This window comes from Vigna umbellata, chromosome 1 (genome assembly GCF_029865625.1).
Source record: "Vigna umbellata cultivar VRB3 chromosome 1, Vumbellata_1.0, whole genome shotgun sequence".
Taxonomy (NCBI): domain Eukaryota; kingdom Viridiplantae; phylum Streptophyta; class Magnoliopsida; order Fabales; family Fabaceae; genus Vigna; species Vigna umbellata.
Window position 1 is genome coordinate 16,465,021 of NC_142165.1, and position 134,625 is coordinate 16,599,645.

Consider the following 134,625-nt stretch of genomic DNA (forward strand, 5'->3'; position numbering starts at 1 on the left):
ACTGCAGCTATCATTGTGAAGACGAAGCATGTCGCACTAAGCATCTTCAGGCATTTCCATTTTCTGCTCCATTTTGGTATTCTAGTTTGAACTATATACATCTCCACTGGGAAATACACGGTGAGGGGCCAATATGCAATGGCACCAATGAGTCCAATAATGTCGGTGAAGAATGGTAGCAACATTGCTATGAAAGTGCAGCAGATCACAAAAAATGTCCTCCAAACCAACCTGAAGAGGTTGAGCTTGAAGGGTTTGCAACCAGCAATTCGTACTTCAAACTCATTCGTTATAAAATTACTGTCTGAGAATTTTTTTGCTGCTAGTTTTTCAATAAATTGGAACAGGGGTTGGCAGTCAACTTGGTATGCACGAACAAGATGGACAACAATGGCAACATTGGCTATGTCGGCGAGCCAATATGGGTTATAGAAGCCAAAACCAGTTAGCAGGTTTCCAGGGCTTGAATCTCCAAAAGCTGCATAGCCAAAACTACCATATAGCAGATTGAAAATGCTTGTCACCAAGACACTCACTAAAGTAGCATTCGACATTGTCTTTGACTCTTCAGGGGGTGATTTGATTGTGTCCTGTTTCATAACAAATAACATATTAAAAAATAATTAAACAAAATAGTTAAAGTAAATAAGTCAATACAAATAAACTTCAATTAAAAAATGTTGTAAATATCTCACCACTGTACATAAACATTTTTACTTCTATTTTTTAATAAATAAGTTACATTTAGACTGCTATTAATTAAATTTGATTTATTTCTGAACATCTTTTAAATTATTCTTAATTTCAGTTTCCAACTATAACATTACAAAACATATTCTACAATTATTAAATAATTAAAAATAATCTCAAATTCTTAATTAAAAATCCTAATTAATTAAAAATCTAATAAATCTCTTTTGCAGCGGACAAAAAAAATTCACAAACAGATGTGCAAGGAGCAAACAACGACGACACGGTAAATGAACTGTGACGTCATGAGTTTTCCTTAAGGAACTGTGTGGCGTCATGAGTTTTTAGTTTCTTGACCGAACCAAACAAGTTGTTGTTTTCGATTTAAAATAATTTAAAATAGTTCGAGTAACGGGTTACCTCGCAAGTTTGATAATATTCACATTTAGAAGAATACAGATTGTTGATGCAAAATTTCAATTCTGATTAGAAAAAGTATACAAATAAGACCTATGAAACTATCTTTTGAACAATGAAGTTAATATGAATGTAGATGTACCTGAATTTCTGGAAGGATCATTGAGTAGGAATAGACATAGGCCCAGATACCGAGAGCTTGGAAGATCCTCCAAATTTTTTGGTTTTTTGTTTCAGCACCAATACTTACACCTGTTAAGCTTCCTTTAACCATTCCGTTCCCTGTTACAAGCACATTTCAATTCAAATTCATCAATCCTCAACTCATAATGATATAATAAATCACAATTCTCTCTAACATACCTATAACTTGAGCAATTACAAGACCGAGTCCAATTACAGAGGATGTGAAAGGCATGACAACAGACACACTAGAGAGCCACGGGAACTGTTCCAAATCTGAAATTTGAGATAATAAAATTTGCACAATTCCAAATGAAATCATGTAAACACTGCTGTTCATTTTGCATGCTCCCCTGTTATGATAACAACGAGACCTTATAATGGCCCTGTTTCATGGACAACCCAAAACACCAATTAGCAGATTTGTTGTTACTCGTTCATCCACACAACAACACTTGCATCTTTCAAAACTCACCTCATGCTTTTGGAAGCTGCAATGGTGTACCCGGTTTCGCTTCCAAAAAGGGTCGCATATTGAACCCATCCACAGAACTTTGCATTCATTTCACCTGCAAAACCCAAAAATGTCTTTGTTTGGTAAACACATGAATAGGAAGAAGAAAGTCAATTCCTTGCTGTTTTAATTTATACTTTTACCGGAAATATTATGAAAAGACATAACAAAAGTACCATAATTGAGTTGAGTTGCATGCATACCTAGGTGGGAGCTAACAGCGTCCGTGTAAGTGTGGTTTCTATTGCCTGTAACTTGGTCTCCATTACGGTAACAGGCAGTTAGAAGACAGGAGGTGTAATAAGTCACCACAGAGAACAGAATCCAAGAAACAGGACCAGCAATCCAACCAAGCTGAGCAAATGCCCATGCCAGAGACAGCACTCTAAACCCAATAATAGCTGTTATTATATGGGCACTTGCAGTCATCCAATTTCCTGTTTTATGAAGCTCAGTGAGTTTGAAATCATAACCAACACAAATACTTCTACTTTTGAGAATATTGATTACCAGTTCTTTTGGTACGGCCATCATCAAAGGAATTGGAATCTGAAATCCTGCCATTAGAGACATCGAAGGTACCTTTTTCGATCATTTTGCTTTGAAGAGAGACACTACCAGATTTTGCTTTTGTAGAAATTTTTTCCATCGTTCGCGTGCTCTCAATTACCTCCTTAATAGGTGACGTCTTTTAACTTCCTACCTTTGATACTAAATTATACATTTTTACATAGTTTTGAGTTTGAGTTTCTAGATGATTTGAAAAGAAGAATGACAGCAACCAAGGTCTGGCTTAGAAATGGAACGATAACGTATGTTGCATATTACAAAATTGTATGTTGATATAACGATATTGCATGTTGAAATATGTCGACAGTGCGAATTCAAAAAGCGTGGGTAAATTGAGTTGCGTGAATATGAGTTTAAACAAAGAAAAAATAAGTTAAGATTGGGTTTTCGAATGGGGAATGCCGCCAAGTAGGATGATCTCTCTCTTTTTTTCTTAATTGATTATCAATTAACTTATTTTTTCTACTATTCTTTTGTCTTTTTCACACTCTCAAAATCTTTATTTACATTAAAGGATTGCTGAGGCTTTTCAAAAGTTTAAGCATAAACTTTATCTTTACAAGGATGAAATTGTCTTCTAAAAAATCAACCAAATAATTCCAATACTTTGAAATAAATCATTTTCTTAAATCCCATGCATATAAAATTCTTTCTATAACTAAATTTACCAAGTTTTGTGCGATAAAATGTAAGTGGCGTGTTAAAAGAAATGATAACTCTATAAATTTTAAACCTTAAATCAAAATATCAAATAACAATTAAATAATAAATGTTTAGTTAATTAGATAAGTTATTTTTTTTATCCTTCGTGCTTTTAATAACTAACTTATACATTCTTTGCTGATCCATAACTAACTTTTAATAAGTTATAACTTTTTTATTTTAATGTTAAAATAAAAATAACTAAGGATCATACTTAAGAACATTAAAAATGTTAAATACTTAAAAATATTTAAAATGTTAAATATTTAAAAATATTAATTATTATACTGAATCAATATTTTTTAGTTAAATTTATTTATGTTTTAGTCGACTTAGATTAGTCAGATTCGTTTTGGCATGAGCTAGACACGTGGAGAATTGTGGATAAGTGTGGAGAATGAAATAAAAAGACATGTCATGCGCAAAGATTCGACTAGATTCCCTTGTTCCTGGGCCAAGCCATGGAAAAGAGAGTGCAGAAGAAGAGAAACCGGAGAGTGGCTCGTCGCTAATGCCGAGACCAAAACCCTCTTCGAGCTTCAAACGTGGTCAAATCTCTGACCTTCTTCAATATGCCTGCAACGACGATCAAGGTTGACGACGGCAACACCGCAATCGTCCTCCTGCTTGCGAACTTCTCTTCTCATCCTCTAACGAGCATCACCATCGCCACGCCACCATGACTGGACATCACCGACGCTACTATCGCACTGGGTTTCGTCTCCTTTCGTCATTCAGGCTGACTACGACAAGTTTTGTGGTCGTACCAAATGGGCTTCTCCATTCGGCCCAACTTGCCCATTAAGTTTTAATTCTAGAAAAACAGTCCTAGGCTATTACTTCCGTGTATCTATAAAATGGGTGTTTCGTCCTGCACCTCCAAAAGTTTCACTCTGCACCTCCAATTTTCATAATTGCCCTCTTGTGATTAATGAGGTTGGTCAAAAGTAAATGATTTTTAACGAATTAAGTGGTTGAACAAATTCATTTAATAACCCTCCACATCAAAGTTTATAAACTTTTGTTGTCTTGCACCCTTTCATTTCTCATTTATGTATCCTTTTGCACCCTTTTTTATTTTCTCCTTTCTCATGGTCTTTAAAAGGGATTTGAGAGAAATTGTTCTTTTAGAAGTGTTTTAGGCATGTGGTATTGCCATTAGAGTTGATAAATGATTTTTTCTAAGCTTCTCGTGTCAAACAAGTACATAAATTAATTGCAAAACTTATAGGATTTAATCGGACGTCGAAATTCGATGGAAACTCAATCAGATATCAAATTTGGATCGAATATCAAAATTCGATTTATCCTTCATTGCGTGGGAAAATCGAATTTTGACCTCCGATAGAGAGAAAAACGAATTTCGACATCCGAGAGTAAAAAATTACATATCAGATATCAAGATTTGATGGAGTGGAATTCGACTTTCTACATCCAATGCTTGTTTTGTCAAATTTGGATTTTTTCATCCGATACTTCAATGTTATTTTTATAATTTACAATAATTTCAATGATTTAATTTTATATACTGAGAAGCATACATACATTGATAATATTAATGAAATCAATTTTAATGAAAAAGTAGATTTTTTAAATGCATCAAAAGAGCAAATAAAGTTTACATGTTTAATTATAAAGACTTAAATATGGTTTTCGAAATTTTTAATTGAATATTTATTAAATTTTAATGTTTTATTAAGTCTTTCAAATTATTAACTACTTCAAACAAAATGACTTTAAAGTATATATTTATTAATTTATTTTTATTTTATTTTTTTATGTGAAATTTGTTTCAGTTTTTAATTTTCATTTTCTTAAATTTTGAACAATAAAAATATCACTTCAAATAAGAATGTACCTCAATTATTTAACTTTAATCATTCTAATTATTTCAACAGTAACTAAATTATAAATATAGTTGTACGTTTTGTTATATTTAAATAAATAAAAAATATCAAACCTTAACTTTTTTTTCTCAAATATAAATATTTGGACCATCTTAAAAATATTGGTAATTGTTGAAATCTAAAGAGAAAAAGAAATGCGAGAAAAGAGGGTGAAAGGAAGAGAAAACCGTTAAGAATCTGGTCAAAATTCTTTTCAGTTATTTAAAAATTAATAACATTTTAATTGGAAGCATAATACGTATTTTAAAAAATTTAGAGGTGTCGGATGAAATTTTGAAGATGTAAGATGACATACTCTTTGGTCAAATGTGCTTGAAACCTGGTCAACTGGACCATTGGTCAGCAGAAGAGGCATTGGGCTGTTCTATTTTGAACCATATATGAGTGGGTTGTGTTTTTGGCAATTGAGTGCAATTGTTACTCCCTCCATCACTGCTACCTGTATCTCTTCGTTCATTTTTTTCCCTTCAGTAATATTTAATTTCTGCTTTTATATTTTTATTCAACAATCAACCACTTTCATTAATGGTTCCCACCAATATATCAATGCATCTCCACAACAGGGTACTGCTTTTGCTTGAATGAAATTCCTCTCAATCTTCTTCTCCCTCTAATTTTTGTTTGATGAAAGTGTGGTGGTGTAGTGTGAGAAAATGACAGAAAAGAATATGCATGCCAACTTCAATATTATTATTTTCATATTCAATGTGACCAAAATCTCTCAGGTTGAGGGAAAATAAACAAAACCCATATTATTGCTGCATGTTTTTATAAAGAGAAACAAAAGCAACATGCTTTTAATACTCTGCAATGCTTTTGTAAAGTATCCAGCAGAATAACAAAGCTACAAGTTATGGATACTGCATCAGGCAGATCTGGACGTAAAAATATATATAATTTATTATCCAAATTATTTATTCCCTAAAAGAAGTTGGCTTCTTCTTCAATCTAAAATTAAAAATTAAAAATTAAACACAGAACCTAGTAAAGAAAAATAAAAAATTAAGTAAACAACCCAAAGGCACAACGAATGTCGGATATCGGTTTGGCCTTAAACAAAAGTCCACATCCGTCGGCGGATGTCGTTATCCATTGAAGGTCAAACAAATTCCTACTTTCGTTGTAGCTTTCATAGTCTCTGTTCACCCCAGAAACTCAAACTGTGGCATATACAATGTACACAATAACAACACCAATAACATCACAGCAAAGACAACACATAACACACCAAAGAATATATTATCTATCATGCATAACGAAACAAACACTATCCTGTTGGAGACCCACGAACGAACTACCACGAACCACCACGGTCACAAACTGCCACAAAATGCCACGAATCACCATGAACCACCACCGAACGACGCACCATCAACGGATGGGGGTTTGCAGTGAGAGTGAGAGTGAGAGTGAGAGTAAAAGGGAAAGTGAAAGTGAGGGGAGATTAAGATTATGATTTTAAAATATAAAAAGTAAAATTGGTAAAAATAAAAGTAAAAAGAATAAATTTGGAATTTAAAAAAATTTAGAGAGATGTAGGGGGAATATGAGGTGGTGGAGGGAGCTTCTCTCCTCTAAAATTACTTACTGATTTTGTACAATAAGAAGAAAATGTCTTCAGTCTGTTCCCGCAGCAGAAAAAGAAAACTCACAAATCCCGGAACAAATGACGACACGGTGAAAAAACAATGGTGCCACGCCGCGAAACGTCAAGTTATTTGGGGCAGTTTTCCTTTTTCAGTTTCGTGCACACGACAACCTCTTTAAAATAATTTCTTCTCTGAAGTCGCCATAACAACCCAGCCACAAATTCTTAAGTTTGGAGATTTGACTAACTTTGCTTCCTATTCTACCAAGTTTTCACCGAAAACGAGTTATCGAGTTAACTCATAAAATAATAATAACTCCTGTTTTTTTGTTTATACTTCAACTTATAATATTCACATTTAGAATCATTTGTTGATGTAAAATTTCAATTCTGATTAGAAAAAGCATAAAATAGTCATTTTTAAAGTAAAATTTTCATTTTAAAAATTCCAAGGATGTGATCAGTTTAGAAATAGATCCCGATATTCTAACAATATTAATTTGACAAAAATTTGACAACACCACGTGTCAAGTTTTAAGTGGTGGAATTTGAATGTTTTTTTTAATTTAAAATCTGATTTAGAATAGGTTGAAGTTTGGATTCCGAAACTGCCGTCTTCTTTTTCGAATTCTATCTTCCCTCCTTATCAGTGTTTTCTCTCTCCATTTTAGGGATTTGAATTTGGTTTGAACTTCTCTCTTCATAACAGTGTTGTTCGTCCTCCATTTTTGCAGTTATTTGTTCGTCATCATTGAAAGACCAAGTTAAGGTGTTTCTGGGTTGAGAGGTGAGTTTCTGCACCATTGACAAAGAACTGATGTTGTTGTAATCGATTACAAAAAGCTGGTAATCGCTTACCAGTAAAAAAATCTTCTTTTGTAACGAAAATTAAAGAGTGTACCCAAACGTGGCTTAAGCACCCCCAAAAATATTTATGGATGAAACAAATAAAATATAATATAGTGACGCGAGTGAGAAACAAAAGTGCACACTTTTACAAATTTGTACTTGCAATTTGGACAAAAATAAGGACGTAAATAGTTACGAATTTATTCTCCATGGTAAATTTGTGAATTTTGTATACGTGATTAAAATTCTATTTGTTTTTCCTTCATACAATTTATTAATATAAATGACATAATTTACACGTGTAACTTTTAAAATATATAAAGTAAATAAAGACCTTTACAAATGAATAAAAAACATGTAATGTCTAACAATGATGTTAATGTTAAATATGAAGGTATGAGTAACTCTAGATCTGTGAGAGAATGCTTTTATTAAAGGTTGACTTATATAAGTTTTACATGACAGAAAATAAACAGAGAATAAACTACAACAGAACCACGATATAAATGGCTATCGAAAAGACAGAATAAAAAACTCAACTATCTCTTACAAACTAACTGTCTGGAGCTTTATTAAATGACATAACCTTTTGACTAACAGTTAACAGAGAAATGGCAGTGAACTAGTAATGGGTCATGAATGGCTTGTAAACTTTAAAATGATGAAGAAGTCCAGCTGTTGAACCTACTGCAGCTATCATTGTCAAGACGAAGCATGTAGCACTAAGCATCTGCAGGCATATCCATTTTGTGCTCCATTTTGATATTCTAGTTTGAACTATATACATCTCCACTGGGAAATACACGGTGAGGGGCCAATATGAAATGGCACCAATAAGTCCAATAATGTCAGTGAAGAATGGTAGCAACATTGCTATGAAAGTGCAGCAGATCACAAAAAATGTCCTCCAAACCAACCTGAAAACCTTGAGCTTGAAGGGTTTGCAACCAGGGATTGGTACTTCAAACTCCTTCCTTATAAAATCACTGTCTGGGAATTTTTGTTCTGCGAGGTTTTCAATGAATAGGAACAGGGGTTGGCAGTCAACTTGGTATGCACCAACAAGGTGGACAACAATGGCAACATTGGCTATGTCGGCGAGCCAATATGGGTTATAGAAGCCAAAACCAGTTAGCAGGTTTTCAGGGCTTGAATCTCCAAAAGCTGCATAGCCAAAACCACCACATAGCAGATAGAAAATGCTTATCACCGAGACACTCACTAAAGTAGCCTTCGACATTGTCTTTGACTCTTCAGGAGGTGATTTGATTGTGTCCTGTTTCATAACAACCCTTGTTTTAGTTTATACTTTAACTTATAATATTCACATTTAGAATGATACAGATTGTTGATGTAAAATTTCAATTCTAATTAGAAAAAGCATATTATATGGGCACCAGCAATCCAACCAAGCTGAGCAAATGCCCATGCCAGAGACAGCACTCTAAACCCAATAACAGCTGTTATTATATGGGCACTTGCAGTCATCCAATTTCCTGTTTTATGAAGCTCAGTGAGTTTGAAATGACTACATACCAATAACCAACACAAATACTTCTACTTTTGAGGATATTTGATTACCAGTTCTTTTGGAACGGCCATCATCATCAAAGGAATTGGAATCTGCTCCTTGAATCCTGGAATTGGAGGCTTCAAATGCCTCTTGATAAGTTCTGCCTGTACCTTGTTCCAACATCTTGCTTTGAGAGAGAGACACCAACCAAGGTTTGGCTTTGAAAACAGAACGATAGAACGATACTGTATGTTGCATATTACAATTAAGTTGATAATGGCAACGCTACTGTATGATAACATTTTAACATTTCAACGTCATTTTTGTGTTATTTTGTCTAAAATTTTAACATTATTTTCTGGCTGTACCTTGTTCCAACATCTTCCTTTGAGAGAGAGAGAGCAATTGTATGTTACATATTACAACATTTCTTTTATAACATTTTAACATTATTTATATCATCTAAAATTATTTTATAATTAATAATAATAATCATAAATATTAATTTAAACCAATAATAAAATAACACGTAAATAATATTAAAATATTAAAAAAAATATTATTAGTGTATCTTTATCCTTTTAATAACTAACTTATATATTCTTGATAAACTTTCTTTACTCGTAATGTTGCCGCTCCAAAAATTCCTGCACTTCTCGTAATCCATACGGCATATAGGATCTCCTCCAAAAATTCATTCTACACTTCTCGTAATGCATCATCACACAATAGCTGGTCAAACTTTCATACGAGGTGCAACACTGGATTCTCTTCTAGAGGCTCTTTTGTGATCGTCCCAAAACTACGATAATTTATATAATAATTTATAAATTATTTATAATCGATTCGTTTCAAATATAAAATAGTAATACATAATTATTATTAAAATATTATTAAAAAAATAATTAAAATATCATGATGTTCCTGTAACTACAACATTATAATCATAAGATCATGTTGCATAGATTTAGATTGATTTACGTTACCTATGTCCAGCGAAATACATTTGGTTGTTCGCGTACTGAACCCATCCACAGAACTTTGCATTCAATCCACCTGCAAAACCCAAGAATTTTTTGTTTAGTAAAAACATAATAGGAATAAGATACTTTGAAATAAATCATTTTCATAAATCCCATGCATGTAAAATGCTTTCTATAACTAGAGAGTATATTTCAAACTTTACTAAGTATTGTGCATAAAATGTAAGTGGACCTAGTGTTAAAAGAAATTATAACTCTATAAATTTTAAATCAAAATATCAAATAACAATTAAATAATAAATGTTTAGTTAATTAGATAAGTTATAAGCTTTATTTTTTATCCTTCGTGCTTTTAATAACTAAGTTATACATTCTTTGCTAATCCATAACATAGTTTTGAGTTTTTTTCTTTTGTAGCAATATTTAAGATTACTTTTGAAGATAAATTTGAAAAAGAGTGAATAAATGAATTTGATAATAAAGTATGTATTGTTTTTTTAGGTTTAATATATATTTTAGTCTTTTTATTTGTTATTTTTGTTCAAAATGGTCTTTATACTTTTGAATGGTTCAAAGTGGTTTCATAGTTTCTAAAAATTGTTTAATTTGATCATTTTTGCTACCAACGTTAAAATTAGCATAATTTCCATCTTAGTCAATATTGAATGAATTATTAGTTTATAAAATACGTGACAAATAATTAATGGTTAGGATCCTGTTAACTAGTGTTAAGTGTTAATTCCTAATTATTTTTAAATCTTAATTGGATGCATTACAATTAAACCCTAATTAATTTTTCCTAAATGTCTGATTTCCTTTCAAGAACCTTAATCATTTTCATCTTTCCCACCTTTGGATTCTTTCTCAGCCTAAGTCCAACATTGTCGGTACCCACTGCGAGCCCCCCATGGCCGCAACCCAACAACACTTCCATAGTCCTGACTCTCACAACCATCACCAATAACCAACAAGAGACCACAAACGTGAAGAATAGAAACTCTAAAAAATTCCAAATTAGAACCCTAACCCCCAAATCTCGAGCCATAAGGGAGAACATAAAAATTCCAAAACGCAAGATTATTAACACCAATCTACAGAGAACAAATAAAAACCCAATTCGCAAACAAAAAATCCCAAAGTCGCAAGACCAAAAAATAAGAAACAAAAACCCCAAGCTTTGCATCATCAAAGAGAAGAAGAAAAGGTCTTCTACAAAGTGAATCATATAAAGGGAAAGACGAAAACCTAAAAAACCCCAAAATCATTAGATTCTTCAACGCCAATTTAACCCTAATGGAAAATCCCCTTCGAAATCAATTGTAATTTCCTTTTATATAAATCATTTAACTTTTAACATTGACACATCAAATTGGACTGATGTTGTCGTGTATTACAAAACTAGATAGGTTATTTCGCTAAAGTGGACATTACGTTGTTAGTGTTTTAAACTCGATCAGCAAAAAGAACTAAATTAAATCATTTAAAAGAAAATGAAATCACTTTGAACACCTCAAAATTGAACTAAACTAACAAATAAGAGAACTAAAATATCTATTTAACTTTTTTTAAGAGATTTGAAAGTGATATTAAATTTATAAGTAAAATTTGTAAAATTTATGAGAAATTTCATTAATATAATAAATTAAAAGAATGTTTTAATAAATGAAAAATTATAATTATCAAATTGTTCTTAATGTTATACATAATATAAAATTATATTTATATATGTTTTGAAAAATTATTTAAAATACTAAAATTAAATAAAAATTAAGAAATAAATGGTTTAAACCATCAAATCGTCCTCATATTTGTTGGGAAATCTCAAGTAGGTCCTTGTATTTGCAAATGTCTCAATTAAGTCCACATATTTTAAAAATTGCCTCAATTAGGTATAAATATTTGAAAAATTGAACCAATTAAGCACTTTTCATTAAGTTTTCATAAACGGCGTTAAAATTTGCTAACATGGTGCACACTTAATCTACTGATGTAAAATTGTTATATTACGTAGAATTTCTTAACTAAATTAACAGTTTTGACGTGGCATAAAATTGAATTAGTAATGTTAGAAATTTCTTAGGATTAGAAATTTTTTAAGTAAATAGGGTTAGAGAAAGGGAATTAGGGATTTGATCAGTGAACACAGTAGACGAACACACGAGAGAAGACAAACACAGGAACCTGACCCAGCCATGAGAACCTTGGTAGCCACCGCGTAACACCTCCATTGAAACCTGCAAAATAGAAAAATCAAACCAGCTCCAATCCATTCCACACTGCAACACCCAACACCTGCAGTTCCAGGGCCGTTAACGTTGCCTTCAACATTTCTTCCAGTTTTGTCGATTGGCTTGGCAGAGAGATGCTCAAGATGAGATTGAGAGACCACGACGAAGATAGGGTCTGTACACTTTTACCCTTTTTCATCTTTTTTTTTCATTTTTTTAATTCAAGAAGCATCATCTCGCAATTCATCTTTTTCTTGTTCCATTCTCTTCTTTGTTAACCAATATCAAATGTGCTCGGGATACAAACACAAGTTTTGAAAACACCTTCTCTCGAAATTTTAATTATTTTTCCTACCCTTTTTGTTGTTTCGGTTTCAGTAGGTTTCAATTGCCCCCGGTTTATATTTTGCAAGATAGTGAGCCTGACGTCATCGATGGTGTGGGTGCTGAGACCGGGCACATGATAAGAACCAGTATCGGTGGCTGAAATGGTCAATCTAAACAGGTAAAACAATCAATTCTGGGTCATTTGGTGTTTGACACAAGTTCTTTGTTTGAGTTAACAGAACTTGTATGGCTGAAAGCGGGGGAGCAGTTAGTCTCCTAATTCAGATTCATTTTTTCCCTTTTCCATTTCAGAATCCCTCTTTTCCATTTCCTAATTTCCATATCGTATCAATCTTTTTTTTTTCTTCATTTTTTTTATTCAATTCTTCATTTTTCCGATTCAATTCATTTTTCTCTTTTTATTTTTCTCAAAGATTTCAAATTCTTAAATGTTTTATTTTTCATGGTGCTACCAGGGTGCCACTTACAACATTTCCTGCAGTTGCTGGCAAAGATCCGACCATCATCCACGAACCAATCGTTTTCGCTCATCATTGTCAACAACCATCACCGTCGTCGTTGGCGAAGGGGTCCTTTCCGTCCCCGACGCGCCATAACTTCTGACTTTGAGCTTTCCAACCCAGTCATCCAATGGTCCTTCCTCTGCTTGGGTCATATTCAGTGCAAATGAGTGGTTCATTGGAGTTAAAGAGAATGCTCTCTAGGATTCCAATTCGTCTTCTCACACTGACCAAATCAATAATTCTTTTTCTCTAACCCTATTTTATTAAAACTCTCCTAATCCAAAGAAATCCGTAATCTGAACAATTAAATAATATAACATAACACGTCATATAACACTTACACAAGACTTAATAACAAATTTAATAACAAATTTCACGTAATATAAGATGTATACATAAGCAGATTAAGTGTGCACCACATCAGGAAATTTTAACGCTGTTTATGAAAACTTAACGTACAAGACTTAATTGACCCAATTTTTCAAATATATGAACCCAATTGAGACAATTGCAAAAACGAGGACCCACTTGAGATTTTCTAACAAATACGAGAAAAATCCGAGAGTTTAAACCTAAATAAATAATATAATATAAGTCAGCACCGTGACACTAGCTCCAAGGTCAAATCTCTTTATTTTTCTTCCGAACTTTCTTCTCTCCTCATCTCCAATGTTCTTAAATCCTTAAATCCATTTGTTACTCAGAAAGGTTTGTTGTGGGGTTCGCCATGCGCAAAGATTTGACGAATAGATTCACTTGCTCTTGAGCTAAGCCATGGAAAGGAGGGACAGAAGAAGAGAGACTAGATAGTGGCTCGTCGCTAATGCTGAGATCAAAACCCTCTTCCAGCTTCAAACAAGGTCAAATATCTTTCTTTCAAAAAGAACCAAAAGCATGCAATACAACGTAAATAAAAACTTTCATCATTAACACTTTGTTCATTTGAATGGATTTGTGGGAGAGTGATTGAATGTATTTGAGAGGATTTGAAGGTAAATCTTTTTGTTGTTTATTTGAGTGGATTTGGAGGTAAGTGAAAGTGAATTTGAAAGTAAATTTTTTAATTTGTCACATTAATCAAATCCTACATTAGTTGTCAAAAATTTTACTTCCAAATCTACTTTCACTTGTCTTTAAATCTACTCAAATAAATAACAAAAAATTTATCTTTAAATCTTTTTATATTCATTCAATCATTCTTTCCCAAATTTATTCAAAGAAAGTATAATCAGCCAATATTACTCGTTAGGTCCCACATTTTCCTTCATGAAACAAATATATGCACCTGGACGGTTTCTTCTCCACCTCTAAAAAAAATTCTATTCTACCATTTTCATTAATAACCTACGCCAGTTAACATTTCACTTACGTTGGAATGCCGGTTGAGTATTTTTTAATTTTTTTTAATTTATTTTTTTTATTTAATAATAATAAATTACAAAATAAAATTTAATATTTTAAATTAAAAAACAAAATTTAAAAAAATATTAAATTAAAAATATTATTAAAGAATATTAATTTAATTACATATTTGTTACATTAAAAACAATTTTTTGGATTATTAAATTTAAATAAATAATTTTTTTAATTTAAAATATTACATTTTTTGTTTTTTTAATATGTTTTTTATTATTATTATTAAATTAAAATAAAAAAGTAAATTTCTTAATCCATGTTCAAATGTCAATGAAGTAAAAAAAATTGTAACCGAACGGTTAATAAATGTTAACTGTTAACAAAAAATACATAAGCTGAGCATCTCCAAATACTCTCTCCCTTCTTTCCTTTCAAAATTCATTAATGTGAACGGATATTATCCTAAAATCCATCCTTCCTACTTAATACAATGTATGGAGTGAAGTCTCAATTCTTTGCAACAGTACAATGTATCAAGTAAACACACCCTAAGTCTACATAATGTATCTTTTTCTCTCATTGGCGAATGTCGCTGGTCTCACATTTTTGTTCCTAAAACCAAAGATTCACAAGACGGGCTGTTCCTTTTGCCGTTTCCATAATGCTGTGTTCGTTTTGATGGAATTAAGTGTTACTTTTCTCTCACCCCACATGATGGCCAGTCAAATACACCATTAGACCAAAGCAGTTTAGAAAAAAATTCATAATTAGACTAGCATTAACATGATGATAATTTAGTGCAAAGATTAATATTTAAATATTTCTTTAATTCGTTTTGAAAAATAAAATAATTATTAATTAATTTTTATAAACTTTTAAACATTTTTATTATCTATTAAATATTTAATATTAAAAATCATAAAAATAAAAATAAAAAATATTTTTATTTTATTCGGATTTTAGGAAGAATATTTCAAGAAAGAAAAATATAGAAAATATAGAAAAAATGTTATTCTGAATACTCTTTTTGCAACATATTTTATTTATTTTAGAATTTATTTTCCAATATATATTTCATGATATACTCTCCAAAAATTCATTCAGAAAGATATTAAATGTGTTTTAGAAAGTTTATTTCGAAAATCTCGTTCTGAAAAAACAAATTTCAGAATAAATTTTATGTGTTTCAAAAAGTCTATTTTAAAAGTTATATTTTGAAATTTTATTTTCTAAATTTCAAGCTAAAAGTCTTATTTTAGAAATTCCAAAAAGTTTATTGTTGAAAATTTTCAGAATATGTAGTGAGTTGGAGAAAATAATAATTTAAGTTTTTTTAGCAATATATAGTCAGTTTAGAAAATTCATTCAAATTTTCATCCAGAGCAACAAAATTTTCATGATATTCTCCAAAATTCATTCAAAAAGATATTAGATATGTCGTTCTGAAAAACAAATTTTATGTGTTTCGAAAATTTTATCTTAAAAATTATATCATGAAAATTTTATTTTCCACATTTCATTCTGAAAGTCTTATTTCAGAAATTCCAAAAAGTTTTTATTTTTTTAAATTTTCAGAATATATATAGTCAATTAGATAAGTTTAGAAAATTCATTCAAATTTTCATTTAGAGCACTAAATTTTCATTTTAAAATAACAAAGGATGTAGTCAGTTTAGAAATCTCATTCTAATAACTTTTTTTGAAACATATATTTAATGTAAGAATGCTTCTTAATATTCATACTAAAATATTATATATATATTCCTAATTTGTACAGATTCTTCGAAAAAGGTTAAAAAGTAGGTCTGTATCACGTAGGTCCTACACGTGCACTCCTGAATCAGTGTTCTAAAAATTTCAAATATTTATTGTTTAAAGTTTTCATAATATATATTATAGTCATTTTTAAAATGAAGTCCAAATAATATTGTTCAAATTTTAATCCAGTTCTATCATCATTATTAAAAAGAGAGATGTCAATATTTAGAACAGATGTTTTTCTTAAGACAAAAACAAGTTTAAGGAAGTTAAAAAACACGTAAAAAAATAGAAAGTTTATGTTACTACAAGAAAAATCAAAATTATATACGATTAAAATTTATATATAACTTTTAAAATTCGTATATAAAATGATATTATATGTCAACAAGATTCTATAGATAAAAAGTGCATAAATAAGTTATATATAAATATATTCGTATATAACTATATACGAATTTTTTTATATGTAATTATATACAGAAAAATCTGTATATAAAAATCATATATAATTATATAAAAAAAATCTATATATAGTTATGATTTTATAAAAGAAATAAAATAGATGATTCTATTGTACTCAATAGTTATAAGTTTTACATATCTGATAATGATAAAAAGTCAAATAGAATTGCCAAATGTTCAAATAACAAGAACTGATTATTTTTTATAAATAGAATTAAAAAGATAAATACAACTCTTATTCTTTAACAATCTCTTCCAATGTGTTACCTATTCAACACCCATAATTTTAATATATATTCATAACAAACAAATTTAATAATCTAAGCTGGCACTATGTCAAAGCAATTTACAATGATAAAAGATTTTTCAAACCACTAAAAGATTAATCGACATAAATAAAGCTTCCAACACACTATCTTCAAAATGAACTTTTTAAGGGACTGTATCACAGATGCTAAAGTAGCATTTGGTCTCTCCAAATATATAATAATAGCTTTAGCCACCATAAAGATCCATGAACAACAAAACCATTCAATATACAATAATAGCTTTAGCCACCAAAAATGAGGGAGTATTTTGGCTGTAGGTTTATTCTAGGTTAATTAATTTTCTATTTGTGCCAGTTTAATTACTATAATTAAATACTTATTCCAAAAGTAACTAGAATAGAGACAGTAACGATTCTTATCCCACAAAATAAAATTGGCTTTAGTTCGAACATGAATAAACTACTTCCTCCACCCCTTTCCAAATCACTCGTAAATAAAAATATAATAAATATTCTAACATCTTATTTTTAATATTTTAAGATCGAAAAATAGTTTTAGATTCGAAAAACATATTCTAAATACCCATCGAAAACAAAAGAAAGAAATTTTCAGAAGATAATTTTAGATTTAAAATTACTTTCCAAAATACTTGTTTCAAAATTTTGTCTTTTATATTTTCAGAACACAAAAAATGAAATATAAAAAAAATTATTAAACAAGTATTTTGAAAGATATTTCAGATCAAAAAATACTTTTCAGAACATCCTGTTTTGAATTTTTTTTTCTAATTCTAAAATGAATTTTCAAATCCTAAATTTATTTTCAAATAAAAAAAATCCAATAGGAAAAATACTGCAAAGCAAGATGCGATTCCTGTTTGTCTTAGCTCAAAAGACTACAATCCGATTGTGGAAGGGTTGGTTGAACCGAGAAATAGAGATTAAGAAAATCAATGGAGGCTGGTTCTAATGTATCCAAAACTATATAAAAAAGAAAGTTTTGCATAAAATTTATTTTTAGGAAGAGACAAAAAAAATTGAATGTGGGTGTGGAATCTCGTTTCACTTATAGTGTTCTAGATTCAACAAGCAAATATGCAATAAAATAGGCTTTTGTTAGATGGGGCAAACTATTGAGAATTACAAAGTCAAAAAATAAAAAATAAATAGAAAAATGCTCAACAGCCAAAGCCAACAAATGCAACAAATGCAAGAAAGAGCATAACAGCCAAAGCCAGTCTCCTACAGCACATAATATATAATTGTCAAAAAATAAGACTTTTTAAAACCTTAAATCAAATCAAGATATCCAAGTGTACGAGGTCTAATGCAACCTTAAGATTTTTTATGGTTACACTTTCTTTACCAAAACTATGCTCTGATTTGGCAGACAGGAGTTTTTCAAGAGGCTCAAAGTCAACCCAGAATGCCAGTGTACGAGGTCTAATGCAAGCTTCAGTTCTAAATAACAAATCAGATATATGATTCTAAAGACAATGATAACTCTTATGCAAATAAGCTTACTGACAAAACAAGCAATTATGCATACAATAAATTAAAGGAATCACCTCGTTATGGTCATGGAGTAGAAGAGGGGTGTTTGCCATAGGTGAGAATCCAATAGCTGATAATCCAAGGTCACGGAAGTAGCGTGAATCTGTAGCTGCAGGAAAGACCTCTGGCCAATGGTCAATCATGTGGTATGCAGATGAGAATTTGAACAAAAATGATCACCCATAACATCACAAAGACAACAACATGGCACTATATAACCATCCTTTTAAAAGTCAGTTTATTCCAAAAACAATATCTATCCATGTCATAACCATCATCAAAATAGAAAAATAGAAATTGTAGACAACTGGGAGGTATATATCTATTATCTGGGAAATATATTTTTAGTATAAATTTGTTTCTGTTTCTGGAAAACTATCCATACTACACAAATACAAACACAACACTTTAATCTCTCAAACAGGCACAACCTATTTTCTCTCTTTCACTCACGGTGCTGCACAACTCAAACAAACACATACACTTCTCATTCTCCCTTTCACGGTACACACGCTCACACACTTTCTCTTGCACACAATACACAAACATGGAGACTCTCTCCTTTCTTCTTTCTCACTGCCCATTCTCCACGGTGCACACACTACAAGTGTACCACACTTCATACAAAACTACATCTCCATATTTATAATAAAAACTAAACCTAACATTTCCACTAACATCTCCACTAACATCTGGGTAATGATAGTGCTAACACAATACCTAACTTCTTTTACAAATGGGAACTAAAGACAAAATACTTTGTGGCAATGGTCCATTTAAAACTTATCCAACAGAAATCACACCAAACTCCCAACCAAGTTAAACTAATATATAATCCAAACACTGAAAAGCCCAATCCCCTTCCCCGAGTTCCTTGAAAAAATCACCACGGGGTTAGATTAATTTCTATAAACAAGCATTAATGGTAGACAAGAAAAAACCTCGGCCAAAGATATATCCTCGGATGAGCTCCTGCATCTGCAAACGCACTGACACCAACAACCTTGGTTGTCAAATACAGTGTCCTTGGAAGAAGTTGAGCCATCGACACCTTCAGTGTCTTTTTACTTAACCTTGCCCTCATGAATGCCTCTAAACTTATTATCACCACCTTTTTCTTCCTCCTTCTTGATTTTATCCCAAAATTTCCTTCATTCCCACTTCTCTTCCTTCCTGTCCTCAAAAAACCTAATTTTTTTATTCTCAGAAACCCAAATTTTATTATCCTCACAGAGACGCAGATGATATTCTGGAACCCTAATCGAGTTCCACCGATCGTGCAGGAAGAGTTGACGATGGTGATTTAAGAAAATCGATCGTTCAACTCTTTAAGATAAATATCATCATTTTTATACAAATATTTAAACATAGAAAATTATAAGAAAAAGGAAAAGGGTTTCTTTTTGAGGGTTTTGAGAGCGGTTGAAAATGAAAACGAGAGAAGCTTATGTTGTGTGTCCCTGCGAAAAAGGAAAGTAAGAGGGTGAAGATGGTGAAACTTGCTGTCATTGTTTCAGTGTTTATAACTTTATGTGAGAGTTATATGCAAGAAGAACGAAGAATGAAAGGAAGAGGAGAGCTGGAATGAAGGTTACAGAGAAATGTGAAATAGAATTAAGGCTCGAGAGGAGAGGTCGACAGAGAAGAGAGATGGAATGAAAGTTGGAGGGAATAAAGGTGGAATTAGGGTTCGAGAGAGAGAGGTCGAGGGTTCCGTGCTTAGTAAATTCAATTTCATTTTAAAAAGTGTTTTTTCAGGTCATCTGTACGTAATTCTTTTTTAAAATTCGTATATGAAATCTGTATATAATATTTACATTACATACATATTATAATCCGTATATAATTATAATATTTCTTGTAGTGTGTTAATATTCCTCATTCCTCGTAACATAATTGTATAACATGTAATGAGTCAGGAACTACAGAAAGTTCTGCCATTTTTTTCGCTGGTATAGAATGACGACTCATTTGGCAATGGATCTCCAACAAACTTCATCTATATATTTGGTCACTTGCAGATTAATAGAAAGGCCAATACCATAATAAGAAAACTTGATTTCACTCACTGCATTGTTTAGCTGCTTCTGAAGAGTGTGGGTTTTGTGCGAAAGAAAACATGATGAATGCAACCATTGCAACTCCCGATGCAAGTCGTAATATCTTTGGGATAAAAAGAACAAGTTCAAGCTTCTGGGGTGAGAGCACGAAGGGAAGTCTTAACGTAAGATTTCCGAATACTAAACCATGCAAGAGTTTTAAGGCTGCAAGTTCTAAGTCTGGCATTGCACGCGCTGTTTACACTGACCTCGACCAAGAGTATCCGGTAATGACCTATATGCATGTTTCAATGATGAAAAAATGTTCATATTTTCATTAAGAGTATTAAATTATTCAGTAACTTTTCTTTATATTAAGATGGTAGACTTACGTGTGTTTTTTTGTCATCTGATGTGAGTGACAGACATGTTGGTGCATGAGATGTTTTCGTTTTGGTTACTGCTGTTGTTTGGTTTGTTGGTTCTTTTGGATGCTAAATACTAATGTTGGGTTTGATTTTTCCCTTAGGCATTGGAGCGATCAGCTTTTCAGAGTCCAAAGGCAAACCCTGAAAATGTAGCTGCCATCATATTGGGTGGAGGTGCTGGAACTCGACTCTTTCCTCTTACCCGCACAAGAGCCAAGCCCGCTGTATGGTTTTCTAATTTATATAAACTTCTTTAGAGATTTTTGTTTTGAATTTTGAGACACGGATGCATGCACTAACGTAAAGGATTCTCATCACAGTTCTTCCTTCAAGCAGTTGCAGGATTTCTGAATGTGATGATATATATATTAATAATTATCAATTTTGCAGGTTCCCATTGGAGGGAGTTACAGACTCATAGATATTCCGATGAGCAATTGCATCAACAGTGGCATCAGGAAAGTGTACGTTTTAACTCAGTTCAACTCTTGCTCTCTCAATGCCCACCTGTCTCGCACCTATAATTTTGGAAATGGAGTGAACTTTGGAGGTGGTTTTGTGGAGGTAAGTTGTTTGAAAAAAAGAGTGAGATTTGAAATGGATTTGATAAACAAGTTTGAAGAAATTTATCAGTGAATCTAATCTACCTTACTGATCAAAGTTGGAGTAATTTACATGAAACAGGTCTTGGCTGCTACTCAAACTCCTGGAGAATCTGGGAGCAAATGGTTCCAAGGAACAGCCGATGCAGTGAGACAATTTACCTGGGTTTTTGAGGTAGATATTTTGAATGCTACATGCATCTATGCTAAAATTGCTTATTTAGTAACCATAAAATGAATGTGTGTGTATGATTATCATGCAGGATGCCAAGAACAAGAATATTGAAAACATAATGATAATTTCTGGTGACCATCTTTGCCGGATGGACTATATGCAGCTTGTGGAGGTACAACTTAATTTCTCAGCTAAAATTACATCTATTGTATATAGTTCATGAGAAGTGTGCTTACAGAAACATTCAATGACCAATTTCTAAAACTAATACTAATTGATGATGACTATGCTTCAGAAACACAGTGAGAACAATGCTGATATCACAGTTTCATGTGTACCTATGGATGAAAGGTATGCAAAAGAGAGTATATGTACTGATATAGATAATTTTTACACGGTTTGAAAATCTTTACATTGAAAATGCATTTAACTTGATCTCTATGAAAAATCTGTGAAGTTTGCTTTTATCACAAAAAACAATCAAGGAAAACCACCTTATTAAATGTCTTTCAGAAACAATAAACTGTTGGAGTTAACCAATGTTAGTTATCTTGCAGCGGTGCATCTGATCATGGGCTGATGAAAATTGATAGAAAGGGAATGATTACAGAGTTTGTAGGTAAACCAAATGAAGTAGACGTGAACGCAATGGTACATTATCTTGCCTTAACTCTCACATTTCCGACCCATTTATTCAATGAAATATGAAGTGTTCAAAGCTAATTCACTGTCACCTTTGATAACTGCAGCGTGTTGATACCACTCTCCTAGGCTTAAGTGAAGAAGAAGCAGAGAAATATCCTTTCCTTTCTCCAATGGGTGTTTTTGTATTCAGAACTGAAGTCCTGCTGAAACTGCTAAGGTGGAGCTGTCCTTCCGGCAATGACTTAGAATCTGAAATCATCCCATCTTCTTTGAGGGACCACAAAGTCCAAGTGAGAAACAATCCAAACCATGGAATTGAATTCTCTTATGCTAATGAAGTTAAACTCCTTTCTGTTCTTGATGCTTTTGTTTCTGTTTATATTTTCAGGCATATATGTTCAAGAATTACTGGAAAGATATTGGAACTATCAAGTCCTTCTATGAAGCCAATCTGGCCCTAACAGAACAGGTTTGTTTCCTCTATTTGTGATTCTTAATTTGAAGTTTATTTCAGCCAATCCCAATTGTTTACTGCAACTGATTAGCCAAGAATTAAAGTTAATCTCAATTCAATTTAAAAACAATTTGAATCTTTCACTGTTTAGAACACTTGAAGTAGAATATACAGAGCCCAAGTTTGTGTTAATCTTTATAATATTGAGCTTGATAATATTTGCAGAAAGCAATGCTATTATCACGTTTTCATTTTCAACATTCTGATATATGTACTGGTTTTATTATTTGTAGTCTCCAAGATTTGAATTCTATGATCAGAAGAGGCCATTCTTCACTTCCCCTAGAAACAACCCACCCACTAGAGCAATAAAATGCAGGGTAAGAGGGAAAACTTTTACTGGTTTTCTTCTTCTTTTTTATGCTATTACAGAAAATGAATAACTGAGATTGGTTTTTGCAGATTGTGGATGCAATTATTTCTCATGGCTGTTACTTGAATCACTGTAAAGTTCAACATTCTATTGTTGGTTTGCGCTCACGTTTAGAGGCTGGTTCAGAGCTTCAGGTAAGCTTATTCTGCACTTTTTCTCTGCATCATGAATGGTTATACTTGTCACAATTGAAAATCGGTGGGGTAGAAGGAAGGTGCATTTTACACATCTTTTCCATGACCCTCTTAATATGCAGGATACCATGATGATGGGTGCTGACTCCTATCAAACTGATTCTGAAATTGCAACTCTGCTTGAAACGGGAAAGGTTCCAATTGGTGTTGGAGAGAATACTAAAATCAGGTACATAATGTCACTTAAATGATCATTATCTGGTATGTAAAATGTTAGCTATAATTTACACATTATTATAATTTGTATAGATGTCATTGCTTTAATAGATGAAGTCTAACGAGTCGATTTTCGTGAGATTTCTTTAATGGATGAAGCCTTACAAATCGTTTTTGTAAAGTTTAATTAGGTTTAAAATCTACCACTTAACATTTATAAGTTTTTTTGTTTTTGATTTATGCTGATTTCGTGCTCCAATATTTTTAAGGAAATGCATCATTGACAAGAATGCTAAGATAGGAAGAAACGTGATCATTGCCAATGCTGATGTAAGTGTTGCTTGAAAAACTCAAACATGGTATTTCACTATCCAACATTTGTTTGTTGATTCGGTTTTTTGGATGAGTTCACAGGGTGTTGAAGAAGCTGACAGACCTGAAGAGGGATTCTACATTAGGTCTGGCATTGTAGTTGTAGTGAAGAATGCAACAATCAAAGATGGAACAGTGATCTGAAGGAGTTTGTTGCAGTGATTTGAAGGAGTTTGTTAGTTTGCTCCATTGTATACTCCAAGTTACACTTCTTATAGGAACTCTTGTTTTTAATAAGTAGTTTATGTTGCTTTGTTTCGATCAAAGTTAATCTCTCCATACCTAACTATTTTATTAACTTATTATCTTTTAAACTATCAAATTACTTTTTTTTTATTTTATTCTTAATACTTGCCTAGTTTTTTTTTTTTTTTAAGTATTGAATAAAAAGGAAAACATAGAAATTTATTCAATGATTATTTCTGAAAAGATCGAAGAATATATTAAATTTTATCTTACACAACATTTTTTATGAAAAAAAAACTGAGTATTTTAGTGAAATTAAGAAAATATTTATATTTTTAACAAAGTTATAGCAACCTCTTGTTACAAAATTTACAAAAATTTGTAAAATGTTAGAAAATTCTTAAACTCGGATCACCCTTCGTGTAAACATGTTATTTTTTCAATTTTATTTTACTGTTTTATTCCTTTAATAACTACATTTTTAAACTCAAATACTTATTTCTAAATAATAAAAAAACTATTTAATAATAAAATGTATTCAAATTATTTATTTTTAATAAAAACATTTTATAATTTAATAAATTTTTTCTAGAGTAAAAAAAAACACTTACACGTTCCACTAGTATTTATTATTGTGTTAAAATGAAGATATAAAAGTTAATTTAAAAACTAAAAGGTAGTTTATATTAAAGTCAATTAATTAGTGAAATAGTTTATGTATGAAATATGGTATCAAAAGAGCTGAATTATACCAGACAACATTGAACAATTACTATAAAATCATCTATAATAATAATAAGGTTAATAACTAAAGATTTATATTTCTTTCTAATCTTTCAATATCAAAAAATTTGAAAATTTAAATTCAGTATTTCCTTTAAATAATTTAAACTTATTTGGCAAAATTATTTACATTCTAGCAATAATTTTGAATTTTTAATACATAAACAAGAACTTTGAAAAAATATTTGAAAACTTAATAACACCAAAATGTTATTAATTCATTTTTGCATACCAAAAAACTTAAATAGTATTATAGATTGAGGAATAAACCAAGTTGAAAAATTCATCCCTTATTCTAATTGACTCACTGCTCATGTTTGTCACTGACACTCCAAACTCAGCAAACAGAACTGGTTTCTCACTAATAATTTGTGCATCTTGTATGTGATCATTGAGCCATCGAACCAAAAACAAGGTTTGTTCTTCATTGCTTGATTCCGGCAACCTGTATTAAAAAATACACTCAGATATTTTTTTAAATACTTATATATTTTCATATCACTTAAACCTTAAAATATATAAGATTACCATTAGGTTTTCATATACCTACCATACCATAATGCTCTCAATTATTATAAATAACTTGTTATAATGATTATAAAACATAACAGAGTAACTTCGTAACCCTTTTTCTCTTTATGCAATCACTAGTACAAAAATAACATATAACGTCATGTGTTTAACGTCGAATCACTGAATAGCTAATTTTAAAAATGAGCGGTGACATTTTTGTAAATAAATGCAATTATTAAATGTCGTTTAGAATTGTAATTCGACGTAAAAGGATATAAAACGTTGAATGCCCTTTAAATTCGATGTCAAAAGGTTAGTGAATTCATTAAAAACCGGGAGATTGAAAATTCATTCACTTTATCTTAGCGTGCGATATCCTCTTTTCTTCTCAAATTTTTCTCGAACGAAGTTTAACGAGCATCAGATGTAATCTTTCTTTCATTTTCATTTGATACAAATGCAGGTTAATTAACTACTTTATGTATGATTTTAGTTTGTTTTAACCGACTATTTTCGTGTTCTTGTCCTTCATAGGCGCATTCTGTTTTCTCTCTCACCGGTGACGAAACTTTATTATGATGAACCCACTTTTTGAATGTTAGTTTTCGTTTTCATTTTGAAGAACTTATGTGTTGAACTTGTTTGTTGTTGGTTATTATTGTTTGTTGTTGATACTACACTACCGCTTTTTTCACTTGAATGGATTTGGGGGAGAGTGATTGAAGGGATTTGAGAGGATTTGAAGGTAAATTTTTTTTGTTGTTTATATGAATGGATTTGAAAGTAAATGAGAATGGATTTCGAAGTAAATTTTTTTAATCTGTCATGTCAATCAAATCATACACTAATTCTCACAAACTTTACTTTCAAATTCACTACTTTCAAATTCACTCTTACTTACCTCCAAATCCACTCAAATAAACAACAACAAAATTTACTTTCAAATCCCCTCAATCACTCTCTCCCAAATCCATTCAAGTGAACAGGACCTACATGTTCATAGTTCATGAAAAGGATGACAATTAATTAAAAAAAATTGATTAACGTCGAATGTCGAATTTTTTAAATTCGACGTCAATTTAACGTCTCCTAATATAACATCGTTCGCGATTTCGACATTAAAAGCCCAAAATATTCGGCGTTGTACGCGATTTTTGTACTAGTAAATTATACAACAAATGACATCTATACTCAATTATCTGAATACAATGTTGATATATATCAATTTAAATTATTCAAGTAATTTAAACAATTTATTTTTTATTTTTTATTTTTATTTTTATTTTAGACAGGTTGAAAACTTCAATCTAATTCATAGCTTTAAACTCATTTTTTTTACTTTGCATAATCAGTTGACATTATTTGAGTGAATTTTTGTTAATATTTAATAATTGTGACAAACGTTTATTAGAGTGAAAATTAAATTAAATATACAATTAATCTTAAAAGAATCACTTTTATTTTAATAAATACAGTGACAATTATTAAAAACTTACATGAATAATTATCCTAATTATTAATTAATTTAAAATAAAAATAATGAAATTAAACTATTTATATGAAAACTATAATTTCTTTCATTATTATAATAAAACCAAATACATCAATACTTATGGTAATTATTCTTATAGGGGTTTGCTAACGCGCGTACGCCTGTTTTTCAGTTGGTACATTTTAGCAATGTGTACCAGGTTTTAGTAGACAAAAATATCCTTATATATATCATGGATTCTAAGTTTTAAGGTTAAGGGTATTTTAATAATTTTCATTCTCAAAACTTAAAAAAAAAAAAAAAAACCCCCAAACCCTTGCTCACCTCTCTCATTCCTCTCAATCCTTTCTCTTTCATCTCTCTCACTCCAACCTTTTCTCTGTCATCCCTACTGTAGTCCCAATTGAAAATATCAGAAACACTTGCCTTTAAACAATTTGCCTTTGTAAAGAGTTGAGTCATTGACATATTCACCTTCAGGCAAAGGTTCATTCAAGATCTCTTCAATTTCACCATCTTTACTAATTTCTCTAATTTCATCATCTGCATATGTTGAATCATCATCTCTAAAAAAAACCCTCCAGGCCAATTACCAATTCTTTCGGATGTCAATTATGCTTGTGAAAATTAGATAAAATTATATACGACAAAAATTATAAAATGAAAACTCATTATAAAGTCATTTTTTGTAAGAAATTGTTTAACAACGAGCGTTTCTGATTTTTTCCAGGCCAATTACCAATTCCTCTGATGTCATTATGCTTGTGAAAATTAGATAAAATTAGATAAGACAAAAATTATAAAATAAAAACTCATTATAAAATCATTTTTTGTAAGAAATTGTTTAACAAGTATTTCTGATTTTTTCCAGGTCAATTACCAATTCCTTTATGCTTGTGAAAATTGGATAAAATTAGATGAGACAAAAATTATAAGATCAAAACTCATTATAAAATCATTTTTTTGTAAGATTGTTTAACGGCAAGTGTTTCTGATTTTTTTCAATTGGGGCAACAGTAGGGTGTTTCTGATTTTTTCAATTGAGACTCCAGTAGGGATGACAGAGACAGTAGGGTGTTTCTGATTTTTTCAATTGGGACTACAGTAGGATGACAGAGAAAAGGTTAGAGTGAGAGAGATGAAAGAGAAAGGATTGAGAGGAATGAGAGAGGTGAGCAAGGGTTTGGGGGTTTCTTTTTTTTTTTTTAAGTTTTGAGAATGAAAATTATTAAAATACCCTTAACCTTAAAACTTAGAATCCATGATATATAAGGATATTTTTGTCTACTAAAACCCGGTACACATTGCTAAAATGTACCAACTGAAAAACAGGCGTACGCGTTAGCAAGCCCCATTCTTATATATATAATTATACAAAATGGACATTAAATTATTCAAGGCAACAAAAAGGAAAATTTTCTGTTTCGACTTTTAAATATTTGTTTCCAATAATATAATTTAGTAATAAAATCTGACAGAGATATGTTAAAATTAATTTGACACATTAACTACACGACTACTTCATTACCTATAATACCATATATAGTAATTAATTTTGACACATTAACTACAACACTACTCTATTATCATCATCATCATGGTCTCCTAGAGTAAATAGATTTAGCCATTTTTTTTCAAGAGAAAGAAATAACATATCTAATGTCGAGAAAAGCTGATGAACTATTACTTATGGTACATTAATTTGACTCATTAACCAAAACATTACCTCATCATCATGTCAAAAAGTTATTACACGTCTATACTTAGCCTATTTCTTATTGAGGACAAGGCAAAGAAAAAAAGGCAAAGTCACGAGACCACAAATACGAAACATCATCTTTATCTCACATGGAACCAAATCCTAAATGTAAACCCCACGAGACAACACCATCATCCCCAGTTAACAACACAATACACAACCATAGAAGACCAAATTTGTCGTGCTGAGAGAATAATACATTCAATAAAAGTGTTATTCTTTCTAACATACTTTTCTTAATACACTCTTCTTTTAGCAATTACAATTTATTAAATATTATAAATTAGGATAAATATTCTTAATAAGTCAATTTTAAAATTAATTTAACTTTTCAAAATTGGTTTATAATATAAGATTTTGTTTTGTAAAACTGACTTGTAACATTATGTTTGCACTCACTTGTATATTATTTATATATTGTAAATTAGTTTCATTTATAATCAATGTAAAATTTTTAACATCTTTAATTACATCAAAATATACAGATTTCAAACGTAGAACTAGATGGATTATTTGATAACAACTTAATAAGATTCAATAAACTTAACAAATTAAAATAGATTTTGGATGATTATAATATTATATGAGTAAATAAATTTTAAATGTAATCCAATTTTATATAAATAACTTGTAAGCTAATATTTGTGCTCATATATATAATAAAAACTTGTTTTATCGTGAAAATTTTATTAAATAAACAAGATAGAACAATCTAAAATTATATTTTTTAATTAATAAATTTTAATTCATGAAATAATATTCTCTAACTTATGGAGATTGCTATTGTGATCCACAACGCATAAGAGAAATCAATAGCAATAATGTGAAATGAACAGTGTGGTAGGGTTGTAAGTTGTAACCCTATCACAAGATGAATAATAACATATGCATAAAAGAAAAAGAAAATAGTTTTTTTTATGAAAAAATGGCAAGATATTTTGCATTGTGGCAATATAATGCAAGAGAAATGTAGTTTTCAGGATGAGATAAGCACATTCGTCGTTATCCCAAAGAAACAAAAAGGCACAGTTAAAACATATATAAAGAATGAAAAAAAAAGTAAAAAAATTACATACTAGGTACAAAATTGTGGTACGACAAAGGTAGGTGACACATTTGACTTGAGAAGTGTAACTATCGAGATTTGTAATAGACATTTTATTTCGTATTAAAAAGAGATGTCAATATTTAGAACAGATGTTTTTGTTTAAGACAAAAACAAGTTTAAGGAAGTTAAAGAAGACGTAAAAAAAAGTAGAAAGGTTATGTTAATATCCCTGATTCCTCGTAACATAATTGTATAGCATGTAATGAGTCAGGAACTATAGAAAGTTCTGCCATTTTTTTGCTGGTATATAATGACGACTCATTTGGCAATGGGTCTCCAACAAACCTCTATATATTTGGTCACTTGAAGAAGTAATAGCTTCTAAGTCTGTGCATTGTTTAGCTGCTTCGGAAGAGTGTGGGCTTTGTGTGAAATAGAACATGATGAATGCAACTATGGCAACTCTCAATGCAAGTCGTAATATCATAGCTAACAAAGGATTTAAGATAAAAAGAACAAGTTCAGGCTTCTGGGGTGAGAGCACGAAGAGAAGTCTTAACGTAAGATTTCCGAATACTAAACCATGCAAGAGTTTTAAGGCTGCAAGTTCTAAGTCTGGCATTGCACGCGCTGTTTACACTCCCGACCTCGACCAAGAGTACCCGGTAATAACCTATATGCATGTTTCAATGATGAAAAAATGTTCATATTTTCATGAAATGTATTAAATTATTCAATAACTTTTCTTTATAGACTTACGTGGGTTTTTTGTCATCTGATGTGAGTGACATGTTGGTGCATGAGATGTTTTCGTTTTGGTTAATGTTGCTTGGTTTGTTGGTTCTTTTGGATGCTAAATACTAACGTTGGGTTTGATTTTCAGAGTCCAAAGGTAAACCCTGAAAACGTAGCTGCCATCATATTGGGTGGAGGTGCTGGAACTCGACTCTTTCCTCTTACCCGCACAAGAGCCAAGCCCGCTGTATGGTTTTCTAATTTATATAAACTTCTTTAGAGGTTTTTGTTTTGAATTTTGAGACACGGGTGCATGCACTAACGTAAAGGATTCTCATCACAGTTCTTCCTTCAAGCAGTTGCAGGATTTCTGAATGTGCTGAAATATATATATATATATATATATATATATATATATATATATATATATATATATATATATATATATATATCTGTATGTGAGGAGATATTAATTAATAATTATCAATTTTGCAGGTTCCCATTGGAGGGAGTTACAGACTCATAGATATTCCTATGAGCAATTGCATCAACAGTGGCATCAGGAAAGTGTACGTTTTAACTCAGTTCAACTCTTGCTCCCTCAATGCTCACCTGTCTCGCACATATAATTTTGGAAATGGAGTGAACTTTGGAGGTGGTTTTGTGGAGGTTAGTTGTTTGAAAAAAAGAGTGAGATTTGAAATGGATTTGACAAACAAGTTTGAAGAAATTTATCAGTGAATCTAATCTACTCACTGATCAAAGTGGGAGTAATTTGCATGAAACAGGTCTTGGCTGCTACTCAAACTCCTGGAGAATCTGGGAACAAATGGTTCCAAGGAACAGCTGATGCAGTGAGACGATTTACCTGGGTTTTTGAGGTAGATATTTTGAATGCTACATGCATCTATGCTAAAATTGCTTATTTAGTAACCATAAAATGAATGTGTGTGTGGATGATTATCATGCAGGATGCCAAGAACAAGAATATTGAACACATAATGATAATTTCTGGTGACCATCTTTGCCGGATGGACTATATGCAGCTTGTGGAGGTACAACTTAATTTCTCAGCTAAAATTACATATATTGTATATAGTTCATGAGAACTGTGCTTACAGAAACATTCAATGACCAATTTCTAAAACTAATACTATATGCTTCAGACACACAGTGAGAACAATGCTGATATCACAGTTTCATGTGTACCTATGGATGAAAGGTATGTGTATGCAAAAGAGAGAATATGTACTGATATAGATAATTTTTACACAGTTTGAAAATCTTTACATTGAAAATGCATTGAACTTGATCTCTATAAAAAATCTGTGAAGTTTGCTTTTATTACAAAAAACAATCAAGGAAAACCACCTTATTATGTGCTATCTTGTAGCGGTGCATCTGATCATGGGCTGATGAAAATTGATAGAAGGGGAATGATTACAGAGTTTGTAGGTAATCCAAATGAAGTAGACGTGAACGCAATGGTACATTATCTCTGCCTTAACTAACTCTCACATTTCCGACCCATTTATTCAATGAAATATGAAGTGTTCAAAGCTAATTCACTGTCACCTTTGATAACTGCAGCGTGTGGATACCACTCTCCTAGGCTTAAGTGAAGAAGAAGCAGAGAAATATCCTTTTCTTTCTCCAATGGGTGTTTTTGTATTCAGAACTGAAGTCCTGCTGAAACTGCTAAGGTGGAGCTGTCCTTCCGGCAATGACTTAGAATCTGAAATCATCCCATCTTCTTTGAGGGACCACAAAGTCCAAGTGAGAAACAATCCAAACCATGGAATTGAATTCTCTTATGCTAATGAAGTTAAACTCCTTTCTGTTCTTGATGCTTTTGTTTCTGTTTATATTTTCAGGCATATATGTTCACGAATTACTGGAAAGATATTGGAACTATCAAGTCCTTCTTTGAAGCCAATCTGGACCTAACAGAACAGGTTTATTTCCTTTATATGTAATTCTTAATTTGAAGTTTGTTTCAGCCAATTCCAATTGTTTACTGCAACTGGTTAGCCAAGAATGAAAGTTAATCTCAATTCAATTTAAAAACAATTTGAATCTTCCACTGTTTAGAACACTTGAAGTAGTATATGCAGAGCCCAAGTTTGTGTTAATCTTTATAATAATGAGCTTGATAATATTTGCAAAAAGCAATGCAATTATCACATTTTTTTTTCCAACATTCTGACACATTTACTGGTTTTATTATTTGTAGTCTCCAAGATTTGAATTCTATGATCAGCAGAGGCCATTCTTCACTTCCCCAAGAAACAACCCACCCACTAGAGCAATAAAATGCAGGGTAAGAGGGAAAACTTTTACTGGTTTTCTTCCTTTTTTTATGCTATGTAAGAAGGGCAATGTAACAGTAACGCAATTTTGTGAAAATTGGAATGATGTTATAATAGCATTTCGTAAGCTTTTCTGTATTTGGTTCTTACATGAAATGTAGTACAATTCCCATGTAACAGAAAGTGACAAAAGCAAAGAAAGAGGAAGGCATAGAAAGAAATGAAAAATGACAGAGAGAAGTAATGACAACACACACACCCTCTCTCCTCTAACGAACTTCTATTTAATGTGCTCTTACCTAATCATAATTTTTGAGCCTCACATTATTTCTCCTCACGCGCCTGTCTCCACGTGTCTCCTCACGCTCATGACCTTCCTTCGTTACATGCTATTACAAAAAATGAATAACTGAGCTTGGTTTTTGCAGATTGTGGATGCAATTATTTCTCATGGCTGTTACTTGAATCACTGTAAAGTTCAACATTCTATTGTTGGTTTGCGCTCACGTTTAGAGGCTGGTTCAGAGCTTCAGGTAAGCTTATTCTGCACTTTTTCTCTGCATCATGAATGGTTATACTTGTCACAATTGAAAATCGGTGGGGTAGAAGGAAGGTGCATTTTACACATCTTTTCCATGACCCTCTTAATATGCAGGATACCATGATGATGGGTGCTGACTGTTATCAAACTGATTCTGAAATTGCATCTCTGCTGGAAACGGGAAAGGTTCCAATTGGTGTTGGAGAGAATACCAAAATCAGGTACCATGATGTCAGTTAATGATAATTGTGTCATATGTCAAATATTCTATTAATTATAATTTAGGAATTATCACAAATTTACGAATTAGACTTAAAATCTATTCCGTAAAAATTATAAATTTTTTGTTTCTAATTTATGCTGATTTCCTGTTCCAATATTTTGAAGGAAGTGCATCATTGACAAGAATGCCAAGATAGGAAAAAATGTAATCATTGCCAATGCTGATGTAAGTGTTGCTTGAAAAACTCAAACATGGTAGTTCACTATCCAAGTTTGTTGATTCAGTTTTTTGGATGAGTTCACAGGGTGTTGAAGAAGCTGATAGGCCTGAAGAGGGATTCTACATTAGATCTGGCATTGTAGTTGTAGTGAGGAATGCAACAATCAAAGATGGAACAATGATATGAAGGAGTTTGTTGCAGTGATTTGAAGGAATTTGTTGCAAAAAGTGTAATAGGATTAGTTTGCTCCATTGTATACTCCAAGTTACACTACATGTAAGAATTATTGGTTTGAATAAACAGTTTTTGTTGCACCAAACTATTTTATTAACTTATTACTTTTTGATTAAATATGTTTTTAGTCTCTAAACTATCAAACGAATTTGTTTTTAGTTCCTCTTTCAAAGTAAGGTACTCATTTTGTTTAAAAAAAACGTTAATATTTTATTTTTTTCGCTGTTAGTTTTGAAGGACCAAAAGTTAAGATTTTTTTGAAGGAGGAGGACTAAAATGTATCTTACTTATATTAAATTACAAAATTTATACAAATTATTTATTTTTATAATTATTTTTAATAAAAATTATTTTATAATTTAATACATTTTTTCTAGAATAAAAAAAACACTTGCTCGTAGTTTCCACAAGTATTTATTATTGTGTTAAAATGAAGATATAAAAATTATTTTGAAAACTAAAAGGTAGTTCATATTAAAGTGAATTAATTAGTGAAATAGTTTATATATGAAATATGGTATCAAAAGAGCTGAATTACCAAACAACATTGAACAATTAATATAAAATCATCTATAATAATAATAAGGTAAGAACTAAAGATTTATATTTCTTTCTAATCTTTCAATATCAAAAAATTTGAAAATTAAAATTCACTATATCCTTTAAATAATTTAAACTTGTTTGACAAACTTATTTATGTTCTAGCAATAATTTTGAATTTTTAATAATTCATAAACAAGAACTTTGAAAAAAATATTTGAAAACTTAATTACACCAAAATGTTATTAATTCATTTTTGCATACCAAAAAACATAAATAGTATTATAGATTGATGAACACAGACACACTTATAATTTATCTTTCATGCACAGATATAATGTCTAATATTAAAGGGCTTTGTGTTAATAATGTTACAAAGTCTTGTCTCAGTTTCTAACTTGCTTTGCTTTAGTGTTAACAATGGAGAATTTCTTCATCCTGATTCTGTTTAGCTTTTGAGACTCTTGAGCAATCAAAGTAGCAGTTGAGCTATTCTCATCTAAGGGCACTTCATAGCCATCTTTAAAAGCATCCATTCCTTCTGCTAACAGATGCCAAAACAAGCCACCAGTTGCTGCACCACCATCACTTGCTGATGAATATATTGAAGAATACACCAAGTTGAAAAATTCATCCCTTATTGTAATTGACTCACTGCTCATGTTTCTCACTGATACTCCAAACTCAGCAAACAGAACTGGTTTCTCAATAATAATCTGTGCATCTTGGATGTGATCATTCACCCATCGAACCAAAAACAAGGTTTGTTCTTCATTGCTTGATTTTGGTAACCTGTATTAGAAAATGAGACTCACTTTAACTTAAATATTTCTAAACATGTTTCTAGTATATTTTTATATAATTTCAACACTAACATTAGATTTTTCATATTTACAAAACATACTCCCAATTATTATAAATAACTTGCTATAATGACTATAAAACATAACATAATAACTTCTTAACCTTTCTTTCCTTATCCAATAAACACTATATATATCATTCTTAATAATTATTTGATAACTTCTAATATAAATTTATTCTTATAACCTTCTCGTAACCTTACCCAATTTAACATTATAAAAATATAAAACATTTTTCCAAAATAAGAAATTAATATTAATGGAATTGTTAGGAAGAAAATTTTATGTCTAACTTAATCTTGTCAAACTAACTTTGATGATAAGATTTACATCCACTTATATATTATATCATGTTCTATCATTAAAAAAATTGAGATATATACACATAGAATGTGTATAAATGCATGTTTTTTTGTTAGAGTATAGTACCTTGTCATGTCAACGTGACAAAAACACTCATTTGATATGTTAAGTATCATTAAATTTTAAAATTGTGTACTGTGATGATTTGAAAATTCGACAAAGATAATCCTACATGGTGTCAAATGAATGTTAAAAACAAAAAATGTGTCATGTTTGAAAATTATGCATCATCATTAAATAAAAGTGAAATGGCACACCATTGATCAGGGTATGAATGAACTGTGGCAAAATCAATGGCTGGGATTTGATTGTTTGCAATGAAATCTGTTCCAACTTGGAAATTTGGATTAGACTCATTCTTTGAAAGTCCATAGAAGCCCTCCAGACCAGCTTCAAGTAAATGGTTTCCATCTATGGATTTCAAGTAAGATGCCATTTCAGTAATCCAAGCCTGTCAAAAAGGGAAATATCTCTTAATGTTTGAAAACATAGATTTCACATTACTTATTTTAATCCAAAATTATATTAATTTAATCAAAATGTTGTAGTCTTAAAAAAAATTAAAATGTTATATTTCTCCTTCATAACCAAAAGGGTTCTCTTAATTCTGTTTTTCTTTGCATTGATACATAAAGTTTTTATTTTATCTATTTATTTAAATTGAAATGGAAAAGAAAACATAATCGAAAAACAGAATAATAATTACCTGAACTGTGTTTCCCGAATGATCAGAAGGGCATCTAATTTCATTCATGAGTTCCCAAGCCATTATGGTTGGATCATCTTTGTAAACCACTCCCGTGAAGTTATTACGCCTTGTGAGCACACTCTATCATGCAGACAAACATAAAACCACATTGTTATATGTCTTTTTCACTTCAAAAACCTTTGTACAAATGTTGTCACGAGCAGAAGTAGCTGAGACAGCAACTAATAATAATAAAATATTACTGCATATGTAGTTAGTGCTGAAATTTTCTTCATGTGTAGTGTTTGTTTCATTAGCTGTACTTAAATGCACTTTATAGAAGAAGTGGTCGATAGCACAGTGCACATGTGAACATTAAGATGGTTGAAAATCACAAGTGTGTATCAGTAGCAAGTAGCAACATTCTTTAAGAAAAGTCTAAACCTCTATACAGGTTCATTAATTCTTCGTAGCTTTCTGCTACTAAACATTTATGCTCACAGACCAAAACAACTGCAAAAGCTGGTGAATGTAAACTTTTTTTGAATTATTATGATTTTAGATCTTTTTCTTCTTATCTCATTCTATTTGTATTGGTTGTTAAAAAATTAAGATTAATTTAACTTTACAAAAATGATATATAAGATTAAGTTTTGTGAATAAATACATTTTTAAACCTATCTCAACTCCACAACTCAAGTTTGAACCTCACAAATTGGGTTTGACCTATTTAGATACTCTAAATTGGTCTTATCCCCTCACAAATTAGGTTTGCATTTATCTACTTTGAATTGATCTTACTTTTAGTCGATTAGGGACTTTGAACAAGTTTGTATCTATTTATATACTATAAATTCATCTTATCTCGTGGAAGTATATATATCTTGAGTGTATGATTAGATATTAATGAATAATCCAATAATAGATGAACAATGAATCTAATAAACAATAAATTTCTGTAATACATCCTTGAAATTAAGAAATAAATTTTAAGTCTACTTCAATCTTATAATATTTATTTTCCAAGATAAGATTTAGCACCAATAACTTGTAAAAATGATGTTAAAGAAAAGAAAATATACTAATGACCTTGATATGGTTTTTGAAGAATCCCTTGACAAGAGGGTTTGTGAAGAAGTCATCTTCAGAGTGTAGGGACTGGCCCTCAGTCTTTGCCCACTCAACATACTGTTTCTTTCCTCCAAAGTCATCATAGTTATTCACCAAACTCAGCACCAACTTGGTCCCATATTTTCTGGCTTCTGATATTACAAAGTCCAGTCCCTTCATTATTCACACAGCCAAAATATCATTATTACTGCTGCAGAAAAACTGTACACCAATTATAGCAGGCATACATTTCGCAGAAAAACTAAGTTACACTGTCATCGATCTATCTAATCACAACGCATAATATATCTGTGTTAGATGTTAATTCAATGATGATATGTAATGGAATGCCAGTGCAAAATAGACTATATATAACATTATAATTAAACAACTAATTAATTACATTTAAGCAAAACCATCTTTAATCTCTGTAGAAAAGAATACATTGAGATTAGAAAATGGAAATGAAAACTGACCAGGAACATGTCTTCATTGTAGGATCCAGGAGAGTATTGAAGGGGGTTATCTCCAGCATCACTGAAAGCCCATGTTCTTGCTATGCTAAGTCCATGGTTTGCAGCTACTTGAAATGCAGATGAGACCTTGTTTCTCTGAGATGGATCAGAGGCCATGTACATGAGCCAATAAGCATTATAACCATTAGCATAGTAGGGTTTCCCATTCAAGAGAAGCTGCACCCCTCTTACTCTCACAAACTCATCTTCATGATCATCACCTTCTACTTTGAAGATCCCAGGTTCTAGTATCATCTGGTAGAAAACTAGAGAGAACAGAAAGAAACCAAGCTTCATTATTCTGCTTTCAAAAATCTTCACACTCTCTGCTTTTTGGTGGCGTGAAGAACTAGGAACGAATGATACCGCTCAATTTGCAGCACTGAAGCTAGTCCCACACTGTTTATAATGACAAATGTGTGTCTGTGTATAGCAACTATCACTGTACTGTATTTATATATATCGAAAGAAAACTTAAACTTTTCAGTAAATCCCTCCAAATTCTAATCTTATGATAATTATCACATTTAATTATACTTATATTTTTAATTGTTTGATTAAAAATTAAACAGCTGAATTTTTAAGTGAATCTTTATTAAGTGAATTAAACAGCTGAATTTATATTTTTATGATAATTATCACATTTAATTATATTTTTAATGCATTTTATTTATATCAATAAATAATAAATTATTAAGTGAATCTTTATGCATGTACTTTATTCTTTCTTAAATACTGTTGTATATGTAATAATAAGAATAATAATTTATAAAAAATAATATTATATTGATATAAATTTTACATAGTATTGATAAGTTTTTGTCAACTTAGTTATTAAATTATAATTTAGTATTATCATGATGGTTTATATCACTTGCGAAACTGAACGACAACAAAATTTATTAAATAATTTCTATTTTAAAAAAGATATTAGATCGCTGGATATTTTAGATTAATACAAATCTTTAAATATATAATTTATGTCAAAAATTCTAAAGTATATTTAATAATATAACATTTGATGGAAATTGAATAGGTGTAATTTGATTGAAATATCTGTTTTATTTGGTAAAGAAATTAAAATTCCTCCAAATATCAATCTTATAATATAACAATTAAATATAATGCTCGTGATTTTATTTTTTATTAAAAGTTCAAGAAAGATGAATAATTATTTAAAATTAATAAAAATATAAGTATAACTATAATCTTAATTCATAATTCATTTTATTTACCAAAAAATAAAAATAAAATTATTATTTTTAACATCCTCTTTTCATAGTCATTAATTATATTTAAATTTTATAGTTAAATATTTAATATAAAACAAATATAATTTTTGAAGAATACTTTAAAAAAAGTATATTTTTATTTTATTTAAATTTATATTATATAAATAGTTGACTATCTTAAATAAAATAATTTATAATATAAATAATATCTTATATATATATATATATATATATATATATATATATATATATATATATAATTGTAATAACATAAGTATATTTAAGTTTTTTAAATATGTTTATAATTAAATTGATATATTATATATGAAAAAGTAATTTTAAAAAAAAAATTAAAGAATGATTTTGAGGTATTAATTAGTTTTTATTTTTAAGTTATCTCAGTGAAATTGTGATTTAAATTTCGTGAACCATTGGATTAGGCTAAATTTTTATAAAGTGTTATTAAAATTTATATTTATAATATATGACCAGTCAAATTTATAATTAAAAGTTTATAGGAAGATAAATAAATTTGTATTTTCACTTATCAGTGAAGTGTTGATAACTTCATTTTCATTATTTATATTTATTTAAATTAATTTAGTGATGTGATAAATAAATTGGTATATTTTCATTATCTATATTATTTGGTTTAAATATTTAGTAATTATTGTATGCATATGTATATATTATGATAAATAAATATTTGGTTAATGTAGTTGGATGTATAAATCTCAGAGATTTAAATGTGTGGTATTTATATCTAAAGTAGTTAAAAAATTTTGGTTTCATTATACATACTGATACTTTTTATTCATTGTCATAAATATTAATTAAATATTAAAAAATAAAAAAAAATAAATGATATTATGGAGTATAAAAAATGAAAAATATATATTTTTTATTTTCTTCAATATTAAATATTAAGAAATAAACTAGAATTATATATAAATATCAATAGGATAAAAATTAAATAATTATAAAATGAAATAAAATACCAAATATATGTCTTAAAAATAAATTATAAAAAAGTTAATATAAATTCTTTTAAGTTATTTAATAAAATAAAAAATAATAATTGAAATGAGAACAGAATTACATGCTAATATGAATACACATGTACTCATACTAATTAATACATTTCAAATCAAATTCAATTTGATATTTCTAATTATATGTGATATATCAAAGTAGTTTATGCACTATATAGATATAAGTTACTTCTTAATTTTTAGTTATTATGGGTAATTCATTCTATCTTATTAAAGAAAAATACAAAACAAACTATACGAAAGAAATAATTTGTTTAAGTAAGTAAATCGTGTTGTAAAACATTTATGGTAAATTTCATATGTTTTATTATATTTTAAATTTTTTTAAAATCGGTATGTGAAAAAAATGTATACATAATTTATAATTACTTATTCAAATTCATAAAGTTTATATTTTTTTTTAAAAAAAATATTTTCAATTTTAATCCAAACTTAATTTTATTAAATTACCATCAAGAACATTCTACTATTATCTAATCAATTTCATTCTATATTATGTCATTTAAATTAAACTAATTATATATAATTTTTTTATTATTTATTTAGTTTTTTCTAATTTCAAATAACCTTACTTTTCATGTACTCTTACCATTTTGAATGCTATAAGGATCCTGAGATATAATTGAATTTAATGTTTGTGATGGAATATATATATATTATTCAGTAAATAAAAAAAATTATACAAAAAATGTTAGTGATTGAAGTTTATGTTGTGGGGTCTGGAAGTGTATCATTTTGATGGTGAAATGAGGTATGAGAAGGATGATGGAACACAAAGCTGTGCTTAGCATCATAAATTTTTATGTCCTTACATGCACCATTGTTGCCCCGTGAGTGCTATGAATTCGACTTTCGGACAAAATTTAAGGTATCATGTTCATGGTCCCAACATGCTTCAGGATGTCTTTCAAAATTATTCTTTTTAAAATTATTTATTTATATATTTGTTTTTCTAAACTATTTCTCTATTTTCTCTAACTACCTTTTATTTATAAATTCAATTTCAATATAATCTGTAAATAATTTACTTCCAACGTTACCAACTGGCTTTAATGGCAACAAGAAATTCTCAGTCTACCTCTTTAAAATTTGCAAACTTTAGTTGAAATGCTTTTAAATGGGAAACCAAACAAAGTGAAACTTACGTATGTTCAAATTTATTTTGATACGTGTGAGAGATTTTATATTAATTAGAAATAAAATGATTTATTATGAGAGATAAATTTAATTTTATAAATTGATTTCTTAAGATTTAGATAAATTTAAAGTATATTTTAAATGGTAAATCAAACGAATTGACAGTTATCTATTCAAATTCTTTTATACTTTAACATGACTTAGAGATTTTACATTATTAAAAATATAACAAATTTATAATATATAAATAAATATAAATTTCATCTTATTTATTAATTTCATAAAATTAAGTTATATTTAAAATTTATTTTTTAAAATGTTATATATATTGTTTATCTTAATAAAATTTATTATTTATTAATTCTGTATTATAAGTTATTATACCAAATTAATCATTAATATATAATTTCATGGTTGAAATATACATCCTTCACCGTAAAAAAGAATGTGATAAAAATTTTAAAATTATAATTTACCTAAAATTATACATAAAGATTAAGAAGATAAAATTAGAATTAAAAAATGTAAGAATAAAAAGTATGTTAAACCTATTTGAATACTATTAAGTTACTATTAAGAATAAATTAGAATAATAAGTCTTGTCCATTAATGTAATGAGATTAATGAAATGAGATGAGGAATCATAACCTCTCAACAATATTTGAATACTATTAAGTTACAACAAAGTTAAATGTCTGCAATTTCAGTTTTAGCTTTTGATCAAGGACGTTTTTGGTCTTAAATTCATCAACTTTTACAAAAAAATAAATAAATATATTTTGATAATATTTCTCTCTTCTATATAGCCAATAGATAAGTCTTTTATAATATATAAAGCAATAAAGCTCTTTTTTTTCGCGGAAAAGCAACAGAAATATTGCTATAAAACGCTATCAGATAATAAAACTCTTTACTGCAATTTTTTTTTTATTAAACATTATAATGTTTGAAAGTCTTCGCTTGATAATTTAAACTTACGAAATAGTTAATTTTTATGTGTCATTTATTTCAAATGAACGTTGAATTTTAAAATATTTCTCTGAATTCTATTGATTAAGCTTAATTAAATTTTAAATTCTTTTATAAATTTGTGTATTTTTAATTAAATACTTTATTTATTGATTATTCAACATTGTTGAAAGATTGTATATTTGTAAAGAAAGAGTGTGTTTTAAAATTAGGAAATTCGTTACTAATTGTTCACAAAAAACATTCACAACCGATACAATATTCTATTTTCAAAGCAAAAGTATTTATCTTTATTTTTTATCTGATTTGGACAATTAATGTTAAGAATATATACTTTATTTTCTTTGAGGTAAAATTGTAAAAAAAATATATAATTACATAAATGTTAAAATGAATTATCAAACCACAACTATATATGTATATGTATCAATTAATTATAGAAAACAAAATAGAGTAAATAATTATGCATGATTAAAATTTTATAACAATTACAACATATCACTAGTACAAAAACAGCATACAACATCGACTATTTATTTTTGGTCTTTGACGTCGAATTTGAGAACGGCATCATATCGGAAGACGTTAAATTAACATCGAATTTTGTTAATATACTATGTAAATTTAATGTCACATTTTGTCCATATACGTAATTAATTGTAATCCTTTTTTACAACTCTTCGAGACCTGAAAAGCACGGTAATATAGGATCAACAACAAATAACAATAACAAACAACAAACAAGTTTAATCAAACAACAAACAAATTCAATCAAACAACAAACAAGTTCAACAAATAAGTTCTTCAAAACAAAAACGAAAATTAACTTTCAAAAGGTGGGTTCATCGGAATAAAGTGTTGTCACCGGTGAGAGAGAAAGCAGAATGCGTCTATGAAGGACAATAACACGAAAATAATCGGTGAAAACAAACGAAAATCATATGTAAAGTAGTTAATTAACATGCATTTGTATCAAATGAAAGAAAGATTACATGTGATGGTTGTCAAACTTTGTTCGAGAAAAGTTTGAACAGAGAAGAGGGTCTCGTGCGTTAAGATAAAGTGAATGAATTTTCAATCTCCCGTTCAAATTTTTATTGAATTCACTAACATTTTGACGTCTAACGTTGAGACATTAGACCCTTTATATCTTTTTACATCGAATTATAATTCTAAACGACGTTTAATAATTGCATTTATAAATTGTCACCTGTGATTTCAACGTTGACTATTAAGTGGTTAAACGTTAAGCAATTATGCGATGTTTTTGCACTAATGTATATTATTTGTTTACAAATGTTGAGATGAATAATATTTTAGATATATTAAATATGTATATGTTAAACAAATCTCATAATACATTTAAGTTTGTTATGAAGTAAATTGTCTATAAAATCTTCATTTTAACATCAAAATTAAAGAAACCAAAATAAATACCTTCAATTAATTAGTTAGTGTATAAACTACACTACAGGAAATCATTGGATAATAACTATTTTAATGACAAAAACAACTGTAATAACTAATTTATATATTAATCTATAGAAAAAAATATTGATATTTAAAATAGTTTTATTATAAATAAAAAATTATAATTATTTATGAATTAAAATCTAAATTATTTTTTAATATTAATTACCATACCAAGGTTTTAGTTAAAAAAAATAGAATCCAATTTATACATTAATTCTTTGATGGTTACAATTTTGGTAACTAATATTAGAAATCAGTTTAAACTTTAATTTACAAATAAATTATTTTTTATTTATAATAGAGACTATTTTAGACATTAATAATTTTTAGTTTATAAATTAATATCTAAATTGTTAAATATAGCAACTAATATATTTTTTTAAATTAGTTGTTTTATTTAATGATTTTATTTTAATATTAGATTTAACTTATAAATAAAAATATGTAGCAGATTTTTTTAGAATAAAATATTACCTATTTGTTTGACAACTTATTTATTTATTTAAATACGGAATAAAAAAATTGAAGATAAATAATTTAACTTTATCTTTTATTAATAAATATTAATTAATTGAAAGAAAACTAAAAATAAAATATTAATATCAAAAAATTTAAGAATAATGTTTGAAAAAATAAATAAAAAATAAAACTTGGTATACTGTGAGAGACAGTCAACATATTAGAAAAAAGCAGATGACAAAGGCTTAGCATTAAACCAACTAGTCATCTCCAAACCAAACCACGTTTTTCTAACTATCAACGTCAACTTACTGATGGCTCACGTGATCAACGAAACATGTTTTTTCTTCTTCTGTCAATTAATTTGAATAAGATTTTTTGAAAATTATAATTTTAATGTTAGATATAATAAAGGTGTTTCTTTTTAGGCTATTTATTTATCTAGGATAAACTTATTAAAGATTAAACGGAAACTTCATATCTCAGCTATTAAGAGTCTTCTAAAAGTTATTAGTCATACTTTAAGTTTAAAAGTGTTATTTTTAGGTTTAATTTGTAATTTAATTTTTATATTTAAATTTTATATTTATTTTAATTTTATATTTGTTTTAATTTTATATTTGTTTGTAAATCAGTCTTTATTTCTATAAAAAGAATCAACTTGATTTTTTATAAAAAAAATTCACCGTAGTCCTTTACATTAATTTGACTTTAATACTTGAATCATATATTTAAATAATATAAAAATTAAATTATTAATTAAACCCTTTTTATATATGACACTTAATTTTATCATTTATATTTAACATGAGACTTTCAATTTATATTTATATTTTTTACCTTTTAAGTTATTCATTTAAAACATATAAGGTTAAGATTATAATTTATATTTAGTGTGATACTTTCAATCCATATTTAAATTCTTAATTAATTAATTTTGAAAATGTCAGTATATAAGAAAAAAAATTATACGATGAAAGAAAAGGTTTTGTTAGTCTTCATATATAGTAAGAAATTGAAAATAAGTACGAATGTGTTTAGAACAAAGGAAACACGAAGAAAGCATAGTTAATTATAATGTAACAATGGTGGCAATAAAGGTTAAAACGATACGAGTAACGTAACATCTATGAATGAAAAACAACTTTTAGGTGTAAAAAGCAAGTATGTTATGTTAACTATGAAAGTGAAAGACAAAGAAACTGATAGTAAAGATTAAACTGAAAAATCCTAGGTTTGAAAAGCAAAACGACGATGTTCCATTTCAAAGAGTGATGTTAATTTAGGATTAGTGTAATCTTAGGAAAACAGAGTAAAAGGTTACTGTAATGTCCAACTGAAATCTAGAAAATCTGATGGGAAGGTAAAGCTCACCAACAATTCCTTGGTCTCTGTTCATGTGCAGAGTGCAGAAAGGCTTCTATAAAAGGTTCCAACAAACATCACACGTTCCATTCCCAAGTCAACGAATCCAACAACTCTACTCATTTCATCAGAGGTTCAACGTTTTCTCTTTTTCGTTTTTTGTTGTTTTTGTTTTGTATTTTGGGTGAGAGAAAGGTAGAAGATAATGGGTTCAGTTTCTGAAACCGTTTGCGTCACCGGAGCTTCTGGTTTCATCGGGTCATGGCTTGTTATGAGACTCATCGAGCGTGGCTACACCGTCCGAGCCACCGTTCGTGACCCAGGTCCCACTCTTCACCATAATGATAACGAGGTTAAGCTTTCCTACAGTGTCACCATCTTTTGTTTTAGCTAATTATTATATGCATGTGCAGGGAACATGAAGAAGGTGAAGCATTTGGTGGAGCTGCCGGGTGCAAAGACGAAGCTGTCTATGTGGAAGGCTGACCTAGGTGAAGAGGGAAGCTTTGATGAAGCCATTAAAGGGTGCTCCGGAGTTTTTCATGTGGCAACTCCGATGGACTTTGACTCTGCGGACCCTGAGGTACAATCATATAGCTATACCAATGTACTTTTTGTGAAATTTGATTGAAAATCTTTGAAAGTCATGAAAAACGGTGGAATGTAAATGATGATAATCGTACAAGAGATCAATTTAAAATATATAAGTGGGTACAAATTTTATATTCAGTAGTCGGTTTGATGAATATAAACCTCACTTAGTCGATTTTGTGTAAGTAATTTAGATTTAAAATTTATTTATTAACCCATATAACAGGAAAATGTGTTTTTAACAATTCTTTTTGACAACTTTTTTACAACAAGTTATGTGATAATTTGTGATTGAGTTTCAAATATATATATCAATAAAATAGTGACACATTGTCAAAAAATTATTAAAATATCATGCTCTCAATTAATATTATTATGGGCCATGGTATATTAACAATTTTTTGATAATAAAATAGGTGTTACTATTTTATTGGTGACTATATTTGAAACGGATCACATACACAATTGTAAAAGAAGTTGTTAAAAAACATTTTTCTATTATTATTGTTTGAATGTGATAAAGTTGATGGAAAGTGGTGCAGAGTGAAGTGATAAAGCCTACAGTAAACGGAGTTCTGGATATCATGAAAGCTTGCATGAAGGCAAAGACAGTGAGAAGGCTTGTGTTTACATCCTCAGCAGGAACCCTTAATGTTATTGAGCACCAGAAGCCCGTTTTTGATGAAACTTGTTGGAGTGACGTTGAGTTTTGTAGGAGAGTAAAGATGACCGGTTGGGTTAGTCATTTTTCTTCCATTACCATTCAAATTTTCATCTTTCAACACAAAACACCATGCTTTTTTTCCTTCATGATTTCTCACTGATTATTCTTTCTGCAGATGTATTTCGTTTCTAAAACACTGGCCGAGAAAGAAGCATGGAAATTCGCCAAAGAGCATGGCATGGACTTCATCACCATCATTCCACCTCTTGTTGTTGGTCCCTTTCTCATGCCAACCATGCCACCAAGCCTAATCACTGCCCTTTCTCCTATCACAGGTAAGTTATCTGATATACGATATATATTCGAAATCCAAGCACGAGTGAAAGTCTTACATTAGATAGAAACGAGAGAACAAAGAATTATATATTATCTAAAGATTTTTTATTGAGACTGGTGTCAACTTTTTACGTGATTTGACTCATATCTCTCGTTGATATCGTATTTTTAAAATGAAATTCCTTTTCGATGGACCAAGAAAACTTTATGAGTGAAAAATTTGCAGGAAATGAGAGCCATTATTCGATCATAAAGCAAGGTCAGTTCGTGCACTTGGATGATCTGTGTCTTGCTCACATATTTCTGTTTGAACAACCAAAAGTTGAAGGGAGGTACATATGCAGTGCATGTGACACTACTATTCATGACATTGCCAAACTAATCAATGAAAAATACCCTGAGTACAAGATCCCCACCAAGTAAGTTTCTCACACAAGACCAGAACATTATTCTTAATTATTATATCCATCAAATGTTCATGATCATGTTCATAATATTGGAGTTTTTTTAGGTTCAAGAATATTCCAGATGAATTGGAGGTTGTGAGATTTTCTTCGAAGAAGATAAAAGATTTAGGATTCCAATTTAAGTACAGCTTAGAGGACATGTACTGTGGAGCAATTGATACATGCAGAGACAAAGGGCTTCTTCCTAAACTTGCTGAAACTCCACTCAGTAGTATCATTCAGAATGCAGAAACTCCTACCAAGGGCGTTATTCAGAACTAAACACACCCTTTAATTTATTTGTTCATGCATGTTTCTTGGTTAGTTTCAATCTCAGTTTTTTTATTAAGTTAGAAATGTGCGTACATTGTAACATGAACTTCTAATAATGTCGCATAACATTACATGTTTGAGCATCTACTTCTGTTGATTCAAGTGATTATGGTCACACGGTTGTTAGTTACATGTACTTCTAATAAAACTGTTTCTATATTTCGAATACATTATTATTGTCTCACTTATTATTTAATGTATATTTGAATAAATAAATTTATATTTGTGTACCGTATGGACCAGCCGGTCCGGAGCAATCCCAAGACTCAACCAACCACCCGCGTTTCCCCATCTTAACAGCATGGGAGAGCAACTGTTCATGTAGAAATTCACTTCACACGCTGTCATCTAAACGACCGTTCCACCATCCTAGAGTAATGCTGATTTATCGCATGGATGACCGTTCAAGGCTAGCCGACGGGTAAGCCAGGTGGTTAAGATAAAAGATTAAGGTAAATCAGGATTAGAGCTATTAGGCTGGAGTTGGATCGTGATTAACTTTCACTAATCCCAAGCCCATAGTAAAAAACTATAAATAGAGGTCAGAGGTGAGTAGTAGCTAGGTTGCATTCACTGCACATTTATTACTATTCCATCGAAATCGCCAGTTTCCGTATTGACTTTGACATCGGAAAATCTTTGACAGGTTTCCCCGGACGGTAGGAGTGGACAGCGAAATTAGGAGCCGGACGGCAAGTGGACAAAAGAATAAATTGTGGAGGAATTTGGTAACTTAGTTTCCAAATAACCGAAACAATTTGTCTATATTATTTATATATTATACCGTTGGAAATCATAGCATGACTTCCAACTTGTATTATTGCTTTGATTTTCTTTTAATTATCAAGTCTTCTTATGTTTTAAGTTTAATGAGTCAAAATATACTACCTTAGCAATTAAATTCATCAAATGAGCCATGATCATTTCAACATTTTTTTTTCTTCCATCTCAATTGAATCAAGTATTTTTATATAGTATTCGGCTAAGTCAATGTTAAAAATTTGTAACCGTATTATATTGAGAAAATATTATTAATTTTGTTTGATTTAGTTCAATACGTAAATCATAATATCTAAACTAATTATTGAAGTTGATTTATTTTAGCTTTGTTACCTCAGAAGTTTTCTCAACTTGTCGAGATTATTGATTTTAATTTGAAACTTACCTTTTAAACAAGTTTATATACAGCAACTTCTAATTATAAAGTTGGTCACAATATTTTATTATAGATTATGTTTATATTTTTAAAATATATATTTAAAAATGATTTACAAAACAAGTATAAGTTCTTTTAATGCAATAAAATAAATTTAATAATTTTATTTAATCGTAAGTATTTATATAACAATACTAGAGACGCTATGAATATGGAGTAAGCTAAAACTCAATCAGCCCATCAGTTTGTAAAGAGGTGATCATCAATTGGGTTTGGACTCATAAGCCCAAATTCCACCAACCCATCAGTTTGTAGGCAGTTTCTTCCTACGGGGCCATATGTTTCTTCATTTGTCTTCATACTGAAAGTAAAAGAAGACTCTCCATATATTGTCCTCATATGACGTCTGGTTTCGAACTCCAGGTGTTCGATGAATGTACCGGAAGACAAACTCTTTCTGTTCCCAGAAATCACCACAAACATAAACTATAAAAGCCTACAAGAAAGAGAAAGGATGGAGCAAAACAAACATAACTTTGACCCATAATCAACAAGCATGTAAAATTAAGACCATGAAGCAATCAACAACTTCAAATTCGTTATCTTGTTCTAGGTGAAATTTATGTCATATTAGAATTTGATATGTGACGTGCAAGAAGTAAAAATGTTGATGCGTATGAAGAATGTCAGGTGTTTTTTTAATTTACACCAACCCGATCAATTTAGGTTGGATTTTTAGTAAATCAAATTCATTTTTTATTCACACCAAACCGTTCTAACAACTATAATATTTGAAGATAAGAGATCGAGTTTTAGTATAGAGTATGACCGGATTGGTCAATCATAGACTGAGCTGATGAACAATCCTTTGGATCCCATATGAAACGATGGGTAGACTGGTCGATCAGACTATAGACAAAATTAACACTAAGAATAATTACATCAATCCTAAATCAGATCATTATTGTTTGGATCGTAATTAGATCGACATTGATTAGAAATCTATCCCAAAATCTATAAGTACAAGTTTGATATTAAGGTAGTTGGTTACTTTCTACTATGCATTTATTGCTAAGATATTCAGTTAAACATTAACTTTAACATCAAAATGCTTTCTGTATGTAACACCCAACTCAACTGAATGGTAGATAAAGGACGGAATACTAACAAAACTTAACCTAAACTTTATAAACCGAATAAAAAATAATCAAATTTCAAAAACAAATTACTTAATAATCGATATCAATAATAATTACATACATTCTTCTTTTCACTTTTCGGAGATGTATTTTTAAAAACAAAACTCCATGTTGCAATGGAGACCATGGCTGGAATGTGTTAATAGTAAGTTAACACTTAGTGAAATGTGCGACTGGACAATATTCAGTTGGGACACTCCTCCTTAGAATTTGGAAAGTGTCACGTGGTCAACAGTGTAACTAATTTATATATGACTGGCTGCTCATCACGTGGGGAGTCAAAAGAAAAACGAACATACCAAATCCCAAATGTACCAAACAAAACCATATTGATTTTGGATTATGGATTTACAAACATATCTAAATTTTGCACATCTAATTCCAACTCAAATTCAGACATCTACCTCATTCCACTTTCCCCAGTTGCTTCTATAAAACCATATTCATTTTCATACACTCTTCCATTTCATTTTCAACCTTAAAAACAAAGAAAGAAATAAAATAAAATAAAAAATGAGTTCAAGGTCCGAATCCGTTTGCGTTACCGGAGCTTCAGGTTTCATAGGATCATGGCTTGTGATGAGGCTAATGGAGCGTGGCTACACGGTTCGAGCCACCGTACGCGACCCAGGTCTCATTCTTACTTCACTTTATTTATTTATTTATTTATTTATTAGAATTAAAGACAACTATTTGAAATTTTGCTAAAGTCTTACACTCTTTAATAATTTTACATAGTTTTAATTAACCTTTATGATACTCTCTCTAAATCCACCTCATTAATTTGTTCTTATATTCTCATAGTGCCACCAGAAGATTACACCATGTTTTGAAATTACAAAGCTTGAAATTCTGGTCCTGTTTTGGTTTTTTCGTCTGGCCATAGATCTAACTGGGAATGTTCGTAAATAAGATCTTAAATTTGAACAACTAAAAAAAGATTTATACTAAAAATAACTTAAATTTATTGATGAATGTTTGGTCTCAGTATAAAATCTTAAAAAAGAGACAAAATAATAAGTTAACCTAAATTTTTTGATAATATTATGACAAAGATATATCTTAATTAATGGAAGTGAATTATGACAAAACATGACAGATTCAACCAAAATCTTAACTACACAATAAACTTAAGACTGTTTTTTTTATGTTATTCAACTTGCTGAAACTTTCTCTTGAAAAAAAAGACACGTGCACGTGAAAGTGGAGATTACATAGATATCACAGTGTTTTATGCTAATTATGATATGTATGGACGTGCATACATACCCTGCAGCAAACATGAAGAAGGTGAAGCATTTGGTGGAACTTCCAGGTGCAAAGACGAAACTGTCTCTGTGGAAAGCTGACCTTGGTGAAGAGGGAAGCTTTGACGAAGCCATTAAAGGCTGCACAGGAGTTTTCCACGTTGCAACCCCCATGGATTTTGAATCCAAGGACCCTGAGGTATCTATACATATTTTCTTGAGTTGATAATTGGTCACTTAATGAGACAATCTAACCCGATTCATTTATTAGCGAGTCGAAAAAAATGTAAATATTGCTCGATACCATGAATTGATGGATTAAACGAATTCACTCACTCACTTAACTTTTTTTTACTCTCTTCTTTCATGACTTTTATAACAAGCTACTTTGATCGATCAAATTGAAACAATAATAATTAGACCAATCGATATAAAAAAAAGGTTTTAGATAGGTCAAGGGGTAATATTTTTTTGTTTCATTGAATAATTAATTCATTTCATTAAAAAAATAAAAAAAGGTGGGTTGGTGAGCTAACCCAACCGATCACTAATTCTTAGTGAGCCACGTCAAAATTGGTTTACATAAAAATTTCACTTTTTTTCAACCTATTCCGACTCAAACCGACTCAAACCTGTAGTGGACCGAATTGACTAATAGATTACCCATCGTAAGAGCAATAATTCTTATGTACTTTGGTTTAGGTACGTTATTGTTGAATCTTTCATATGAATTTCTCTCGAAAGAGCCATTATCTATACATAAATTCTTACCATAGTTGTGAAAATGTTGAATTAAGTTGTTGTAACATGGTTAAAAAAATTGAGTGGAAATGCAGAACGAAGTGATAAAGCCGACAATAAAGGGGTTACTCGATATCATGAAAGCATGCGTGAAGGCCAAAAGTGTGCGAAGAATTGTCTTCACATCCTCAGCTGGAACTGTTGATGTTGCTGAGCAACCAAAGCCTGTTTATGATGAGAACTGTTGGAGTGATGTTGAGTTCTGCAGAAGGGTCAAAATGACTGGTTGGGTTAGTTCTTTGTATCTATCTTACATGTTTTCTTTGTTCATACACCATGAAGAAGAATGATTCTACTCTACACCATAGTTTCTCTGTAGATGTATTTTGTTTCAAAGACCCTGGCGGAGAAAGAAGCTTGGAAATTCGCCAAAGAACATAACATAGACTTTGTCTCCATCATTCCACCTCTTGTCGTTGGTCCCTTTCTTATGCCAACAATGCCACCAAGCCTAATCACTGCTCTTTCACTCATCACAGGTCAAACCACCAAAACTAATTCATATTTAGAATTAATAACACAAAGTTAAATATATTTTTAGTTTCTAAACTTAGATGCAAGATTGAAATTCGTCATCGTCTTGAACTTTGATACGTTTGTTAATATATAATCAACAGAATGATTTCAATGTACACTTGTATTGGAATGATTCATAGTTTTTAATTAGCAGGAAATGAAGGGCATTACCATATCATAAAACAAGGGCAGTTCGTGCACTTAGATGACCTTTGTCTTGCTCATATATTTTTGTTTGAGAATCCAAAAGCAGAAGGGAGGTACATATGCTGTTCACATGAGGCAACCATTCATGACATTGCAAAACTGCTAAATCAAAAATACCCTCAGGTATAATATCCCCACAAAGTAAGACTTTGTAATTTTTCTCATTTCATCAGAGAATGTTATAGTAGCAGTGATAATACTGTCTTTTGCTTAAGGTGATAATTGATTCATATGTATGGATCATGTTGTGCTGATTCTGATGCAGGTTCAAGGATATTCCAGATGAATTGGAAATTATTAGATTTTCTTCTAAGAAGATCACTGACATGGGCTTCAAATTTGAGTACAACTTAGAGGATATGTTCACAGGAGCTGTTGAGAGCTGCAGAGAAAAAGGGCTTCTTCCTGAACCTGCTCAAACCCCAGTTAATGGCACCATTCACAAATAATTATGCTTTCATCTCTGTGTTGTTCGGAATAAATATGTATTTTCAAGATTCCATCTTTTGTCATAATTTTAATAAAGTTATTTGCTGTTATATTTACTGTTTTAGTAAAAAGTTAATTCAACAAGGTCATGGTAGTAAGCAATCATATTGTAAAATCTTAATTAAAATTCTGCTTTATAAGCTAAGAAACATGTTGAAAACTATGTATTCAAACCTTTTTACTAAGTTTAAGCATCAACACTTTGACGCTTAAACAATGCAACAGAAGAGATAATACAACAATCCAACAAGGACATTTTTCATATATAAAATTTATTCTGAATAAGAAAAACCAAAATACGATGATAAAAGAAAAGAAAAACACAAATACAACAACATATAAAGACACATCTTATACAAAAATGTGTCTTGATCTATAATAAATATTAGTATCATCAATTGTTGATTATAACTCTTAAAAATATCTTATTAAACACTTGTATTTGCAACTATTCCAAATTCTCTTAGAATGTCTTTATCAAACTACCAATAACCAAACAACTTTTTCTGTGACTAATTTGATATACTTCTTTTTCAAGATTTAATTTCATTTACTTGCTTTCATAAGTAAAAGTAGCTATATAACAAACTTCGTCCGTTTTTAATGTTACCTATTTTTCAATACATCACAATTATTCGATAAATTACCTTTACACCGATTTATAATATTAACTTTCTGATAACCATTTATTTCCTCCAAACACAATAATTTATTCCATCCAACACACTTTTATAAGCAGCTCTCCCGAGAAATTTTTCTGTCAATTTGGGTAGACATGTTCTGTGACTTCTAAATTGAGAGAAACAGATGGTTGGCGAAGAATTATGTTCTAACAAAATCCAGAATAGTTTCTAGCATGTTTATACTGTCAACATTTTTCAAATTTGATATATGAAAATGGGGTTAAGACTGATTCAGCCAAGACTACTGTTACTTTGCTAATCAGCCAGCTATCTTCTGGATAAATTATTCTATAATTAATTAAAGGCCTGGAATTGGTGGAACTAAAAAATAAAAATGTAGTACAATAGATGTTGAGCTATACAATAAAGTTCCACTTGCAGACCATGCATATTTGCTGATTTCTGAGACTACTTTTCATACATATAGTAATAATGCACTTCAATCATCAGACAACCCAGCACTAAGCACTGTTTATCGTTCTTCCATGTTAAATCTGTTCCAAGCTTCCTGGGGACAATTAAACAAAAACTCAGAAACATGCATTCATAGATTTGAATCCTGCTCCAGTAAGAAAGATATCGTTTACAAAACTGGTCGTCTGATTCCTAACAGTGACAACGTGTCTTAGCTCAACCCAGGAAACACGGGAAAAATATACTTTGTTTTAGCCTGTGAATTTATTTTGTGAGATGATTTTATTACAATTTAAACGATAAAAGGAATGTCTGATGTAATTAATGTTTTAGACTGATTATGGTAGCCAAGTTATGTACAGTATAAAATTAGATTTTGCACATGAATATAATTGTATACTTCTTAGAAAACATAAATTAAAATAATAGTTTTGCTTCAAGAAAATTTATTTTATATTACATGGAAACGATATCATATATTAAATGTTATTTACAAACTCAGGTCTCATGTTAGTAAAAGTACCATGGAAAGATTCAAAATCCCACTTACAACTACATATATTATGCAATAAAAAAGGTGCAAGGGAACTAAAAAGATTGTAGGTTGAAACCATGGTATCAGCAGAATTGTTAAGAACTAAAAAGAACAAATGAAGCCAAACCTTTAGAAGATCAAAAACCTTCTCGCAGATGTACTTTTGTTGAATGCTTGCTCCCCGCTGCTGCAGCTTGTCAGGATGCACAAAAAGTGTAGCTTTACGATAAGCTTTCTTTACTGCAGGGGTGGTTACTACATCTGTCAGAGGAATCGGTTGCCAACCACTGTCGGGGCCAAGAATCTGCATAAGACAAATTTGCTAACGACTAAGCAAAAATTTCCTCCAGGTCTTGAAACAACTGAGTGCTTTCAAAAACGATATATTTTCATGTCTTTATTTCCCTAGTTTAAAGTGATTAGTTGAGTATAGGAAAAGAAATATATAAATGGGAAGTTCTTATCTATCATTGCATAACAGTCACAAAATATGCACAGAGCTTAAACAAAGTTAGGATGTTTACACATACATATTGTAATGTAGAAAGCAATGCCCTCAAGTTTCCTGTTTTTCCACTTGACCATCTTTTAACATCTGCATCAAGAATTTCTGCTACCCTCTGCAAAAAAACAAAAAAAAAAGATTTTGTAAGGCATAATTGGAAACATGTGAATCACAAAACCTTGATAGAAAAATTACATTTCTCTCCTCTTGCTCCTTCTGCACAAGCCTGTCACGCATATTCTTTTCTGCAAGAGCATGTGCCTGCATCCGAAACAAAGAATGAACAAACAATTTGACAACTTAATTTGTACAAGAGATATTTGGCAAAACCAGGAAACATACCACGCGTTCCCCTATTCTCTGATGCCTCTCAAACCTAGCCTTACATCTCTGAGCAGAATCGCCATTAGCTCCATCAAATACATCAGTAGAATCACGAACTTCAGGAAAATACAATTTGTACAGAATCAATAAAAATTTAAACAGAAAGCACATAAATACAGAATATATGATACAAGATAAAAGATAGGGTCAACTACAGCGCAATCAGAACATGTTAACATTACATACCACCATGGCTGAAAGATTTTGATTGGAAGTTTTGCTTCATTGCATTATCACGGGAAGCCACAAAGCCTGCAACAGGTTTATCAGACTTATTTCTTGCATCAGAAGCAGCTCTCTCAGAAAGTGCCCTTTCTAGGGCCCGAGCCCGTGCCTCTGCAGTTGCTCTCTCCACAGCAGCACGCTCAGCTTTAAGTTTTGCCTCCAAAGCAGCCTTCTCAGCTGGGGTCTTCTCATTTGCCTGACTATTGGTTTTTCCTAGCCTTTCTCGTCCATCAGAAATGTTTTTCTGACGTGCTTCTGCAGCAGCTCTCTCTACTGCCGCCCTTTCTCTGGCATCAGCAAAAGCCCTTTCACGTGCTTCACGAATTGCTCTTTCTACAGCTAATTTCTCCTTTTCTCTTTCTCTTTCCCTCTCTTTTGCTGCATCGAGTTTTTTGAGGAGTTCCTTTTCCAGCTCTTCCTTATGCAAGTTGTCATTTGCTCCCTTCTCTTCCATTGCGGATACTTGATTACTCTCCCTTATATTGATGTGACTTGAATCAACCTTCTCTACTTCTTTGAAGGGACTCGATTTCCAATCAGATGTACTAGGTATCTGCGATTCATCTATAATGTCTTCATTGTCATACAAAATTTCCCCATTAGAGGAATTAGACCTATTCTCATCCAAATCTTCCTTTAATGCATCTCTAGTCTCCTTTGCATCCTTGCAGATTTCAACAGACTCAGGAGTTGTGTCTTCAACAGGCATTTCCAGATTGCAGTAATTTTCTGACTTTTCCCAGCACTGATCTATGTTTTGCCTAGCCTTTATGTCGGTGTCACCACTATTTGTAGCAGCACCTTCGGAAGTCTCTCTTTCAAATATATTTTGTATTTGATTGTCTGCTTCGTTTAGTTCAACGGCAACTTGAGTGAAGGAATGAGTCTCATCTGTATGTTTATCATGGAAATCACTTGTCTCCTGAACGGGGTCTGTTTCTTCATATCTCTCTTGTTGAAATGAAGCACTACTTGCTTCCGATACACCATCTACCTCATCATATGAATGAACCTTTAGATTCACTTCCAAAGTTTCCTCATTTTCAGTGATTATATCAGCTCCCTGAGTTTTGTTCAACTTCTCAGTTTCATCTGGCTCATAGCTTGAACTGGTTTCTGTGGTATTGCCAGCTTTCTCTGCTTTTACCTCCTCGCAACAAGGATCAGATAGAGTTACTCTAATAACTTCAACTGGCTCCTTGTTGTCTATCCTTTCCCTCGTATTTCCATCCATCAGTTGAGTGGCTTCTTGAAATCCATTCTCACTTGCTTGGGCATCAAGAACCATGTCATTTCCATCCAATTTACTTTTCTTATTCTTACTATGAATATGGTCCACGATTTCCTCCTGCACATAGATACTGCCAAAGGTATTACCAGTGGCTTCTCTGGCTTCTCTGGCTTCTCTCTGACAGGAATGTTCAGTGTCTTGACTGATATCCAGAAAACCAGAATCATTTCTTTTCTTTCTGTCCTCTAAACACCCAAAGTTCTCTGTCGCTTCCTCCATACTTGTCAAATTTATGGCATGATGACTGCACACACTCTCATTGTCAAGTGGCTCCAGAATTTCTGCCAGTTCACATTCTTCCAGCTCACTGAACAAATCAACTTTATTCTCACTTCCTTTTAGCTCTTCAGTAATATTCTTCTCAGCCTCTCGCGGTTCCAGAACAGCTCTCAAATTTATTTTGCATTCTTCCAGCTCAAAGGACCCTGCACATTTGTTGCCATCTTCTGGCTCACCAGAAACTTTTTTCCCATTACCTTCTATTAACCCTTGCCCACCGACATTGCTTCCATAGTCTTCCGGATTATAAAAAGATTTAACCCTATTCTCAACTTCCCCATTTTCATTAACCTTCGGACCATTGTCCATTAAACCATTTTCAAATATCTCCTGAATCAGTTTTGTCTCATCTACTACCGTTTGACTCCTATGTTTAGTTTCCCGTACAAGTTCTACATATGCACTTGCTTCATGGTCTGCATGAACCTTCTCTTCATTATTCTCCAGCCCCCAATATTCCCTAACCATTTCTATTTTTTCATCAGATTCTTCAGGTTTTTCAGGGGTATTCCTATCTGTTTTATTAAAGTACTGCTCTTTCTTGTTATTTTCTGCCTCTTTCTGCTCAAGTATTTTTCCCTTATGATTTGATTCTTTTTGTTCAACCTCTTTCTCATGTTTTGCTTGATCTGATTTCATCTTCTTCTGTGTTTCGCGTACAACTTCTTCAGCACCAGAGGTTTCTTTTGTCCCCAGATCTGGCCTCGCTTTCTCTATTCTCATAGTTGACCTCCCTACCTCAGAAGAAGAATTTAGAGAAGTATCCTTTTCTCTTAATGTTAGCTTTGCATCAAGTTTCGTTGTTCTAAGAGTGACTTTAGCGTCTCTTTTTCCATCAGCTTTCACTTCAATGTTAGACTTACGTTTCACACGATCAGGAAAACCTTCTTTCTTTCTTCTCATCAATTCTTTTGCAACCTTCATTCTTGCTTGAGCCTCTTCCATTGCCTTTCTTAAAGCAGCTACAGAAGCAGCTACCTCATCTGAGTATGGTGGCGAATCAGCACCAGCTACACCTTCGGATGAGCTACTCTTAGATGCCTGGAATTTGATTGGCGTTGATTTCAGAGCATCACCTTTTTGTTTATTTAAGTTAGATTCAGTAGTCTCTGATCGAGGAACTTTGACATTATTTGTTCCATTACTGATCTCACATGCATCAAAAAACAGATCAATAGAACCAGATCTATTTTTAACTTTTACGCCATTGTTGGTGGAAGACTGTTGCTTAGAATTATCAGGTGAAGCACTAGTATACGAATTGGTAGAATGTGCAGCTTCTTTTATTCCCTCCTCGACATGGCTACCAGAATAAGTATCTTGTGCTATTGGTATAGACTTATTAGCTCTGTTTATCTTCATTGGCTTGACTTCTTCGATTAATCGAGTGTAAGCAGGGACAGCCTGGAGTTGAGCTATATGTGTTGTCCCACCTGTTCCATTTTCACTTCCTTGGTTAACTTTATGATAAGACATATTGACCTTTTTGGCATCATGGGATGACCACGATTTCACTGGAATTTCCTTCGAACAAGTATTAAGCTCTTGCTGGAAAGATTGGTTTTCTCCTTTGATCTTACTCCTACAGAATAATAAATGCCAGGAAAACAATTAATGTTAACATCGCCGTCCTAAGCAGCCTCTGAGAACTTGGTTAGTTACCGATGCTACATAATAGATTTGCACAATAAAGGAATTTTTCCAAAGATCTCCATCCTCCCACAAATACCAATATATGAATTTGATTAATATTCACATCCAAGGCCCGATGTTGGGAATTTTTCTAAATATCATATAAATGTGCACCAAATATGGTATAATACAAGCCTAAATTCACATTTAACGCGTACAAAACCCTGTTAGTAAGATCGTGATGCCATACGCTAGCTTCCCTTTGCAACTAAAAACTGATTCGTATATTTCAAGTAGTTGTATTTGAAAAGTTGTCTAGATTCCGATTCCCGGCTTCAATTCCAAACTTTAAAATTATAAATCTACCATAAACCTTAACCTATAAGTTCTCCTCCACTGGTGAAGTAGAATAAAAGGAATGCCAAAAGGGCTCAACCAGTTCCGCGAAACACTAGATTCCCATTGATTCGTTTTTTTTAAGTGACTAAAAAGTAAGGTATTATTACCTTTGTTGCCCACTCACTTGCTCGAGAGCACGACAAGTAATTAAATAAATAAAAATAGCAAAAGAAAATGCAGTTTCTCTTCTCACAGAAAGAACTCACATGACCGACAGAGCGGTCAAAATGGAAAGGATGCATAAGCAAGGCCAGGTTTAAAAAACAAATATTCTCGAATCGAATCTGGATTCCAAGCAAAACACCAACACGCAAGCACATTCACTATTCCAAGTCACGTTAAGTTAAAACCCTAACAAAAAATTAGAAGAAAAAAAAACGCAGCAAGCAAACTCACCGTATAGCGAAGCTATCTTTCTCCACAGGCTCAGCCACTATCTCCTCGAAAGGAACGGCAGCGTCTAGACTCCCAAACCCACCGAAGACCGTCGAGTAATCGACCCTCGAGCGCCCAACGTCGTCGATCTTTTTCTTGCTCTCGTTGAGTTCCGGAAGTTCCAGAATCGGAATAGAGGAACCGAGCGAAGCTCCGGCGGCGCCGAAAATCTCGCGGTAATCCTCGAATTGAGAGGAGAAAGTCGGAGCTCGGAGCTTGATTGGAGCGGCGAAAACGCCGTCGTACGCCGATCTTCCGGAGACGCCGTAGCCGTTAGAGAGCTTCTTCGTGAGAGTCGCGGCGGCAGTTCCGAACTCCATGACGGAGACGTCGACGGCGAAGTTCTTCTCTTTATTCTTCTTGCTTGCGTTGCTTCTCTGACTTTGCGAAACTGGTTCAGTAAGAGTCAGAGACACAAGAAGAAGAAAACTTGTGAGAGGAAGAAAAATGAGTGAGAAGAGTTTTTATTCCAACGGAATGAGAGGGAAAAAAAAAATCGCAGTGTAACCGTCGAAAAAACACGATCAACGTGTGGGGCACGCACTTGCAACCGGCTGCTTCGGTCTCTAACTCGGAGCTGTTCTCCTCTGACTCTGGGCGGTGTTATCGATAGGTCCACGGGTGACTGGAGGAGCAGGTAAATGTCATAAATATTTTTAGGAAACAAGGGTATGTCTCCTGTGTTGTCGTTTTGCTGTGGAATAGTTCAGAGTCCAGTCAGTACTATATAACGTCACTAAGGGGTAGTTTCGGAACTTCAAGCAAAAAGTGAGGTAAGGCATCTTAATTTGAGTTTGGAGTTAAACTTTTTTTCTCTTAATTTATTGTAAAATGTTATGTTTTATGTTAAACTAAATAATAAAATATTTTATTTTTATTTTTTATGAATACTATATAAAAATCATTTTTAATAAATGGTTAAAAATGTTTTTGATTTTTTAATTTTCAATGAAAATTAGAATTAGTCTCTTCGTTTGACTAATTTAGTTTATCATTTTTAGAACAATTTGAATTTAATTCTTTTAACCAAATTTTGTTAAATTTATTTGACTTTTCATACATATTTCTCAACTAACATGTAAGAAAAAATATGTCAAACAATGTAAACAACTTAAATACTATCCTGAAATGCGTTTGAAATGTTAATTAAACTTAAAAAATTTGATTAAAATACCTAAATCTATATATTTTTAAAATTGAGGGACTAAACTGGATCAAATTTTAAAGATAAACTAATTCCAATTTTCACTTAAAGTATTCTTTAGTGACTTTGACATTACATCAAACTACATATTTAAAACGTATTTATTATTAAGACTACGGAATATTTGCTAACTTTGACATTGAAGTACAAACGGAGTGATTTGATCCCATTAACCGAAAATTTAAAATGTCTGAATGAAACACTTACTTATCTCTATAATGTTTGAGTGTATGTGTGTTCAAGTCTATACGAATATTTATTCATTTTTCATGGTTTACTATTTTAATTTTTTAAATACATTTGGTTTATTGAATAATTTAGCAAATTTATATTAATTTTAATTTTATAACTTATTTTTGAAACATATATTTGATCCCTTCTAATTTATTCTAATCTTTATATAATTGTTATATAAGATTTTAATTTAAAATATATACAATTATAATGTATGTATTAATATTTGATAATTAAAAAATGTATTATTTTGACATTAAGTTGTTATGATATTACGTTTCATTTTATTATAATTTTTTACGTTTTTAATATTTAATCAATACTTGGAATAAAAAATTGTAAATATGAATATATCTAAAACCTATGTCAAGAACCCTTAATAAAACCCTTCCAATGATGCCCTTAACATATAAAGGGTAGTTTGGAGATTTCACATAGAGTTGCTGTCTTGGTTGAACGGGATTTTATAGATGAGTTGGTATGGTTTCTTGGGTTGCTTGCTGAATACAGCTGTCGCTACCTAGTCATTCCATTATTCATTGTCAATGGACACAAACACGGACATCCTTGTTTTTTTCTTTTCTTTTTTAGATAAAATTAATTAGTGTTACTTTTATTAACTAATTATTTAGAAGGTTAAATATCTTTTTAAGTTTCAAAATTTTAATACACAATTTAATTAGTTTTTATTTTAACACGTTTCAACTCAAATATAATGTAGAACATTAAATATAAAAAGAATTTAAAGTTGTTCAGTTATAAATTTTTTTATTTTTTTATTTTAAAGACTAAAATAAAAAAATAAAAAAAATTACATTTAAAAACAAAAAATATTTAATTTATATTTAAATATCACATCAGCATGTATTTAACTATTTTAAGATTTATAATTTTGTATAAAAATGTCTCATCATTAAAAAGAAATTGTGAAAAAATGTAAAAGAACTTTGACGAAAATAAAAAGTTGTATAATTATAATATTTAAAACCTTTCCTTTTTTTCTAATGAAAAAACAAAATTACAAAATTAAGACACATAAAATATTTGAATTTTTCATGATTGTATTTTTTTAATACATGACCATGTAACGGTGCGAAACAGTACAGCAATATTAATTATACACGCAAAAATATTGAGTATATAATTATAATAACATTGATGAGTAATAAATATGATGAGAGGATAATTAAATATTTATTGATTGTGTGTTTAATTTTATTGTATGATTTAATGATTTACAGAAAGAATTTATAAGGGGACATAAAGTATTCTATAAAAGGGTTTTTAATTTAGTTGAGTATTCAAATTCATAGTAAACAGTGCACACACGGTTGTCCTATAACAATACCTTGTTTTGCATGCACATGGTATTCAATAATCCATTACTATTTTTAAATAATACAATAATTACTCTATTGAATAAATATTCTTGTAATACATTATTTTGAAAAAGACTTCATGCATAACCACTTAACCTCTTAATACATAATACATTTAAATTCACAAACAATTAAATGAATACGCATTAATAAAAGTTTATATAATGAAAATAATTATGGTTTGGGATGTTGGATTGAATTAACACTTCTTTATATTTTTCTTTCGATACTATACTTAAATTAATTATATAGACGAATTTTAAATTCACAATAAATGTAATAACTTATATATTTATAATTTAATATAGATTTTTAATTAAAATTAATCTAATCACAATTTAAAAATTAATAAATATATTTTACTTTTGAATACGTTAAATTTATAATATTAATATCTAATAATAAAATAACTGATTAGATTATTGAAAATTGTTCAATTTGTAGAAACTCAGAATTTAAAATAACTTTTTTCTGTATAGTTCTTTTAGAAACGTTGACCAATAATCAATAAATCATACAGTATAATTAATAAATATTTAATGTGCTTTCATTTTTATATAACTTATAGATATATAAGACTGAAGTTACAAACATATAAATCGATCAGTTTATAATTAATATTATATTTCAGTTTACTTATGCTAATCTATTCATAAGTGAGTTATCTAAATGTTACGTCTTTATTTCAGGGTAGTTTTGGATGCAAACATTTAAGTACTAATAAATTATAGAAATGTATATTAAAAAGATATTGGTAAGAATTATTTTTCTTTTTTGGAAAACATTTATAACAGTCACAAAGTCTGCAATACCTTATCAAAAGTGTAATTATTGGCACCCAATTAGGAACAAAAACTATACCACGAATAAAGGTATTGATAAAAAAAATATTAATACTTTGTAATTTATTTTAAAAAATATATATATTTATTTATATTCATAAAACTAAAGTTCATGTTAAATATATTTAAAATATAATAAGTTTGTTTGTACTAATTTTCTTGGTATGTCAATAAACAATGTGATATGTTACCTATTGATTAGTTGGTTAGACAAGCTTGATGAAAATGATGTTGCAATTTTGCCTAAAATTAAAGCTACCTTTTGTTTAATTTATTTTTCCTTAATTTTTATACACAAATATATCACCACAACTTAAATGCACGCAAAATCACTTATTTCAATATAATGGATATTTGTTTTGATAAACTAAACTTTTGAAATCTTTTTAGTAAAAATTTTCTACTAGTTTTTATGATGTTTTTTATTTTATCTTTAAATTACATTTATATTTATATGTTAAAAAAAGTCAATATATTTTAAAACATTAAAATCAATGTTAGAGGAAGAAAAACTAAACAAAGAATCTAAATTCCATTTCTTTACCATTTTGCCTTATAAATTATATTTAAAGATAGTTTTCAAAAAACACAGAAATCAATAAAGAAAAGCACAACTACCATTCCACATGAATAATGCAATTCCAAAGAACATAACAGACAGCCACCTAAATAAAAAATAAAAATAAACAAGACAACAACAAAAACAAAGGAAATTCCAACCAACTAGTTAGATGTAATTGTAAAGTGAATTTTGTTTTCCTGTAATTCTAAACATTTGAGAAAGTGGATACACAATAATGATGAATCAACATCAAAAAGCTAATGAATGAAGAAGATACAAGAAAAGAGTATTTGAGAATCTGGAATTAATGATAACATTGGTCGTGTCCAATGTCTAAAGCAGCAAAGCTCAATGCCACTTTCACTTTTCTTTTAATCAAAATAACATAAATAAAATAATGTTCCACATGCGTGTGTGTGTCAAATGCTTTAATCAATAATTTATAAAAATAAATTTTTTAAAAAATACTTCATGAAATGATAAAAAGAAACTAATCATAGTTTATACTTTTATATTTTTCTCCTAAAAAATTCATTCAAAATATATCCTTAATCCAAAGTCCGTAAGGCCCAATACTAAAAATATTCGGCCTTTTTCTTTTTACACCCTATTATTAAGATACTCTATTTCATTGCACTATGTTGTCATCATAATATATCTTGTAGCCTTTAGAAAAATACAAAATCAAAATTGGCTAAATATAAATGATTTAGAATAGATTTGAAGCAATTTATATATTATTTTCAATTTTTCATTCTACAACCTGAAATGAGAAAAACAATAATTTTGGAGGTGTGGGAAGAAATGGCCAAATCTCAATCTTTATTTTGGGCCGGCCTAATGTGTGGTAACCCAATGGGTTTGTGGGCTAAACAGTAAAAGGTGGGTTTTCTTGTCCAACAATGAAGGCAGAAGAGAGAGAGAGTAAGAGTTCTTGAGAAAGAAGAAAGGTGATGTAATAAAGAGAGTGAAGAAGAAGAGGTTTTGGTTTTGGTTTTGGTTTTGATTTTGAATCGACAATGTTCAGAAATCAGTACGACACGGACGTGACTACATGGAGCCCGGCGGGGCGACTGTTCCAGGTGGAGTACGCGATGGAGGCGGTGAAGCAGGGCTCGGCGGCGATCGGTCTCCGATCCAAGACGCACGTGGTTCTCGCATGCGTCAACAAGGCCAACTCCGAACTCTCCTCGCATCAGAAGAAGATCTTCAAGGTCGACAACCACATCGGCGTCGCCATCGCCGGCCTCACTGCCGACGGCCGCGTCCTATCCCGATACATGCGATCCGAGTGCATCAACTATAACTACACCTACGAGTCTCCTCTTCCTGTAGGCAGACTTGTTGTTCAACTCGCCGACAAGGCACAGGTCCTCATTCCCTTCCCTTCCCTTCCACTTAGGGTTTTGTTTTCTTCAATAATTACTATCTCTGCGAGAATTGAAACTACACTTCTAGGGTTTGCTTTTCTTCAATAATTACTATGTATGTGAGAATTGAAACGGCTATTCTAGAGTTTCGTTGTTGAATTTCGATTTTAGGTCATGGGATTAAACTGGTGAATTGCGTTTGTTGAATTCGATTAAACTGTAAATGTCTGTTAGTTTCATCGTCATTTTTTTTTCATTGCTGTTTTTGTTTCTATTGTTCCTAAATTGATGGTGATTCGTTGTGTAAACTATAACTTACTGTTTACAGCGAGTTTCTTTTCTTATGTTTTATGGTGTGTAGTATAAATTATCTGATTTCTGTTATAATAATAATATTTAAAATAGTCGACATCCTGCTATCTTGCTATAGCCTCTTGAAATTTTTTTGTGTGTGCTGCTCTTTCAGATTCTTACTGTATTTGAAATTTGTGTGGTAGAGGCTTTGGATTCTATTTCTGTCGGAAACTTAAGTAGCACACAGTACCACGGAGGTTTCTGCTTGCAGTGTGAAGGATGATGGTATTCCTGTTTACATCATTGCAAATTATGCAGTCGTGTCATAGTTATTCATGTTTATAAACTCTGCTTAACTTCAGAACACTATCCCTCAAAGATTGCTCTCTTCTCTGTCTATCTCTCAAAGGTTAGATCCTTCCCTATGTATAGGTGTGTCTGCCTCTAGTCATAACCGTCCCTCCCTCCCCACCCCCTCCCCTCCTCATCCTCTTTAAGCTCAGGGTACTCTCGGTTTAACACCCAGAGCTCAGCCCCGAGAGGTTGTGAATCTAACCCACATAATGTGGTACCCGAGCACACCGAGGTACCAAGGCTGGTTCCCATCTTAATGCTGATTCGCTCCCACAGGACACATCCAGTCATTGTATTTCAGATTTTTTGTGTGGTAGAGGCTTTGGGTTCTATTAGTGTTTGAAATTTAAGTAGCACACAGTACCACTAAGGTTTCTGTTTGCTGTGTGAAGGATGATAATATTCATGTTTACATCATTGCAAGTTATGCAGCCGTGTCATAGGTATTCTGTTATGCAAAATCTATGTTGAGAAGGCTGTTTTATGAAGTGAAGTAGAAAACAAATTATTGTGATGGTCAAGTTGTCATAACTGGCACGTAAAAGACCTAGTTGAATTAGGTTCAAGCTGTCGTATGTAAAAAAAGAACTTGGATTTTACTTACTGTGGTTGAAGGATCTTTCTGTACATAGAGATAGAAAATCTGTTGAACAAATTTTTTAGGAGAAGTAACCCTTCCCCTCTTTTTTTCAGGCTCTTGAATGTAGCTGCATTATTGGAATCTAGCCTGTTTAGTTCACAATCAACAAAATATTGGAATTGGATTAGCTAATCTACATTTTGTTTGGAGAAAACTTTTCCATAAGCGCTTATAGTGGAGAAAAGTTAAGAAGGAAAAAAAAGTAGTTTCCCCATAAGCTTAAATTAGCTTATGCATTGGTTAAAAATCAAAATTTGGAAAAGTTAATTGGAAACAAATTCTACAAATTAGTTCCATGTGTAAATTAATTTTAACTTATAAAGAAGCAAAATTCCTTTTAACTTATTTTTTTTCCTCTTAAAAGTGTTCGAGGGAAGTTTATCCAAACATTATTTCTATTATATGCAGTTATACTTGTGTAATTTGTGCTTTAGTCATAAGAAGTTGAATAAATAAGGTATGGGTTCGAACTGAAAAGATATCTTTTTAATCAGTGTTCGTGATGCAATTTTGAGTTGCAGGTTTGCACGCAGCGATCATGGAAACGTCCTTATGGGGTTGGCCTCCTGGTAGCTGGATTAGATGAATCAGGAGCTCACCTCTATTACAACTGTCCCAGTGGAAACTATTTTGAATATCAGGCTTTTGCCATTGGATCTCGCTCTCAAGCTGCAAAGACATATTTGGAACGCAGGTTTGATAACTTCATGGGCTCTTCTCGAGAAGATCTGATCAAAGATGCACTTATCGCAACTAGGGAGTCCTTGCAAGGTGAAAAACTGAGGAGTTCTGTATGCACTATTGCTGTGGTTGGAGTTGGTGAACCATTCCACATTTTAGATCAAGAAACTGTTCAACAGCTGATTGATACTTTTGAGATTGTGAAGGAGGATGAACCTCCAGCTGAAGAAGCTCAGCCAGCAACCGAGCAGGATGCTCCCACCGACCAGGCATCTGGTGCAGATCAAGGTGCTGCTGGAGACCAAGGTGGTTCTCCAATGGAAATTTGATAATTTAAAATCAATTTCTAGAGGTCTTGAATACCAATATTTAAAAATGAGTAGGTTTCATATTGTTTGTGTCATGGGATAATCTTTCGTTAATCTGTTTGCTTCTGCAATTCATCCCTTAGTGATCACTGTAAACGATTTAATTGCTGTTTCATGACAATTTGCAACAATTTTCTGAAAGTCTGGCTGAAAAATGTTGGATAAAACTGTTCAAACTTAATTATTTAAGAAGTGTTTTATAACCCTTTTAGGTTCTTTTTAATGGTTAAAATTTGTTAAAAATCATTATTTTTCCACAATTTTTTATTTAAGGACACTTTCCAATGTTTGTATTTTTTAAAATAAATTTTATTGATTGTGAAATTAGAAAATGAATTAAAAAATGTGGTGTTATCCCTCATTTAATTATTTTAAGAACATTACATATCAAATAGTTGAACTAAAAGTTTTCTGTGTTCAGTTAGTTGGTTTTTTAATGTTTGTTTAAATATTAATTTGGTTTGGATTGTTTAATTTGATTTTCATTTTATTTTCGTATTTTATTTCGTGTTTAATCAAATTTTAACTTTTGTTAATTTTGTTTAATTTAATATTTTTATTAATATTGTTTAAATAGTTAACTGTAAACGTGGTCTATGATAATATATGATATTATACTTTTTTTATTCCGTGGTTTATTATGATATTATACTTTTTTTTATTTCTTTATCAGCCTCATTTTCATGTATTATTGTCTTTCTCAACTCGTCTTTATTATTGAAACCTTATTCATTTCCACAATTTTCATGATAGGGGAGAAGGAGACGAAATTAAGAAAAATACTTAAAAACACAATAAATGTGTAGATCTTTGCTTATGAGGAAGCAACTTTCACACCAAAATTTGGTTACAATTGCAACATTCTATTCGATCATAGTTATTAGAAATGATTATGGAATGGTGCCCTTGAGAAAAAAGTTTAGGATTTTATGTATTTATATTTTCATATTTAATCTATAAATCACTCACTTATTCATTAGAGTTATCTGATAAACTGATTAGAAATAGAAAAAAATGGTAGAGATGATGAATGGTTGGATGAGAGGTATTTGAATGGATGAAAATAGATAAGTGATTAAGAAAAAATAAGAGAGAGTATGCGAGGAAGAGGATAATAGAGATGAATAGAGTGATAACGGAGAGATGATGAATGATTTGATTATCGAAATGAAAATAGAGGTGAGGAATATGATAATGATGAAGGTAAGAAAGATGATAATGTATGAAGGTGAGTGTGTGATAAAGAAACGAAGGAGGTGAAGTGTTATATTATAGTAATGGATCACTGTAGCGTTAACATGCATAACTTAGAAAGAAAAGAAAAGAAGAAGACAAAAACGGATATAAAATTAGTATTATTTATTTATTTACTTTATACATTGAATAAGAAACCAATGCATATTACAAACAAAGTTGGTGTTTCGGTTTGCGAGGTCGAGGTTAACAATCTTTCAAGTTTCGTTTGTCCAACTCCTTATTCTTATCACTGATCATCTTCATTCTGTTGGTTCGTAGTGAAATATTACCTGCATAAGACACTCTTATGTCAAAGTCAGTAAAGATTCAACTGGTTTAGCAATAAATCTGTGTTAAATATAACTAACCTACCATAATACCTTAAAACTTGTATTTATAGATTTCAGGATGGACTTTAGATTAATATTAGTCTAATTATGACTCAATTAATAATAATCGTATTTTAGTTTAAATTAATCATCATCAATCATAATTGTTATATAAGATTGACCGTTTGATTGTCATTCGACCGACCGGTTCAATAGATGTTCTTGACTAATAAAATCATTCAATCCTAAAATGACCAGAGAATTATACATTAAAGTTGGTGTTTCCTATATATTAATTTTGAAATCCAATTTTTTTCTCTTCTTGTAGGCAAAAAGACTACAAATATATAATTATATAAGGCTATTAATCAATATTCAAAGACATGTTTACAAAAAGCTAATTTTTCTTTTATCAATAATGTGCAATATTTATTTATTTATTTATTTTTCTAACTATTAAAAACAATTAATATTATTTCATTCCACCATATCTTTACTAAATCGCATTCACCAAAATTTTTTTTAAAATTCATTTCCTGCGAAACCATAATGGTGTTGTAAAAATCGGGTTTTATGGCCCTTTGGCACATAGCAGTACAAATAATCATGTATTAGTTGAATTTTATAACAATAATTATTTCAATTTTACAATTAATATCAACAATACCTTATTGTAATTAATTGATAACAGAGTTTATATACTGATCATGCATAACTATCAGCAGAATGGAGGTGACACTCAGATGCTAAATTTGTGAGAAGAATGACACTCAACAGCAGAGCAGGAATGTGTTGCTCAGCGCCATGTACTTTGACTGGTTTTCTCTTTTTGACATTCCTCTTGCTTTTAGGGTCTTTCAATTCTTTGTTGTGGTGTATAAGTTTTATTTAATTGTTCTTGATACACTCTTTAACGTATGTTTGTTAAGATGTGATGGTGGATGTTTACATGGTTAAGTTGGACATTATAGTAAGGTAAAATAGATATTGCATATATATGGTTTTAATTTAAAGTGGATATGAAATGACTTGTGAGTATGTGATATATATATATATATATATATATATATATATATATATATATATATATGAAAATTTGAATCCATTTGTGTAGAACTTGCATAGGCTTGCTTCATCCATTAATGAAAGCATTTCACATTTAGAAGAATACAATTGCTGCCATTTTCTGACAAGAGATGAAATGTAAAGGAAAAAAGGAAAAGTAAAGGAAGAAGTTAGTGTTCATTTGGCAGTATTTGGCGTGAGAAGATTCATGATCTGCATGTGTTTGTACATCCAATGAAGATTGTCCAATGTGAGTTCACCCCCAAGAGAACGTACAACAGACCCACCACTGCATGCTCCCACTTGGCAGCACTCTTCAAGTGACATTCCTTTTATCACTCCATACAAAAACCCACTTGCAAACAGATCCCCTGCTCCTGTTGCATCTTTTGCTTTTGCTTCTCCTATCACTGGAACACGTGCAATCTGACACATTCAAACACAACCTTAACTTTTATTAGGATAATAATCATATCTTAACACAGATTGTTTAGCAACATTTTCACGAATGATAGACAATTCATGGTATCATAGTGCATAATATGTGCAATTTATAGGTATTAGAGTAAGTATTGCAAAATGTAATGTATCATGATTGAAGAATGACTTCCACAATGGGAAGACTACTCTTGACTAGACAGATGACTCGAACTACAACAATGAAAAGATCTTGAGAGTGATAGATGTTGAAAATCCCACATCGACTAGAGATAAGGCCGAGTATATAAGTGAAAACAAACCTCACCTTACAAGTCGGTTTCGTGGGATTGAGTTAGGCTTAAAATCCACTTCTTAACAATGGACAATATTGAAAAACAGAAGTTGATGTTCTATACATTCACATTCATGTTAGCTGGGAAGGCAGAGTAGAGTATTGATGGAGGAGACAACATATGTATTGTATTAAAGTATTTTTTTTCCCTTCCTTTCATTAAGACTTCATCATTCCACCACTTTTCCTACAACACCGATTTCTCATGCTTGCTTCCTTCCTTTCTTCCTAACTTTTCCTTCAACAGATATTATCAAACACTTTCCAGCACTATACTTGTTCCATTCTTAGTCTCATACTAATTTAATCAGCCTAATAAAGACATAGTAAGGAATAAAGTGAAGTTTTCTAAATTTTAGTTAGCTTTCTTCACTTACATACACCTATTGTTTAATTTCCCTATGTAAAAGTTTACAATTTTCAATGGTGCCACTTGGCTAATGTGCAGATCAGAATAACTTTACAACATAATTTACAAACCTCGTTTCCATGTTTAGCAATGCATCCGTTAGAGCCAAGTGTTACTACTGCCCATTGGCAGTACTTGGCAAGAAATTCTACTGCAGTTTCTGGATCAGCATTCTGTTCACCACCCCTGAATTAATCCATTGTGTAAAGTGACAATTTATATAAAAAAAAGAAGAAAAAATGCAGATTACTTAAGTGAAACTAAGACAATGAATAACATGGAAAATGAACATCTTGGAACAAAGCTGGGTTAAGTAAAATTGACATTTACCTTAGAAGCTCTGTTGCCTCATCCTCATTGGCAAAACAAAGGTCAATGTTCCCTGACTCCAGTAGCTTCAGAAGTGGTTCTTTGAAATTCCTGACCATCTACCCAAAATAAAGAGGCTACATAAGATTAAATTTACATAGCTGATGCTAAGGAAACCACAACTTTCCATTTTCTTTTCATGAGTTTGGAAAATTAAAAATAAAATTGGAATAGTTTATTCCGTAAATTACAAAAATGAGTTAATTAACTTAAAATTTACATGTTTAAGATAAGTCGTTATGAGTCGTGACAACTTTTTCATAAGATTTTGAAAATGTGATGCAGTTGTGAATTACACCGACTTTGGTTCAATTAAAAGTTGTTATCATTGTGAACAACATCTAATAAATTGAAAGTCATCATGATTGTTAGCGACTTTGGTTCATAATATTTACAAAGAAGGTGTCATGAGTTATAACGATTTCACTTTTTCAAAATTTTCTGAAAAAATCATCACGATTCATGATGACTTAATCTTGATGTGTGAATTTTAAGTTAATTATCCAATTTTTGAAATTTACAGGGTAAACTACCCATTTTTTTAAATTTTCCCATGAATTTTGATATTTTCTACCTAATGACTTGTTTACACAAACATGAAACATGATATCACATTTCATAATTGTTTATGCAGATAGTTGCAGTAGAATACCTCAAAACTGGCCAAATCCAAAGAAACTAGAAGACCTTCCTGCTTTGCTAAAAGAATGGCTGCTTGAATCACTTCCAAATTAAATATACCATATCTTAACACCAACCACTGAAATGTCAATATATCGAAAACTAAGTTAAAGTGAATGCAGAGTATCAAAAACAAATTCACTCTTATCCTATGATCTATTATGCTGGAATTTACATTGCATGAACAATTAATTCAGTCCTAAAAGAAACTGATGAATGTAATTCCTATCATGACAACAAGAATCAGATCAATATTACAGTGACAAATGAAATATACATGATAACATGATAACACCAAAATGTTAAGCATCCATAATATTTCAATCAATTGACAAATACAACAACCTTGGAGCCCTTAAAATCTTCTTTGGTCAACTCGTCCGCCTGCAAAAAGAAAGCAGAATAATTGTCAAACATAACACAATTTAGTTGATGTTGTTTCAACTCGAACTAAATGCATGTATATTTGAGACACACACAATGAAGTCATGTACCTGAACTTTCACAGCATTAGAGAGACAGGGTCGCATGGTTCGGTTTCCCAAGTCATCAACCAAACAAACACACTGTATCAGATAGTTAAGCCGTTACATTTCTACTTTTGAACAAAACATTTACTGATACAATAAACTATTTGACAAAACTTTGATATTGATCTTGTAATCGGTATTCTGTTACCGATAACCGAGGTTAAACTCTTACTTGGACTGAAAAACAACTCAACAATACCAAAAGCATTTAAGAAAATGTTTGTAAGTTTTAAGCAAATATGTGTGATGTTGAGGAAACCTGTGCTGTATGTCCTTTCTTCTTCCTGAGTCTAGAGAGGTCAACTCCATTGAAATTCATGTTATGGACAAAGAACTCTCCTTGGTCATCATCTCCACAAGCCCCAATAATTCCACTAGAAATCCCAAACCCACTTCTCAGCCCTCGAACCGTGTTTGCAACACTACCTCCAGCCAAGGTCTTGACATTTGCAGCAGAAGGGTCATCATCATGGCATGAGAGAACATGGATTTTCACCTCCCTCAGTATATTTTCAAGCTCTACAAGCTCAACCTACCATCGTGAAACAGATTTTCATGTCATGTCATGTGATGAAGGATCACAGCAGAATAATTTAACAGAAAAGCTATGCTTTGAAAATGTAAGCATAAAAAAAAAGAGAAGATTGTAAGAACCCACCTAGCGGAAGTGATAATAAAAGCGAAAAAAAGTTAAGAGTGAGAGTGAGGAAATGAAAAGGAAGTAAATTGGTGATGGGGGGGTGTGAGTAGTAGTACAGGTATGGAGCCTCCATGTTCACCGGAAATTTGATGAAGCAAAGACCAATCCACTCTTGCCACGTGGTCAATCATGGCTGAGGGTTGCAGTCCCAGAACAATGGGTGCCTCTGCAACTGCAACATCCTTCTTCAACAACGCTCCTACTCCCATCTCACACTCTTCTTCTTTGCTTCTCTCTCTCATCCTTTCTTCTCTTCTCACCCTTTTCTGGATTCTCACACACACACCTATATATATAGTAACAGCACGATGACGCCGCAGCATTTTCCGGATATCGCGGCGTTCACTTTGTAAATTTTGTTGAGTTGATGCAATCTATAAAATATACTAAACTAGCCTGTAGCCTGTGAGCCGTGCGTACGCATAATAATAATAATAATAACTATACTGATAATAATAATAATAATAATATTAAAAAATAACAATTATAAATAATAACAGGCTTAATACTTTTTTTGTCCGAAAAAAGGATTGTGTTCGAAATGGTCTTAAATTTTTAAAAAATAACATGAGATGTCCAGTTTTAATAATTGTGTGATACTGTCAGAAATATAAAATAAAAAATTGAATAATTCTTTAAAAGAAAATAAATAACTATTAAAAAATTAAATAATTACTAAAAAATGTTGAATTGGACAAAGATTCCTTTTAATTTATAATTAAAAAATTTATGAAGAGTAAGAGTTTCATTAACCAATGTAAATAACAATTTCTAATTACCTCTAATCTTAATAGGTAATTTAATTAAAATCACTCTGACTCTAATTAAATTTTTAAAAGCTAATTCACTGTCAGAAACCTAGTCAAGAACTTGTCTTCTTCTTCCCAATTTTCTTTTGTTTCTTTCACGCTAACAACTTAATCCTGAGTTCTTCTTTTTTGCAGACAACTCTACTCTGAGAGTTATCCTTGTCTCGAGCAGAAGCCTTATGGCGGCAAAGACGACAGAGATGTGGGAGCGCGACGCAGGCGGCGTTTTTGTCTTATGTAGTGTAGTGGCTGACGGTGAGTTCGCAAGGGACCGTGGGAGGAGATCATGTCGAAGAAGGTCGTGGTGGCTCGCGGTGACACGATCTGGCAAGTACTGTGACGGAATCGCGAGGCCCTTTGTGGCGCAAGGAAAACCCTCTTCTTCTCTGTTTTGGGTTGTTTCGCAGGAAGCGCAGACACGACCTCTTCGCAGCGCAATGGTCATGGCAGAGGCGGGTTGTTTCTTCGCATAGGCGAGTTGTATCTTGACCACTTTTTTCTAACACGAAAATTGAACTCCTCCACTTCTCAAATAAATGAAATATTTTGACAGATTTGTGATATTTCAAAATTTGGAGGATGATTGAAGATCTTGTGAAAAGTAACTCCATATATAGATTAATAATTAATAATCTTCTAAAGAAATGAAATTAATATTACAGAAATGAACAGCTCAGAAATGTATGAGGAATTTTTATTTGGAATGCATAATAGAGAATCTGAGACAAAGAAGCAGATTGAGTGGAGAGTTGTTTACCGCTGAATACAGTCTCAAAACTCCTTGGAAGCCTTAACAACATCCAATCTATTTTTTTTTGTTACAATTTTAACCTCACTGCCACGTAATACCATTTAATTTTTGATGCCGTTAGCAAAAAGGATTAACTTAACCTTTTTTTTCAAAAGTTTGAATCATTTGTTACTTTTTAAAAAAGCTAAAACTATTTTGAACACAACCCCTATTTCTGAGGGACCAAAAGAGGTATTAAGCCATGATGATAATAATAATAATAATCATACTGGTGATATTGATAATAACAATGTTAATTGTAATATGAATTGTAATAATAATAATAATATTAATAACGATCAAGGAAGAAAGTACACACATATGATTCAATCCCAAAATAATTTATACAAAATTAGTACAAAATGTTAAGGTTGATGCCCTGTATCATTTTGATAGGCGAAGTGCCAAGGCTGATGAAAATTTGAGATTGATAAGATCGTCTCTTCCTGAGGCAGTTGAAGCTTGTGTTGATGCTGCAGGTCATGAATTTGACATTTCACGCCAGCGGACTGGTGAAAATTTGTTCTGATCGGTCGCCTGATTAATGTTCACCAACATCTGCTTGCTCTAAAAATATCAGAACATCTTGGAATGAATCAAGAGGTGGTGATAATGCACTGGGCATGCTCAAAGATAACTGCTTCATTGGCAATTCCTGATGCCTTATTGGGAACTCGGGAAAAATCCGATGGCAAGCAAAGGATCTCCACTTCATGCTCCTCGAATAAAACTTATTGAGCAGACACAAAGCCTTTTTGCTAAAACCTTAGATACAAACAAAATTACACATCTGATAAAATATAAAATAAACATAAATTTATCTACACATAAGTTATCTTTCTTACATAAAAAATAATGGAGCATATATTTGAATCTAAGGCAGTTGAGGAGCATGCAAAACTCTTAAGAATTCAGCATGAACTTGTGTACATTGTAAAAAAAAATAGTGTATCTTATATGCTTTAACCAGGGTTCTTCCTCTTCAAGGAATTTTAGCGAGGATGCAGAACACACAAGTTCTTCTATATTTGATTGAAAATTTGGGAGAAAAAAAATAAAAAAATGTTAAAAATCATTCGTTTAACACACATAAATCTTTTATATTTATAATATTCTTACTTACTTTTTACTTTTTACTTTTTACTTTTTACTTTCTTTTTTTCTTAAAAAAATACAAAACTTTATATTTTTAAAACCATTTCACCGTTGTTAAATTAACTCATGTTATCATTTCTCTACAGCTAAATCAGTTTTTTCATGGACAGAGTTAAAAAAGTGAACTACGAAAAAAGAGAAAAACGGAAATGACAAAAAGAGCATAAAAAAGGACAGCTGTCATCAAAATAAGAATGGGTACAGGAGTAATTTTCATAATATATTATTTTCTTATATGTATAGTAGATTGTATTTTGGTAATATATTATTAAGCACAGTCTGCATGAAATAAAATATGAATGTGAGAATGAAAATTAATTTCAGGTTTTTATTTAAATTTTAAGACTAAACTAAAATTTTCATATGTATAAGAAAAATCGAAAGAGAATTTTGACTTTTTTTCAAAAATTATAAATCTCAAAAAGAATTTCAATTTTTTAAAGAACAATAAAATAAACATAAAAATAAAACAAAGTATATTTAAAAATAAATCTATTATAGAAAATTTATTTCCAATAAAGGCATCTTAGAGAAACTAAAGTGATTTTGCTATTGATAGTGGATTTATAGAAACAATAATCCTCAAAATATAGTTAAATGTCAAATCTTTACAAGAATAAAGATAAAAATTATCGGCATGGAATTAGTCGTTTTGAATTTTATGTATGTTAAATTTATGCTATTTGAATATTATATTTATATTTCATAATAAAGATAAAAAGTTTTAAGTATTTATACAAAATACGATATGCTATTTGATTATTTTATTTTATTTTTTAAAAACTATTATTGTTAATAATTCACTTTACATATTTTATCTGAGATAATGTCTTTTTTATGATATTGTTAATATATTGTTAATAATTCACTTTACGATATTGTTAATATATTGTTAATAATTCACTATAAATCATTTTATGAAAATTTGACATAGATATATGAGGAGGAATATAGCAGATAGAATGAAATGTCTTTAAAGAAAGTATTTATCATTTTATATTATAAAGAAACATTTTTTTTTCTCTTTTCAATTGTGAAGTGACGTTGTTTCTACACTAATTTAATATAAATATATTTGTTATGTAATTCCATTAGATAAAAATATTTTAGAGGTCTTAATATTTAAGATTTTATTATTTTTATACTAAAAAAAATGTATACATACTTTATATTAATTAATTATTTTTATAAATATAAAAATTTACTTTTTAATAATTATTATTAAAATATTCACATTAATTAAAAATAATATTAATTTATAATATATAAGTAAATGTAAATTTTATATTATAAGTTAAGTCTATTTGAGTTTGACTTTAAATTTATTTTTTAATATGGAAAATCATAAGTTAAAATATAATTTTGTAAATTTTCTTATTTATTAATTAAGTTGTGTGGAAGTTCCATAATTAAATATCAAAACTTATTTATAATAAATAAATAGATACAAATCAAGTGGTGATTTTTTTAAGAATTGAATTAGATTTAAGTTTAAAGTTTGTTTTTTAAGTATTACATTACTTTTTAAAAGTGATTGTATTATGTATAAAAAAAATATTTATGGTGAAATATAAGAAAGTATCAATTTGTCACACGTGATCATATTTGATTACACCCTTTAACGCAAGTAAACAATAACATTGATACCATTGTGATTATTTGAAAAAACATTGTTTTCTGTGTGGTAATATAATAAAATAAACCAGCAGAAATCAAGGACCAACTTTTTGTGCTTTTGTCCAACCTTTTTAGATTCCCATCAAATTGTGCCCTATAATAACACAATAATTTTGTATACACATTTAGATAATTTTATTTAATTTTAACTAAGGAGCGTATTTTATTATTGGATATTATTATTATACACTTTCATGACGATGATGATGAAGCTTTATCATTTTCTGGAAAGTGATCAATAATTCCTTTTAGCATTTGACTATAGGAATTTGGCACATGACTCCTATTAATCACATTTAAAATCAAATGAACATTGAAAAAATATATATACACAGTAAAAATTGAGTGATCCGATAGCGAGTGAAATTGAAATGCTTAATAAATAAAAAATATTGTTAGGATAGATCTATTAAGTGAGGTTTGTATCTCACTTATATATTATAACAATTAATAATGTAGTAAATACAAAATCATATATCTCTTTTATCTCTAAGTCTTTAATTACTCATAAATTTTGAGATTGATTTTTTATTAATATTAGCTAATCACGATCCAATTACGAATAATTATATTTTATGTTGATCAGTATTATATTTTAATTCAGTGTGATGATCAACTAGATTCACTCCTGACTTATCAGATAATTCAAACTATGATTAATTATTGGATTCGTAATTGATCGCACAATCATAGGATAATTTACGAGTGAGACTACGAAATAATTTCACCAAACTATATTAGTGTTTTTGAAAAAAAAATTTGAGATTCAAATTACCTTATATTTGTTTATGAGAATTTGGCTCGATGCTTGTTGGAATATTTGTTTATGACAAATGAACTCTGAATATTTGTCGATTTTTTCACCTAAACAAAATGTGATGAAAATTTCTGTAGAAAAAATTGAAAGAATTTGAAAGTGGAATCTCTTTATGGATATGGGGTGGTGAGTGGTGTGTTTGAGAGAAGCACGATGAATGATTAATAGGCCGAAATGGATCTCAATGATTCTACTTAAGATTCGTGCCACGTCACTTAAACCTACCTTTTGGATTCTTCCACAGTACTTTAGTCAAAAAAGTAAACAAATAAGAGACTGAGACAGAAACGTACCACTGCTGCGCCGAAAACAAATTATTATTTTATTTTACGATTAATAGCTACTTCCATACATATATTTTGTTAATTTTAGTATATAAATTTGACTTTTTCTTAATTTTTTAAATTCGTTAAAGTAATTGAAGAAATGTATGATATTTAATAATTATTATGCTTGTTTATTAAAAAAAGTTAACTTCCATTCTTAATGAAGAAAATTTTCACTTAGGCAATTAAACCTAAATGATATAAGGGGGTTTGGGAAAATTGATTCTTTTATGTGACACCCGGACACTGACGAGGACGGAGAGTAATGGTCGGTGCAAGAGGCACGAAGTGCAAGGGGCACAAACAAGGAGCTGCTCCTGGCAGGCTTCCAGTGGAAGGGGCACATGAATGAATCGAATATACACCAGAATGAAAGGGATCTAGAGACTGTATAGGTATGAGACTATACAGGATAACTTAAAGGAATTGATTTGGCTACTCATATCACCAAAATGACCTTATGGGAAGTTTTCTCGGAAAGTGTGCGAGTGAAGACAAAGCACATTGGAAAGCCTCGTGTTGATGTGTGGGGGCAGTTAATATTCTTTGTAAGTTGTTGGGACGTTACAAGTAGTATCAGAGCCTAGCCTCTCCCAGTACGATGTGATTTGAGGACGAACCAAACGGAAGCTGGTGGGCATGTGACACCCGGGCACTGACGAGGGCGGGGAGTGATCGCCGGTACAAGAGGCACGAAGTGCAAGGAGCACAAACAAGGAACCGCTCCTAGCAGGCTTCCAGTGGAAGGGCACATGGATGAATCGAACATACACCGGAATGAGAGAGATCTAGAGACTGTATAGGTATGGGACTATACAGTTGAAGGATAACTTAAAGGAATTGATTTGGTTACTCATTACACAAAAATGACCTTCCTTATGGAAAGTTTTTTCGGAAAATGTGCGAGTGGGAACAAAACACATTGGAAGGCTCGTGTTGATGTGTGGAGACAGTCAATATTTCTTGTAAGTTACGGGGACGTTACAAATGGCATCATAACCTAACCTCTCGTTACATTTTGGATCACAAGCCTTTTGGGATATATATTTATATATATATATATATATATATATATATATATAGGGGTTTGCTAACGCGCGTACGCCTGTTTTTCAGTTGGTACATTTTAGCAATGTGTACCGGGTTTTATTAGACAAAAATATCCTAATATATCATCGATTCTAAGTTTTAAGGTTAAGGGACCTCTCTCATTCCTCTCAATCATTTCTCTTTCATCTCTCTCACTCTAACCTTTTCTCTGTCATCCCTATTGTAGTGCCAATTGAAAAAATCAGAAACACCCTCCTGTCTCTGTCATCCCTACTGGAGTCTCAATTGAAAAAATCAGAAACACCCTGCTGTAGCCCCAATTGAAAAAATCAGAAACACTTGCCGTTAAACAATCTTACAAAAAAATGATTTTATAATGAGTTTTGATCTTATAATTTTTGTCTCATCTAATTTTATCCAATTTTCACAAGCATGAAGGAATTGGTAATTGACCTAGAAAAAATCAGAAATACTTGTTAAACAATTTCTTACAAAAAATGATTTTATAATGAGTTTTTATTTTATAATTTTTGTCTTATCTAATTTTATCTAGAATTGGTAATTGGCCTGGAAAAAATCAGAAACGCTCGTTGTTAAACAATTTCTTACAAAAAATGACTTTATAATGAGTTTTCATTTTATAATTTTTGTCCTATATAATTTTATCTAATTTTCACAAGCATAATTGACATCCGAAAGAATTGGTAATTGGCCTGGAGGGTTTTTTTTAGAGATGATGATTCAACATATGCAGATGATGAAATTAGAGAAATTAGTGAAGATGGTGAAATTGAAGAGATCTTGAATGAACCTTTGCCTGAAGGTGAATATGTCAATGACTCAACTCTTTACAAAAGCAAATTGTTTAAAGGCAAGTGTTTATGATATTTTCAATTGGGACTACAGTAGGGATGACAGAGAAAAGGTTGGAGTGAGAGAGATGAAAGAGAAAGGATTGAGAGGAATGAGAGAGGTGAGCAAGGGTTTGGGGGTTTCTTTTTTTTTTTTTTAAGTTTTGAGAATGAAAATTATTAAAATACCCTTAACCTTAAAACTTAGAATCCATGATATATAAGGGTATTTTTGTCTACTAAAATCCGGTACACATTGCTAAAATGTACCAACTGAAAAACAGGCGTACGCGCGTTAGCAAACCCCATATATATATATATATATATATAAACTAACTATAAAAATGATAACAAAAAAGAAAATCAAAATAATAACAAATATAAAATTTAGAAATATATATAATTTAATTATAAAATTAATAATTTCTGTTTCATGCAAATATTAGCGTTACATAAATTATAAATGAATTAACTAATCCTACCTATTGTTTCGATTCGATACATTAAATGTGTTTCGATTCAATACAGTAGATATATTTCGATTGTAAGTTTATTTCTATTGGCATAATTACAACATTTTAAATAAAAATTACAACATTTATTTTTATTGGCATAATTATTGCAATACCTTTTAAAATAAATCAAATCATAACGTGTGCATTGAAAGTTCAAATTAAAATATGTCACGATAAATTAAATATTGTATCTATTAATATTTATTGAGTTATAATATTTAGTTATGAAATATTAATTCATTTTACAGTATTATTATTATTATTATTATTCTTAAAATTAAAGCTTGGCACATAGCTTGACGAATATAATGCACATCACGTGAATTCTTATTTGAATAATATATTTGAATTTATGATTTATTATTACTTACTAATATGGGTTGTGCTTGATATCTATAGCAAAATGTTTTTAACGTGTTTACTAATTTATTTGAAATGAAAAACAAGTCGACATCTTAATGTGATTCACTGTGTTTGAAAATGAGAAAGCAATCTAAAATGGGCTTAGCCCATAAACAACTTGAATCAAATGTGGGAACCATCCACCTTTCGTATACACGGACAGCCCAAGCCCAAGCCCAATCATTTAATTAAACGAGTGAACAGGCGTCATCATGAAAACAAACTTAATTAATAAGCTATAATAGAAATTATTTTATTAATACTCTTTCATCCTAAATAATTATTTTATTCATACATGATATTTAAATTTATTAAAACATTAAATATAACTTCGAAAATGATAAATAAGCCAACAATTTTTATTTTTTTTCTCAAAAGAATGAAAAGGAAAGTAACATAAAATTTCCAGAAGTATAACAAAGAAGTTATATATAGCAGTAAATAGTTAGCAGATCAAAGTCATTCATTAATTGTTCAGATCATTCCATTACCATCTCAAACAAACCAAACATTTCAACTTCAGAAGTTCTTTCTCCATTTGTGCCTTCAATTCTTCCAAACCAAAAACACACCAAATCTCTCTTAACATATAATTCAGTCAACACGAAAAACACCAACTAAACCCACTAATAACATCATGTTATATATATTATATAGTTTTTTATGCAGACACCAACACCAACGTCATGATAACAATATATATATATATATATATATATATATATATATATATATATATATATATATATATATATATATATATATATATATATATATATATATCAAGCACTAATTCCATTTTGAGGGTTAAATTTTGATGATTCCATGTTGGCAACATGAAACTGTGATGTGTACTTGTATGATGCAGCTTCATTCACTGGAGGTTCATTCAGAAATGCCCAGCTACTCCTGGTCCACCTGCATGCATGCATGCATATATATACATCCACATATTAAAACCATAATTAATTAACTAATAACAGTATAAAACTGGATTAGTTCTACAATTAATATTGCAAAAGAGAAAAAGTTCATATCATTACCAGCCATTTTTCTCGATAAGCTGCTCCAAACTTGTATCAAAAATCTCCTTATTTAAGTTTTCACGTACACGTGTCACTGGCATGCTCACTGATTTCTGAAACTTCCTCTCAGTCTCTGTGTTGTTCTTCCTGCCCTGTCCATTCTGCATCAGAAAAATCACATATATGTATAAATACTACCATAAACTGATATGATCATGCAGCTTAAAGTTTATATGCAGAGATGAAGAATCATAAAAAGTTTCTTTACTGATAAATGCATTTAACAAAAAGTTATGCAGAAGTTTGAAACCTGAACAGTGTGTGGTGAAGTTGAAATAGCAGTGAGGTGTTCTTCCTCTATCTTCTTCTTCGATTTCCAGAAAGCGTTAATTTCATCTTTGGTCAGTGAACGGTTCCTCTTAAGTGTGGCTGAAACATTCAACAACGTTAACCTCATCAAAAATCACCATCTTTTACCATTATTAAACAGGCTTAAACACAAAGCATAAAATTTATCAGATATTAATATAAATTATGGATCTTTGTTTAAGTTAATCCGACACGACACGAAACCAAAAATTGAATTATAAGTCAATTACCTGACTTAGGATCCACATGGGTAGAGTCCCATCCTGCCATGAGAGAACCCATTGTGTTGTGAAACTGTGAGTGAAACTATGAGTAATATATCTAAAAGGATAATTAATCTACTTGCTCGTCATCACGGCTTTCTAATATTTTTATATTGTTCTTGATGACAGTGATGATATGTTTCTTTTTCCTTTGTTCTTATCTCTTCTTGATTTTTTCAAGCGTGATGAGAAAAGATGAAGTGGGTCCCACATCTTATATAATACTTTTCATCCTATGATTTTGATGAATAGAGTAAATGAATGTTCTGGACTTCAATTAATGTCGCCCATAGAATAGAATACAAGGTGGCGATATTAACGCTAATGTTTTTGTTTTGATCAACCTTAAACTGAATGTTCTATTTTTTAACTGTTTTCTTCTCGTTTGGAACTGGTCATGGAGACACATCTGAAGTGTATATTGTGATTATATTTTATTTTCACAATAAAATAGATAAATAAATGTCATATACTTTTGAGAAAAAAATATAAATAATAACATTATCTGATAAGGCTTTGTCATTGGATATCTGAATCTGCACATAGGACAAACAAACATTAATAATAACATTTCTTTATCGATAAGATAATAAAACATTTTTCAATAAATTAAGATCTATAAAAAGATTTAGGTCCTACCTTAATTAATTCACAAAGTATCTTAATAAATATAAGTTATATATTGTTAAAAATAAAGAATAGGTTAAAATATTTCAAAATGTATTATTATTGTAATTGTTTAAAGTTTCATTAAAAGGAACTGTGTTGGTGCAAGTATGATCTATGATAATTGAGGGTATATGCAAAAGGAACCCACTTGAATAAAAGATCTTATCTTCAAGAAAATATCCTTAGGGGCAGTCCCCACCTCCCTTTCTTTTTTTTTTTTTTTTACTTAGTTTTAAATGTATAATTATCAACTTGATCTATTATCTAAAATATATTTTGAAATAAAGTTGTGTAAGAGGTTATTATTCACTTAAAAATTTAACAGATAAACAAAATATAATGAACCAAAAAAAATTCATATAATAGAATTTATGAAATAATAATAATAAAAAGTTAAGATTATTTGCAAAAGAAAAAGAAGAAGACAAATTTAGATTAATTTTTTGTTGATTAAAAGATAAAAAATAAAATGATTATATGAGAAAATTTTTGTAAATTAACTTTTGTGTTTTTTTTTATAAAGAAATGAGTTCAATGTTCTGAATTTATTCATTTTTTCATAACATTTAAATACAAAGTATTAATTGGAAGTAATTATCATTAAATAGTCAAAGGAGGAAAGTAAACTATCAATTAGTTAAGTTGGGAAAGGGGGAATTTGCTTAATTGTGCTTTTATTTGTGAGAAAGATGAATGTAAATTTTCTTAGATTGTATATCTTTTGAAAATATAAAAGATTAAATTTTAATTTTATTCTAAAAAAGCTTTAATTTAAATATTTTGAAATTTCTCATATGGGATTAAGGGCATTCCTTTTTTTTTAATTTAACTAATATATATATATATATATATATATATATATATATATATATATATATATATATATATATATAATTTTATAGAAAATTTTGAATTATAGCATATATTTTTTTTAAATTGCATAAACCATTCATATAATTCTTTACAAATTAATGTAAAAGAGAAGATGAAGATAATTTAATAATACTAGGTGATTCCATTCATCTTTGGTAAAACCATATTGTCACCAAATCACACACTTAAACCCTCTTTTATTTTAATCAAACTTAAAAGTTACTATAAAAAATAATAAATTTAAATTTATAAAAAAAAAGTAGTTTAAAAGGAAGTAAAGTCTAAATATTTTATTAATTAAATTAAAAAGCTTATAAATGAGTTCATTTAATTATTTTATTTAATACTTATTTTGGTCCTTCGATTTCTAGGGTGTGTTCAAAGTTGTCTTCTTTTTTTTCAAAAGTTCACTAACGTCTTATATTTTGAAAAAACGGTTCACGTTAGTCCTTTTTGCTTACAACGTTAAAAAAGCTAACGGCAGACTTGTCCATTGTAAAAAACTTGATGACTTGTACAATTATTGTTGACGTGGCACTGTGAGGTGTTTAGCCCCTATTTGACCAATGAGAAGATGCCACGTGATAGATCCCTTTTCACCCAAAGTTAGGGTTTCACAATTGCAGAATGGGCAAGTGCTTTCTCTGCGTCGTCATGAAAACTGGAGGTTCTATAACGAATTGCCATGGAAGCGCGATTCAAGTATTCACAACGGCGGTGTGATTGCTACGCAAAGGAGAACGTCATGGCACTACGATTCGGTCCTCGAGATGTAAATGAGTTTCTGGTTCTACTTTGGATGCAGGTTTGTTGGCGACACTTGTGAGGAGAATGGGTTTCGTGCATTTGCAGGTTGCGCGAGAATGATGAACTCGCGAGGAAGAAGATGCTAGGGTTTCTGTTTCTAAATTTTTGTGTTTGATTTGCAGGTAGTGGAGATTGGTGGAGGAGCTTGCGGTGTGGTTGGCATGGTGGCAACGCTAGGGTTCATGGCTACAACACTCGCGAGCTAGGGTTCATGGCAGCGGCATTGCTCTGCTATGCGATTTGGGAGTTCAAAAATTGGGAATTTTTCTGAATTTTGTTGTGTCTGAATCGCGAGGAAGAAGAAGATGTTGATGGTGTCCTCACAACGGCTTGAAAGGTGTTTTAGATTTTCCACGTCATTTTAACCCTAAACGTAATGAACACCTTAAATGACCTCACAATGCCACGTCAATAATAACTAAACAGGTCATCAAGTTTTTGCGAGGGGAGCAAGTCTGTCGTTAGCATTTTTAACGCCGTAAGCAAAAAGGACTAAGGTAAACCGTTTTTGAAAAGAAAGAGGATAACTTTGAACACACCCTACAAATCGAGGGACCAAAGTAAGTATTGAACCTAATTATTTTTATAAGATTTATTATTTTTCATGGATAAATTAGTGAGAAAATTCAATAACAATTTAGATGAATCAAATTCATAGAAAACAATTAACATAATCTCTAATCAAATTAAGTAATCTAGTTCAACTTGAGTTAAAAATATGAAATTTTAAATGTTTGAAAGTTTATTAAGTAGAGATTAACTTAAAAGGAGTCAAATTGTTCGATCAAAGCTCAAAGGGCAAGCTTTGGATGGTGATACAATGTTGAACGTCGTTGTAGTGCCATCGAGCACCACTAAGGTAGCGACCACTGACTTAGGGGCATCAAACACCACTTTTGGACTGTTGAGTGCACTCAAATCAATGGGTTCCTAGGATTATAACATTGGGGGCCACCCAGTTTTTTTGGTTTGCGTCATCTTGGAAAAAAATGAGATTTTCGCTTTGTTAACCATTGAATCAAACTGAAATTTTGACACTTATTCCTTAACACACGAATTGTTACTTTGACCTATGAGATATTTAATTTAAGGTTTATAGTTAGAAAAATTAGAATTTTATGTTTATCTAATTTTTTTAGGTTTCTCTTTTGTGAAAATCATTTCTTATTTGTGATTTTGGTTAGATCTTTGATTAAAAGAAGGTATGTTTAATTATAAAATTGAATATGGATTCATTGATGAATATGCATGTGTATAATGATGTATGAAACTGTGATGATGATTGGTTTTTTAATGATATGAGCATGTATGAAAATATATGATGGTTATAATTAATCATGGACATGATACTACATAATATGGATGAATACAAATATGGGTGATTGTTTGGTATATGAAATTTGATGCGAAATCATGCTTACGGATGAAAGTTTGAGTTTGATGTAATTCACAAAATCTTGTAAGGAGATTCTATGGTAGCATTCCTTTAGTGTATGCATTGATGTAAGGATTCAAGTAAAGAGATATTCTAGTATTTTAATAATTATTCACGCTTATATAAAGTATAATGTTTTATATGGTGAAAGTCATAGGAAATACTAATCTAAAGGCAGGATAATCATCTGATATGCAAAAAGGAATTAACCTCATAACTTATATATATATATATAATGAAATTCATTAACAATTATTCTGTAGAGCAGTAAAAACCACTATAAGTACATGTCTCTAATTATTCTAACATTAAATACATGTATCCGAATGTGAAATAAAGTCTTTGATTATATGATTTGTATGTATATAATTGTTTTGAAGTACATGAAATTGTGGTACAATACGTGTTATTAATATATGATACTTTTATGTAAACTAGTTTAGCTTCTTTGTTTCGTTTGTCTTGTTTATGTTTATTTTTTAATTTTATAATAATTATTTTATGGGTGTGAGTAAATGAAAATATATGTACAGAGATAATATATATAAAAAATACCATTAGAGATGAAAAATTAAGAATTAGAATTAGAAAATACTTTAAGAGAAAAGTGATTAGATTGGTATAGACATTTTTGTTGTTTTAGTATAGTTGAATAAATAATATATATTTGTTGTATTAATATATTTTATACATGTTTAAATATTATTATAAAATATCTTATTTTATAGTTTTATCATTTTACAAAATTTATAGAATAATTTAATTATTTTCGGGATGATTTGATAATACCTAACTCTCATAAACATGAAGAAATTATCACTGCACCGGAGTTTGTATTAGATTAAAAACAAAAAGACCTTTGTGGAATTAAAAATATTTTCGCGATTCATAATTTAAAACTAAAAAGTTTAGTGTCGAATTTATTGTCGAATAAATTCGCTACAGAAGTTTAAATAATAAAGCTTAAATAATAAAGCGCTACAGAAGTTTATTGTCGAATTTATTTATGCACAATAATATTCATTAAAAAAAACTTATATCCAAAAACGTTCTATTAAAATCAAACATGAAAAATAATTGATTTTAAAAATAATAATAACTCTTAAGAATATTCTTTTCGATTCAAAAATATATTTTTCCAAAATATAAGAATTTTATGCAACCAAAAAAGTTAAATAATTCCCAAGATCCGTGATTCTCAAAATTAAAGTTCATCAAACAGATTCATTGACTTTTGATGTATACTTTAGACTAAATTGCAATTTAAGGTGAAACTTTTGATACTTTAAAATAGTTTTATGCGTTTAATTTTGTATTTAATGAGTATTATTTCTTAATTGAAAATTTAGTTGTTAGAGGAATTCCTCCTTATCCATATTCTTACTTAATGATTTTTTTTTTCGTCTTCCGACTATAAAAAAAATAAAAATCGCCATTAAATCTTCAAAGCATTCGAAAATGGATTCTGAGTGGAGGCTCACGATACCTTTCTATCTTTGGGGAAGAAGAAATAAAGTAAAAAAATAAATGGGAAACTCTTTGAAAATGTTTAATAAAGAAATAAATAAGAGAGAGAGCAATTTAAAAGTACAAAATTGACTATTATTTTATGTTTTTATTACTTTACATGTTTATCTTATTTTACTCATATGTTTCCTAAAAACAGGCCGGGCCCACCGATTTCTGCCATAACGTAATATGGAATGCCTTATCCAAGATGCTAACCTACCCACAGTTTCTTTCAAGTTAAAAATTGGAATAACTATTTTTTAATTCTCAAATTGAATTTTGACAAAGAAAGCTCAAAACATGCACCGGGAAGAGTTTTACAAAGAATTTATCCATTTATCTATAGGATATAGGAATATGGCACTTTAATATCATACTTTTTTATATCTATTTGATATCATTTTTCACCATTTTTTTTACTTTTTTTTAATATAAAAAATACATTTTATTAAAATCATTTTATCTTTATAAAGATTTTGAAAATGCTGGTGAAATGGATTAAAGAAACTTTTTCCTAATCTATAAATTCAAGTACATAAATGCTCAACTCATTAACATAATTGTCAAAGCTGTACAACACCCAATTTGTTCAAGCAATTGAATAGCTGACCAAGTGAAGTACTCAAACAAAGAAGAAAAAGGTAACTGATATAAGCAATAGAGGTACAAGCATCACCATCATCATTCTTAGTTGATATATATACATATATATATATATATATATATATATATATATATATATATATATATATATATATATATATATATATATATATATATATATATATATACATCTCCATTACTGGAAGGAAAAAGCAGAAGCTTTATCAATGGAGTTTGAAGATTTAGCAGAGGGATGCATTGCAGAGATACTGTCACACACGTCTCCCATGGATGCATGCAAGCTCTCCTTAGTTTCAAGAGGCTTTTGTTCTGCAGCTGAATCTGATTTTGTGTGGTCTGCTTTTCTCCTCAACTTGACCTCTATCATTCCTCCTTCTTCCATTCCCTCATCCAGTTCTAAGAAGGGTCTCTATTTCAATCTCTGCAACCACCCCACCATCATTGATCAGGGCAAAAAGGTCAGTACATAACACTTTATTATATTCTTTGAGTAATCCTTGTTCATGATTTTGATCAAACATAATTTGGTGATCTGGGCTCATGTAATAATTTCTCATGAATTTGGTTTTGGTGGTTTTAACAAAACCAAGCATTTCTGGTTTCAAACTGAATGAAATGTGTTGTCTCCGAAATTATTGCAGAGTGTTCAGCTGGACAAAAGGACAGGGAAGAAGTGTTACATGCTTTCTGCTAGAAATCTGCACATTGAATGGGGTGATGATGTTCACCATTGGGAGTGGACAAGCCTGCCGGAGTCCAGGTAAATTGATTGATTAAGGTTTCGAGAAACATTTTGTTTGACACCTTAATTTTAAGGTTTTACAAGTGTTTGTTGTAACTAGCTCGGCTATGTTTGATTGTGGTATGAAAAAACACAACTTTGATCAGAATTCAGGACATTGAGCAATTGTTGTGTTAGCAGGTTCGAAGTGGTTGCTGTTCTTCGTGCTGTGTGCTGGTTTGACATCAGTGGGAAGATAAGCACGGTTGGTCTGTCATCAGACACTCATTATGCAGTATTTCTGGTGTTCAAGATGATCAATGCAAGTGGATTTCACTACCATCCGACAGTGGTATCAGTTGGTGTTTCTGGAGGCAGTACCAACTCCAAATATGTTTGTTTGGATCTGAACTTGAAAGATAATCGCTTAATAAAACTACCATGTCCTAAAGTGAGAAATGATGGTTGGTTGGAGATTGAGATGGGAGAGTTCTTCAATTCAGGCCTAAAAGAAGAGCAATTGCATGTGAAAGTCATGGAGACAACAAGCCATATATGGAAGTGTGGTTTTGTTCTTGAAGGAATAGAAATTAGGCCTAAACATGTCTGATATGTGAAGGATGAAAACTTCAAAAAATGCAGAATTCTCAGTTTATTCTTTGTTTTGACATCTTTTTTCCCATAAGCATTGTACAAATATGCAAAGTTTTATTTTATTGTAACATTTTATTTAATATTTATTGTTATTAGCTTAATATAATGTTTCAAAAGTAGTTGTAAAGTAGATGTTTGTTAAAGAAAAAACTAATGTATTTCAACGAAACTAGCGAAGTCACCAAGTGGTTAATCTTTGCCACTATTAAATGGTTTATTTCCATCAAATGGGTTTGGTGTGTTGCGATGATTGGGCCATTTTTGATTGGGCCGTACAGCAGCACGATCAAATGCATAGAATCAAGGAGGTTACTTTCTGCACCCCTTCAATTTCTATCTGCACCAAACAAGATTTGGAATTTCAATTTTTATTTGAAGACATTATGTTGTGCTGGTGGCTGGAACTTGGAAGAGAGTTATCCGACAAGGGGTGTTGGAGCTCATGAGAATGTTTCAAAATGGTAAAGTTTAGATTAATATGCTTCCAGATTGGTATTTCTGGAAGTTGGAAGAACATTCTAGAAAATAAAATCTATATACAATCCAATAAAAACATTCTAAAAGTATATATTTAATTTGTTCTCTTATTTACCAAAATCCGAAATAGTAAATGTGCTTTTCTAGAACACTCTAATTCTTACACATTAAAAGAATTTAATACATTTTTAAATATTAAATTATGTATTTTAAAGTTACAATAAAGATACTAAAGAACAAAATAGAAAATCCAAATTCCTAGCATCATTGATTGGTTTGGATTTCGACGTCGGTGGGATGATAAAAAAAATAATGTTTCTTGTTTTTCCAACCAAGCAATTGCGACAACATAAGAAAAAGAAAATTTCTAAAGTCTGAATCTGACTGTTGAAAAAGAAAATTCATCTTTCTAAATTGGAAAAGTGAAGCATCATAGCAAGCAAGAAAACCAAATATACAAATACAAAAGGTCTATTTATAAAAAAAAGTTGAAAAACAATGATTTGACAACTATTTCCCTATATATAATCAATTAACACGTTTTTTTATGACAACAATAATATTTAAAATAATTAATAGAAAAATAAAAGGTAATTAAATAAATAATTGAAAATTTTAAGAAAGCATTAAATTCGAAATAGAGGTAAGTTCGAGCCAAGTTCCTTGATGTTATTGTTGAAAATTTGCAAAATGGCAATATCAGGTACACTAGCATGCTGAATACAACGAATGAGAAAGCTACAAATAAAGAAAGGAGGTATGAATGGGACGTAAAGAAAAAGGCATCTTAATGAAAAGCATAATGATATATTTTGAAAATATTTTTTTTAACATTTTAATATTATTTACATGTCATTATATAATTAATCTAAAATTATTTTATAATCAATAATAATAACTACAAATATCAATATAGACCAATAATAGAATAATACATGAATAATATTAAAATATTATTAAAAAAATATTATGAAAGTATCACTATGAAAAATATTTTGGAAGTATAAGAAGCATATGTTTGTTTAAATAAAGGATTTAAGTGATATATGTTTGTAGTTTCTAAATTTAGACTTCATATTTTAGTATAATAATGTTAAATTATTTTTAGTTTTCATAATTAAATAACATTTTAAGTTAATATTTAGATTAAAACATGTTAAATAGTAAATGTAAATAAATTAAATATGAATCTGAAATATATTTTGACAAATTAAATTAAAAATGTCTAACACAAATTGATTAAAAAATTATATTTATTTATTTTTAAATTAAAGGCTAAACTGTATTAAAATTTAAGACAAATAAATTCAAATTTTATGTTAAATATTAAAAACTAAAAACATATTTATCCTATTAAAAAATAAAGATAAAATATGTTTATAGAATTAGGTTGTGTTTCAAATTCTAATATTTTTTAACTTGAAATTTTAAAAATAAATATTAATATAAATTCTAATGAAAAGCTTAAAAAAACCTATAATTTGTTTTAAAACATTTTATTAAACCTACTAATAACATTAATGTTTCGATCTTAAATTTCGTAAATGATATTATTCAAATCAATTATCCTTTATTTCAACCTCTTTAAAATATTCGTTTCGTCATAATTTAATAAATATTTATAAATATTGTTGATAGAAACAAATATATTAAAAGAAAATTAAACTTTTTTATCTTTTATTTCCTTCATTATCTTTAAATAAATTTGTATATAATTGATTATAACAAAATCTAATTGATTACAAAAATGTATAATCGATTTCGTCAAACCTGTACAATTGATTATTAGTTTATATACTTAGTTATTATTATACTTTATTAAATATCTATATTTTATTATAAGAAAATAAATATCTATCATTATAACGTTTTTATCTAAATCTTCCTATTTTAATAACTTTTTTTTTATTTATAAAAGCACACCTTAATGAAAAAAAAAGGAAAAGTAAACAAATAGTACATTTTAATATAAAAGCGCAATTTAACATTATTATTATTACCGAGGACAATATAATTTGATAATATTTTTTTATAATATTTTAATATATTATCATTATATTAATTAATGTTAATATTTATAATTATTATTATTGGTCGTGAAATAATTTTAGACTAATTATATAATAATACAATGATTTTAAAATATCGCTAAAAAATATTTTCAAATATCGTTATTCTATTGTTAACTGTGTGGTTGATGGATGACTCTCCTACTCAAGCCATGAATGAATTTACTCTGTCCTGCACTGTCACCACTCTCCTTCACACAATGAATTTCAGTACTTTTTTCTAACTTCAAAATTGAATGTCACATACCTATAAGAATGAAATAATAATAAAAAGAAGTAAAATTTTATACTTTCAAAAAATAAAAATATTAAATAAATATAAAAAAAATTGTGTGTGTTAAAAATATCATTTCTGCCGGCAGAAAATGAAGACATCCATCCTAGAAGGATATTATTCTTAAAGCAAGAATCCACTCTAGAAAGGTTTATTCTTGATTTTTTTTTTTGGAGAAAAGAATGACATTATTGTAAGAACTTGAAGAAGTTTTTAAGAAATATATCGAGTATTTCATTAGAGTTATCGTATGGAAAAACATAAAATAATTAATACAATCCTATTTGTTACAAAAGAAAATGGAATCACTGTTCCACACCGAATGTTCCAGCCACAAAAAACATAAAACGTAAAAATAAAATCCCTAACAAAAATAAAAAAGATAAGATATACTTATATTAGCAAATATAGCAAAAATAATAATACTTAATGTTGAATGATTTCATTTAATCTAACAAAAAAGAGTTTAACTACATATAATGACATAACAACAATATGACACAAACTATATGAGAACGTTTTGAAATTTCTTCCTTCAATGATCTTTTGTATCTTACTGAAACTTCTTATTTTGTCTTCTTTAAAAGTCTCCTTCCAAGGGCTGGAAAGTTCCAAAACCAGTACTAAAGTATGTGATAATTAAAAGTGTATTTTTTCAATTTAAAAAAATCTAGTCACGATTTCTAATATTTTAGATAGGTACATTGATATATAATATATTGATTGAATATATTAAACTTGTTAAGAATAATAAACCTAAGTTTAACTTTTACATTACATAAAAAAAAATTCAACCGTTTATGAGTTAATAATTAAACGAGAGTAAAAACATGTATTTCTTTTGAAAGAAAAAACGATGGAACAGACACTATATATACGGAGAACCGGAAAAAGATGTAAAGTGTTCTTCCTCTTTCATTTTCTATTTCCAGAAAGGAACATTTCATCCCCAAAACATTCTTAAAGCTTACCTTCATCAGAAATTAGCATCTTTTTTATTAAAATATTAAGTACGAGTCTAAGTTTTATATTAACACTTTGTTTGTTAAATGGATTTGGAAAAAAATGATTGAATGAATTTGATAAGATTTGAAGATAAATTTTTTGTTGTTTATTTGAGTGGATTTGGAGACAAATAAGAATAAATTTAGAAATAAATTTTTTTAATTTGTCATATCAATCAAATCCTACACTAATTTTCACAAATTTTACTTTCAAATTCACGCTCACTTACTTCCAAATCCACTCAAATAAACAACAAAAAATTTATTTTCAAATCTTCTTAAATTCATTTATTCTTCTAAATTTATTCAAGTGAACAAAACTTAAACAAAATTAAAAAAAAAATAGAGTATCAAATAAAGTTAAGATTTATTTACCTGTTGTGTTAAAGTTTTAGATAAAATGTTATATAAATCTTTTATATGATTGGAGTAAAATTTAATTGATGTTATGTGAACTTCCTTTTCAATAATATCAAAACTTGGGTGTTGCTCCCTCCACCACCACACCTTTCTCCCTTCACCTCCCCAATTTTTTTTAATTCCAATTATATCCTCAAATTAAAATTTTTTATTTTTATTATTTTAATTTATTCCAAACCTAGTTCTCCTACTTTACTCCCTGCACTCAATCTTTCCATCTCTCAATTTCGTTTAACAATTTGTCTTCTGTTTTACTTTACAACTCCATTTGTCTTCTCCGTTTCACTTCTCCTCATACGATTCTTTCTTCTTCATTTTCCTTACATTATTAAAATACATTAAAAATATATTAAAAAATAATAAATCAAAACATTTAAATTAAATTATTAAAATATTTCCAAAATAAAGAATAAACTAATAAAATAAATCCTAAAATTAAAAACGTAACTCAGAGTCCGTTTAAGGAAAGAACTGATGTTAACATCCGTTTATGGAAAGAACGGATGTCAACATCCGTTTAAGGAAAGAACGGATGTCAACATCCGTTTAAGGAAAAAAACGGATGTCAACATCCGTTTAAGAAGGTGGAATTGAAAGGGTGGAAGAAGGAGGAAGAGAAGGAGGAGAAGGAGAAGGTGGTGATGAGAAGGAACGCCATGGGCATATGGGAGGAAGAGAGTTGGGGCAGAGGTTGAAGGTTGCAATTGCAAGGTGATTGCCATGTAGAGTGCCACGTCAACATAAAAATGTACAGCTCATCAGTTTTCTTCCAGCTGGGCAGCTGTGCCGTTAGTTTTTTAACGCCGTAACCAAAAAGGACTAACTTGCACCGTTTTTGCGAAAAGTGGGATCTTAGTGAACTTTTGAAAAAAAGTAGGACCAATTTGAACAGACCCTACGAAAAGTGGGACCAAAATAGGAATTAAACCTTATTAATATTATGTGTAATTAAAATTCACATTATAGTTAAGGTGATGAGGAGTTTATAAAATTATAATTTATTTGATATTTAATTGAACTTAGATGATTAGAGGAATAGATGGATATGAGTGTAATAATCAATGTAAGATATCTGCATAAAACAGATGTTTTTAATTAAAATTTATTTAACCAAAAAAGTGAAAGGTTTAGAGTGGAAAATAGGTTTAATTTTTAATTTAATTCGAATTTTATTTTAATTAAAATTAGAGATGACAAATGAACCATCTTTTTTTTTAACCTATTTCACTATTGATATATAAAAATGAGTTGTGTACCAGATGACCCTCGGACGACACCAGACAAACACATGAGACGGACGACACCTCTATATCCAGACTGGACGGCCGTGACAGGTAGGTCTTCAGGTGTAATTAAAGTAAAACACATATTAGAGGATTGGGCTGTGATTAAGGCATTGCTAATCCTAGGTCCATGACCAAAACTATAAATACAAGTCAAAGTAAGAGGTAGACATATTCATTAGTTACGCATTTATTGCAGCACTTAAACAACCGACGAACTTAAGTATCATGGGAAGACCGGACAGAAGCAGCAGAAAGTATACGAATTTAGGTGACTCGACCATATACAGGAACAAATTGGTTGAGTTGTTTTGTCATAACAAAATAAGCTAAAATTTGTGAATTTTTTATTAACGAATTGATTAAGAGGTTATCTGGTAATTTATTTTTAATTTCTTTTCAATTTATTTATTTATATAAATAAATATTACAAATATATTAAATAATATAAATATTTTTAAAATTTTAATTGTTTAATTAATATTTTAAATTACATAAATTAAAATTATTATTATATTTATATATTAAATTATTTTATTATAACTAATAATTAAAATTTAATTTGTAAGTATTAATAATTTAAGTTATAATACTATTGTATATTTTTATCTTTAAAAGATATAACATACAAAATATAATATTTTTTTAAATAAAGGAAGTTCACCGAAATTTGTTTTTTACCTATCAATTTGATAGATTAAGGGATCATATTTAAATAAGTTAATAGATTAAACATCTGACCTGTTTATTTTGGACAAACTCACATAATAATCCAGAAATATTGGTCCACTTTAAAAACTCTAATTAAAATACCAAATAGCCAGAAAGTGAATGAGTACTAAAAAAAAGAATTTTAATTACGTTTGTTTTAATTGGATACTAATTAATATTATTCACAATACACATATTATAGTAAATTTTCAATTATATTAATTTTTAATTAGATCTATATTCTATGTGAATTGAATTCGTCTATATAAATAGGTATTACAGTGGACAGTTTTAAAAAACACGATAATTTACGATTTGTTCGATTATCTAATACATAAGTTTAAATTAGAAAATAAAATATACAATCCTAATATCTTAACGTAATGTTATGAAAAATGCAAGAGTTTTTATATGTTAATAAAAAGATAGAATATATAATCTCTTTGATTAAAAAGAGTTGAGAGTAATTTATTAAAACTAAATACTACATTAAAAATATTTATCATTAAGGTGTTAATATTACATTATGACTAATTAAAGTTTGTTGGAAGAAAGCTTGACCATGACAGGTGTAGGAGTTATCAGGAATGGTAATTCGTCAACATCAGTACGAAGGTGGGACCCACCAAAATAAAAGAATCTTATCTCCAACAAAATATCCTCTTAGCCACCGGTCGCCACCTAACTATGCTCTTTTCTTGTTGTTTTTCTTTTACTTTCTTTTCAAAATAAAAAAGATAATTTTCATTTCATTCACTATTTTTAATATATTATTATATTATTTATAAAATGCTATGATGTATAAAAAGTGAATTTCTTTAAAATGTATTAATAAATCCCAAAGAGATTATTAGAAATGCCGTGTCCCCCACATTTTGTTCTGAGAAACATGCCAAACAAGTTAACAGAATTTTGAGTCAGAAATAGATTTTATCTGGAAAAGCTTGATAGATATCAATGGAGTTTGAAGATTTGGCAGAGGGATGCATTGCAGAGATACTGTCACACACGTCTCCCATGGATGCATGCAAGCTCTCCTTAGTTTCCAGAGGCTTTTGTTCTGCAGCTGAATCTGATTTTGTGTGGTCTGCTTTTCTCCTCAACATGACCTCAATCATTCCTCCTTCTTCCATTCCCTCATCCAGTTCTAAGAAGGGTCTCTATTTCAATCTCTGCAACCACCCCACCATCATTGATCAGGGCAAAAAGGTCAGTACATAACACTTTATTATATTCTTTGAGTAATCCTTGTTCATGATTTTGATCAAACATAATTTGGTGATCTGGGCTCATGTAATAATTTCTCATGAATTTGGTTTTGGTGGTTTTAATAAAACCAAGCATTTCTGGTTTCAAACTGAATGAAATGTGTTGTCTCCGAAATTAATGCAGAGTGTTCAGCTCGACAAAAGGACAGGGAAGAAGTGTTACATGCTTTCTGCTAGAAATCTGGACATTATATGGGGTGATGCTGCTCAACATTGGGATTGGACAAGCCTGCCAGAGTCCAGGTAAATTGATTGATTAAGGTTTCAAGAAACATTTTGTTTGACACCTTAATTTTAAGGTTTTACAAGTGTTTGTTGTAACTACCTCAGCTATGTTTGATTGTGGTATGAAAAAACACAACTTTGATATGAATTTAGGACATTGAGGAATTGTTGTGTTAGCAGGTTCGAAGCGGTTGCTGTGCTTCGTGCTGTGTGCTGGTTTGATATCAGTGGGAAGATAAGCACAGTTGGTCTGTCATCAGACACTCATTATGCAGTATTTCTGGTGTTCAAGATGATCAATGCAAGTGGGTTTCATTACCATCCGACAGTGATATCAGTTGGTGTTTCTGGAGGTAGTACCAACTCCAAATATGTTTGTTTGGATCTGAACGTGAAAGATAATTGTTTGAGAGAACTACAATGTCCTAAAGTGAGAAGTGATGGGTGGTTGGAGATTGAGATGGGAGAGTTCTTCAATTCAGGCCTAAAAGAAGAGCAATTGCAAATAAAAGTGATGGAGACAACAAGTCATATACAGAAGTGTGGTTTCATTCTTGAAGGAATAGAACTTAGGCCTAAATATGTCTGATACGTGAAACGAGTTGTTTGGCCAAAGAAGAGTGAAATTACAAAGAATTCATACTTGCTGTTACCCAATTTTTTTTTCATATTTGTATTTTTGTATACCCTTTTACATTGAGTTACCCTTTTACCAGAGTGGAAGATTTTTTATTACCCATGTTTTGTTTTGTTCCAGAGCTTTACTTTCCTTGCACTTAGCATCATGGCATTGAGGATCATTCATGGCATCTTTGTAGGTTAGAGGTTCAACACTTGTACAAACAGATAAATCAGAACACAGTAACATAATTAGCTATGGGATAAGAAAGAGGTATGAGTTGTCACCCTTTGTCCTCCATAAAAGGAAAAGCATAAACTTTGTTGAGCAATTGTTCCATTGGAGGGTGAGAGGTGGATCAAAGTAAGGAATAAAGGTACATCCTTTAACAAAAGGGTAAACATCTTATGAGACTTGACATTGGATGAGTTTCAAGATAGACCCCACCATTTCTGATAATGGGGACATTCAAGGAAGATGCATTTTCTCTGAAATGTGTGTGTAATTTGGCAAGCTGTGAAATAGCAACTCTTATGGAATTGCCTTTATGAGATGAATTACAGTAAGCACACATTTTCAAAAAACCTTGGGGGAATCAAAGTGTAAGTCTTCTCAAATTGTGTAAGAGAATCACTCAGGTCTCATTTGGTGCTCTGTCTGGGAATTCTTTCCTCTAAAGAACCCTAAAAACTGACAGAAAAATGAGCTTACAGGTCTGATATACCATTCCTTATCATACAAGTTTAACTACAGAGAGAGACTTCTGTAAATTTTATTTGTGAAATTGTGTTCTTAACATTCATAGAAATCTTTTAACCAATGCAACAGTCTCAGTTTTGTTATCATGTTGCAATGAGTTCATGGTAAGGACTTACTGCACCCTATCGAATTTCTTGGTGCACCCTTTCAAAAGCCTCCTGAAATATTCTCAGGATTTGTTTTAATGATAGAGTGTTGGAATATGGTGCAGGAAGTAATAGCCCGAGTTCAAAATTTCTCACTGCAATAATTGGGCTTGGGCTGTAACAGCCCAAACATCAATAGGCTATTTCTTAATTTCCTTCGCTCCCACATAAAAAACTTTCCCATTTTCCCCTTTTTAGAAATCATTCGGAAGTCCTTATTCACTTCTGGATGGTGAAATTTAAAAGTCAAAAATAAATTTTGAATTATACAACGTAAAAAGCTATTTTTTCCCCTAAAAAAACCTTCCAAATTACGTAATTTGTAAGTAAAAAAAATTATGCAATCTAGAAGTTAAATAAATTTCAAATTACAATTTAGAAACCAAATGGCTTTTGGATTGTGCTATCGCAAATATGTAATCCAAAATATAATTTTAAGAAAAAATGAGTTCCGAATTTATAGTTTGAAAGTTATTTTTAGCTTTTATATTACACAATCTAAAATTCATTTTTCACTTGGATTGTATGATGTAGAAATCATTCTTTTAAAAAAAATATACTTTCAAATTGCATAATTTAAAAATATTTTTTTATCTTTAGATTGTAAAAGGACAAAATGGGAAGGTTTTATATGAAAATATAGAATGAAGTTTATGAAAATTTAGGAAGAAATGACCACATCAATAATAATAATATAATAATTATTATTATTATGGAGAATTTAATTAAAGAAATAGGGTGGAACCATGCGGGAAAATATAGTAAAAATGAAAAGAAAGCAAGAACATTTAACCAAATATATAAAAACAGAATTTTGTTGTGTGTTGTCTGTTGAAGGTAGCAAAAATCCGAGGATGTGTCCTGAAGAAAAGTGGTATTAGATATATGGAAGAAATTGTTTGTTGGATGTTGAACAGAAATCAAACAATGAATAGATGGATCACACAACATGGTCGTCAATGGCTTCGTGATGTAGTGTATGTCTAGTCACTGTAACAGGCCATTGTAAATTTCATCCTCTCTCACAAAATGCCACTTTTTAAAATTTAAAATAGTATTTTATGATACTATTCCTTTTCTGTTTCTTATTTTGCCTTATTAGTCATTTGGAAACAAAATTAATGAAAAATTAGGTAACTTGATTGATGGAAAAATACTATATTATTTCAAATATTCATACAGAAAAGAAAAGAAAGGAAACAAGCAATTTTTAATGAATTATAAATTTATCCTTGTTTTCTTTAAAATATGATAGATTTTTTTTAATAAAATTTTGTTCAGATGAAATAGAGAGAGAAAAATATATAGATAGATTTTTTTAAACGTGTTTAGTTTGAATAAAAGAAGGCAATAAAAATATTTTTTCCCACATTTTAACTTGTATAATTAAACTATGATATTAAGTTAAGAAATCGATTTTAATTTAATTTAGTTTTATTAAATTAGTTTAAATGAAGTTTCCAACCATTCACATATTATAAAATTATTATATTTTTAATTGACATACTTACACCATTGTTTTTACATATCTTCTATTATACATTGCACTAAACAAAGGATTCGTGAATCAGCATGTTATGATTGTTGGAGTATTGATGTTTGACCTTACAATTTCATATTTAGAATTTCCTTTAAGGATGTCTCATGCTCATGGTTTTTCTAGTGAACAAGCAAAGTTACACATATAATGTGTCAACGGAGGAAGTGAGTTTTGTTAGGATGAACGACAGTTGAAAATGATTATTCGTAGTTGTGGTTGGTTGGGAATGCTTCCACTGAAGGGGAAATTTACCTATGTGAAAGAGATTCACTCTTGAAGGAGAAATTGTTGGGAATTCAAGTATGAATCTAAGTCTCACATTGGATAGAAATAAGAAAGTAGGGAACTATATAAAGATGAAAGATCCATTAAACCATTACCTTAAGGTTTTGGGTAAAGAGTGGTGTCAATCCTTCGTATGATTAGACTCACATTTTATTGGTGTTTGTAACTTTGGTGAACCTCCCTCTTAAATTGAATTGCTTCACTTGTTTCAATCTCATGTCTAGAACATTTATAACATGTAACTCCTATACTTGTCTTCCTTACCCTGCATCTTAGTATTTCAATTTTTATTTCTTTCTTCTTTCCATTATTTAGTGACAAGTGTGTTCGATAAGAGTTAATCTACGTATATTTATATATATATATTTTTTAATAATTAAACCAGTATGATAATTAGTTTATAACATATATTATAATTAACGTAGACATAGACAATTGTGCCACAATTATTTCCAGCATAGAGGACAAGCTAATGTCTTGAGCAGGTCGCAGAATCTATCAAAGATTAGGTTGGAAATTTGGTAAAAGGGGCCATCTTTCTTGCTTTCTTATGACACAATTTTTTGAATCACCGAATCTCTTCTAGAAGAGATTAATTTTAAAAAAATATGGCAACTTAAAATTTAATTTTGAGGTAACTTTCAAAAATAATGTATACTTCTTAACTTTTATAATTTATATTATTTTTAATTTTTAGAATTAATTAATAATTTATTTTCTATAATTAGTTCTTTTCATTTGTTTTATTCTTTATGTTTTTTACTTAATTAATTTTTAATAAAACTTCAAATAATTTTTTATTTTAAATTTACATTAACATTATTTAGGAAGTGCTACCTGTAAAATTCTGAATCATGTGACGAGAGGTGAGAGGTGAAATGAAGAGATAGAAGAAATGGAAGAAGTGTTAGAAGATAAATGAAGGCAACGAGAAACTATAAAAATATATATGAATATTTTAATATTCGATTTAGAAAATGATATTGACATCACTAAAGAAAGATAAGAACATGAGTGATAAATTTGTATAGAAAAATATTATCTTTATAATTATATTTTCCTTCCTATTTGTTTTTTTTATTTCTTTCTTTTCCTTTTCTCTTATATTTTTTTTCTTGAATTTATTTTTTTATCAACTCCTTTTCTTTTATTTCTTTTTCTCTGACACCTTCTTTCCATTTTTTTTCTCTTCAATTTCTCTCAACTATTTTTCTCTATTTCTCTCTCTTTCAGTATGATTTGAGCATGTTTTTGCATTACAATTGTATTCTTTTATAAGATGAATCAAATAAAACTATTTATATTCCAAAATAATTCTCAATGACTAATATCTACTACCCACTAATGTTGGATGTAATCATTATATGATGAATGATTATTTCTTATATTTAATTTAAAGATAAAAATTATAAGAAAATTCAAAAGATTCATCAAGAAGAAAAAAAAAAGAATTTCAAGATAGAAAATAACTTATATTTAAACAAATAACATATTTCAAATGACGTTGACGTTAATTTAACTGAATAAATATATTATGTATTTAAAAACAATACGAAATTATATTAATTTTTTTATTCTTAAAATAGAGATTGAATTGAGTTAAATAAATATTAAACTAAAACAAATAAAAAACTTAAATATGGATCAAATTACTAAACTGAATTTTTAAGAGTATGATATAGTAGTATTATTTTTTTAGAATATGTTGAAGAAGAGAGATGTATTTAAAGAATAATATTTTGATATACACGTCAATATTATGGCAATAAATACGATACTAAATATACAATAAATGTCTTATACTTTGAGACGATTATTGTAGTCCGTATATTAATTCTTACTTTTATGTATTTCGAAGATAAAATCTCATTCTTTAAGTTTGGTTTAGTCATTCTCAAATGCAACTATTGATAAGTATAAATACGTAATTCTCATGCTAATAAATAAATTTGAGGAGTGATGACTATTTTGAAAAGTTCTTGATAATTTGAAAGCTAAATATATTGTTCCATTAACCTTTTGTTAAAAAAGATAAGTAAGCTATTACATAGCCTTTTGAAATTTAGCAATTATAGTAAAAAACTAATAAAAAGTTACAAATGATCTTTGAGTTTGACCGTTAATCTCTTCACATATAAAACAAAATTTCTAGCAAGTGTTTTTACATTGTGTTCATATACAATATAACAATTTTTTTTATGATATCTTGGTAGAAAGTGAAATCTTCCATTATTATTCATAGCACACTATTATCACAAGAAGGAAGTTTTGTTTTTATTTTATGCAAGAAAAAAACAATAGAAAGTAGGATAAAAATTATGGGTAATGATTCACTTACATGGGAGCTAGGAAAAGAGTTTGTGAGTGGACTGAAAAGTCAAAAAAATTGTATTATGAAAATAAAATGAGAGTTGGTGAGGGGAGAGAGATTAGGGTTAGGGTTTGGCTGCCCAATCATATCCATCATGCATGCCATACTACTCAAAATTCATATCAAATTAAAAAAATAAGGACCAAAGTCTCTTGTTTCAACACAATTATATCTTCCAACGTAATGTCATCATGGTCTATCATGTCCAGTACCATCTAAAACTTTATCAACATTAATAATAATTAAGAGTAAACATATATGATTAAGAAAATGTCAAGTGGTTACTGTTTAAAAAATAGACCAGAAATATTAAAAGAATGTTTTGATTAATGTTGCTTTGCTTTTTAAAACATTTTGTTCAAATTTTGCTTTTCTACTAAACATTTTTTAAAAATTGTAAATATTAAGATAAAGGGTAGGAATGGTAATGCACTCTAACCTTTTGGCCTACCTGCATTTGGTATGTAAAAGCTCATTTCATATAAGAATTACAAATTAATTTTGTTGGTTAATCTTGTATAATGATTAGTCTAAATTATAAAAATATTGTACCAATAATTATGTTTTAATTTTTCACATCTTTCTGCTGCACTCCATAAATCATTTATTGATAATAAAATTGTAATAAACATTAAATTAATATCCACGTCAAATAAATATGTCAAAATTAAACATTTCATAAAAAATAAACATAAAATTAAATTATTGTGTAATCAATCAATGCTAAATGCATACATGAGAAATGGCTTAGAGATTCAAGCACAGAGTAAAACAAAATAAAATGTAATAAAAGAGTTTTTTCAAGTTCATGCTAGACATTCTTGCTATATCACATGAAAATTTTACTAAAAAAATAAAAATAAAGAATCATATCAAATATATGATAATTTTTTTTAATAAATTCTTTAAATAAAATCTTCATATTTAAGATAGCTCTTCATATTCACTTTGGAATAGAATATTTAAGTGTTTTATCTTAATAGACTTTGTTCCTTTATTGAATATTTTGACATTTCAATAAATTTATATAACCAATTGACACATTTTATCATGTCCTCCCCTCCTTTTTATTTTTTACTTTTTCAGAATTATAAAAGTTTATTTTTGTTACCACATTACCTTTAAAAACTCGTAATCATGTGCTTTTGTTTGATGTAAAAAAATGATTTTACTTCTTTATAAGCACTTACATTATGTTTTGGAATTCAAAACAAATTGTATCAATCAACTAGCATCGCAGTAAGCTTAACCTCTCAGCAACATTTATCATCACCAACTAATCTTAATCAATTATATAACTTAATGTCAGCACAATTTCTATAGTAGTTTACAAAAAGACTACAAGAAGGTGACAGGGAGTGAGTGAACTAACACACAAACACCTTGTTTTATTATCTTACTTTTTTATTTTGATTGACACGATCGATCAAACACTGCAATAAATTCAGAAAAAACTAGGATTTACTCATATCTGTTGCCACTGTAATGAAATTGGATTCTCTTCTTAGGGCTTGTTGTTTTCGGTGGATTTGACGGAATGGATTTGAAGGGATTTAAGAGGATTTGAAGATAATTTTTTTGTCGTTTTTTTGAGCGAATTTAGAAGTAAATGAGAGTGAATTTAAAAATAAAATTTGTGAGAATTAGTATAGAATTGTATTGACGTGACAAATTAAAAAAAATTATTTTCAAATTCACTCTCATTTACCTCCAAATTCGCTAAAAAAAACGACAAAAAAAAATTATCTTCAAATCCTCTCAAAAGAACAAGTCCTTAGTTTTTCTGTATTGTTGCCAATGTAATTGTCCCCAGAATTTAGCTAAACTGACCTGCCGAATGATTATTGCCAGGATCATTTTTTAGTTATTGTGTCTCGTTGTCTAGAAGCAGTGTTCGTCAGAAATTGATATTATTTTTTATTCAAAACCTTAAGACAATATGTTAATCGTTCTTTCACTTTTATATAATCTGTTTTTTTATTTTTATCTAATGTGAGACTTATACTTACTTGGATTCTAAGTCTTGTTCTGTTTTTTCATTTTTATCTAATGTGAGACTTGGACTCACTTGGATTCCAAGTCTTTCGTACCTTTCATATCGAGAACACTCATTTTTTAAAGCAAAAATTTAACCTAAATCTTATAATACTTTAGTGCAAGAGTATAAGAAAAATAAATATAAACTTAAAATGTTTTTGAATTGAAGTGTTTGAAATTATGAACTCACAATCCATTATATAATTATCTTAGACACCATAAAACTTTTGAAGATGTATTATTTTTAGGTTAACTAGAAAAAGAAGGGAAGGGTTTGTAGAGGATGAAAATGATATACGAAAAGTGGATAATGGTTTTGCCACACATATATGATTGATGGATCCATATTAGGATTCATTCCATGCAGAGCTGACACACATGATCCAGTTGGTTGGTGGAATGTAATGTCTGTATTTTAGTTTGTGACATCCATTTGGTGAACTGTAAAAAGCCTATTAAGGCACAGCTAGGTAGATAAACATACGGTTTTGAGAAAAATGAGAAAGAAGAAATGGAAAATGGGATGAAACTAGAAAGCAATAATTGATTGCATGATGCAAGAGTTTAAGAAGGAGGGTACGTAGATAGAATAGATGCATAGAATAGAAAATGGATGTAGCAAAAGAATGAGGAAGGAGAGTGAATAAGAGGTTCTTGTGGGGACATGGTGATTAGAACAAGTACTTCTCCATCAATGAATTTGAGTTGTATTATTGCAGAGAGCAAGTTGGTGAGTGGACCATGCTGTACAATTACGCTAACTCATCTATCTGTCAGCTACCTTTCCAAACTTTTCGATAAAGATACTCATTCCCATTGCACAAAATGTTATAATGCACTTCTTCATTTTTAATACATTTTGACACTAACAGTCACAACAATTAGAACTCATGCACTGCAAATTATCTTCTTTTTTTTGCTACCATCACCAGAAGTTCATTTTTTTATAACTGGGTGGTTAAATAAAAAGTGAGAGTTCTCACAAGAAGGCTTATAGATAGTTTATTCCTAAAATATGTTAAAAAAATAGCTTATTTCACTATGTCAATGAAAATGACTTTGTTAAAAGAAACAAAATTCACTTTAGTCTCATGACTTTCAACTTTGATGCGAGATACTTTATTCTTAGAAAGAGAGAGGAAGTCACAATAAATGTGTAATTTTAACAAATTTGCTAGCTAAAGTATTCCATTTTTGTTTATAAAACAACAAACGGTTTTTAAGAAATTCTATGTAAGTTTAGTCCATACCAAAACTTTTATCTTCAGCATACAATAAATATAGCAGTTTTTAAGAAATTCTATTAAGTTTAGTCCATGACAGAAAACTTTTATGTTCAGCAAAAACTAAATATAACTTAATTTAATCTTATAAAACCATTTATACTTGTTTATATACTTTAAATTGGCTTTATCTCTTTTAAATTGGCTTTATCTCTGATAGACGTGATACTTTCAATAATAACAGAAGAATTTGGTTGAAGAATTTGAGTTTTGTTGCAGAGAAAGTATTTCTGAATTTTGTGACAGAAATGAAGTGGGGTATGGGGCGGGCACGTGTGTAAGAAACATTTTTAGGAGTGGTGAAAGTGACACAGCTATCATCAACTACAAGTCATTTGTAGAGAAAGTCTCTTCAATTAAGGACGCGTAGATAATGTGTCTTTTCAAGATAGCAATGCTCATATGTGGCCATAGTATCCATCTACCAACAACACCTAAATCCAGGAGGAAGAAGAAATTTTTAGAATGAATCAGTGAAGAGGTTAGAGAAGAAAGGGACATCAATCATCGTCCATATATGCTTCCATCTTTTTCCACACTCATCAACTTTTTCGCATGCAAACATCTTAAGGGTCAGTCTCTACTTTTTGACCATAAATAAAGGAGATCAAACTGTGTAACATTAAAGACCAAGGACTTCTACATACACTGCTGGTTTTGTCTAATAAAACTACGTAACATGGAATTGGTATAGTGTAGTGGTAGCAGTAGTTGGTTGATTTTGACACTTGGTCTATTTCATCAAACACAATGCTGCACAACTTTCTTTTACGTACTTCCATCCCTGCTGCCACATAAATTCCCAATTATGGTGAATCCATCCAGCTCTTCAAAACCTGCTGCAAACTTTTAATGTGGCCAAGCCCACCCCGTCTAATATTATTCTTTGATTTTGAATATACTATAATAAACTGATATATATAACTGATATAACAAACTATGTTACATGTTTATAAATCTTAAAATTTGAGCTTGGATACTGACATCCACGGATTATAGTGAGTGAGTCAGGAAATTCAAACGTGATTCAAAGCCTAAAGATGAAAAACCTATTAACTTACTGTTTTAAGGTTTTAAATAAAAATATATCAATTTTTTTACATGTGTCTGTGTTGTAAACCTCGCACTAAGAGGAAAAACTAGAAAAAGAAGACAGAAACAGCTGTTCACAGTTTACACTGTGACCAAACCATAGAACTGAGATATTCGGTGCACGTTTGGCTATGAGCCAGTGACCGTTGGATTGGTCTTTGATTGATTCAAAGTTCATGATGGCAATTATGGAAAAATAAAATATCCAGGTGGGGCCCTCTTAGCTTAACTATTTTTGTGCCAGAACTTGTTAGGTGTGATCTTGGGCATAGTTAAAGCAAGAGAATAAAATAAAAGGAAATATTAGTCTGCCAAAGAAATTTTCTAGAAAAAGTAGCATAGTGAAATCCTACTCATTTAATGGTAACTGAAAGAAGGAATTTGTATGGTGCAACTGCAAGCAAGCAGTGAGTGATGAAGATGAAAAGTGGTTTCCATTTAATGGAAGTGGTAGGCTTGGTAGCATTTACATTTTCTTTGAGGTGTGGCACTGCAAAGATCAAAAGTCTTGTCTGTGTGGCTGTGAGGAAGGGATGCTTTGCTTGATGCTTGGAAAAACAAAACCAAAAGGCATGAAGATGTGATGCCCATTTTTATAGTTTTAGTTTTATCCACAAGCTTTTGTTTTGTGACTTATAACTTTGTAACCTATAAACCCACACAAGCTCAACCTCCACCACCACTCTCATCATCTCTTACTCTTTTTTCTTTTGTTTTCTTTGTCCAAGACATTGGCTTTGGAGTCTGAGGTACAGTCTTGGAAGGATTCACCACATTCCTCACCACCCTTTGTGTCCTCCAACTTCTCTGCAAGATTTCCTCGCTTTCTAGGCCCTTGTCTCACGGTACACGCATCTGCCTCTAAATCTTTGAGCTTTTCATTCATTTATTTTTTGTTTCTTCGAAATCTCAACATGGGAATCCGTGTTTTGGATCAAGGCTTTGATTCTTGAAACACAACTTGTCTTTCAAGTTAAACCTCCCATCACTGCAGCAACACATATGTGTCTCACTCCATCATTGTTTGTAATTAGTATTGCTTCACGTTCACCACTTTTGTCATCAATAAATCCACTCACCTCATTCAAAGTGGTGTTAGTGTTGTTGTACTTTCTCAATTATTATACTTGATGTCTGATTTTTCTCTTCAAACACAATGGCTGTGATAGTTCCACACTTATCATAATGCCATTCAGAAGCATAGTGCGTGAGCTCAAGGAGATTGGAGAGGGTATCAGCAACATGTATAGAAGAGGGGGAGAGGGAAAGCATGTGCATCGCCATGGTAAATCTCACATTGCACCAGAATGTTCTCTACCACCATCCTCCTCCTCCCCCTCCTCCTCTTCCTCCTCCTCATCATCATCATCTTCTTCCTCTTCTTCATCACAGAGCCGGTGGGCTAACTTACCACCAGAGTTGCTTTTAGACATAATTCAAAGGTTGGAAGCCAGCGAAACCTCATGGCCTGCACGTAGAGCACTTGTGGCATGTTCCTCAGTTTGTAGGCTGTGGAGAGAGATAACAAAGGATGTGGTCAAGACACCAGAACAGTGTGGTTTGCTCACTTTTTCTATATCACTGAAGCAGGTAATTTTAACTCAGACAATATTTATACATTATTTACTTCAGGATTGGTAGTACATGATACTAATATGTGATTTCTTTTGTTCATTTTACTTGTGTTGATCCCTTTCGTTTATCAGCCTGGCCCAAGAGACTCACCAATCCAGTGTTTTATTAGGAGAGAAAGAGTGTCTTCAACATATTGTTTATATCTCGGCCTGAGCCCTGGTAATTTCTGTATTCACACAATCCATTCTCCACTTGCATATACTTCTGTAAGAATTTCAGTAAAATATTGAGTTTTCTGGGAAACTAAAATCAGATTTTGGATCTTGAATGAATCACCCTCTGGGGATCTTTTCTTTTGGTAGTTTCTTCCTTAGACATGCTATGGTGAAGCATGACTTAATTTTTCATCCATGAAAATTTATTATAGGTTGGATCATTGCTTTGGCATGATAAATTAGTGATAATAAAAAAACCTTGTTTTATCTTGTTGTATATAACTTGTACTGAGAAATGAAGATTCAATGATGTTTGCTATAAATGTAACTGTAGCAACGGTGATGAAATTTGATAATATCTGTGTTCACATAATTTTCCCTTGTTTTTCTTATTGCAAAGCACTTCAGTTGAGGGTGATGATTCAAGACTGTTTGTTATAACTTGTAAATGTACTGTACCGGTGGATGGGATAGATTTTTATATGGACAAAACTGAGATGTAGTTTTGTACTTTTTTTATTACCTAGTATGAAAATTATTTTTGATTTAGAGACTTGTTTTAATGTTCTAGTTAACTTTTGCTTCATATGCTCATTAAATCACCTTATTGGAAGTGAATCACTGTATGCTACTGCTGAGATATGTTTGACTGGAATCTGTTTTCCTTTTCAATTTCTACTTTTTCGTTGCACTTTGTTTGAGAATTGTAATTTTGTATTTGCAGCACTTTCTGGTGATATGAGCAAACTGTTACTAGCAGCAAAGAAGATTCGAAGGGCAACATGTACAGAATTTTTAATATCATTGGTTGCTGATGATTTCTCTCGATCAAGCAACACTTACATTGGAAAGTTGAGGTTAGTCTCACATCTCTCTGCTCTTATCTTCATGGATGATACTCTATTCTACTTTCTATTGTTGACTTGATCTGTACGCAATGAACAGGTCTAATTTTCTTGGCACCAAGTTCATGATTCTGGATGGCGAGTCCCCACATGATTCTTCACTTCCATTGAACTGCAAGTTGCAGCAAAGAGTCCATCTGAAGCAGGTACTTCCCAAGGTTGCTGCTGCTGCTAACTACAAAGTAGCCACAGTATCTTATGAACTCAATGTCCTCCGAACAAGAGGTCCAAGGCGAATGCGGTGTACGATGCACTTGATACCCATATCTGCAATCCAAGAAGGAGGAAGTGCTCCAACTCCTTTGAAGTTTACAAATTATCTTAATGAGCATGTATCTACCAACACCACCACCTCAGATTCAAAAGGAAGGAAGCCAGAAATTGTTGAGTTTGACACAAATGACACTGAAAATACTCAAGAATCAAGCCAGAGGGCAAGGGAACCATTGGTTTTGAAAAACAAGGCCCCTAGATGGCATGAACAACTACAATGCTGGTGCTTGAATTTCAAGGGAAGGGTTACAGTGGCCTCTGTGAAGAACTTCCAGCTCGTGGCAGCTGCTGAACCATGCCAAAATGTTTCAGCTGCTGAACAAGAAAAAGTGATACTACAATTTGGAAAAATTGGGAAGGACATATTCACCATGGATTACCGATACCCCCTCTCAGCTTTTCAAGCCTTTGCAATATGTTTGAGCAGCTTTGACACAAAACCAGCTTGTGAATGATTGATATCACGACTTGTGCCTACACCATTGTTGTCGTGTCACTCTTCCTTGATATAAAATGTACATATTTTCGTACGGAAGGAGAGAAGAAGCTGGAACAAACAGCTCTCATTCTAATGAGTACTTTAATTCTGCATGCACAAGTTTAATTTGTGTAATGCTATCTATTAGGATTCATGTTTAATGGAAACTCTACTGTAAACAAGTTTGTTAACGTAATTTCATCAGGCATCACCCACATAAAAGAACATAACCATCTTCGTAATTTTCTTATAAGCTAAATGAACAACCGAATGAAAATATCACAAGCATAACATAAAAATGACATGATATATGACAAATTACATGACGTGGATGTTGTTAACACTTATTTTTGCTACTAAGAGTGTTTGTTACAATATTCCACCACAGTTTATTTTGGATTTTTGAAGGGAATCTGTGTGCTTGTTTCTTCACATTATCTCAATGTCTTCAATATCCTTGTCACAACTGAACTTGCAACTTTGACGGCGACGTTTATCATGCGATTCGAGGAAGGGTCCTCTGATGCTTCTTCCAACAGTCGGCTGGTACATTGACTTCTCGGCCCGGTTGATGTTGAACTGAGTCCTCTGAGTTTCCAAGCCCGGTTTAGGCTTATCATGGGGCCTGATGGGTTCAGTGGGCTTTTGTGGAAGAGTAATTTGAACACCAGGGTCTCTTTCAGTGATTGAACCATGAAACATGAGTGAGTTATTGATACTTTGTATGTTGCTGTTGACATATGCCATCCCCAGCTCTTCTTCTTCTTCTTCTTCTTCATTGGTGTTTTCTTCTCCATCAGTGGTCACCTCGTTGGTCTCTTCAGGATCACTCTTGTAGGCTCGGTGTATGTGGATTGAATCCTCTTTCTTCGCTGACTCAGAACCTAAGTGCATTGTGGCTCCTCTATTGTCACCAACCAAGGTTATGACACTAAACTGTTTGTCATCCATGTGTTGTGTAGGGTGAACAGTGGATTTTAGTTTGTGCACAAACTTTGTGATATCATCTTTGATGCCTTTTTGTAGTGGAGGAGCCTTTTCACCACTGGATGAGACAGCTTTTTCAGGTGATATGCTTGAGCTTGACACATTTTTTGTGCCTTCATCTGTTGAATTCACAACTCTTGTGTCTTTCTCGATGGGGTTGGTTGTGGAAAACATCAGTTTTCTCTCCACAGTTTCTCGTACTCCATGATGCTTCTTATCTCCACGAAACGCCTTGCCAAATGAATCTTTAGCCTTTGTTGTTGTTGTTGTTCCTGAAGCAGAAGCTATGGTGCGTTGTTCACTTGGTTGTCCTGTGGCTGTTGTTGTTGTATCTTTGCCTTTTCCTCGTTCCTTAGAGGTTTCTGGCACCACTTTTTCCTTTTTTTCAGATTTAAGGGACTTGCTATTTGATGTTGTTGATCTGTGCTCAATTGCGGGAAGCTGTGTGGACAGATTCTCTGGTTGAGAAGAGGTCTGCTGCGGTGACTTGGTGATGGTTTTCAAAGGTGAATTTATCTTTGGTTTTTCTTGTTCTGGTACTGGCTCTTCCATCTTCTCCTTTTCTTCTTGAGGAATGGTTTCTTCAGTTTTGACGTCCTTTGAGGCCAAAGGAGATGATGGATGAGTGGCAAGTTCAAATTTTGAAACCGGGGATGAATAGGGCACAGAAGAAACTTGTTGTTCGGTGTCTGCAGGCTGAGTTGATGACATCCTCGCCGGTTGAAAAGATGTTTCTGGTGACTTGGAGATTGTTCTCAATGGTGCTTCTACCTTCGACTCAGCTTCTTGTGATGTTGGTTCAGACAAGATCATCTTTTTCTTTTCTTCTTCAGAGGAAGATGATGTAGGAGGAGTGGATGCTTTCAAGGCTGAGGTCAAACTAGTTTTGGGGGATGAGGGAGCAATGTGGGGCTTAGATGGTGAATCTGCATGAGGTGAAGGTTGAAGTGGTGGCTGTGGAGAAGATGGTGAAAGTTTTTGAGGTTCAGCTCTTGAGGCTTCTTCAGTTTTTGTAGGACTAGAAGGAGATGGCTCTGAAGGTGCCACCAAAGAAGGCTTAGATGATCTATGAATAGGTACACTTGTGTCTGAGTGGGGAGGAGATTTTGGTGTATCCCTTACACGACGGGCGAATGATTCAGAAGGTACTGATAGCCATGGGATCCTAAAACGAAATGACTTACTCCTTTGTGCCATGGATGGTTGATAATATCTGATTCAACAGAAGGAAAATGGGTGATGTTCTTGAGGTGTTCTAGCTTAATGCAATCTGCATGTTGCAATCATAGGATTCTTATATATACACAATTCAAGTGTTTATACCTTGGATGTGCAATGGGGCTTTCTTTAGACCTGATCTAGCAAATTCTTATTGCTTCATACAGAACATTTCACATTGATTCCCCATGAGAAGTTCTCCTTTGTTTTTTGCCTTAATGTTCTAATCAAACGTTTGCCACCCTTTCAAATAAGAAATATTTTCATAGCAGAGAAAAGAAATTTCTCTTACCTCTCACAGAAGAAATTCTGACATATACTTTACCCTTGATTCAGGTTATGGAGCTATTGTTTTAGTCATACGTTCACTTTGTAGGAACTAATTTCAACGATTCCATGTAAAATCAACCAAAAAGTGCCTTTCTTAATATCTTCTTTAAGAAAATTATTTCAGAGACAAGATAATCACAGTACAACTTCACGAAGTAAGCGGTTATAGCAAGCTATTCTCTTATCTTCATGACACTGCCATTGTGAGAAACCAACCGTGTGTGGTAGGAACTTCTTTAGATAAAAACTATAATTTAAAATCGTTATAATCTGTCATTCCTACTGTGATTTTAATTTTAATATTTAACATATCATGTTAATAAAGATGGTTTCTTAATTCAAATATTCCTTCTTTTTTGTTTCAAGCAAAACTTTAATACTAAAACAAGACCAGAAAATGCCTTGCTTCTATAAAGCAAGTGCAGGATAACGTAAACGAGAAGTGTATGACGTATTGTAAACTGTAGCTTAATTTTCCAATATTAGACACATTTTATTTCTGATTTGTGAGTGCAAAGTGACACTTCAGGTCTAGAGTGGAGTCTGCTGCAGAATTTGTTCTTGCTTGTGAATGCAAAGTCATCTCAGATTTAAAGTAAAACTCTGCTGTATTTTCCAGTTTCAATACAAATTGTTCTTTCAATTTTTCTTAATTCCAAATTACTTTCTGCATTTCTTTAAAGTTCTTGCCCGATTAAATTTCCATTTACCGCTTTCTTTACTGCTTTCTTGCACTGCCTTTTATTGTTCTCACATAATTCTACTCAATTCCTGCCCAGTTACAATTTAATTTTGTTCTTGTCTTGTTAATTCATGCTCTGCACTTTACTTTCCAGCACAATTTTATTGCTTTTTGATTTATAATTCCAGCTGTTACGATTTTGCTGTATGGGTTAATTTCTTCAATTTGTATTATGATTTCTGATATAATTTTCTTAGTTGTAGTTGATTAAATTAAATTTTTAAAACTCTGCATAATTATGATTTTGTTTTCAAATCCAAGCAACCCAAAATGGGTCTTACTTAACCAGAGGTCTTCTTGAGCAGAGTGGGATTTGATTAACAATTATAACCAGTTTTTTTCAATTCTTGAATTGCAATTCGGGTATTCTTTGTTTGAGCTCTATTGTTCAATTTGCATTTTACTTTTCTTGTTATGCCTCTGAACTTTAAAGCTTTCTTTACTTCAGTGCATGCTTACATTCCTGTTAACTGCTAAGTCAAGTCTGTCATTCCAGTTTAGTCTATATAGTTGAATCTTTGTTTCATAAGTTTAGTTGTAAATGTTCATTCTGCATTTGTGCATTGATGGTAAAGTCTAATTTCTGCATCTTTAAAAGCTCATACAGGTTGTTTTAGCATTTTACCCAATTCGATATTTTTCGTTTTGCCAGTTCTTTGGTTCAATTAGATGTTCATTGTATTAGTAGCATCTTATTTAGATCAATTCATATTACATTAAGCATGGTTGCATTAGTAGCATCTTATTTAGATCATTGTAGTGTATAAATACTGCATTCACAGTCTAGACTAGGATGCTCTCACTCTAGTTGCTACCAACTTTAGCTTTAATATGTGATTTTGAAATATCAGCGTTGTTTACTTTGGGCATTGCATTTTCTGTACTATCTCAATATTAAAGACTTGCTTGAACCATCCCATCTGCATTTCCTATCCATTTATATTAGTTTGCATCTTGTGATCAGTATAGTATACCGCATACAAGTTTAAAAATCCTGATAGGGGGCATTAGTGCTGTCAGATTTGCCTAACAAAAGTGATGATCACACAACAAGAATATTGAATAATTGGAAATGAAAATTCCATGAACATGCCACAAAAGACATTTGTATATACAAAAAACTAAAGTTCAAAAGAAAAAAAAAATGGCGTAAATTCAGAATCTGAGCAATGGAAAAATCCATAAACAAATTCAATCTTATTTGTTACATGGTATGATAAATCATGCAGACATTGCTTCCTATATAAGGCAATACATTTGTAACTCACTTGCAGAGAAAGACTAAAATGTCCCAATTCATGACCACTAAACTATCTCATACGAGGTCCTCTAGAGACAGGCTTCAAAAGGTTGACCTTAACCTTTGATGCATCGAAACCCTGCGCCTCCATGATCCCACATATTCGTTGGGCATCTTGCCGAAACCCACCATCAATAAGGCCACTTATAATTCTCTCAAAATCAGCTTTTCCTAATTCATCCTTCCTAGATTCCAGTACACCTAGAATTTGAAGGGCCTTCTTCTCATTTCCAACCCTTGCATACATATCACAGAGACTTACTTGAAGCTTAAAAGGAGGAGCCTCACCCAGCAAAGCTATTTTTCCTAATATCTGCTCAACTTCATCAACAAGCTGCAACTTACCCAACCAGTCCACAAGAACAGAATAAGTGGCTACCCCAGGCTCAAACCCATCGCTCTCTAACTGCACAAGAAGCTCCAATGCATCGTCCAAGTAGTTTTTCTTCTCATAAGCTGCAATCATGCTAGCAGCACAGCGATCATCAGGCTTATGCCCAAGTTTTATCATGTAGTCAAAATGGCTTTTTGCCTGATAAGGGTCACCAATGTGTGCATTTGCCTCAATAAGTAGGGTGTATGCCTCCATACTCTGATGGAATCCCGCAAACTGCATAGCTAATGAAATTCGGTCAGCTCCTTTAGTATCACCTTGTTGAGAAAAAGATCGGAGCAATGCCATGTATATTTCCTCCGTGGGTTTAATATTTCCTGAATCCATCTCCCTCATCAATTTCTCGCCCAAATTAGGCTGGCCATTATTCACATATGCCATGATCATTGAATTGAAGACTTGGAAGTCCGGTTTGAAACCCAGTCCCTTCAAGGTTTCAAATGCTTCGTTTGCACGGTCATGATTGCCTACCTTGCAGTACATGTGGACCAACACACTGGCCGTTGCAGCATCTAGTTGTATACCATTTTCGCTCATCTTCTTCAGCAATCTCTCAACATCATCAAAGCAGTCCTCTTTAACATAGATATCAATAAGCCTAGAGTAGTCAGAGACAATTGTTTGGAAAGAATCTTCAGCCAATAACATTTCAGCCACCTATGTTGAATCAAAGTAATTCACTTAAAAAGCGTGTTTTGCATGAAAGTTCCTAAAATTTTCACTAGCAGCATACGGAAACATATCCTTAGGATCATTCCAAGTTCTCAAATAAGTAATTCATATAACCACATAACCATAAAATACATGACAAAATTAAGAAGTTCATATAAGAATTGTCGTGCATATACATACCTTTGAGTACAGACTACGATTCTGCTCTTTCAGGTTGTCAAGTAAATCTATCCATTCCACCCTGCTAGGTTGAACAAGTTCCGCCCACTCATTCAACAGGCTTTGCAAACCATCATCATCATCATCCTTCCACGACAGAATCTTCGACCTAACCATCTTGGCTTTCCCCATAATTGCCTTCGGCTCCTGCGGCCAAAACACCTGCTCTGCCTCATGGATCCTATCAGCCACTTGTGCCCACTTGGGATCAGACAGATCAAGCCCATAAATCTTGTACCTTATCTTCCCTCTCCTCTTGGGAAGTCCAACAGCAACATTCTCCTTCTTCCCCTCCTCACCAACACCACTTTCCTTCCCCTCAGTCTGTGCCTCCTTCCTCATTTTCTCCAAACCCTCGTAGAACTCATGCTCCTCCATCTTCTCACGCGCCCACTTGAACCTAAGCTCCCTAAGCAAATCGCCGCGAATGCCAACTTCACCGGCGAATCTGCACATTTCCTTAACCTCTTCGCACTGCAAGAAGCCCTTCATTTTCTCCTTCTTCCTCTCCTTGTCCATATCCGCCAACACCATATTGCTCACCTCCCACACCGTTCCCCACAAATCCTCGCTGAAATCCCCCGAACCCAACGATGCCGTTTCAACTCCCCTGCCCTTTTCCATCTCCGCCGTAACCCTCTCCACGATCCCCACGAGCATGCCATCCACGGTGGCTTTGTCGGATTCCGGGTACGCTTCCTTCACCTTCTTCCGCATTATCCACACAAATCGCGATAGAAACTCGTTCGTTGCGTCTTCGTTGTCGTCGACGGCGTCGTTTTGCGTCGCATGGACTTTGGGGTCGATGAGGGCGTTGGTGGGTTGGGAGGAGTGAAGGGTGGTGGTGGTGAACGGCGCGTGGAGGAAGGCGGCAAAGGAGGCGCGTGAGTGCTGCGGAGAAGGGAAGGTGGCGGAATGGGATCGGAAGATGGCATTGAGTCTCTTGAACGTGTGTCTTGAAGTGGAAGCTATAGTTCTCCAACTCATTCTTTCTCAGATTGAAATTTGAAGAACTGAATGGGACTGTGTAAGGGTTTTAGGTTTATCGAGCTTCACTCTGCAATAGTAACTTGCTTACTCAACGACAACAAGGTGAAGAAGAAAGTGAAATTAAGACATAAGCCCAAAGTCTTTGTAAGGGACTTTCATCCTCCAACTCCATTTTTTCTTACTGCACCTTCAACTTTTATTCCTGCACTTCTAAATTTCAATGTGATGTCAAATATATCCTTAAAATATATATATATATATATATATATATATATATATATATATATATATATATATATATAAATTAAATAAATTTATCAAATATATGTATTTACTGTACATCCTATTTACTGAGACCTTGCATTCCTGGTTATTTTCGAAGTAACTCTGTCTTTCTCTTAGCTTTCTTTTTCTTTTATCTACATTCAACTTTTTTGTCCTTCGTCTTCTTTTATTTTCATTCATCTTCGTTCAAATACAAATATTTTATTCATTTTTATTAGTTACATTTTTTTCATCTTTATTTGATATTTATTTTTATTATATTTTACATGTACTTGAAATAAACTCTAATTTGAGTTATTTAAATTTAAATATAATAAAATTTCTAAATTACAATAAATAAGAAATATCAATTCAAAAAATAAGAGTTTATAAAGAACGAAAAAAATTAGTAACAATGAGTCAATCTAATTCGATTCACTTATTAATAGGTTTAAAATTTCGAACTCGACCAGATCCATCACAGTTAGTGATTAAACGGATTAACTCAATTTACTTAATTATAGTTTTTTTTTCTCAATAAAAAATAATTTTTTCTACTTAAAATCTAAATAAAGTTAATTCAAATTATGTTAATAATATAACTTAATGGCTCATAATGGGTCTAAAAAACTAACAAATTTTATAATATAATAATAGGCTTAATATCTATTTTGATCTTTATATTCTTAACTTTTGTTTAAATGGTCCTTGAGTTTTTTCGATGTATAAATACCTATAGAAAATAATTCATTTTGTTGTAACATTTGTTCAATTTGATATTTTAAACGAGATAGTGTCCACTAAACCAATATTAAGTGAACTGTCAGTTTTGAATATACATGCCAAGTTCAGGGGAAATGAGATGACAATGTTAAATTAAAGATCTTTCTCTAAAAGATATTAATATTGGTTTCGAAGGGGCTATTCAATTTGGGTTGAAAAAATTGGTGAAATTGTTGCTCAATTTGTGTTCGTTGTTAGTTGAAATTGCAATTGAGGAGCATAGGTTAGGTAAGTATTCTTAACTTGTGTTTGTTGTATTAAGGTTTTAGGGTTCGTTCTTGCTGTGGCGCAATGTTCCTCACCGTGTTTGTGTGTGCTGCAGGTTTTTGATGATGAAGGAGGTGGAAGGAGAACAATGGCAAATGTTTGATGCATCATGGTGGTCTATTGGTGGCGATGAAAAAGATTTTGCGATGGTGGTTTCACGATTAACAGTGGCTGCGATTTGGGGTTTTGAGGAAATGAAGGCGCAAGAGATTCTTGTTAGCGGTGATTGTTGTTCTTGGGTTGTGTTTCTTCTATTTTCAGGTGCCACGATTGACATGGTTGACATAGGCGCGAGGTTTCGTGGTGGCGCTGTGGTGACGGAGGTTGGCGCTGCGAAGATGGTGTTGGCATGGATTGATTTTCACGGTGGCGTGAACCTGGGTTCACGGTGGTAAACTATTGTGCGCAAGGCCATGACAACTAGGGTTTCCGAAGTTGAAGATGGAAGATGATAAAGTGGCAAGGATAGAAATGATGAGGTGGGCAGCCGCGTCAGATAAAATGGGCCATGTTATTCATTGATGGCGGACCTTGACTCTGTGTAGTTAACAATTTAGATGTCTTCAATAAAAATGACTAAATTAAACAAATTTACATAAAAATGGATCACTTTGAAAGCCGATAAACTTAAAAACCACTTTGAACAAAAATAACGAATATAAGAACCAAAATAAGTATTAAATTTGTAATAATATAACTTAAAAAATTGGGTAGTTGGTGAACCAACCTAATTTACCACGAAATTAACCAGTAAACTGAATTTTTAGAGAGTCGAGCTCAAAATTAACTTATATCGAAATTTTAATTCTTTTTAAATCAAACTCAATCATGATAAACCGAATTGTCACGAGTTTCAACCATGACAACTGTATTTTTTATTTTATTTTTACATTTGTTTGTTAGACCAAACATTGCTTCGGCCTTTTTAGGTGAAGAATGTTGCATCTTAGCTGCTGCTATGACTAAAGGAATATAGAAAATGCAATAAATGTTCTGATCACAAATTCCAAAATGTTCCGACCCCTAATTTCTGAAAGGGGTCATTGTTTCTGAGATTAGATAATTACATAAAAACAAAAACTGAATTCCTAAAACTTATTCCACTCTGCTACTCTGGGACTGTTGATTAATGACTATTGGAAATTAAAAAAAATTAAAATTATATGTTATGCTATTTTTTAGGAAAATAAAAGTCATGTTGACTAGTAGAATTTATTTGCTATTTTCTAGGCACTAAGAGCACTAGTTTGTTAGTGGTTATAGAGGCCAACATTTTCGTACATTTACGTTCACTTATTTGCTTTATAAAAGCAATTGCACTCCAAAAATTAATATCAAGCAGTTTTATATTCCTCTGTTCCACTCTCTCATTTTTCTCTGTTCCACTCTCTCAACCTTTCCTTCAATAAAATAACCAACAAATTGGTATCAGAGCTACGTCTTACGGGACCTATGGATGCTGAAACAAGTTTCTCTCAAGTTGCTCCTCCTATCTTTGATGGAGATAACTATGATCTCTGGGCCATAAAAATGCAGAACTTCCTAGAGGCTTTGGATCTTTGGGAAGCAGTGGAGGAGGATTACGAAATTGCTCCGCTGCCCGACAACCCCACTATAGCCCAGATGAAAACCTACAAGGAGAAAAAAACCAGAAAAGCAAAGGCAAAGGCATGTTTATTTTCTGGTGTTTCAAAAATAATTTTCACCAGGATCATGTCTCACAACACAGCAAAAGCAATTTGGGATTACTTGAAGGAAGAATATGCAGGAGATGAGAGGATTAGAAGCATGCAAGTATTGAATTTAATGAGAGAATTTGAGCTGCAGCGAATGAAAGAATCAGACACCATAAAAGAGTACTCAAATACGTTGCTTGGCATTGCCAACAAAGTACGATTGTTGGGCACCGCTTTTTCTGATTCAAGAATTGTTGAAAAAATTCTTGTATCAGTACCAGAGAGATATGAAGCTTCTATAGCTACCTTGGAGAACACAAAGGATCTATCTAAAATCACTTTGGCAGAGGTGATGCATGCCTTACAGGCCCAAGAGCAAAGAAGACTTATGAGGCAAGAAGGATCTGTGGAGGGTGCTTTTCAAGTCCAATTCCAGAGCAATGGCAATAAACAGAAAAAGAAGCAGAACAATTACACCAAACCTGGAAGATTAAACAAGATCAACAAGAGTAATGATAATCAGGTTTTTCCACCTTGTCCTCATTGTAAAAAAACCAATCATCCACAAAAAAGGTGTTGGTGGAGACCTGATGTAAAGTGTCATAAGTGTGGGCAGCTAGGGCACATGGAAAAGATTTGCAAATCTCATCAACAACAAGGAGAAGTTAAGGTTGCTGAGGATCAACCACAAGAGGAACAATTGTTTGCTGTTACATGCTTTGCTGCCAATAGCTCCACAGAAAGTTGGCTCATAGACAGTGGTTGCACAAATCATATGAGTTATGATCGAGAGCTCTTTAAAGAACTTGACAAAACTGCACTTTCTAAAGTCAGAGTAGGTAATGGAGCATATATTGCAGTAAAAGGCAAAGGAACAGTGGCAATTGAAGGTCAAACAGGTTTGAAACTAATTTCAGATGTTTTATATGTTCCAGAAATTAACCAAAACCTGTTGAGTGTTCCTCAATTGCTTGAAAAAGGTTATAAGGTGTTGTTTGAAGATAAAAACTGCATAATCAAAGATTCAGCAGGCAAGGAAGTATTTAAAGTTAGAATGAAAAGAAAAAGCTTTGCTTTGGACTTCATGAGTGAAGAACATGCTGCAGTGCACAAAGAGGTCAGCAATACAATACTTTGGCATAAAAGATTGGGCCATTTTCACCACAGTGCTCTAATATTCTTGAAGAAGAATAACATGGTCAGAGGCTTACCTGATATAGAAGAAGAATCTCCTACATGCATTGCTTGTCAGTATGGAAAGCAAACAAGACTCCCATTTCCACAAAACAAGACTTGGAGGGCTATACAAAATCTACAATTGATACATACAGATGTTGGAGGACCTATGAGCACACCATCATTGAATGGAAGTAGGTATTATATTATTTTCATTGATGACATGACAAGAATGTGTTGGATATATTTTATGAAGTTTAAATATGAAGTTGCTGACATTTTTTGGAAGTTTAAAACTTTGGTGGAAAATCAAAGCAAGTGCAAAATGCAGATGATCAGATCCGACAATGGAACTGAATATACTTCAAAAAAGTTTAACAAGTTTTGTGAAGATACAGGTATAGAACACCAGCTTACAGCCCCTTATTCACCTCAGCAAAATGGCACCGCAGAAAGGAAAAATCGGACAATTATGGAGATGGCTAGGTGCTTACTTCATGACAAAGATTTGCCTAAAAAATTCTGGGCAGAGGCTGTAAATACTGCAGTGTTTTTACTCAATAGATTGCCAACAAAAGCTTTACAACAGAGAACGCCTTTTGAAGCATGGTACGGTTACAAACCTGAGCTGTTTAATTTAAAGATATTTGGTTGCTTGTGTTTCTCTTATATTCCTCATATTAAGAGAGACAAATTGGACAAGAAAGCAGAACCTGGAATTTTTGTAGGCTATAGCTTGATTTCAAAGGCCTACAGGATCTATCTTCCACACAAAAACAAAGTCATTGTTAGTAGGGATGTGAAATTCTTGGAGTTTGACTGTTGGAGCTGGAAAGACAACAAATTCCTTGAACAATTTGATTGTTTGAACTGGAAAGGCAACAATGACCTTGCATTGCAGGAGGAGAATGAAGATGTGGATGATGAACCTGTCAGAGGAACAAGATTGCTTTCTGACATCTATCAAAGGTGTAATGTTGCTGTCATGGAACCTGGTGGATATGAAGAGGCTGCAACTGACAAAAAATGGATAAATGCTATGGAAGAGGAGCTCAAAATGATTGAAAAAAATCAGACGTGGGAGTTGGTGGATAGACCTAGTCATAAGAAGGCCATTGGAGTAAAGTGGGTTTATAGAACCAAGTTCAATCCCGATGGTTCTGTGAACAAGTACAAGGCAAGACTTGTTGTCAAGGGATATGCTCAGATGTTTGGGGTGGATTTCTCTGAAACATTTGCCCCAGTTGCCAGGTTAGACACAATAAGATTGCTGCTAGCACTAGTTGCACAAAAGGGCTGGCTTATACATCAATTGGATGTAAAATCAGCATTTTTGAATGGATATTTGGAGGAAGAAATTTTTGTGGAACAGCCAGAAGGTTTTGCTCTTCAAGGACAAGAAGACAAGGTTTATCTACTGAAAAAGGCATTATATGGTTTGAAACAAGCACCAAGGTCTTGGTATAGCAGAATTGATGCACATTTAATGAGCTTAGGCTTTGTGAAAAGTCTGAGTGAGTACACCTTATATATTAAAAAGGTGAATGAAGATATACTTATGATATCTCTGTATGTTGATGACTTATTTGTTACAGGAAATTGTAAGGAGATGATTGACAAGTTTAAAGAAGAAATGGAAAATGTTTTTGAAATGACAGACCTTGGAAAGATGACATTTTTTCTTGGTATGCAAGTGCAACAAAAGAAGAATGAAATATTTGTGTGCCAAGAAAAGTATGCAAAGGAAGTGCTTATGAAGTTCAACATGGGAGAGTGTAAGTCAGCTGCAACTCCAATGAACCAAAAAGAAAAGTTCTGCAGAGAAGATGGTGCTGAAAAGGTTGATGAAAAGCTGTTTAGATCCTTAATTGGATGCTTAATGTATTTAACTGCCACCAGACCAGACATCATGCATTCAGTGAGTTTGTTATCAAGGTACATGCATTGTGCTAGTGAAATTCATTTTCAAGCAGCAAAAAGAATTCTTAGATATGTTAAAGGCACAATTGATTATGGTATACGGTTCAAGAAAGTTGAAAGCTTAAGTTTTCATGGTTATTCAGATAGTGATTGGGCAGGATGTGTTGATGATATGAGAAGCACTTCTGGTTATTGTTTCTCACTTGGTTCTGGAGTTTTTTCATGGTGTTCCAAAAAACAAGAAATTATAGCTCAATCAACAGCAGAAGCAGAGTATGTTGCTGCTGCAGCTGCTGTAAATCAAACTGTCTGGATAAGGAAGATCATGGCTGATTTACACATAGAACAAGAAGACAGCACAAAGATTTTTGTTGATAATCAAGCTGCAATTTCAATTGCCAATAATCCTGTTTTTCATGGCAAAACAAAGCATTTTAAGATAAAACTTTTCCTTTTAAGAGAAGTTCAAAGAGAAGGACAAGTGAAACTAGTCTACTGCAAATCAGAAGATCAAGTTGCTGATATCCTAACCAAGGCACTTCCAAAATCTAGATTTGAGTTCTTGAGACAAAAGCTTGGAGTTTGCAGTTCCAAAGTCAAGGAGGAGTGTTGATTAATGACTATTGGAAATTAAAAAAAATTAAAATTATATGTTATGCTATTTTTTAGGAAAATAAAAGTCATGTTGACTAGTAGAATTTATTTGCTATTTTCTAGGCACTAAGAGCACTAGTTTGTTAGTGGTTATAGAGGCCAACATTTTCGTACATTTACGTTCACTTATTTGCTTTATAAAAGCAATTGCACTCCAAAAATTAATATCAAGCAGTTTTATATTCCTCTGTTCCACTCTCTCATTTTTCTCTGTTCCACTCTCTCAACCTTTCCTTCAATAAAATAACCAACAGGGACAAATCCAATCAATTAGGATCCTAACAAAACAAAACACAAACGCTTGTTTTGAATTCAAAAATCACCTTTTATGAACACTAGACACTAACAATAAACACAAGTAAGACAACCTGAAGAATCAAATGATCATAAATCTCCAACTTCATCATTGACTTTTTTCTCACATAATGCTTCTTCAACAACCAACTCATGCTCAAAGGATTGATCATGAAAATCATGTGTTGGTGAGTGGTCTCCATCTTCAAACTGACAAATGGTTTTCCTATATTTGATCAAGAGATACAAAAGGTATTCTAGAAGCTCCTTCTCCTTTGCGTTTGTTTCATTCACTTCATCAAGTTGATTCTTAATGGTTGCTTTCTCTACTAAGAGAGAAAATGCAGATTTGATCTCCAATCTAGAAGTTGCAATCTGTATAGCTTCAAGTTCTTCCTTTTCCATAGAAGCTTTATCTGAGAAATTCTTCTCAAACAGTGAAAGCAGTACCTTCCTAGCCTCTTCTTCTGTAAATTCCAGGGAAAATTTTGCACTCCTAAGGTCATGTAGTATTGCAGATATCTGTATTCCAATTCCCAGTCTCAGATATTACCAAGTTTCAAAAATCACAAGTCACACTAATACAAAGAAAAATCTTAAATTTGTTTACATAAACTTCTCTATGAACTAGAAAAGAAAATACAAATGAAGAATTAAAACTAAAACTTATGCTTATATCCTTTATTACTTCTTCTAAAACTATAGTTTTAATTCAATAAGTGTTTCATAAGAAGTTAACTCAAACATATTCATGTTATGCAGATGCAAGAGGCTAATCAAAAATGTAACCAACCTTATCAGCCAAGGGTATTGTAACTGCACCTTGAATCTCTGTCAAGTACAGCTCAAAAGCGTTTCTTAGTTTTTGACATTTTGAAAGTATCCTGCGGGATGTGATTGCCTAAGCAGTTTGTAATCCAGGTTAGTCATTTCAGACCAACATTTCAAAGCATGAACAGTGTAAAGTATTCAAAGATTATGGCAGACAATTTATATGTATCAAACTAATTTGGAATTGATCTATCAGTATCATCAGAGTGAAGGTTTCAAGTTCAAAAGGGTGCCTACCAGGTAAAGTTTACTGCATTTTGAACAATCTTTGATAACTGATTTGGCTCTAGCCAAAGTGAGATTTAATGAGCACAATGCCTCCATCGCTAACTTGCAATTTGGTCTTGCAGATTCAATATCTAAAATTATAAGTGAAATTCTATCGATGAGTCTTTGAAGCTCTAAGCACAAAGAATGGTGTACCTGCACAAATGAAAATATGAATGAAGTGTAAAATCACATAAAGGTATCTATCTATTATACCTATGTTTTACATAATTTCATCTCATGTAACACTTCCTCAATAAACAAAATGATTGATCAACTAGTTTAGCTGCACTTATTCAGCATCTTGAAAGAGAACCTTACTATTACTAACAGAACACTGCTATTTCTGTAATCAGATGAACTTTTTTCTTCACTTGGTTATCTTCAATCTTCAAATTGAAGGACATAACTTGGTGTTTTTTTTACCAGAATTTTCACAAAGATAATTCCCATGTTAAGGCTTGAAATAGATTAAAACAGTGTTCTGATTAAAGAATGACACTAAAAACACCAACACAGAACTGGTTCAAAGTTTTATCTGAATTTAAATTCCTGAAAACCACTGGAATTATCAGAAGGTCATTTGAGACTGTTGGTCCAAAATCTGATAACTGAGGCACACCCTTTAAAAACTTGTTGGTGATGGTGACATTCATGATAACCATAACAGAGATAAGATGGTACCTTATCTTTACAATTGCTTACAATTGGAATCTCCAAAACTGTTGCACAGTTTCTTGACATCATAAAAGTAGAGTTGAGCTCAGAGACAGCACAAGACATGAGCAACAAAGAGAAGAAGAAATGTGATCGTATACTGCAAAACTAAACAGATATCTTGAGCAGCCGGCACACACATTAAAGAGAAGGACCCATTTTATAGCAGCAGCTACATATCTTAATCAATAATTGAGTCATTTTGCACTTAAACAAAAAAGAAAATGGTACCCTTTTGATTCTTTTGCTCTTGGGCCTTGTTCACATTAGATAAGACGTGTAAAGAAGGGTTGTTCCTGTAGGATTGTTCAACCATTGACCATATCATGTTGACGAAAAAATGACGATTTTGACAGCAACCCACTAAGCATCAACAGCTTACCCATGAAAAAAAGTATGTTTTGGTCAGAAATTTTCTTTCTTTTGCTCAAAAGTTTTCTCATAGGATGGCTCGTATTTGTTGACTTTTATCTCAGTGTGTGGGGGATTTGATAAGAAAAATTTAAACCCAGGTTGATAAGAAAGTATAAAAATTATCATTTTTTAATATTTTTAGATAATATTCTTAAATTTTTTAAATATCATTTATTACATCCTATATTTTTTCTCAACTTTAAAATCTGGTTTGTATAGCATTTACTTTCTTAGATTTATTAAGCAATGTGATTGGTGGAATTAAACAATGACTAATAATCATGAGCAAAAGGAAGAGGGTCCACAGAAACATCAACGTGAATGACAGAAGAAAGTCCTTCTAGAAAAAAACAAAGTAAAGTCTGTGAAAAATACAGAAAAGAAAAAAGAAACATGGAGGGCCCCACAGGTCAAACTGTGTTCCCTAGACATGGTCAAATATATTTGGGAAAATGATAAGAAAAACTCATTAGTTGCATATTTATTCCTAGTACGAATTTAAATATTAAAAATATTCTTATAATAATTTCACTTCGTAATTTCTACAACCATCACTCGTACAAATAAGTAAATTAAATTTTAAATAAAATTATAGTTTTCCTTATAACCAACCAAAGAAGAAGAAGAAATTGGTAATATTCTTACTGAACCTCAACCTTTAAAAAAATTGTACCAATCTTGTAGGAAGCTATACTAAGAGATTAGAGTGCATAATTAGAAAAGCCGCAAATGAAGGTTTTGCAAAAGAAACATAACAAGATGGTTGATGCTGAATAGTTGAAAAGATAGAACACATAAAATTGACCAATTGTAGCAAATTTGGATGTGAGAGCTGAAAAGTTTACACTTGTGTGAACCCAATTTCAACCCAAGAAAGCACTTTTATGATCCTCGTTAAGTCAATTATATCCAATGATTTTGCACGATATAAGGACCCAAATAGATAAAAGTTTCAGTAAATTGTTTCTGCCTTGAGGATATTGTACTGTCGTGAAGGTGTTTGTTGAATTGTCTATAAGGAATCAGCAAAACAGGGAAATGGCAAAGCTATCATTAGGGTTGGTATTCGCATTGGTGTTGAGTGTGGCATTGCATTCAGTTTTGTGTGATGATAATCCTTGGCTGAGTGTGATTGAGCAAGCAAAAAGTGAAGCAACCAAAGCAGGTTTATCTGAAGACACAATATTTGGGGCTGAGAAGGCTGTAGCAGATGGTTCTGCTCAAAAGGCTGCTGAGGAGGCCATGAATTCAGGATCTTTCAATGATTGGGTTCAACAAGCTGGGTAAGAACATGTGTCTCATTCTTATCTCCTTTTCTGTGCCTAATTTAATATTACTTCTTATATTACAATGATAATGTGATTAGATTTATCTTCTGAAAACCATGTCCAGTGTTACTTTTATAAGGAAAGTTTGATCTTAGAAGGTAATTTGAAATATTTATGAAACAAAAGTAAGTTGATGTTGGTATGTGTTTACAAGATTGAAATATAAAACTAGTCAAAAGTTGATTATGATTGTTGCTGTTATGACAAAGCAGTGTTATGGTGAACGAGGGTTCATCAGCACATAATCTTCCTGATGATGAAGAGGAAGACAATTTAGGAGAACTAGAATTTGCACCAAAAAGATTCACATCAGAGGCACCAGCAGACGCACCAGCAGAGGCACCAACAGAGCAAATATTAATAGAGGAAGTAACAATGGAACTATCAGAGGAACCATCAGAGGCACCCCAAGCACAATCGCCCTCTGCAGAATGAGATATCATACAGAATTGGTTTCACCAAATACTTGTAGGATAAGTCAATATTAGTATTAAGTAAATACTCTGTATTATATAATTATGCTTTTGCAAAATAATGCCAGTTAATTATTGCCTTAATTGTAATATGTCAATTGATTATTGGCTTAATTTACACAAACTTTGTCATCAAAGAATGAAGAAGAATCATTCCCAAAGACAATGTGAGGGAGGAAATAAATGTTAGCACAAAATACAAAATGTACAGAATGATCACAATCTGGTGCCTGTTAACATAAAAAGTATTGCATTTAAGATTTGTGATGAGGATGTACACTAATCATTTCATTTTTTTCTGACCAATACATTGATGTACATGAAGATAAAGTTTGATTGTTTTTTTATGGAATGAATAGTTTTGAATTTATTAAAATTGTATTTCAATATGTTGGAATTCAAGTAAGTTATACACTCGATGACAATAGAGTTAAACCTAATACTCAAATTTATTGAGTTGGAGGAAATTTCAATCTTTTATTTAAGTTGGACTAATATTTTATTGTATTCTATACTTCCAATAAATCTCCTTAATCATAATCTAATTAAATTCATCCACAATTTTTATATTAGATTTTTCTTTTTTCTTTTTAAAGGTGAAACCTTAATTACAACACTCAAGTCTTTAGAATAAAAAAACATTCATTCTCGTACAAAGTTTATACCATTGTTGTTATGTGAATTAGAAGAAGAAAAAAACCTGCTTCGTTTGTTATTTGTTCAATTAAAAAGCACAAGTAAAAAGAATTAAGAATGGTTAAAAGTATATGTAAAATTCTACTTGTTTCACTTGTAAGAACAAAAGATGTGTTTATGTATTTGAAGTGAACAACAAATTTTGAAACTTTGGGACGAGATTTTGAAGTTATTGTTCATTATGTTGATTTCAAATAAACATTTAGTATTATCTGTCCACTAAAAAAGAGTTTATTTGTTAGAATCTCATATTTATTAAAAGAGATAAATATATGCAGTGACAGACCTTCGGGGTGTCAAAACATATATATACAAAAAAAAATTAAATATATATATATATACAAAATATACTAAAATTAAAATAAATTATTATTTTATATATTAATTTAAATATATTGAAAAAAAATTGGGGCCACAGCTCCCTGTAATACTAAAGAGCTTCGCAACTGAATATATGATATAATTTAGTTCAAGGAGAAGAATTGTTAAGTTTATTTTAGATATTTTATTTATAACTTATTTCTAGAAAGTTATGTATATACCTAACAATTCTCTTTTTGTCTCACTCTATTATATAAAACATATATATAATCAAATCAATTTGTCTAATAGTAGAATTATTATTTTTATCTCCTAATTTTCTCCTTTTTCGATTTAGTCTTCCTAATACTATATATAAACCATCTATTTTTATTTTTTATGTAACCACTACTATTATTTTTATTTTCTCAGAAGATATAGAGAATAATAGTGTCTCTTTCCCTTATAACTTCTTTTACACAACACAAATTTTATATAATAAGTACTCTATTTTTTATAATAAGATGTACTATTTTTATGGTTGGAAATCTTAATTAATGATAATGTTATTGGTTTTGCCAATGACTTAACAATAAACATATTCCAACCATAACAAGTGACAAATCTAGATAATATATAATAATAGAAACAAAGCGAAAACCATGGTTTTTCTCATATAAACAATAGCAACACATGGAAAACTTAGGGTATTAAAAAATATAGGAGTGTAGATCACATGTTCAATTCTCTAAGCTAATCCAACTTAATACCAATTAAAGATGAGATTGCATGAGGTTGATGTGATATTATTTATAATAAAATATCAAAACATATACGTAATTAGTTGACTTTAAGTGTTTAAATTAATGAAAATTATGAAAAGAATATATATTTAAAATTAATATGATATAGATTGTAATAAATAATGAGTTATATAGTAATACTTTTGGTATTAAGAAGTTGTTGAAATAAATAAATATGAAATTGAACTTGTATCTTTTAAATAGATATGAAAAATAAGTAAATTTGGCTCATATAAGTTGGTAAAATATAGAATGAGATTTTTTTTATCCCGATTTAAAAATTTTGTAATCTAACTCTCTATCTAGATTAACTGAATTAATTATGCATATTATTTCTTGTTTTATTTCATCTACCAGTTATTAGTTTTCAGTTTCATTTCGAATAAAAAAACATTATAAAGATGCTGAAGCTGTATTGAATTTGAATTTAAATAAGCAAAATTATTCTAATAAATTTAATAATTTAAATAGAAGATAAATACCACTAACTTAATTTGAACTCATTTAACCAAATTAAATGAATTGAGTTTATTTTTACTCAATTGGTCAGTGTTTAATTTCTTTTTTAAGTTAAGTCAGCTCAATTGAAACTTATTTGATTTTTCTACTTTCAAGTATTTAAGAGATTTCATTAAAAGTAATTAATAGCTGAAAAAAATAAACTTTATTATATATCTCTTTATAAAGGGAAAAGAAAATTGCATTTGGAGAGTTTTATGAAGATAATTCATATTAGATATACCTACCACAATAACATCACATGACAAAAAAAAATAGTCAGGTATGCATTAATTATTATAATTAATGATTATAAGGTACGGTTCTCTTTAATTGTCATTAAATAACTTTTGCAGTAAATAAAATTGTATTGTTTATGTTTTTTTTATAACAAATTTTCAAACTCTATATTTCTTGGAGATTAATATATTCTTCACTGAAAACAACATAATTGTCTGTCTAACTTTGTGTTTGATGAGAACTTTGTCTCTTTCTGAAACCCACCAAAATATTGAACAGCAGCCAAAATAATTGAGTCTTGCAGTTGAAAAGTTTGGCCAAATAAATGAAAATGATTTATTATCATAATTAGCTTGGTCATGGTGCCTCTTATGAGAAAAATAAAAGTGAACATTTAAATTTTCAATTAAATTTCTATATCCTCAAAATCTTGAATGCAATTAATTTAGTTAAAATTAGACTTGAATCCTTTATTTTATTAATTTTTTTTTCTTTAATTTTGAAGACTGGATCTATATTTTTCTTTTGCTTTTATTGATTTGATTTTAATGGCTAAAAATTAATTTTTTGATCAAAAAGTGATTAAACCAAACAACTTATATATAAAAAAAAAACTAATTTAGTCTTCTATTCTTTAACATTTTGTCGGGATATTTTTTATTTGGAAAAAAAAAATATTTTTAATATTTATATTTTGGTTAAATTTTATTTAGTCCCTTTTTTAATTCATGAATTATGTCTAATTGTTTTGAAAACATATAAAACTAATCCGTTTCTTTTACAACGAAATTCAGCATTAAGTATTTTTTTTTCCTCTTAGAAGAGAGATAATTAATATATTTTTTTATTTTAGAAACTAATTTATCGAATTCAAAATATAGAGAGTAAAATCAAGTTTCAAAAAATGAATAAAAAGGACTAAAAACTCTCCTTTTTTTTGCTCTTAAAACTGTCATTAATATTGCAAACCTCAAAAAGCATATAATAACCAATTATCCTATTTAGGGTGAGAATCATTATAAAGGGTAAAATT

The 134,625-nt window shown here is 31.0% G+C and overlaps 16 protein-coding genes and 1 pseudogene across 19 annotated transcripts in view; 9 read left to right on the forward strand and 8 right to left on the reverse strand.

Annotated features, from left to right (window-relative positions):
* The window catches only part of LOC124830634 (amino acid permease 3-like), a 2,463-nt gene extending 64 nt beyond the window's left edge, over positions 1 to 2,399 (reverse strand). The window contains exons 1-6 of the mRNA XM_088105622.1: positions 2,315 to 2,399; positions 2,008 to 2,241; positions 1,766 to 1,859; positions 1,471 to 1,676; positions 1,250 to 1,389; positions 1 to 590 (exon numbers count right to left, since the gene is read on the reverse strand). The exon at positions 1 to 590 is cut by the window's left edge and continues 64 nt beyond it. Of these exons, the coding sequence (XP_087961748.1) occupies positions 1 to 590; positions 1,250 to 1,389; positions 1,471 to 1,676; positions 1,766 to 1,859; positions 2,008 to 2,241; positions 2,315 to 2,399 (1,349 nt within the window). The remainder of the gene's footprint in view (positions 591 to 1,249; positions 1,390 to 1,470; positions 1,677 to 1,765; positions 1,860 to 2,007; positions 2,242 to 2,314) is intronic.
* A 5,643-nt stretch (positions 2,400 to 8,042) lies between these two features.
* LOC148204808 (amino acid permease 3-like) lies at positions 8,043 to 13,147 on the reverse strand. Its single transcript, XM_088091759.1, has 5 exons — positions 13,007 to 13,147; positions 12,098 to 12,150; positions 10,743 to 11,007; positions 9,002 to 9,178; positions 8,043 to 8,696 (listed from the first exon to the last, which is right to left on the reverse strand). The coding sequence occupies exons 1-5, from the start codon at positions 13,145 to 13,147 to the stop codon at positions 8,043 to 8,045; spliced, it is 1,290 nt and encodes a 429-aa protein (XP_087947885.1).
* A 7,304-nt stretch (positions 13,148 to 20,451) lies between these two features.
* LOC124830627 (glucose-1-phosphate adenylyltransferase large subunit 1-like) lies at positions 20,452 to 24,163 on the forward strand. The gene is made up of 14 exons (XM_047304405.2): positions 20,452 to 20,722; positions 20,965 to 21,087; positions 21,254 to 21,427; positions 21,548 to 21,640; positions 21,729 to 21,812; positions 21,936 to 21,991; positions 22,198 to 22,291; positions 22,390 to 22,575; positions 22,674 to 22,754; positions 23,033 to 23,119; positions 23,202 to 23,306; positions 23,429 to 23,535; positions 23,792 to 23,852; positions 23,937 to 24,163. Exons 1-14 carry the CDS (start codon positions 20,516 to 20,518, stop codon positions 24,036 to 24,038), a joined length of 1,560 nt encoding a protein of 519 aa, XP_047160361.1. The 5' UTR covers positions 20,452 to 20,515; the 3' UTR covers positions 24,039 to 24,163.
* A 5,855-nt stretch (positions 24,164 to 30,018) lies between these two features.
* On the forward strand, positions 30,019 to 34,016 carry LOC124830604 (glucose-1-phosphate adenylyltransferase large subunit 1-like). The gene is made up of 14 exons (XM_088105690.1): positions 30,019 to 30,340; positions 30,559 to 30,657; positions 30,906 to 31,079; positions 31,199 to 31,291; positions 31,382 to 31,465; positions 31,577 to 31,632; positions 31,804 to 31,897; positions 32,001 to 32,186; positions 32,285 to 32,365; positions 32,644 to 32,730; positions 33,148 to 33,252; positions 33,375 to 33,481; positions 33,648 to 33,708; positions 33,788 to 34,016. Exons 1-14 carry the CDS (start codon positions 30,116 to 30,118, stop codon positions 33,887 to 33,889), a joined length of 1,554 nt encoding a protein of 517 aa, XP_087961816.1. The 5' UTR covers positions 30,019 to 30,115; the 3' UTR covers positions 33,890 to 34,016.
* A 703-nt stretch (positions 34,017 to 34,719) lies between these two features.
* Positions 34,720 to 38,412, reverse strand: LOC124830621 (mannan endo-1,4-beta-mannosidase 7-like). The gene is made up of 5 exons (XM_047304397.2): positions 37,978 to 38,412; positions 37,481 to 37,675; positions 36,410 to 36,532; positions 35,961 to 36,154; positions 34,720 to 35,269 (listed from the first exon to the last, which is right to left on the reverse strand). The coding sequence occupies exons 1-5, from the start codon at positions 38,311 to 38,313 to the stop codon at positions 34,864 to 34,866; spliced, it is 1,254 nt and encodes a 417-aa protein (XP_047160353.1). The 5' UTR covers positions 38,314 to 38,412; the 3' UTR covers positions 34,720 to 34,863.
* Positions 38,413 to 45,782: 7,370 nt separating this feature from the next.
* LOC124830655 (dihydroflavonol 4-reductase-like) lies at positions 45,783 to 48,241 on the forward strand. The gene is made up of 6 exons (XM_047304431.2): positions 45,783 to 46,026; positions 46,117 to 46,286; positions 46,837 to 47,031; positions 47,134 to 47,293; positions 47,521 to 47,713; positions 47,806 to 48,241. The coding sequence occupies exons 1-6, from the start codon at positions 45,909 to 45,911 to the stop codon at positions 48,020 to 48,022; spliced, it is 1,053 nt and encodes a 350-aa protein (XP_047160387.2). The 5' UTR covers positions 45,783 to 45,908; the 3' UTR covers positions 48,023 to 48,241.
* Positions 48,242 to 50,816: 2,575 nt separating this feature from the next.
* LOC124830645 (dihydroflavonol 4-reductase-like) lies at positions 50,817 to 53,738 on the forward strand (annotated as a pseudogene). The gene is made up of 6 exons (XR_015781823.1): positions 50,817 to 51,059; positions 51,705 to 51,874; positions 52,512 to 52,706; positions 52,796 to 52,955; positions 53,147 to 53,340; positions 53,465 to 53,738. The product of XR_015781823.1 is annotated as a dihydroflavonol 4-reductase-like (transcript).
* Positions 53,739 to 54,510: 772 nt separating this feature from the next.
* On the reverse strand, positions 54,511 to 61,226 carry AUL1 (auxin-like 1 protein). The gene is made up of 7 exons (XM_088097932.1): positions 60,432 to 61,226; positions 56,396 to 59,586; positions 56,168 to 56,265; positions 56,021 to 56,086; positions 55,851 to 55,940; positions 55,448 to 55,624; positions 54,511 to 54,879 (listed from the first exon to the last, which is right to left on the reverse strand). The coding sequence occupies exons 1-7, from the start codon at positions 60,788 to 60,790 to the stop codon at positions 54,844 to 54,846; spliced, it is 4,017 nt and encodes a 1,338-aa protein (XP_087954058.1). The 5' UTR covers positions 60,791 to 61,226; the 3' UTR covers positions 54,511 to 54,843.
* A 4,380-nt stretch (positions 61,227 to 65,606) lies between these two features.
* LOC148204809 (proteasome subunit alpha type-1-A-like) lies at positions 65,607 to 68,539 on the forward strand. Its single transcript, XM_088097937.1, has 2 exons — positions 65,607 to 66,061; positions 67,871 to 68,539. The coding sequence occupies exons 1-2, from the start codon at positions 65,711 to 65,713 to the stop codon at positions 68,357 to 68,359; spliced, it is 840 nt and encodes a 279-aa protein (XP_087954063.1). The 5' UTR covers positions 65,607 to 65,710; the 3' UTR covers positions 68,360 to 68,539.
* A 14,804-nt stretch (positions 68,540 to 83,343) lies between these two features.
* LOC148204810 (uncharacterized) lies at positions 83,344 to 84,665 on the reverse strand. Its single transcript, XM_088105751.1, has 5 exons — positions 84,506 to 84,665; positions 84,217 to 84,335; positions 83,925 to 84,067; positions 83,647 to 83,799; positions 83,344 to 83,576 (listed from the first exon to the last, which is right to left on the reverse strand). The coding sequence occupies exons 1-4, from the start codon at positions 84,555 to 84,557 to the stop codon at positions 83,664 to 83,666; spliced, it is 450 nt and encodes a 149-aa protein (XP_087961877.1). The 5' UTR covers positions 84,558 to 84,665; the 3' UTR covers positions 83,344 to 83,576; positions 83,647 to 83,663.
* A 5,974-nt stretch (positions 84,666 to 90,639) lies between these two features.
* LOC148204811 (F-box protein PP2-B10-like) lies at positions 90,640 to 91,960 on the forward strand. The gene is made up of 3 exons (XM_088105763.1): positions 90,640 to 90,913; positions 91,097 to 91,215; positions 91,378 to 91,960. The coding sequence occupies exons 1-3, from the start codon at positions 90,662 to 90,664 to the stop codon at positions 91,784 to 91,786; spliced, it is 780 nt and encodes a 259-aa protein (XP_087961889.1). The 5' UTR covers positions 90,640 to 90,661; the 3' UTR covers positions 91,787 to 91,960.
* Positions 91,961 to 98,898: 6,938 nt separating this feature from the next.
* LOC148204812 (F-box protein PP2-B10-like) lies at positions 98,899 to 100,296 on the forward strand. Its single transcript, XM_088097947.1, has 3 exons — positions 98,899 to 99,277; positions 99,461 to 99,579; positions 99,742 to 100,296. The coding sequence occupies exons 1-3, from the start codon at positions 99,026 to 99,028 to the stop codon at positions 100,148 to 100,150; spliced, it is 780 nt and encodes a 259-aa protein (XP_087954073.1). The 5' UTR covers positions 98,899 to 99,025; the 3' UTR covers positions 100,151 to 100,296.
* A 9,696-nt stretch (positions 100,297 to 109,992) lies between these two features.
* LOC148204813 (tubby-like F-box protein 5) lies at positions 109,993 to 113,300 on the forward strand. 3 transcript variants are annotated; one of them, XM_088097963.1, is made up of 6 exons: positions 109,993 to 110,538; positions 110,863 to 110,978; positions 111,086 to 111,283; positions 111,400 to 111,487; positions 112,208 to 112,340; positions 112,429 to 113,300. In XM_088097963.1, the coding sequence occupies exons 2-6, from the start codon at positions 110,964 to 110,966 to the stop codon at positions 113,114 to 113,116; spliced, it is 1,122 nt and encodes a 373-aa protein (XP_087954089.1). In that variant the 5' UTR covers positions 109,993 to 110,538; positions 110,863 to 110,963; the 3' UTR covers positions 113,117 to 113,300. The 3 variants fall into 3 exon arrangements, with proteins under 3 accessions (XP_087954089.1, XP_087954084.1, XP_087954093.1); XM_088097958.1 differs by having other exon boundaries at positions 110,863 to 111,283; XM_088097967.1 differs by lacking the exon at positions 109,993 to 110,538 and having other exon boundaries at positions 110,840 to 110,978.
* A 60-nt stretch (positions 113,301 to 113,360) lies between these two features.
* LOC124844292 (uncharacterized) lies at positions 113,361 to 115,676 on the reverse strand. The gene has a single exon (XM_047321205.2). The coding sequence runs from the start codon at positions 115,321 to 115,323 to the stop codon at positions 113,569 to 113,571; it is 1,755 nt and encodes a 584-aa protein (XP_047177161.2). The 5' UTR covers positions 115,324 to 115,676; the 3' UTR covers positions 113,361 to 113,568.
* Positions 115,677 to 117,472: 1,796 nt separating this feature from the next.
* LOC148204814 (uncharacterized) lies at positions 117,473 to 120,072 on the reverse strand. The gene is made up of 2 exons (XM_088097970.1): positions 118,963 to 120,072; positions 117,473 to 118,767 (listed from the first exon to the last, which is right to left on the reverse strand). Exons 1-2 carry the CDS (start codon positions 119,986 to 119,988, stop codon positions 117,727 to 117,729), a joined length of 2,067 nt encoding a protein of 688 aa, XP_087954096.1. The 5' UTR covers positions 119,989 to 120,072; the 3' UTR covers positions 117,473 to 117,726.
* Positions 120,073 to 127,046: 6,974 nt separating this feature from the next.
* Positions 127,047 to 129,027, reverse strand: LOC148204815 (U-box domain-containing protein 5-like). Its single transcript, XM_088097982.1, has 4 exons — positions 128,808 to 129,027; positions 128,094 to 128,279; positions 127,819 to 127,926; positions 127,047 to 127,547 (listed from the first exon to the last, which is right to left on the reverse strand). Exons 1-4 carry the CDS (start codon positions 128,904 to 128,906, stop codon positions 127,116 to 127,118), a joined length of 825 nt encoding a protein of 274 aa, XP_087954108.1. The 5' UTR covers positions 128,907 to 129,027; the 3' UTR covers positions 127,047 to 127,115.
* Positions 129,028 to 129,903: 876 nt separating this feature from the next.
* LOC148204816 (uncharacterized) lies at positions 129,904 to 131,307 on the forward strand. Its single transcript, XM_088109634.1, has 2 exons — positions 129,904 to 130,537; positions 130,795 to 131,307. Exons 1-2 carry the CDS (start codon positions 130,293 to 130,295, stop codon positions 131,015 to 131,017), a joined length of 468 nt encoding a protein of 155 aa, XP_087965760.1. The 5' UTR covers positions 129,904 to 130,292; the 3' UTR covers positions 131,018 to 131,307.
* Positions 131,308 to 134,625: the final 3,318 nt, after the last annotated feature.

What these genes read in the sequence shown, in the direction of transcription:
- LOC148204808 (XM_088091759.1), bottom strand. Translation starts at nt 13,147, where the DNA reads ATGACCCAAGCAGAGGAAGGACCATTGGATGACTGGGTTGGAAAGCTC. An exon ending in GGTTCTCATGGCTGGGTCAG is followed by an intron (nt 11,008 to 12,097) that starts GTTCCTGTGTTT and finishes TGTTCTCTGTAG; the next exon opens with ATTGGTGTTAATAATCTTGC. An exon ending in GAAAGATGAAAATGATTAAG is followed by an intron (nt 9,179 to 10,742) that starts GTTCTTGAAAGG and finishes TGCAACATACAG; the next exon opens with TATCGTTCTATCGTTCTGTT.
- LOC124830627 (XM_047304405.2), top strand. Translation starts at nt 20,516, where the DNA reads ATGATGAATGCAACCATTGCAACTCCCGATGCAAGTCGTAATATCTTT. An exon ending in GCACAAGAGCCAAGCCCGCT is followed by an intron (nt 21,088 to 21,253) that starts GTATGGTTTTCT and finishes TCAATTTTGCAG; the next exon opens with GTTCCCATTGGAGGGAGTTA. An exon ending in AAGTAGACGTGAACGCAATG is followed by an intron (nt 22,292 to 22,389) that starts GTACATTATCTT and finishes TGATAACTGCAG; the next exon opens with CGTGTTGATACCACTCTCCT.
- LOC124830604 (XM_088105690.1), top strand. Translation starts at nt 30,116, where the DNA reads ATGATGAATGCAACTATGGCAACTCTCAATGCAAGTCGTAATATCATA. An exon ending in ACCTCGACCAAGAGTACCCG is followed by an intron (nt 30,341 to 30,558) that starts GTAATAACCTAT and finishes TTTGATTTTCAG; the next exon opens with AGTCCAAAGGTAAACCCTGA. An exon ending in TGTGTACCTATGGATGAAAG is followed by an intron (nt 31,633 to 31,803) that starts GTATGTGTATGC and finishes GCTATCTTGTAG; the next exon opens with CGGTGCATCTGATCATGGGC.
- LOC124830621 (XM_047304397.2), bottom strand. Translation starts at nt 38,313, where the DNA reads ATGAAGCTTGGTTTCTTTCTGTTCTCTCTAGTTTTCTACCAGATGATA. An exon ending in ACAATGAAGACATGTTCCTG is followed by an intron (nt 37,676 to 37,977) that starts GTCAGTTTTCAT and finishes TGAATAATGAAG; the next exon opens with GGACTGGACTTTGTAATATC. An exon ending in CATTCATACCCTGATCAATG is followed by an intron (nt 35,270 to 35,960) that starts GTGTGCCATTTC and finishes TTTCTAATACAG; the next exon opens with GTTACCAAAATCAAGCAATG.
- LOC124830655 (XM_047304431.2), top strand. Translation starts at nt 45,909, where the DNA reads ATGGGTTCAGTTTCTGAAACCGTTTGCGTCACCGGAGCTTCTGGTTTC. An exon ending in GAGTAAAGATGACCGGTTGG is followed by an intron (nt 47,032 to 47,133) that starts GTTAGTCATTTT and finishes TTCTTTCTGCAG; the next exon opens with ATGTATTTCGTTTCTAAAAC. An exon ending in GAGTACAAGATCCCCACCAA is followed by an intron (nt 47,714 to 47,805) that starts GTAAGTTTCTCA and finishes GAGTTTTTTTAG; the next exon opens with GTTCAAGAATATTCCAGATG.
- AUL1 (XM_088097932.1), bottom strand. Translation starts at nt 60,790, where the DNA reads ATGGAGTTCGGAACTGCCGCCGCGACTCTCACGAAGAAGCTCTCTAAC. An exon ending in AGAGAATAGGGGAACGCGTG is followed by an intron (nt 56,087 to 56,167) that starts GTATGTTTCCTG and finishes TTTCGGATGCAG; the next exon opens with GCACATGCTCTTGCAGAAAA. An exon ending in AGGAGCAAGAGGAGAGAAAT is followed by an intron (nt 55,941 to 56,020) that starts GTAATTTTTCTA and finishes GTTTTTTTGCAG; the next exon opens with AGGGTAGCAGAAATTCTTGA.
- LOC148204809 (XM_088097937.1), top strand. Translation starts at nt 65,711, where the DNA reads ATGTTCAGAAATCAGTACGACACGGACGTGACTACATGGAGCCCGGCG. An exon ending in AACTCGCCGACAAGGCACAG is followed by an intron (nt 66,062 to 67,870) that starts GTCCTCATTCCC and finishes TTTGAGTTGCAG; the next exon opens with GTTTGCACGCAGCGATCATG.
- LOC148204810 (XM_088105751.1), bottom strand. Translation starts at nt 84,557, where the DNA reads ATGGGTTCTCTCATGGCAGGATGGGACTCTACCCATGTGGATCCTAAG. An exon ending in CTTCACCACACACTGTTCAG is followed by an intron (nt 84,068 to 84,216) that starts GTTTCAAACTTC and finishes TTTCTGATGCAG; the next exon opens with AATGGACAGGGCAGGAAGAA. An exon ending in CTTATCGAGAAAAATGGCTG is followed by an intron (nt 83,800 to 83,924) that starts GTAATGATATGA and finishes GCATGCATGCAG; the next exon opens with GTGGACCAGGAGTAGCTGGG.
- LOC148204811 (XM_088105763.1), top strand. Translation starts at nt 90,662, where the DNA reads ATGGAGTTTGAAGATTTAGCAGAGGGATGCATTGCAGAGATACTGTCA. An exon ending in TCATTGATCAGGGCAAAAAG is followed by an intron (nt 90,914 to 91,096) that starts GTCAGTACATAA and finishes AAATTATTGCAG; the next exon opens with AGTGTTCAGCTGGACAAAAG. An exon ending in ACAAGCCTGCCGGAGTCCAG is followed by an intron (nt 91,216 to 91,377) that starts GTAAATTGATTG and finishes TTGTGTTAGCAG; the next exon opens with GTTCGAAGTGGTTGCTGTTC.
- LOC148204812 (XM_088097947.1), top strand. Translation starts at nt 99,026, where the DNA reads ATGGAGTTTGAAGATTTGGCAGAGGGATGCATTGCAGAGATACTGTCA. An exon ending in TCATTGATCAGGGCAAAAAG is followed by an intron (nt 99,278 to 99,460) that starts GTCAGTACATAA and finishes AAATTAATGCAG; the next exon opens with AGTGTTCAGCTCGACAAAAG. An exon ending in ACAAGCCTGCCAGAGTCCAG is followed by an intron (nt 99,580 to 99,741) that starts GTAAATTGATTG and finishes TTGTGTTAGCAG; the next exon opens with GTTCGAAGCGGTTGCTGTGC.
- LOC148204813 (XM_088097958.1), top strand. Translation starts at nt 110,879, where the DNA reads ATGCCATTCAGAAGCATAGTGCGTGAGCTCAAGGAGATTGGAGAGGGT. An exon ending in ATATCTCGGCCTGAGCCCTG is followed by an intron (nt 111,488 to 112,207) that starts GTAATTTCTGTA and finishes TTGTATTTGCAG; the next exon opens with CACTTTCTGGTGATATGAGC. An exon ending in ACTTACATTGGAAAGTTGAG is followed by an intron (nt 112,341 to 112,428) that starts GTTAGTCTCACA and finishes CGCAATGAACAG; the next exon opens with GTCTAATTTTCTTGGCACCA.
- LOC124844292 (XM_047321205.2), bottom strand. Translation starts at nt 115,323, where the DNA reads ATGGCACAAAGGAGTAAGTCATTTCGTTTTAGGATCCCATGGCTATCA.
- LOC148204814 (XM_088097970.1), bottom strand. Translation starts at nt 119,988, where the DNA reads ATGAGTTGGAGAACTATAGCTTCCACTTCAAGACACACGTTCAAGAGA. An exon ending in ATCGTAGTCTGTACTCAAAG is followed by an intron (nt 118,768 to 118,962) that starts GTATGTATATGC and finishes GATTCAACATAG; the next exon opens with GTGGCTGAAATGTTATTGGC.
- LOC148204815 (XM_088097982.1), bottom strand. Translation starts at nt 128,906, where the DNA reads ATGTCTTGTGCTGTCTCTGAGCTCAACTCTACTTTTATGATGTCAAGA. An exon ending in TAAGCAATTGTAAAGATAAG is followed by an intron (nt 128,280 to 128,807) that starts GTACCATCTTAT and finishes TCATTTGTGCAG; the next exon opens with GTACACCATTCTTTGTGCTT. An exon ending in AATGCAGTAAACTTTACCTG is followed by an intron (nt 127,927 to 128,093) that starts GTAGGCACCCTT and finishes CAAACTGCTTAG; the next exon opens with GCAATCACATCCCGCAGGAT.
- LOC148204816 (XM_088109634.1), top strand. Translation starts at nt 130,293, where the DNA reads ATGGCAAAGCTATCATTAGGGTTGGTATTCGCATTGGTGTTGAGTGTG. An exon ending in GATTGGGTTCAACAAGCTGG is followed by an intron (nt 130,538 to 130,794) that starts GTAAGAACATGT and finishes ATGACAAAGCAG; the next exon opens with TGTTATGGTGAACGAGGGTT.